Source organism: Phocoena phocoena, chromosome 12, assembly GCF_963924675.1.
Source record: "Phocoena phocoena chromosome 12, mPhoPho1.1, whole genome shotgun sequence".
Classification (NCBI taxonomy): Eukaryota; Metazoa; Chordata; class Mammalia; order Artiodactyla; family Phocoenidae; genus Phocoena; species Phocoena phocoena.
The window spans coordinates 58,135,658-58,279,836 of NC_089230.1; the positions used below are offsets into that span (position 1 = coordinate 58,135,658).

The following is a 144,179-nucleotide window of genomic DNA, read 5'->3' on the forward strand; positions in this document are numbered from 1 at the left end:
AAAGAGACATAGTAGGAGTAGATCGCCAACAATTAAAGCTAGGCGTAGTAGGAGTAGAAGTTACTCTCGCAGAATTAAAATAGAGAGCAATAGGGCTAGAGTAAAGATTAGAGATAGGAGGAGGTCTAATAGAACTAGCATTGAAAGAGAAAGACGAAGAAATCGAAGTCCTTCCCGAGAGAGACGTAGAAGTAGAAGTCGCTCAAGGGATAGGCGAACCAATCGGTCCAGTCGCAGTAGGAGTCGAGATAGGCGTAAAATTGATGATCAACGTGGAAATCTTAGTGGGAGCAGTCATAAGCATAAAGGTGAGGCTAAAGAACAAGAGAGGAAAAAAGAGAGGAGTCGAAGTATAGATAAAGATAGGAAAAAGAAAGACAAAGAAAGGGAGCGTGAACAGGATAAAAGAAAAGAGAAACAAAAAAGGGAAGAAAAAGATTTTAAGTTCAGTAGTCAGGATGATAGGTTAAAAAGGAAACGAGAAAGTGAAAGAACATTCTCTAGGAGTGGTTCTATATCTGTTAAAATCATAAGACATGATTCTAGACAGGATAGTAAGAAAAGTACTACCAAAGACAGTAAAAAACATTCAGGCTCTGATTCTAGTGGAAGGAGCAGTTCTGAATCTCCAGGAAGTAGCAAAGAAAAGAAGGCTAAGAAGCCTAAACATAGTCGATCGCGATCCATGGAGAAATCTCAAAGGTCTGGTAAGAAGGCAAGCCGCAAACACAAGTCTAAGTCCCGATCAAGGTAGTATACTTTTTAAAGTATTTTGTCTGATTTTTAAAAAAAAAAAATTTGACTGAATTTATGCAAAGTTGAAAGTGTCCTTTCTCTCTCTCTCTTTAATAAACTCAGTTTGGTACTTGATAAATGATCATAGTCTTAAGTAATTTTAGAAATCCTATATAATATTATTTATTTGAAAATTGCAGATTCTTTAGTATAAAATACATTTTTATTTTTAAATTTTATCTTTTCCCTTTCTTTTTTTCAGATCAACAACCCCTCCCCGTCGTAAACGCTGAGGAATGATGTGGCAAGAATGCCATGATGTTTAAAAAATTCCATGAGTTTTAAGGGCTTGTCTCATTATAGAGGCACATTGTGGCTGTGTAGGTGAAACCAGAATTTTTTTTTTTTTTTTAATCTGTAAATAGGTGTACTTTTTCCAAATGCTGCTCCAAGTTACTTAATAGGATTTCTTTGTATTACATTTTTTCAAAAAATAGTGCATAATAAGACTATAAACATGCCATTCTCTTTCAGCTGTAATGTTCTTAAAATTATTCTTGAATGTACTGTGATGTCAATAAAGCTCTTTAGTTCATTTTTGTTAACCTCTTGCACATTAATTTTATGATTTTAATCTAAGGAACGTACTTTTATAAAAAGGCAGCTGGAGTTTTGTATAACAGGTTTTAAAGGTACTTCCTCTCATCTCCCCCAAAGAAAATGGTTTTAAATTAATAGTTTGTCAAAATCTGTAAATTGTACCCATGGATTTTTGTCAAATTTTAACTATAAGGGTGTAGAAGAGGGCCAGAAATAGATCTTTACGTTCATTTGACAGCTTTCTAAACTTTTCATGTTTTGGGGATTTTCAAGTAATATGTTCTCTGTGTGTATAAAGTATGGTTCACTCCTGTAAAATGAAATTGCTGGAATCAATCAGAGCAGTGCACCATTAGAATTATTTATAAGGAATTACTGTGTTTGACAGTAGCAGCAGTGCAAGTCTGGAACTATGTTCTGCAGTTTCCCACTTCTGTTTTAAAGCATATTTTAAACACTTTGGGGTTACTATAGAACTAAAACTCACAATTTGATATATTTATTTATATTTTTAAAGTATAATATGACCTCAGCTCAGTGGAGGAATACTGTATTATTCAGGTTTGTGTCAGTTTCATAACATTAAAATTTGGTTTTGTCAGTTTCTTAAAATTATGATCAGTGAGTGGTCTAGCAGTTTAAGGCAGTCATAACTTACGAGTAAAAGGAGGCTCTGCAGGCACTGAAATGCTCAACTGAAATGCTTTTAGGGTCCACTTTATATGATTAATCACTTATGCCACAAAAGATAAATCTTTGAAAACAAATGCTTTTAAATTTTAAGTTAAAAAGGAAAAAGCAGGTTCAGGTCACAAGAGTTTTAGAGTATGCCTTGTTACCAGCAGTAGTTCATATTAAAGTAAGCCAGGTTTTTGCCAAGATCAGTGTTTCCTCAAAATGAAGGTAGAAATAGACTTATAATAGTGTGCTCTTGTACCTCTACATAGGTTCTTAAATAATTTTGAGCAGTTACGCATTTATCTAGAGGAAGTCAACTGTGAATAAATGCATGTTTACCAAAATGATTGTTTTACAGTGCATTTAGTTCTGATATTTATTAAGTTGACATTTCACACAATAACTTTTAAATAGTTTGGAATTCTATATAGTTTAGAATCAGTCACATCTGAGATAAGTAAAGGAAAATGTGCAATATTTTTTATGTAGGTGAGCTAACACAGTGTACCTAATTGCGGAATTATCTGATTAATTTGTAATAGATAAGTTGTATAACATTTTCATATCTAAAAATGTTTTTTAGATCAATCTCAAGTGAAATAATATTTTCAGAATAAAATTCTACAGAAAAAGTCTACTGGCTATGATATGCACATTTTTAAGCAAGATATGAACTAGAGCCAAAAGTAGCATTTGACAGTTTGATTTACTCTGCCATAATATGCAAGCTTCTTATCTGTAGATATTTTTTAAAACATAGTCATGATGTATGTGATTATTAGTAAATACATCAGTATTATAATTAGATATTTGGGTTTTCAGTTTAGAGAATTCATCATTTCACTGACATTAATGGAGTATGTTTACCTTGAATGGTAAGATTTTATAAATAGGGCTTCCATGATTTGGGATGTGAATGCTAAAACTTATACGTAAGTTAATTAGATGTGTAATTTGGTTATGAAGTCTTTTCTAAAATGATACCACCAGAAAATTAATAGATTAATTTTTTGAGACAATCATTGGTCTGGATTGGTTAATAAAAACTGTCTTAAGAGGTTTTCTTTTCAAATATTTCTGGTGTATTAATCATACTTGTTTTTGTGGAGTGGGGGTAAACCACACCATTAAAAGAATAAAATGTAATTTGGAAAGAGGTAATTATAAGATTTGTTTCAGGCCCCAAAATATAAATAAAGATTGGTGTGGAATTTCAGTGTATATGTTTCCTGCCCTTGTAAAATGTCTTTTTAAAAAAGCATCTGTTTCTAATGGTATAACACAATAGGTGAACTTTCCAAACATCATCTTTTTTTTAATGTCTGAGTTATTTTGTTTCTTCAAAGGAAGACATGAAGTATAAATAGTATTTTTAATTTTTTGAAGTTTCTAAAACGTGCAAAGCATGGTTTAGTGGAAATAGTATTAGATTCACTGGATTGTCCTGCCTCTGCTGTTTGATATATTTTGGGCAAATCACTTAATCACAGTGGAACGCAGTTTCTTCAGCTCTATAATGGTGGAATTAGATTATCTCTAAGATCTTAAGTTCTTCAGTTTTAAGTAGAATTTGGTTGTAATGTCTAAACCTTATATGAGAAAATGGGCTTAAAGTAACTTAATAGCCCTTAAAATAACTCATGTATGAGTTACATTGATACCATGAAGGTTTACTAGGTGTCATCCATAGAGTTTTCCTATAAAAACACATAAATCTGCCACATTCTGATTGTGGTAATGTTAAGATAAAATTATCTTAAGTTTCCAATTTATTGAATATATGGAATTTTGTAAATACAAAAATTTACCAGTTAAACCTAAGTGGATGTAGTCGTGTTATCATTTCAAAGAGGTAAAACTGTGTTAGCTATAAGGGAGCACTTAATCCTTAACTTTAATGAAAAAAGTTTATATAAAATTGAATTTCAAAGTATTAAAAAGATTTTTAGTCTTATAGCAAAATAAACTGTAGACTCTGTAACACGTTTATGGGTGAGACCATGGGGATGATCTGAGAAAGATCTCACAACAGCCATACATCGCATTATAGCTGCTGTTCCTCCAGTACAACTTGGGTTTAAGTGTCATTGAAAGAGCCTTTTATTGATATTTGTAGAGAAAAGTACTGCAAGCTAGTTTTGCTTTTCTGAGCCAAACTAGTGGGTATTTAAGAGGCTTTTGTTTCCTATTGGTATTAAGGCAAATCACTGATTGCCTTTGTTGTTGAACTGAAAATGTAGTGGAGAGGCTCTGAAGCCCAGTGAGGGGAATCATTCAGAGAAAGTACATGTAAATCAAGCTCTTAGAACTTTAATCATACTTGCACTTTGCTTTTTCCTGGGATCTGTCACTCCAGCAGATATAACACATGCTAAATGTTCTTTTGTGCAGAGCTTTCTGCCTTCAGTTGGAGAGATGGTCATGCATCTTGAGGAGCTCTGAAGACAACTTGAAAAATCTGCAACCACTCTTAGGAGGAGGTCAATATTTTACTAAGAAGCCATAAGGGAAAGACCGTTACTGAGCAGTAAATTTGACTAATTCAAAGAACCCTTTACCAGTCTGATCCTGCCTGTTAAAAATGTATAATGATTTTGTCTTTGATGTTGGACATTTATCATTGTTTGTACCCAAGGAAAGGCTGTTACACATTTAGAAGTAAAATGTTAGGTTGCCTGTTCTAACCCTTAAGTGAAGTTTGCCTAGCCTGAGTGATCAACAGTTTCCTGCTATGTAATGTGTGCCCTGTCGGGAACATTATCAGGTCACTCACAGAAAACAAAATTTCAATATAGACTTCTGGCCCTCTGACATTTGAGTGCCTTGAAATGGGAAACAATTCTCTTAGGGAAGAAGTGCTTCGGATCTTTTGTAATTATAAGTTTCGGTCAGTGTCTTACAGGAGTGTCCTTGGGAGACATCTGTTAAATATGAAATAATTAGAGCTATACAGGAATAAAAGCTAGATCACATAGCTTGAAGTGGTATCATTACTGATGGCTACTTTGAGGTGGTCATATAGGAATAGGCGTAATGGAGGATCTTGAAGTTAGTGAATGACAACAGAAACATTCTATAGTTTAACTGCATGCACAATTTGACATGTTGAGCGTTAAGAGTAACGCTACAGTCACGCATCTGTAACACCCGTCACTGCGGCCATGATTAGTTTGGCTCTCGGAACCTTTCTGTAGGGGATCATTTGCGGGAGGGACCGGAAGAGGTGGATCCTTTCTGTCACGATGTTGGGAGGCCGCAAGCTGAGCTCCTCCGGGAGTCGATTTTTAGGAGCGCATAGGTCGGCGTTCCGGGGCACACAGGGTGACTGTCCTCGCTTAACGACGTCGGCGGGTGAGTGTGTGCGTGGGGGTCGCTCGCACGCAGCCCACGGCGCGGGCCGGCTGTTCTGCGCAGGCGCGGTCGGCGGGCTGACTCGGGGCTCCGCGCGGGGTCAGCCAAAGACCTGTACGTTGGGTCCTGGCCCTCGCTGTCCGTAGAACGCTCGGCCTGGGATCTTACCGTCCCTTACCCAGAGGCTGGGAAAGATAGCTGAGGACTAGAGGTCCTGGCCGAGGAGAGCGCAGCCTGCGGGCTGTCGCCATGTATCCAGTGACCTTTGTCTTAGTTTCGTTGAGCTCCTGCAGGAGCCCGCCGCCACTCTGCCGGCTGGAGTCTCAAGGTCATGTGCCTTTTTCCTTTGCCTCGGCGGGAAAGGACACCAGCTGTCTCATAGTTATTGGTTCACTTTTGTTTGTGTTTTGTTTGCACGTATCTTGCCATGTTTCAGAATTTAAGGCAGCAATATTATTTTTTGATGAATAGGTTAATTCAACACACTGTATTGGCAAATAAGATCAAGAAAGTAGCACACCGAACCTGATCCTTGTAGAAGACAGTTTGATTATTTAACTGCCAATATTAACCAGAACGTTAAGTTCATTTTTTACATGAAACTCATTTAACAAATGCTGTTTGCCAGGCACTGGGAATTTTTAAAGAAGTGATACCTAAGGGTCTCTTTAAAAAAATGTCAGGATGGAACTAAGATCAGCTTATAAAGAGCAAGAACTGGGAAACTTAAAGGCCTCCAATAGAATTGACAAGTTGTGGGAGTTCCCTGGTAGCCTAGTGGTTAGACTCCTGGGATTTCACTGCGGTAGCTGGGGTTCAGTCCCTGGTAGAGGAGCTGAGCTTATGCAAGCTGTGTGGCCTGGCCAAAAAAACAAAAACAAAAAAAGAATTGATAAGCTGTTACTCTCAATAGAGTGAAAAATAGTGCAGCCAATAAACATGATTTAAATCAATGTGTAGCCACATGGAAAATGATTAGATGTAGTGTTAAGAAGGTAAGTTACAGAAGACCTAAATAGACATTTCTCTGAGGAAGGCGCACAGATGGCCAACGGGCACATGAAAAGATGCTCAATATTGCTAATTATTAGAGAAATGCAAATCTACAATGCGGTATCACCTCATACCAGTCAGAATAGCCACCATTAAAAAGTCTACAAATAATGCTGGAGAGGGTGTGGAGACAAGGAAGGCTCCTACACTCTTGGTGGGAATGTAAATTGGTGCAGCCACTATGAAGAACGGTATGGAGGTTCCTTAAAAAACTAAAAATAGAGTTACCATATGATCTTGCATTCCTATTCCTGGGTATATACCTCGAGAAAGCTCTAATTTGAAAAGATAGATGCACCTCAGTGTTCATAGCAGCACTGTTTACAATAGCCAAGACACGGAAGGAAACTAAGAGTCCTTTGACAGATGAATGGATATAGAAGATGTGGTATATATACACAGTGGAATATTACTCAGCATAAAAAAGTGAAATAATGCCATTTGCAGCAACATGGATGGACCTAGAGATTATCATACTAAGTAAGTCAGACAGAAAGACAAATATCATATCATTTATATGTGAAATCTAAAAAAATGTTATAAACAAACTTATTTACGAAAACAGAAATAGACTCACAGACATAGAAAACAAACTTACGGTTACCAAAGGGGATAGTGGTGGTGGTGGGGAATAAATTAAATTATGAGTTTGGTATTAACATATACACACTAATATCTATAAAATAACAAGAACCTACTGTATAGCACAGGGAACTCTATTCAATATCTTGTAATAACCTGTAATGGAAAAGAATCTGTCTGAATCACTTTTCGGTACACCTGAAACTAATGCAACATTGTAAATTAACTATACTTAAATTTTTAAAAAGGTAAAAAAAAAACCTTACAAATCAGTTTGTATTATGAACTTGGAGATATATAGTGAGAATAGAGATACATCAAAATTTTAACAGCGATTATCTGAGGTAGAGTTGGTGATCTATCATTTTATCATTCGTTATATACTCTTCATAATTTTTTTCAGTAAATATGTCTTTTATAATCAGAAATTTAGAAAAAATACAGTATAAATATTTCCAAATTTTGGAATTGAACATAGAAGGAATAAATATTTGGGATGAGGGAAACTTCTTAAACAAGATATTTAGGAAGCTGTCTTGAAGTTGTCCAGTTTTAGAAGAAGTTGGAGTGGCCAAAGGACCAGCTTGAGTATCAATGAGGAGGTTTCTAGGAAACTGTGAGGTGTTCCTTGAAAAGTACAGTGTGGATGGAGGGCTGGAAAAGAGGGCAGAGAATGGCCAGGGATAAGACAGACTTTTTAGGCCATGACAAGTACACGAAAGACCACGTACACCTCCTGGGATTGACTTTATCTTCAAGACAGTGGGAAATTACGGAACAAACAACATACTCAGACTCGTCTTTTAGAAATAACACTTGGCAGCTGTGTAGACAGTGGGATGGAGGCAGACAAGACTAGGCTCAGGGAGGCCTTAGAGTAATCCAGACAATAAATGATGAATGCTGGAACCACGCCGTTGGCACAGTAGAGGGCTTGTTCACTGTCAGCATGGTACCTGATAGGTGCTGATAAATGACTTTTTGAATAAATTAAATGAAAAATTTCCCCATTCCTTTAAAATTTCAAATACCAGAATGATCACAGATTCGAGGTAAAGAAGGAATTGGTAGCATTCTATTAATACAAACTTGATTAGTTTCTCTCAGTTATGGTGAGGTAGATTTTAAGGCCCTTAAGAATTCTGGCCATACTGATGACTGAGGGACTAATTTTCCAGAAATAGGGGAGGTGAGAGGGAGATTGGGGTCATCACTGACCAGAGAGCAAGGACTGTGTTGAAATCTTTGTGGCTCAATTTCATGATAATACCTTACACAGTTGACCCTTGAACAACACAAGTTTGAACTGCACCAGTCCTCTTAAATGTGGGGAGTTTTCTCCCAATAAATATGTACTACAGTACTACATTGCCTGAGGTTGGTTGAATCCAAGGATGTGGAGCAGCAGATGTGGAGGGCCGACTGCAAAGTTATACCTGGATTTTTGACTGCATGCGTGCCTTGGCGCTGCTAACCGCCACGTTGTTCAAGGGTCAACTGTAAATCCTTATCTGTGTATCACAGTCTACATAATTCTCTGATATCTCATTTACCTACCTAAAGTCATAAGGGAGGTGATATTTGACCTGGGTCTTAAAAAATAACACAGATAGAAATGGTGGAAGAGAGAATAACTTGAGCTAAAGCCTAGAAGCACAAACTTTTTTTCTGAGGATGTTAAAATGAATTTTGGCCAGGCTGTGAGGTCCTATTAAACAAAACAAAATTTTAAAAACATAAAAAGCTCAGGAGAAAAATGTTCAGAGACTATGAAAAGACAAGACATGAAAAATGACCATTTGTCTTAGTCCATTCCTACTGCTACAGCAAAATACCACAGGCTAGGTGGCTTATAAACAAGAAAAATTTATTTCTCACAGTCCTGGAGATTGCAGAGTCCAAGATTCGGTGTCTGGTGAGTGCTCACTCCCTGGTTCATAGGTGGAGCCTTTTTGCTCTCTGGGGTTTCTTTTTATAAGGGCACTAAACCCAATCATGAGGGTTCCACCCTCAAGGCGTAATCCCTCTCAAAGACCCCCACCTCCTAATACCATCCCCTTGAGGGTCAGGATTTCAACATGTGAATTTGGGGGAGACACAAATATTCAGACCATAGCACCATTAAACTTAAAAAAAGATACTTAACTTCACTCATGATAAATTAAAACTACAGTGAGATACCATTTTCACCTATTGGATTAGCAAAGATAAAAAAAGTTTGATAATACACTGCATAGGGGACTATCAAAGTATTATCAGTGTGGGGAAACCAACACTAGAAACTCATAGTTTCTAGTGAGATTGCAAATTGGTTCAACATCTAAGAAAGTAATTACAAATTTATAAATGCACATGCCAATTGACACAATTCTTGCGGTTTTACATACAGGTACTCTCAAAAAGAAATTACCTATGTAATTCAATCTTATGTTTTCAGAATAGCAAAAAATTAGAAATAATTTAAATAAATGTACATTAATAGGGCACTGCTTAAGGCAGAAATAGAGACACATGTAGAGAACAAATGGCATTTACCAAGTGGGAAAAGTGGCGGGGGGTGGGGGTGTGTGTGTGTGATGAATTGGGAGATTGGGATTGGCATGTATACATTGATGTATATAAAAGGATGACTAATAAGAACCTGCTGTATAAAAAATAAAATTAAAAAAAAAATAGGGCACTGCTTAAATAAATGATGAGTTACAGCCATACAATGGATTACCTTGCAAACCTAAAAAAAAGGAAGTTCTTTATGCTCTATTATGAAAAAAATCTTCAAGATACATTGATAGGTGGAAAGAGCAAGGTGCAGAACAATGAGTATACTGTGCTACCTTTTGTATAAAATAAGAGAGAAATTGATACACAAAAATGAAATATGTATAAAATATCTGGAGGCTTACATGCAAATCTAGAAACATTGGTTGCTTGCAGAGAGGGAAGTTGGATACCTAGAGTCAGGGGGAGGAGAAGCACTTTGTAGTGTCCACTTTTATACTTTTTAATTAAAAAATTTTTATTTTGAAATAGACTCATAAGAAGGTGCAAAAATAATACAGAGAATTTCCATATGCCCTTCACCCAATTCCTCAGTGATTACATCTTACATAACCATAATACATTGTCAGAGTCAGGAAATTGACGTTAGTATGATACCATCAACTAAACTACAGTCCTTTGGATTTCACCACCTTTACATGCACTCATTGTGTGTGTGTGTGTTACCACACATAGAGATTTGTGTAATAACCACCACAATCAGGATATGGAACTGTTCCACAATCACAGTGAAACTCCTGGTAATACTCCTTTATAGTCAAACCTTACCACCAACCTTAAACCTTGATCTATTTTCCATTACATTACATTATTATTTCCATTATAATTTTGCCATTTCACAAGTGTTATGTAAGTGGAATCTTACAGTATATACCTTTTGAAAAAATGTTTCTGCACTCAACATAAATACCCTTGAAATCCATCCAAGTTTTTGCATGTATCAGTAGTTCATTCCTCTTGATTTCGGAGTAGTATTTCATGATATGAATATGCCACAGTTTGTTTAACCATTCATCTATTGTAGGATATTTTGATTGATTCCAGTTTGGGGCTGTTATGGATAAAGTTGCTGTGAACGTTGATGTACAGGTTTTTGTGTGGACGTAAGTTTTCACTTCTCTGGGATAAATGCCCAGGAATGCACTTGCAAAGCTGCGTGATAAATATATGTTTAACTTTATTAGAAACTGCTAAACTGCTTTTCATGGTGTCTGTACCATTTTACATTCCCACTAGCAATATATAAGAGATCTAGTTTTTTCATGTCTTGGTCCACACCTGGTAATATCAGGGATGGTTAAATTTTAGCCAATTTGATAGGTATGTAGTGGCTTTCATTTGCATTCCTCTAATGGCTACTGCTATTTAACATCTCTTCATGTGCTTATTTGCATCTGTATATCTTCTTTGATGAAATGTCTGTGTCTTTTTATAATACCCACAGCCATTTTAAAATTGGATTGCTTATTTTGTTTTTCTGTGGGAGGTTTTTTGTTTTTCTGTTTCGTTTTACTGTTGAGTTTAAAGAGTATATTTATATATTCCAGATACAAGTTCTTTATGGGATATATGTTTTACAAATATTTCCTCCCATTCTGTGACTTGACTTTTCTTTTTCTTAACAAGGTGTTTTGCCGAGCAAAAGTTTTAAACTTTGATTAAATCCAATTTAATCAATATTTTCTTTTATGGATTGTGATTTTGGTGTCAGATGTGAGAACTCTGTGTGTAACCCTAATTCAGGAAGGTCTTCTCCTATATTTTCTTCTAAAAGTTTTATAGTTTTCATTTAGATCATTTTGAGTTCAGTTTTGTATAAGATGTGAGATTTCGTTCAAAATTTTCTTTTTTGTCTATGACGTCTAATTGTTTCAACACCGTTTACTGAAAAGACCATTCTTCCTCTTTTGAACTGCTTTTGCACCATTGTCAAAAAAGCAGTTGGGTGAATTTTTTTTTTTTTCCTCTCTCTGGACACTCTTGTTGCATTGATATTTCAGTCTGTCTCTCCTCCAGTACCACACTGTCTTGATTACTGTAGCTCTATGATAAGCCTTAAAATTGGATATTTGATTTCTGCAGTTTTATTCTCCTTTTTAACATTGTTTATTCTGTCTCTTTTGATAGAAATTGTGTCAAACATATAGATCAATTTGGGGAGGATTTATGTTGACTCTTCCAATCCATGAACATAGTATGTTTCATCATTTACTAGGTTGTCTTTGATTTCTTTCATCAGCGTTTTATATAAATTTTCAGCATACAGAATCTGAACATGTTTTGAGGGATTTATACAACAATGGAAGTATTCTTTCTTGGACTGATTTTAAATAATAGAGCATTTTTTTTTTTTTTTTTTTTTTTTTTGCGGTACGCGGGCCTCCCGCTGTTGTGGCCTCTCTCGTTGCGGAGCAACAGGCTCCGGACGCGCAGGCTCAGCGGCCATGGCTCACGGGCGCAGCCGCTCCGCAGCATGTGGGATCTTCCCGAACCGGGGCACGAACCCTTGTCCCCTGCATCGGCAGGCGGACTCTCAACCACTGCACCACCAGGGAAGCCCAATAGAGCATTTTGAATTTTGCTTTCCAGTTGTTCATTGTTAGTATATAGAAACAATTGACTTTTTTGTGTGTTGAATTTGTAGTCTGTTACCTTGCTGAACCGACTTATTCCAGGAGCTTTTTATTTTTATTTATTAAAGATTTCTTGGGATTTTATACATAGACAATCATATCTGCAAATGGGGACCGTTTAATTTCTTCCTTTCCATTCTGTATGCCTTTTATTTCCTTTTCTTGCCTTATTGTACTGGCTAAGATTTTTAGTAGTACATTGAATAGGAGTCATGAGAATGGGCATTCTTGCCTTGTTCTTGATTTTAGGTGTAAAGCACTTAGTCTATCACCATTAAGTACTTTGTGAGCTATAGAATTTTTATGGGTGTTCTATCAGATTGAAGAATTTCTCTTTTATTCTTAGTTTGCTGAGAGGTTTTAGTCGTAAGTGGGTGTGGAGTTTGTCAAATGTTTTGTCCACATTAATTAGTAAGCTTATGTGTGTTCTTCTCTCAACTATTAATATGGTAGATTACATTGATTGATTTTCTACTCTTGAACTAGTGTTGCATAGCTAGAATAAATCCTACTTGGTTATGCTGTATTTTTCCTTTTATATGTTGCTGGATTCTGTTTACTAATTATTGAGAATTTTTGTGTCTGTTCATGAGAGAAATTGGTCTGTTGTTTTCTTTGCTGTACCATCTTTGTCTGGTTTTTGCCAGAGTAATTTGTCTTCTTGGTGGATTCTCTCTCTCTCTCTTTTTTTAAATTGAAGTATAGTTGATTTACATATGTAAATGTAGATTTATATATAGATGTAAATCTATAGATTTACATCTGTATATGTCGGTTATTACATGTATATATAACCTATATATCCTTTATAGGTTATTACAAGATATTGAATATAGTTTCCTGTACTATATAGTAAATCCTTGCTGTTTTATCATAATGTGATGTCCCTGGTAGTTTTCTTTGCTCTAAGGTCTACTTTGTTTAAATGTTTATTGAACAACTGAATGTTCTGCAGCAGAGTAACTAGTTCATAAAGCAGGTCCCTGTGTAAGTTGGAACATATAAACTGAATGACTATTTATTTCAGGAGATATATATGTCTATAAGTGCACATTTTTTTTCCTCTGTAAAATGTGTTGAGCATACATATAAATCCATTTCATGTAGCTAACATGAAAGTGACATAATTTGAACTGGTTTTGATAAATAATCTCAAAATTAATATTACCCTAGTTTGTGGGAATTCCCTGGTGGTCCAGTGGTTAGGACTCTGCGCTGTCACTGCTAAGGGCTCGGGTTTGATCCCCGGTTGAGGAACTAAGATCCCACAAGGTGTGTGGTGTGGCCAAAAAAAAAAAAAATGACTCTAGTTTAAAAGGTAATGTAGTTTTAATTTGAATATCATTTTTAATAATTTTGTGTGGCATAATGTGTATGTAAAAACAAACGGCATGAAAAACGTTACCATAGGCATTACTTATTTTTGATGATTATTATTTCAGAAATGTCTGATTGGAGTTAGATGGCAGAATGCAAGATATTTATTTTATAATTTAAAGTAAAATCTAAAATTAAGGGGAAAAAACCCTTTTGTTTATCAACTGTAATATAAGATTGCTGTATAAAATAGTTTCTTCAATTACATGCATATCAGGGATTCATACTGTGCAATGCTTTCTCTAGACATTTAATTTTCTTTTCTCAGCTTATTCAAAAAATCAGCTCAGTTGGACTCTACAAATTAAACCATCGGTTTTCAGTGAATACAGAATCATGTGTTTCAAATCCTATAGCATGACTTTTGCGTGCCTGAATAGGATGAAAAGTTACAGGTAAGTTTATTCATTATTGTGGCAAATATTCACATAATTATGTGCAAAAATAGTTTAGTATTGATTGTGTTTAATAAACTTTGTCAGTAGAGCTCATGTGGTTTGATTAAGGTAGCTTTTATTTATTTAAATATTCTTATTTTTCCAACAGCTTTTAAATTTGGGAAATTTCAAACCCACAGAAAATTTGTAATATAGTATACATCCAGTGCGTGCCTTTCATCCATATTTAGCGATAGCTTTTATTTTATTTTATATATATATATATTTTTTTGCAGTACACGGGCCTCCCACTGTTGTGGCCTCTCCCGCCGCAGAGCACAGGCTCTGGACGCGCAGGCCCAGCTGCTCCACGGCATGCGGGATCCTCCCAGACCAGTGCACGAACCTGCGTCCCCTGCATCGGCAGGCGGACTCCCAACCACTGCACCACCAGGGAAGCCCCCGATAGCTTTTATTTTTAATGCAAGACTATATTACTCAGAGAACTACTTTTTACTTCCTCATAATATCCTAATGACAGGACACAAATAACGCAGTGCTTAAATCATAAATGATTTGGGTGTAACATAAATATAAGGTGGTTAAGTATACATTCTAGATAGTAATATTGAATCAAAGTAATATCTTTATGTATTCATATATTAGAAACCAATTTCTAACTTTGTGAAAAATATTGCATTGTGTTAAGGTATGAGCTCTGTTCTCCAAGTGCATGCTCATAAATGAACTGGCTCTTTTAAGACTGGATGTCTGTAAAATCATTCTTAGTCAACTGAGCAACCACCTACTGTTAACTATTGTAAGTTAGTCCTTTTTTTTTCCGGTACGCAGGCCTCTCGCTGTTGTGGCCTCTCCCGTTGCGGAGCATAGGCTCCGGCCGCGCAGGCTCAGCGGCCATGGCTCACGGGCCCAGCCGCTCCGCGGCATGTGGGATCCTCCCGGACCGGGGCATGAACCCGTGTCCCCCGCATCGGCAGGCGGACTCTCAACCACTGTGCCACCAGGGAAGCCCAAGTTAGTCCTTTTTTAAAAAAATTTATTTTATTTATTTAATTTATTTTTGGCTTCGTTGGGTCTTGGTTGTGGCATGTGGGATCTTTCGTTGCGGCACACAGGCTTCTCTCTAGTTGTGGCGTGCAGGTTTTTTTTTTTTCTCTCTAGTTGTGGCGTGCGGGCTCCAGAGCACGTGGGCTCTCTAGTTGAGGTGCGTGGGCTCAGTAGTTGTGGCAAGGGGGCTTAGTTGCCCCATGGCATGTGGGATCTTAGTTCCCCGACCAGGGATTGAACCCGCGTCCCCTGCGTTGGAAGGCAGATTCTTTACCACTGGACCACCAGGGAAGTCCCTGTAAGTTAGTCCTTGATTACTGAGGCTTTGCATGAAGCATGAAAAAGAGGGTAATATTCATAAAATAATATTAAAGAAGAGTGATATTTAACTCTTAAAAGGATATTAAGTAATCAATATAGAATGTACTCTATGTAGCTTAGAAAAACGTAGTAAAATTTAAATGGCATTACCTATGCTAATGTAGCAACCTATTCTCTTTTACCCAAAAACCTCTGAAGGATTTTCCTATCATGTACTTTGACATGGGACCTGGTGTAGTGTCTGTCTGATCCCCATTTAGTCCCTGTTTGATTCCATTTGATTAAAAAATATATTTACGTGAATTATATACTTTTCTGGGCCTTCTCCTTCAGACTATTTATTTGACACATGTTTCCCGAGCACCAACTGTGTTTTAGGAACTGTGCTTGTCACTAGGGATAAAATGGTAAGCAAGACAGCTTATGTTCCAATGGAGAGACATGATCAACTAATCACATAGGCTCACAAAGAAGTACAGAGTTGTATAGGAGTTAAAATAGGACAGTATTAGATGACATTCCATTTAAACTAAGGTCTAAAGGATGAGAAGAAATTAATTAGGTGTGTAAAGGAGGGAAGGGGGAATGTGAGAACAATGTTCCAGACAGAGGGAATGACATGTCCAAAGTATCTGGGGAATGAACAAGCATTGCCAATTCAAAGAACTTAAAGAAGGCCCATGTGGCTGGAGTGGGGAGGATGAAGAGAGGAGTGGGAAGTGACTTTGGAGAGGGAAGAAACTGGGGACCAAATAATTCAGAGTATTGTATGCTATGCTAAGGATTTTGGTCTTTTTCCCAATGTCACTGGAAAGCCATGGAAGCATTTTAAGTGGGAAAATAGCATGATCATATTTATATTTCAGAACAGTCACTCTGGGTGCATTGTGGGGAACAGATTAGAGGGGGATGAAGTCCTAAGAAGGCCAACTAAATAGAAGGCTAGGACAATAGTTCATGCAAGAGATGACGGGAGCTTGGATTAGTATGATCAAGCAGTAGAAATGGAGAGAAGGCTGAGGCATCTGAGTTCAAATCCTGGCTCCACCACTTAATCTCTCTGAGCCTTCCTTTTCTTGTCTGTGCACTAGAGATAATAATAGTACCTACCTTATGGAGTTGCTGAGGATTAAATAAGATGACATATGACATATAGGGATTTCTTAAACAAGCAGTACCTGGTATTTAGTAAGTATTCAGTAAATAGTTACTACTACTACTACGTGACCCAAAAGGCCAAGTTTTATAAAGTTTCATTTTTGTTGTAACTTACTTCGAAAGCAAATTGATTTGTTTCATCTGTGACTATATATATATATATATATATATATATATATATACACACACACACATATACATATATATATCTATTTATAAGCAATGTGATTATAAGAAAACTTGTTTCGAAGCATCAAAAATGAGCGATACATATATTTAGAGTCTAGTAAATTGCAAATTAGAATATCTTTCTACTTAATATATCCCATGTTACATTTTTTTAAATGGCAGTTTTTGCCTGGCTCTTCCTTCTGACCTCTTAGACTCCCTTGGACAAGACTGTACAGTACTTCCCGGACCACTGTAGACAGCAGTGAGGTGAAGACCTTCCTGGCCTTGGCGCACAGGTGGTGGGACGAGCAAGGAGTATATGCACCTCTTCACTCTATGAATGACCTGAGGGTGCCGTTCATTAGGTAACATTACAGAAATTCTAGATCTTTTAAAATACAACTCTTTTCAATAATTCATTTTCTTTCGAGTTCATTTTTCTCTCGGTTTATGCCTAGGTTCAAAATGCTGCATTTTAACTTTGCTTTAGAAATTAGGGAGATTCTCTTCAATATCCATTGTTTGACACTATTAATTTTTTTTTTTTTTTTTTGCGGTACGCGGGCCTCTCACTGTTGTGGCCTCTCCCGTTGCGGAGCACAGGCTCCGGACGCGCAGGCCCAGCGGCCATGGCTCATGGGCCCAGCCTCTCCGCGGCATGTGGGATCTTCCCGGACCGGGGCACGACTCCGTGTCCCCTGCATCGTCAGGCGGACTTTCAACCACTGCGTCACCAGGGAAGCCCTACATATTTTTTAAAATTTGTTTTATTTACTTATTTTTGGCTGCATTGGGTCTTCGTTGCTGCACACGGGATTTCTCCAGTTGTGGCGAGCAGGGGCTACTCTTCATTGCAGTGCACAGGCTTCTCATTGCGGTGGCCTCTCTTGTTGCGGAGCACAGGCTCTAGAGCACAGGCTCAGTAGTTGTGGCGCACAGGCTTAGTTGCTCCGTGGCATGTGAGATCTTCCCGGACCAGGGCTTGAACCCATGTCCCCTGCACTGGCAGGTGGATTCTTAACCACTGTCCCACCAGGGAAGTCCTGAAACTATTAATTTTTTAATAGCATCACTCGAGTTCTACACTGTTTCATAAATTAACTTGAAGTATTTTTGGATATTATTGAGTTAATTAGAATTAAATCCATATGAAAAGGAATTAGGGTCCTATGGCATCAAGGTCATTTTATAGCATCTTTGGCCTTTTAGGCAGTTCTGATAAAGGGAATAGTACTGAGAAAGTTCAATTCAACAAATATTTTTTTGAGAACTTACCTTGTACAGAGCGTGGGGGCTGGAATCTGTAAAAGCTACTGAGATATTCATCATTCAAAACACAGTCTGTGTGTTTCCGGAACTTAGAGTTTGCCATGGGAGATAAAGGCAAGGGTTCATCAGACTCCACTTAGCAAGACTCCACTTATCAATTGTTCATTCGTTCTTCTGTCCATTTATTTATTTATTTATTAGACATTTTTGAGCAGCCGACATGGGCAAGGCAGTGTGATAGACACAGAATATCAGATTCAGACTGCCCTCAAGGAACTTCCTGATTGGTTTTTGCTGGTTTTATCAGTGCAGCAAAAAGGAGAATATTGGCACATTCTTATTACCACTGAATTAGTGGATCATTGAAACACTAAGGCAGAGCAAAGCAGAAATGTCATTCTGTTAGGCTAGATCAGTGGTTCTCGAGGTTAGCCCTGGACTAGCAACATCAGTATCACCTGTGATCTTGATAGAAATACAAAATTCTCAGGTATCACACTGGACCTACTGCTTTGGGGGGTCAGCAGTCTGTGTTTTCCTTCCAGGTGATTCTGATGCACACTCAGCTTGAGAACTACTCTGTCCCAACTAATGTGACACTACTAGTTAGACATCACACTAGAAGAGACCATCCAGGGCAGTCCAAATTATGGTTAGAAGCTTAGATTTTATTCTGTTCATAATTAAAACCATTGAAAGGGAGCAATGTGATCTAAACTATGATATAAAGAAGTCATTTTGGCCAATGTGTGAAGAATGGATTGGATTTCATTTGAAATGGGTCCTTTCTGTATATTATAACGTTCTGAAATTATCTACTTAACCACTATCTAGGTTTTTCTTAGAAGTCAGTTAATTTGAATAGCAATAAAAGATTTCCTAAGATGCCCTTGTTATATATGACATTTTAATATAAGTATAATTAGAATTTGTATGTAGCCCAACTTAAAAGTTTAGTTTACGATACTGTTAGCTCTATATATCTGTGTGTGTATATGGGTGTGTGTGTGTGTGTGTGCTTACATTTGTGTATGTGGGAAAATATTGCTATGATTATCTTAGAATTAAGTTTACTTGATTTGGGTGCCTGTTTACATGAGCATGAAAACACCACTAAGAAGATGAAAAGTGACTCAATTTAGAAGGGAATGTAGGCAAATTCTGCAAATATAGATCTCCAGTCTGCTTCTACCAAACCCTGTAAAATAACCTATTTGTTGCTGATATGAAATGGGTCTAGCAAGTACTAGCAACATAGCTAATAATACCTCAGGTGACATGATATCTCAAGTGAATAAAATTAGGTTAATCTAAACTAGATTGTTTTTAAAGTTTTTCTTTAGATTATTACTAAAGTAATAGTTAAGTCATAATTATTAGTAGATTATTTCAAGAACTTTAAACCTCCTGCTTCTGACTACTAAAAATATCTTATAAATTAAGAATAATGTCATTTTATGCTGAAAATAAAAGTTTTTTTACCCCCAAAATCAAGTCTATTTAAAAAGAGAGTTTAATATTTCTTTGAAAATTATGCACTTTTAAGACTTTATTGATAAAATTAATGATTTTTTAAATATATTTTGAATTTTTTTAACAGAGACAATCTTTTAAAAACAGCTGCTGATCACCAGCCAGGAAAACCTTTGTCTGGGATGAAGATTCTTGATGTTGGCTGTGGTGGTGGATTGTTAACGGAGGTAAGTGATTTACAACTTTCCTGACATTTTTCTTTTATTTTTTTAAAAGGGAACTTTATTTTTATTTATTTATTTATTTATTTCTGGCTGTGTTGGGTCTTTGTTGCTGTGCGGGTGTTCTCTTGTTGCGGTGAGCGGGGGCTACTCTTCATTGCGGTGCACGGGCTTCTCATTGCAGCGGATTCTCTTGTTGCGGAGCATGGCCTCTAGGTGCACAGGCTTCAGTAGTTGTGGCACGCGGACTCAGTAGTTGTGGCTCTCGGGCTCTAGAGCGCAGGCTCAGTAGTTGTGGTGCACGGGTTTAGTTGCTCCGCGACATGTGGGATCTTCCCGGACCCGGGCTCAAACCTGTGTCCCCTGCATTGGCAGGCGGATTCTTAACCACTGAGCCACCAGGAAAGCCCAGCTTTCTTGGCATTTTTAACTGGGGAAAAAAAAAATTGAGAAAAAGTGGGCTTATGCCTCTTTTATCCTTTTAACAAATAATATTGTTCATTTTTAAAACAGGAAGTGTATAATGTTTTTAATATTTTTATGATTATAAACTAGTACATGCTTTTTACTTTCTTAAAAATATATAAATATTCCATCTTAGAATTTAAAAAAGACATGAAACCTCAGATGGGCCCTAATGATGCCAAATTAAGGCACAAACATACATATCATGATGAATACCAGAGAAAAAGAGAAAACTCAAAGAACTCCTAGTGAGGAGGATAGATTACTTACATGGAAGAAATAATTAAACTGATAGAAGACTCTCTGTTGACACTATTAAATGCAATATTATTAAAGACAATAAAACAAAACAAAAATATATATATAAGTATTTCAGAAAATTATAGTGAGGATTTATTTTTTTTTACACAAAAATGGGGCACTGGTATAAATAAATAAATGGGACCTAATTAAACTTAAAAGCTTTTTCACAACAATGGAAGCCATCATCAGAACAAAAAGATAACCTACTAAATGGGAGAAAGTATTTGCAAATGATATGATTGATAAGGGGTTAATATCCAAAATATATAAACAGTTCATACAACTCAACATCAAAAAACAAACAACCAGGTTAAAAAACGAGCAGAAGACCTGAGTAGACATTCTTCCAAAGAAGATATACAGATGGCCAATAGGCACATGAAAAGATGCTCAACATTGCTAATCATCAGAGAAAGGCATGTCAAAACCACAATTAGATATCACCTCACACCAGTCAGAATGGCTATCATTAAAAATTCTACAAATAACAAATGCTGGTGACGATGTGGAGAAAACAGAACCGTAGTACCCTGTTGGTGGGAATGTAAATTGGTGCAGCCACTACAGGAAACAGTATGGAGGTTCCTCAAAAAACTAAAAATAGAACTACCATATGACTGAGCAGTTCCACTCCTGGGTATACATCTGAAGAAAACAAAAAAACTAATTCGAAAAGATACGCGCACCCCAATGTTCATAGCAGCACTATTTACAAGAGCCAAGATATGGAAGCAACCTAAGTGTCCATCAACAGATAAGTGGATAAAGAAGATGTCACACACACACACACACACACAGGAATAATAGCCATAAAAAAGACTGAAAATTTTGCCATTTGCAACAATGTGGGTGGACCTAGAGGGTATTACACTTAGTAAAATAAGTCAGACAAAGACAAATACTGTATGTTATCACTTATGTATGGAATCTTAAAAATAAAGCAAACAAATGAATATAACAAAACAGAAACAGATTCACAGATACAGAGAACAAACCAGTGGTTGCCAGTGGGGAGAAGGAAGGGGACAGGGGCAAGATATGGGTAGGAGGATTAAGAGGTACAAACTACTATGCATAAAATAAATAAGCAACAAGGATATATTGTACAGCACAGGGAAATATAGCCATTATTTTATAATAACTTTAAATGGAGTATAATCTATAAAAGTATTGAATTACTATGTTGTACACCTGAAACTAATATAATATTGTAAATCAACTATACTTCAATTAAAAAAAAAGCACTGGTCATTTGAATAGCTTTGGAAATTTTGTTGTCTCTTCTCTCCCAAGATATTAGGCAATTTCCGCTGGTTTAAATGCACTGATAAGCTGTCCTTTTGCACTTGCTTCAGTATCAAAATGTAACAGAATTTTGCCTGCTTTGGGGGCTCTCCCCTTCTTAGGTGCTCTAGAGTACTTCTCCCTGTGAACAATACTTGCTTTAGCTGACAGAATATTTATGCCCTACAGTTCTATTTTGTAATATCCTATCAACACAATAACTTTTTGTTTAAATGCTGCATCATAATCTTTGCTTGAAAGATATTTTAAGCAAACAGTACAGGATACAAATGTAAGTGAAGATACGATGGTGTGTGTTACTGTCAAGATCATAACAGCCAAGTTGACAGTGAGGTTAACAGAGGCCTTTGATACATAGCTAAGTTTCCATATGCACAGAAAATGTGTTCCTCATATGGCAGTGCGCTGGTTTCTCTTGACATCAATTATAAAATTTCAGGAAATGTAAAATATGTGAAAATACATCCCTTAGAATCAAGAATATGAGGTGTATCAAATTGTAAATTAGTACAATTTTACTCTATGTGTTCTATGATCTTCTCCGTGTATTATTACAGATTTATGTCTCTAAAGTTAAAATAATTTGATTTATACTTTTAGCTTATTAACTAAAGAGTTATAAAATAAATGCTATGCAGTTTTGATCAAAATAAAGGCTGTGTTTAAAAACTTGGGCATGTCATGGGAAGTGACTGAATATAAAGGCTGAAAGAAGAATTAGCTACGAAGAATCGTTTTTAGTCACAAGAGAAACTATGGAGAAAAAAATGTGCTTCAGAGAATTTGAGTATTAGAAAATTTTGCTCTTTTTACAATGACATGTTACATTTATTGCACTTTAAATATGTTAATACTGTACTGTGTGCCTGTGAATATATCTAGAGAATGTAGACAAAAATTTCCTCACTATCTTAAGCAGTTCCTGATAAGTTTTGTTGTGATTATTGTTCTCACTTTTAAGCTTTTTATTATGGAAATTATCAAACGTGTACAAACTAGAGAAAATGGTGTATTGAACTCTCGTGTACCCATAAATGATCTCCAACAATTAACACCTCGTGCCTAATCTTGTCTCCTTTTTCAGAAGCTTTTTATTGCTGACGTGCGTTCTATTTTCTTCCTGAGGGTAATGATTTCTTATGCCATTAGCCTCTAGGGCGGCTTGGGGCTTCAGTTATTGGAATTGATCCTGTGGATGAGAACATTAAAACAGCACAGCACCATAAATCATTTGACCCAGTCCTGGATAAGCGGATAGAGTACAGAGCGTGTTCCCTGGAAAAGATTGTGGAAGAAACTGCAGAAACCTTTGATGCTGTTGTAGCTTCTGAAGTTGTAGAACATGTGATTGATCTAGAAGTGTTTATACAATGCTGCTGTCAAGTGTTAAAAGTAAGACTGGCAGAGTTTACTTATTTGTGTTTTCTTTTGAGTTTGTGTATGTATCCATAGCAATAAATGTTTTATAATACTTGAAACCAGGAAGACAGGATGAGGGGGCAGCATCTCTACTGGAGATTACTTCTGCCTCTCAGCCTGCTCTCGATATCTGGGGTTTTCCAGATCTAGTATCTTGATGTCCAGGGATCTTGAAAAATGTTGGTGCTGAACACTGCAATACAAACAATAGATTTATAGTGGTATTTTTCTTTGGTGTAGTCTGGATTAATTACCTAATAGGCATTGAATGACAATTACTAAGAAATTGACTTGGATTAATACTTAAAAATAAAAAACCATTATTAGCATAAATTGGTTAGCCAGCATTTGTTAAGTCACTCTGTGTATGTGATATGTGTAACAGTTATCAGCTTATAAAAGAATACTTCATACAAATGATCTCATCAGATCTTACCTACAACCAGGTGAGGAAGGTAAGGCAGGCATTATGACCTCCTTTGACCCAATGAAGATCAGAATCTGAGGTGTCAGAGGTCACATGGTCTTTAAGTCACAGGTCACTAGGCACTTAAGTAGGGCTTAAGGCTACATCTTTTTATCTGCCCAGCGGCATGTGGGATCTTCCCGGACCAGGGCTCGAACGTGTGTCCCCTGCATTGGCAGGCGGATTCTTAACCACTGCGCCACCCTAATGAAGTCCCTACATTATTATGCTTATATAATTTGACACAGTCCTCTGAAGGTGGTTCCAAATTTTCTTTTAATAAATATTTCCGAAGTATTATTATTACTATATCAACTCTGTTGTTTATGTATTCAAGAGGTAACTCCCTAAGGTCAAGAGCTAAAAGAATTAAATGCTTAGCCTTTATCTAAATAGAGCTTTTAAAAAAATTTTAGATTTATAGAAGAGTTGGAAAGATAGTACACAGTGTTCCCACTGTGAAGGGTGGTGAAGGGTGCCCTTCACCCAGTCTTCCCTACTGTTAACATTCTACCTAATAAGGGTAGGAACTGGGGTGAGGCAGGTGTGGCAGAAAGTCAAAGGCGGCACTTGCTATTCTGTGCCAGTCCTGCATTTGCATGCCCCAGAGAGTGAGTGCCTCCTTGGATTCTGTGTCCTCAGTACCTCACTTGCCTCACTGTACTCCTAGCCCTGTATGTAGCCCATGGTATATTTCTCAAAACTACAAAATTAGTTGACATTATACTATTAACTACACTACAGACCCTGTTAAATTTCATTAGTGTTTCCACTAATGTCATTTTTCTGTTGTAGGATCCAATCCAGTATTCCATATTGCATTTAGTTGCCATATCTCCGTAGTCTCCTTCAATGTGTATAGTTTCTTGGTGGTGTTTCCTCTTAAAAACAAATTTTATTAGGTATACCTCCTATTTTCCAAGGAAAATTCCTTAATTATTTCTTTTTGGGTAGTGTCTCAGTCAGTGTGTATGGATGGAAGTTCTCACATATATTAGGGATACTGGCATCGTGGAATTTAAAACTAAGTTTTGCTTTAATGGAAAGCCTATTTTAAAAAAAATGACCAATGTTCATCACTATTTCCTTAGAGTAAGATTTTATGAAACGCAGATTAGATATTTATAAGTAATTTTTCCCCTAGCTCTACTGAGATATAATTGACACATAAGTGATTTTTTTTTTTTTTTTCCACGGTACGCGGACCTCTCACTGCTGTGGCCTCACCCGTTGCGGAGCACAGGCTCCGGACGCACAGGCTCAGCGGGCATGGCTCATGGGCCCAGCCGCTCCGCGGCATGTGGGATCTTCCCGGACCGGGGCACGAACCCGTGCTCCCTGCATCAGCAGGCGGACTCTCAACCACTGCGCCACCAGGAAGCCCACACATGAGTGATTTTTAATGAGATATTTTAGAATACTAGAGTTTTACAGAGAAAAGTTATAATGTGTAATGAAGTCGTGTCTGATATTTTAGTCTTAAGGGCACATCCCAATATTTCAGGGCCTTCTCTTATCATTTTTATTTCTGGTTTAGTGTTATTTGAGATATTTTCATACATATATATCTTAATATGATTATTTTGGAAGGGGTCTTAGGCATTTTATCTCCATCAGGTGCTAATGAGAATGTGTGGAAGAGACATTAATGTTCTTGCCATTTGTGGGAGTACATACAGGAAGCACTATAAATATAGTCACTAAAACATGGCAGACTAAACAATCCCGTAAGTGGTTTGCATTCACTGAAGTTCTTATCTTGATCTCTTTATATTCTTTATACTAATGAAATCAAAACAAAACAAAACACTTTCATACCTTAATCATTAAGGCTTTTGTCAGAGAACACTTATTGGCCTTGCCAGCCTGCACAAACCATGGGGCAGTGTGCACTGTACCAAACAAGTTAGGCAGACTCGGCACCCAAAAAGAAAGCAGTGTTGACACATTAAGACATCAGTGTGGACATGTAACAAGGAAGAGCAGCCGGATCTCATTTCTATATTTTTATTACAAATTATTTGCTATGTACAAAAGAATGTATAAATATAAACATAAATCATAGCAATGTATGATTTTAGGAGTTAGTTGTAAGCCCTGTTGCATAAACTCAGTACAGGCATCTTTAGTGGACTGCCCGTAACAATGAACTTCCCAAGAGAAAAAAACCCTCTATTTTGGTAGATTATATTTTATTCACACTTGTGGGTTTGTGTTTTGTGTTTTTTTTTGACCGTGCGGTGTGGGATCTCAGTTCCCCGACCAGGAATCGAACCTGTGCCCCCTGCACTGGGAGCACGGAGTCTTAACCACTGGACCCCCAGGGAAGTCCCCATACTTGTGTGTCTTAACTGCACTTAAATTGTTTGGAAGGAGGGAGGAGGGTGGGGGAAGCCAAGCCTTTATCTAACTGTTACTCCTAACATTTAAAATTTTACTTCTACACATATTTTTTTTTAGCCTGGTGGTTCTTTATTCATTACTACAATCAACAAAACACAGCTGTCCTATGCCTTGGGAATTGTATTTTCAGAGCAGATTGCAGGTATTGTACCGAAAGGTACTCATACATGGGAGAAGTTTGTTTCACCTGAAAAGCTAGAGAGCATTCTGGAATCAAGTAAGTATTAAAATTTTTTCCAATTTCCAAGGGCTAACTGAACTTTTAATGTGCCTATAATTATTAATCACATAACCTAGCGCTTAATGAAATAGGCCACTATTCTTTGGATGTTGGTTTTCTCTCCTCAACTAGATCATAAACGCCTTGAAGTTAGGATTAAGTATTACATCCACTTTTCTCTCACCTATGGCACCTAACCCAGGGCCAAGCAAATCATAGATGATCAATGAATACTTTTTGGCTGTTTAGTCCTCACCTGTTTAAGGATGAGGTACAAATGTCTTTTAGTTACACATCCTCAGTTTGTCCTATTGAGGCCATGCTTGAATCAGCTTATTTTACGTATTACTTCCTTCATAGTCAGATATATTTTGAACTTCCTTGTCACTTTTTTTTTTTTTTTTTTTTGCGGTACACGGGTCTCTCACTGTTGCGGCCTCTCCTGTTGCGGAGCACAGGCTCCGGACACGCAGGCTCAGTAGTTGTGGCTCACGGGCCTAGCCCCTCCGCAGCATGTGGGATCTTCCTGGACCGGGGCACGAACCCGTGTCCCCTGCATCGGCAGGCGGACTCTCAACCACTGCACCACCAGGGGAGCCTGTCACTTTTTATGTAGCGTTTTATGCTAGTTATAGCATGCCTCATAGTACGGTTATTTTAGTGTTCTTAACCTCTTTCTGGCTTGAAGGCAAGACTGTCTCCTTTTTATGCTCCCCACAGTGCCTAGCTCTGCTTTACACCTCGTGAGCACTTGATTTACCTGTTGAATTCCTGTCAAGTAATAACACTTGTCAGTTCATTTATTTGGCATTTGGTATTCCTCTTAGGCTCATGTGTGTCTCATGCTTTTTGTTCGTGTAACAGTATATCAATAAACTTGATTTTACTTGGAATAATATTATCTGTCCAATGAAATGTGGTAATTTCTTCTCTGCAAGTAACTTTGTTGAAAATAGAGTAGAAAAAATATTTTAAAGATGATTGGAACAGTCAGTTGTTGGCCAGATTTTCTAAAAACAGCTAACATTTATTGAGTACTTACCAAATTCCAAATACCGTGCTAGAGTTTATGTTCTACTGCAGTAAAGAATGAGCTGTACATGGCTACAAAGTATTTGTGCCTATTGAGTTAGGAATCCTTTTTTAATTTGGAGAGTTGCATGAGACTCTTGGCATGTGGAAGCTAAATATTTATTAAATATGCTCTGTCTGATTTTTTTCTTTCTCAGACGGTCTGTCAGTTCAAACTGTGGCAGGAATGCTCTACAACCCCTTCTCAGGTTACTGGCATTGGAGTGAAAACACCAGCCTTAATTATGCAGCTCATGCCGTGAAATCCAGCATGCAGGAACACCCAGCTCCTGCCGAGTTTGCTTTAAAGGAGGAAACAGAAGAGCTCTGCATTGAAACCTCCACCAACTCAGGTGTGCATGAAGCGCTGAAGAAATGAATTGTTTCTAAGGACTGTAGTAAAATGGCTTGAAAGTCTGATGTTTACAAATACACAAAATATACCATTTGTCTTTTGAGACAGGATCATAAAGAAAAGAAAGTCAAATAGAAAGGGCTAAAACCTTAGATAAAAGCTCTTGTTGTTTCATCTAATAGCTACCTTCAAGGGATTAGTCTATGTGATCTAGGAGTTTAAGTTTCTCAGCCTTTGTTATATAAATAGGGTATACATATTTCACTTCATCTTACAGATTATATATTTTTCCCACATGTATGCACATACATATATACTGTAATGTTTTAATTTAAGTAAATTTGTATCATCTAGGTTCTTCTTTATTTGGTTTTAGTTAAAGGCAGTTATGCTTCTGACTGGTTTTATTTTATACCACTTATATTTAGGAAGATAAAATGTCTTTTTTCCTTTAAATTTTGGTTTTTGGAAAGCAAATTGATTGTTAAATATATACTGGGTTTGGTCAAACATTAGAATCAAGAAATTCAGATTATGTTGGACATTTTTCTCTGTACAGTTCTATAAATGTTTTGTGGTGCCTTTTTTAAGTAGAAAAGATTTTTGAACTCAATTTAAGAGTTTAGTTATGGAAATTTTCTTTTTCGGCTAACATTTTGTAATTAGAGGGACTGACTTGAAATATACTTTCACGCCTCTTGAAGTATGTGATTTTTTGGCTTTTTCTGAAAGTCCAGAATGTATAAGGACTTTGATAGAGGGTGTTGACCAAATATGAGAAATATAGGTTGAACGCCTGTGACTCATACAGAAAGTCAGCTTTTACTTTCTAGCCTTTTTTTTTTTTTTTTGGCTGCATCCCACTGGACCACCGGGGAATTCCCTAGCCTTACTCACTTTTAAGCTTATAAGCTTTCTGTATTTCTTTGTCAATGCCTGTTGGATTGGGCTCACCACGCAAACAATTCTCAACCATCTTAGCTTATCATTTGCTTCTCAGTGGCATTCCAGGGAGGAAACTGACACTTAAAGGGTTAAAAGAAGTTTTAACTTCAGTTGCTAATGTCTAATTAGGACACTAAAAATCAGGAGTTCCCACTGGGTTTCATTTAAAAGTTTGATTCTTAGTCTGAATTCTAGTAGTTTGTTACCAAAGCAAAGCTTCTTCATTCTATCTGTTGGGAAAAAAGAAAAGTGTTGGTATTAGAAATTAATCTAAATGGAAAACCAGAAACTGTAAAACTCTTAGAAGAAAACATAGGTGGAATACTCTTTGACATAAATTGTAGCAATGTATTTTTGGGTTTTTTTTGGTCTCCTCAAGCAAAGGAAACAAAAGCAAAAATAAATGAATGGAACCCAATTAAACTTAAAAACTTTTGCACAGCAAAGAAAACCAACAACAAAACAAAAAGACAACCTACTGAATGGGAAAAAGTATTTGCGAATGATATGATTGATAAGGGGTTAATATCCAAAATATATAAACAGCTCATACAACTCAACATCAAAAAAACAACCAGATTAAAAGATGGACAGGGCTTCCCTGGTGGCACAGTGGTTGAGAGTCTGCCTGCCGATGCAGGGGAAACGGGTTCGTGACCCGGTCCAGGAAGATCCCACATGCCGCAGAGTGGCTGGGCCCGTGAGCCATGGCCGCTGAGGCTGCGTGTCTGGAGCCTGTGCTCTGCAACGGGAGAGGCCACAACAGTGAGAGGCCCGTGTACTGGGAAAAAAAAAAAAAGATAGATGACCTGAATAGACATTTTTCCAAAGAAGATATACAGATGGCCAATAGGCACATGAGAAGATGCTCAACATTGCTAATCACCAGGGAAATGCAAATCAAAACCACAATGAGGTATCAACTCTCATCTGTCAGAATGGCTATCATCAAAAAGTCTACAAATAACAAGTGTTGGCAAGGATGTGGACAAAAGAGAACCCTTGTACACTGTTGGTGGGCATTTGAATTGGTGCAGCCACTACAGAAAACAGTATGGAGACTCCTCAAAAAACTAAAAATAGAACTACCATATGACCCAGCAATTCCACTCCTATTTATCCAAACAAAACAAAAACAAAAACACTAATTCAAAAAGATATGTGCACCCCAACGTTCATAGCAGCACTGTTTACAATTGCCAAGATATGGAGGCAACCTAACTGTCCATCAAGAGATGAATGGATAAAGAAGATGTTATTTATATATATGTATTGGGTTGGGCAAAAAGTTCGTTCAGGTTTTTCCACCCAAACAGTTTTTTTTTGCCACCCTAATACACACACACACACACACACACACACACACACACACACACACACAATGGGATACTACTCAGCCACAAAAAAGAATGAAATTTTGCCATTTGCAACAACATGGATATTGTTGGAGGGTCTTAGATGCTAAGTGAAATAAGACAGAAAGATAAGGTGAAGGGGCAAGATACAAGAGATACAAACTACTATGAATAAAATAAGCTACAAGGATATATTGTACAGGGACTTTCCTGGTGGCACAGTGGTTAAGAATCTGCCTGCCAATGCAGGGGAGGTGGGTTTGATTCCTGGTCCAGAAAGATCCCACAGGCCGTGGAACAGTTAAGCCCGTGCACCACAACTATTGAACCTGTGCTCTAGAGCCCGTGCACCGCAACTACAAAAGCCGGCAAACCTAGAGCCCGTGCTCTGCAACAAGAGAAGCCATTGAAATGGGAAGCGCGCGCACCGAAACGAAGAGTAGCCCTTCCTCGCCGCAACTAGAGAAAGCCCATGCACAGCAACGAAGACCCAGTGCAGCCAAAAATAAATTAAAAAGTTAAAAAAAAACCCGATTAATCTAAGGACTGTGTAATGAAATTGATTAAAAAGCAGCCCCCAAAGGGCATTTATTTTAGAAAGAACACTTTCAATTATTAAAAATATACATTGTTAAGTGATGGAAATTCAGTATGATTCAGTAATAGCCCCATTAGGTAGGGACTACCGTCCACTCCATTTCACAGAGATGTTAAATGTATTCAGCCTCTCACAAGTAGTAAGATGCAGACCCAGGCAGTCTGATTGCTGAGCTTGTGCACGTCACCACTTTGATACTTGTACCTAGTATCTGTACCATCATATGGTCATCGTGGTAGCATAACCACACACAACTGGATTATTATCACGTATGTGAATTGTGTGTATGCAAGGTAGCACCTTCAAAAGCATTTAAATCAAACAGCATCACAAAATCTAGAGTCTGGGCTAGTTGCCTCAGTTCTCTTAGAGCTTCTTTGCCTTTCTATGACTGAAACAATTACATGCTACTGATGGCAACTTAATAAAATGCTTTAAAGACCCCAAATAAAATTATAGCCTTACTTTCTATTATAGTTACAGGTTTTACTATTGTATTAATTATAAATTGAAGAGAAGTATTGAATTCAAGTACTACACAACAAAAATATCTCAGTCAAGCAAAAAAGTAAAAAAATTTGACATCATTTGAAATGTCTTTTTGATGTGTGCTAGGGACACTCAACGAGGGCTTCTGTGCTACAGTTGACCTGGAATACACAATATTGAGAGGCATCAAGTAAAGATTTAGAGAGACTGCTCGGTAACGAGGCATAGGAGTAAGTCATGCTTACTGGAAATATTTTTTAAACCTGGATTGGCAAGGTCCCTGCAATTCTGTAAAACATATTTGTGTAATTACAGGCTTACAGACATTGATCCAAAAATCTACGAATCATAAGAAAGTGTCAATGGAGAAATAAAGACAGAAACGAAACCAAATGAAAGTGTTAGAACAGTCAACACATAATTGCTTTTATTAACTTACAATGCGACTGTATTAGAAGGGAGATTCCTACTTGACTATTACTAATGAGATGCAAATGACATGCAAGTCTTCCCTGTATCAAAAAAAAAAAAAAAGCCAAAAATCCTGACACTGATGGTTTGCATGAAAATCAAGCAAAAGAATTTATTGTGAGATCAATAAACCTCTTGTATCCCAGCAAGAAAAGGATGCAGCACATATAAACGAGCCACTGTCTAGGAACTAAAAGCCACCAGTTGGAACCAAAGGAAGAAAATACGTTCTCAAGATGATGTGAACAGAGCTGAGAATGGGGGTGGAGAGTTACAAAGTAAATATGGACACGAGATGTTTCCACTCTGATAGATTTGAATCTTTGTTTCCTGTTGACAGATGGGACCCAACAGACATAAAGTCACTGACATCATGTAAGATCTGCACATGTCTTTCTGACTAAAACAGGCTCTGTATCTGGAGTCCTGATACAGGCTTCTGAGGTTCTAGGAACCCCCTGAAACAGGGAAGAAAATTTTGCGTGTGTGTGTATTTTTCTGCCGAGAATGTCCCATAGCTTTCATCAGAGTCTCAAAAGTTTCATGACCCCCCAAAAAGGTTAAAGGTGACTATAGTTAAAATACTGCAGTAGGGAAATATAGTCTTTACTTGACAGAATATGTCAGGAAAAGAAAAATACGGTCACTCTGTCTTCTGCTTATATTTTGTAAACGTGAACATGAAGGGTGTCAATAGCTGTGAAAGGTGAAAACTGGATCATGATTTAAATTGCCTCTTTTTGGTCATTCTTTTGATATTAAATTGAAGAGACATTCTGGGATTCTGTTTTTAGACTTAGTTTTGTCAGGATTGGATGGTAGAAGTCTAGATTAATTAACAATCAGATTTATGCAACGTTTAAAGAATTTCAACTCATTAAAAAAAAGGACTGATTTTATTATTTATGTATTTTTTGGTCGCACCCTTGGCAGTGAAAGCACAGAGTCCTAACCACTGGACCGCCAGGGAATTCCCAAAAGATTGATTTTAAATAGAGATAAATAGTTGGATTAGCCACCTAGGTAGCAGGCTAGGTGGGTGGATGGATGAGAAATACGCAACCCAATGTTATCAAAGAGCCTAAGGGAACTGCCTTGTGCGGTGGGATGTCCCAGCAGCTCTCCTCATCTTCATCTGTCCCCATCCTCACACGCACCACCAGGTAGCACCCAGACTCACCGCATAGTAACGAGGGCTTTGCGCTCTCAGGCCTCTGCTTGTTTACCTGAGCACCCACAGACCTGGCAGTTTTGCTCTCATTTTTCCCTGAGAACCAATCAATGGATGCTGAACCTTAACGCTTCCAGAGGCAAATCTCTCCGTGCTCTTGAGATGACATCTTCCTCTGAGATCAATCAGTTCAGGCCCAGGTGACTGGCACTCTACAGACCTGCTGGGGCCAAATGTTTTTGACACTCTTGTAGCCTGATAAGGATCCCTGCAATCCCTAGTCGTTGCCCAAGATTCAGACACCCACACTGATTTTTTTCTATAATCTCTCCCTAAGACTGTTTCTTGAATTTGTCTTCCCTGACTCAACCTCCCACTTCTCCCTTCTACACTTTTCTGCTGTGACCTCTATAAGCACCAGTTCATGATTTATCAACTACCCTACTTCTCAAGTCTGCATTGAAGTTTCCTTTACTTTCTACCTTAACTGAAACCTGGCTTTCCTCTGAGGATATGATTTCACCTGCAGCCATTCTGAGAGGAAGTTTCATATTGTCTGTGAACCTCAGAGTTGCGAGATGGGATCTGAGTCCTTTTCACTCACAGCCATTACTCTTTTTTCTTTTTTTCTGCTTTTTACAAATTCTTTTACAGAGGTGGACTCATACTACATATGAGGTTTTATAAATGTACTGTTTCAAATTTATTTATTTATTTTAGGCCCCGCCATGTGGCATGTGGCACCTGGTTCCCTGACCAGGGATTAAACCCGCACACCCTGCATTGGGAGTGCAGAGTCTTAACCGCTGGACCACCAGGAAAGTCCCACTGCCATTACTCTTTTTTTTTTTTTTTATATTTATTCATTTATTTGGCTGTGCCAGGTCTTAGTTGCGGCATGTGGGATCTTTAGTTGCAGCATGCGAACTCTTAGTTGTGCATGTGGGGTGTAGTTCCTTGACCAGGGATCAAACATGGGCCCCCTGCACTGGGAGCGAGGAGTCTTAGCCACTGGACCACTGCCATTACTGCCATTACTCTTGAATAAAAGCTCTCATGTCTCCAAGCCTCAAGTCTAGCTCTCCTAACCTCTACTCCCCGTTTATTGCCAAACTCCACTTCTGGCCACAACCCTCAATCACAGTGTCTTTGTTCTTACCTAAGTCCTCCCAGCTTCCTGAGTAACTCCAACGTCTATGTGGATGGTTTGTGCATTACCTCATCAGCAACAGAACCTTGTCTCTAGAGGCTTCTACCATACCTTTATGGTCAACACCTGAGGTTACCTAAGAACATCTGAAGCCATAGATTGGAACATCCCACTCAGAGGAGAAGGCCTCTTTGAAACTATGATAGAAAACCAAGAAGTCGTAGAAGAAAAAATTGAAAAACAGCAAGCTGGGGAAAATGTTTGCAAACTAATTTACAGAAAAAGAATTCTCTTTCTCAATTAGGGCCTCATATAAATCAACGAAAAATACTAATAACCCAGTGAAGAAAATGAACAGTTCATAGAAAAGTCAATACAAATGCATCTTTCAAAAAAGTGTACTCAACCTCACACGTAATAAGAAACACAAATTTAAAACTACGAGACTGCTTTCTCATTGACAATTAGGAAGGATCAAAATATTTAAGAATATGTGTGGTTAGGCTATGTATGAGAAAAGAGACACTTTCAAAACTATGGAGAGTGTGTATTGCTCTTTATGGAGAACAATATGGCAACATCTATCACAATTACAATGCATGGCTCTTTTGACCCAGAAATTCCATATATATATATATATATATATGTATCTGTGGTAGTCTATGAAGAAAGAAAGGAAGAAAGAAAAAGAAAGAAAGAGAAAGAAAAAGAAGCTTGGAAGTTCTACGTTTAAGATAAAAAAGAAAGTAAGGTGCAGGACAGGCAGTTAAATGATACAATTTGTGTAAAAATAAATAGAAAATGCTTTTATAATGCATAGAATATCTCTGGGAATAAACACAGAAGCTGATGGTTGTATTTGTCTCTGGGGAGGGGTCTGGGGAACAGTTAGGAGGAGACTGTATCCTTTAGCGTCCCAGCAGGAAACTGAAGGCACATGCAAACTGGATATTTTGAGGACCATTTAATAAAAGGACTATTTACAAAAATGCAGAACCCCAGCACTAGCAACAGCAGGAAGCCATTGCCAGCCCTCTGGCTGAAGGAGAAATGTGTGGACTTAGTTCCTGAAACCCACAGAGGGAGCCACGTGAAGAGAGACACAGCATGGGGCAACTCTGCAGGAAAAGATACTAAGGATTTGTCATCCCTTCCTTACTCCCCTCCAGTCCTCTGATCTCCGTCACAGGCAAGCTCCATGACGGCAGCTTGGGTACCCACAACCGCTGCTGTCCTTCACAAAGGTCAGCATCTGGGGCAAGGAGCAGGGTGCATCTGGAGGCAACATTGGTGTGTGTGTGGGGATGTCTGGGTAGAAATTGACTTTTCATTGCATTCTTCTCTGTAGCTTTTGAATTTTGTACTGTGTTTATGTATTAGTATCAAAAATAATGCATGTGATCCCTTTTTATTTTTTTTTATTTTTTATTTTTTTTAAGGGGTAAAAAATGAATTTATTTTGAAAATGATCAGGCACAGTGCTGAAAATAAAAAACCAACCAACATTCTACATCCAGCCTATCTATCGTCCAATAGCAAAGGTGAAATTAGCCCATTTCAGAGATTTTCAGGCTTCTACTTTTACCTCAAACAACTGGGCTGAATTGCTGCATGTTATGCTACTTCAATAGAGAAGAAAATTTCTACGGAGTATCTATATCTGGTGTTGTCATTAGCAATTCAGAAGGGACTATTGTTAAAAAATTTTAATTAACATTTTGTTTTACAATAAATTTAGGTTTACAGAAGAGTTCTAATGATAGTATGGAGTTTCCATATATTCCTCACCCAGTTTCCCACATCCTTAACATCTTACATTACCATAGTCAAAACTATGCAACTGACACTGGAGTATTTCTTTTAACTCCTTTCCCAATTTTTTTTTTTTTTTGATTTTAGCTTTTCTATTGATGTCATGTGATCCCTTTTTAAAAAGAATGGAGAAATACTTATTCCCCTCTCTGACGATCAACCTTTGCTTCCTCCTTTCACAGCCAAATTCATTGTGGGTGTTTTCTGCACTTACTATCCCACCTTCATTTTTCAAGCCTGGCTTCTGACCCCCTGACACTTGAAAGTGCTCGCCTGCCAAGGTCAGTAATGTCTACACTGCTGGGCTAAATTTATTTTACTTGACTTGTTAGGAGCATATGATGCAATTGATCCCATCTCACACTTTCTTGAGATGCCCTCTTCCCTTGGCTTCTGCGGCCCTACATCTGTCCGGCTTCCCTCCTGGCTTCTCTTTCCTTCTCAGTTTCCTGGTTGGTCCTATCTTCCTCTGGCCATCCTTTAACTGTGGTGTTCTCAGGGCTCTGTCCTTGGCCCCTGTCTCTTCTCACTTAGCATTCACCCTCACATTCTCATGTCTACCCTTTAATGACCCCCACCTGTCTCATTCCCAGGCCCGAAGCTCTTTTCTAAACCCACACATTCTGTTGCCATTGGGCATCTCCATTTAGGCATTCAATAGGCTGTTAGGGGTTGAACTGTGTCCCCCTAAAATCCATATGTTGAAGTCCTAATGGTCCAGTACCTAAAAATGTGACTGTATTTGGAGGTAGTGCCTTCAAAGGGATAATTAAGGTAAAATGAGGTCATTAGGGTGGTTGTAATCCAATATGACTGATGCCCTTAGATAAAGAGATTAGGACACAAACGTACAGAGCAAAGACCATGTAAAGACACAGGGAGAAGATGGCCATTAACAAGCTAAGGAGAGAGGCCTTAGAAGAAATCAACCCTGACAACAGCTTGATCTCACACATCTAGCCTCCAGAACTGTGAGGAAATAAATTTCTGTTATTTAAGCCACCCAGTCTGTGGTACTTTGTTACAGCAGCCCTAGCACACTAATGCACTGCCCAAGCTGAAAATCTTCCAAACACTTTCATGACCCACCTTCCTAATTGCCCCTCACTTATCTGAGCCTGGTTATTATTTGAATATCTTTTCTTAGCATCAAGTCAATCTTCAGGAAATGTTTTCTGAGTGTTGCATACTGATTAATAAAATGCCCAAGTCCAGTGGATCAGAAAGTAGATAGGCAAAGTCACCTTATGGTGACAACAAGCTTCCAGCTATAACGTTGGATATCTGGGTAGGGGAGTATTAGATCTCTTCTCCACAAGTCAAGCCAAGAAAGCAGAAGCTTTACAGTAAAATTCAGGGTAACATTATCAAGTAAACTTTATTTTTTGAATAATACAGAGATATTTTAATAAAATAACATTAAATTGCATTATATAAAACCAGCAATAATGCTAACATCACATCCACCTTTTAAAAAAATATTTATTTATTTATTTGGTTGCTCTGGGTCTTAGTTATGGGAGGCAGGCTCCTTAGTTGCGGCAGGCGGGCTCCTTAGTTGTGGCTCCAGGGCTCCTTAGTTGTGGCATGTATGTGGGATCTAGTTCCCTGACCAGGGATCGAACCTGGGCCCTCTGCATGGGGAGCGTGGAGTCTTATCCACTGCGCCACCAGTGAACCCCACATCCACTTATTACTACAAGAGCAGGATCTTAAATCTCTTAAGCTATATTTTGAAGCATGAAGTATAACATTCTTGTGAAAATGTTGTCCAGGATAAAAGAAACTTATAAAATATTTTATTCACTTGTTTATGCTCTTTGTGTTGGTTCCTGAAAAAAGGTGCCATGATGTCACTACTCTCCCAGGATACTCCGTCTTCTCCCTCTTCTCCATCTAAGGCCCTACCCCACCTCTCCTGCCCCATGGCTTCTGCCCTCAGCTCCTAGAACTTGAGCATCAGATCAACTTCTCATAAGGCATATGCATTATTCTCTGTTCTAATTGCTTTTCTTGAGTCTTGATTCATTTTCTTTCCATTTCCGATTCTACTGCTGCCCCAACCCTTTTATCTGTGTGTCTAGTGTCCAGACTCAGCAAGAATGGTGACTTAATTGGGTTGGTTAGGAACCATCCAACATGGGGTTCTGTCTCTTTGGGGCAGAGTTTTTGTTTTTCATTTTTTTGTGTGTGCTTCATTTTTTTCTTTTTAAAACATCTTTATTGAAGTATAATTGCTTTACAATGGTGTGTTAGTTTCTGCTTTATAACAAAGTGAATCAGCTATATGTATACATATATCCCCATATCTCCTCCCTCCTGCATCTCCCTCCCACCCTCCCTATCCCACCCCTCTGTGTGGACACAAAGCACCGAGCTGAACTCCCTGTGCTATGCGGCTGCTTCCCGCTAATGAGCTGTTTTACACTGGGTAGTGTATATATGTACATGCCACTCTGGGGCAGAGTTTTTTTTTTTTTTTAATGGTACGCAGGCCTCTAACTGTTGTGGCCTCTCCCGTTGCGGAGCACAGGCTCCGGACGCGCAGGCTCAGCGGCCATGGCTCACGGGCCCAGCCGCTCAGCGGCATGTGGCATCTTCCCGGACCGGGGCACGAACCTGTGTCCCCTGCATCGGCAGGCGGACTCTCAACCACTGCGCCACCAAGGAAGCCCTGGGGCAGAGTTTTTGATGCCCCTCATAAGCTAGTGTTCTAGACCACTGATAATCAAAGTGTGGTCTGGCTTCACCTGGAAGCTTGTTAGAAATGCAGAATCTCAGACCTCACCCCAGAACTCCTGAGTCAGAATTTGCATGTGAACAAGATCCCCAGTGATTTGTATACACAGTAATGTTTGAGAAACACTGATCTAATTGTCCCTTTTGATCATTGTGGCAGATTCTCAGATGATATGTATACAAAGTTTGGGAAGCACTGATTTATTTGTCCCTTGTTATATCATTATGGCCAGGCTGCAGAGTGACATGACACAGGCATAGCAATATCTGCGTAAAGGAACGGCCTAAATCTACCTTTCTCAAAAGGTGATAGCATAACAGGCAGGCGTTTGAGGCTTTGTAGTCATTGGATTTAGACGTGGTTCAGAAGACTGAGCCACAGACCGATGGCCTAAAGAAGAAATACCATAGACAGCACTCCAGCACTGGTACCTGGGATGAGAGCCATTGTAGGCGGTAGAAAGCCCAAAGGGCTGCTGGTGTGGGACACATGGGGTTTGAATCCTGGCTCTATCATTACCTAGCTCTGGGACTTGAGCTTGTTAACTTACCTCTCTGAGCCTCAGTTTTCTCATTTGTAAAATAGGGATGCCAATAGTTATTTAACACAGATTGTTTTGGCGAGTTACTGAAAAATGTATCATCACTAGACAGACAGGTGTTCAATAAATATTAGCCCCCCTTTTTTTTCTCTTGTAATACCTCAATAGTTAGTAAAACAAGGTTCTTGAAAAAATAAAAATAACAAGATGCCTCTAGCTTGGAGCTAATGTCATGGTTATGACGCCAAGGCTTTCAGAATTGGCGGTGGTGGTGGGAGGGGTGGAGTAAAGACGCTCACTCTGGCTCCCCAGGTCTTCATACCATCTCAGTAGGTCCTCATGGCTGGACCTAGACACTCAGGCCAATAATTAGGTACAAACGGATATTCTTTAAATACTGGCTCAACATTTAAAGGGAGCATAGGCGGATGCCATGGGGGAAGAACAATGGAGAATCCCTGGTGCCAGTGCTTCTTGCCCCCTCTCTGCACAGAGCCTTTAGTTCGGATCCCAAACCTGTCCACTCTGCTTCCTATGTGGCCTCCTGCTCTCTCTCCCCGGAAGACAGTCTGGTGACCACCTCTGTCTCTGAAGCAGGCCCTTGGGTTCCACTCCTTGCAACGTGCCCGTGGAAGGTTCACTTCCAACCGCATGCTCTGCTTCTTGCTGAGAGGTCCCATAAACGTCTGCAGGGGTGTTTGAGACCCCTCATGTGCTGGTGCTTGGGCGCCAGCCTGGCTGCCCTTACCTGGTGGGGGCTGGCACCGCGCCCCACATTATTAGCTGTATGACCGCCTTCACTGCCTGTTCTAAGGGGCTAGGGCGGCAGGGGAAGTAGAAGGGCGTGTCACCCTTCACTCCAATGTCGGCTCTCTCACGCAAACGCGTGGAGGCTTCCTATATCCATCCTCTCACCTTAAGAGTGATAACCGCCGACCCCCCCCCCCCCGCCACTTGAATTTTTTTTCAATTCCTTCAAACGATTTTAAACTATCCATGCTCTTGCTAAAATTTGTGTGTACATCATGCACTTGTATGAAGCACGGCCCTATTCTTTGTACGTAGGAACTATTAAAAATGATGTTAAAGGGAATAAAATTGATCACACAAACACACACATCCACGTTTGACAGATTTTCTGCACCGAAAAGGAAAGGAAAAACAACAGCAACACCCCACATTCCCTGAGTTCCCTGGTAATGATTTCCAAGGGGAAAGACTAGGACTTGGGCTGCGTCTGTCGGAGGGGAAATCGCTCTAGAGTACATTTTTGTTGTTATTTATCAAACCAGACATCCCTCCGTGGGCACACTGCCGAGACTTAGGTAACTGTGTAATGTGATAAGTGTTTTTATGAGTTATGCAAAGACACAGCGCTTTCCTGACGGCCGGAGCAACGTAATTCGCGACCTTGTCCGGGCCCCTGTTCCCGGCTCGCGCTGGGCGGTGTCTCTGCCCGAGCTCCGCGCGGCCGCAGGTGAGTCCTGCGCGCGCCCCGCTCTCGCGCCTGCGGGAGGGGCTGGAGCGGAGGCGGAGGACGGGCCGGGGGTGGCGGTGGGGGACGGAGATCCGGGCCCGACTGCAGCTTCCTCCGGGGGGAGCCGCATTTCCAGCCACGTCCGCAGCCCTGCCCTCGCGCGCCGAGCCGTTCCCGGCCGTGCCGCCTGGAGGCGCGGAGCCCGCCCGGCTCGCCCAGCCCTGCAGCTCCGGCCGGGGCGGAGGCCGCCGGACCGCGGAGATGCGGGGCGGGGGCAGGGCGCGGGGTAGGTGACTTTATCCCGCCTCTGTTTCCCTGCCCCAGGGAGCAATGACATCACGCGGCCTTCTCCCGGCGCCGACACAAAGAGCGGCGCGGAGAGGCCGCTGCGGGGGGAGCCGGCGGCCGCCGCTGCCGCCCCGGGCCCCGGGGCCCCGCCGGCCAGGCCCGCCGCCCGCGGCCCGCGCCCTCCTTCTTCCTCCGCCGCCGCCTCGGTCGCTGCCGCCCGCGCCGCCCGCACCGCCAGTGCGCCGCTGAGCCCGCGCCCGGCCGCGCCGGCCCCTTCCCATGCGGGCGGCGCGGGCCCTGGGAGGGGCGCCCGCAGCCAGCCGCGCAGCATGCACTGGGGGGTTGGCTTTGCCTCGTCCAGGCCGTGCGTGGTGGATCTGAGCTGGAACCAGAGCGTCTCCTTCTTCGGCTGGTGGGCCGGGTCCGAGGAGCCCTTCTCCTTTTATGGGGACATCATCGCTTTCCCTTTGCAGGATTACGGTGGGATCATGGCAGGGCTGGGCTCCGATCCCTGGTGGAAGAAAACCCTTTACTTGACCGGGGGAGCTTTGCTGGCCGCAGCTGCGTATCTGCTCCACGAACTCCTGGTCATTAGGTGAGCCGGAGAGAGGGCCCCGCGCAGGGGCGCAGAGAGGGACACCTGGCCAGGGCAGGGTTGGCGCGAGAGGGGAGCCGTGCCAGCCCCTCGGTCACAACGCCCAAACGCCCGAGTCCTGTCCTTCCCTTTCGCCAGAGGCAGTCCGTGGTCACCTGGCCGTGAGGGGCAGTTTGGAGTTGACAGGAGAATTAAACTGGTACTGGGAGGGAAAAACACTTGTCTCCCTATCATTCGGTGCTAAACGCAAGAATTCTCTGGGCTGTTATGGAGCATAATAGTCTGATCTTAACTGCAGTGTGTTTGCAACAATAGAATTAGGTCCTGCAGAAATACTAAGTTACATTTTTAGGCAATGCCCTATTTGTTTATAGATGGTAATGCTGGGATATTAACCACTAACCTTATCTTTTACTTAAAGGTTAGTTCTCCACTGTCCGTCCCCAAGTGTCAACATCATCAAAAGGCTGAAATTGCAAAAGCTTCAGAGACCTCCGGGTCCCTGTTAGGGATGCACAGCGGAGTGTGCAATTTTGATGCAGCCTTAACCCGGTTATGTGCTAATCTGGTATCTAAAGCTAAGCACCAGCTTCAGGTTTAAATACCATTGTTGTGCGAACAGGAGGAGATCCAGAGGACTGAACTAGCACGTGGGCCTGCATGGGAGTTGCCCCAGGCCCTAAACAGTTGCCTCTGCTGCCTGCCGCAGAATGTTTACAGGATTGACTTGGAAATACCAGAAAATGGAGGCCCCTGCTGTTGGTACATCCAGCCGGACACGAGATCTTTGTTTGAGTAGAATAGTGCCATAGGCTGCCGGGACCAGTGGTTTGGCTAATTGATATTCCAGTTTACGGTTAAAATTTTCATGTGTTTGAGCCCTCTGTCACTGGGGGGAGGACCAGCAAAGAGCAGTTTTCAATAGCTCAGAATGTCCCTCTTGGCCAGTATTTTCTAAAGAGTGAGAAAATGTGTCTTCATGTCTTCTTCCCATGGGGGAATCCTACACAATAGGTTTATAAACAAAGACAGTGAGAGGTGACCTCTAACAGGCCTGCAGGGATTCCAAGAGGACACTGTAGCAGCCTAACAGGTATTTTGAATATTTTTAGTCTCCGAGAGAGTGGAAATCATTTAGGTCTGGGGAAATGTATTGTCTTTCATAATTGGGAAGTTTCATTTTAAGCTTATCATTGAATTCTCTCACTTAGCACAGTGTCTTGAATCTAGTTGAACCAAATTAGAAAAATTAAGTGAATTATTTCTCTAGATTATTTTATATATTTTCCAGTTTTAGAACTCTATTTCAAGCTAGGTTTCAAGCCATATGGAAAACGAAAACATTTGTGCAGTGCTTGAAATGGTAACCCAGTTGTTCTGAAATTCATATGCCAGTCCAAAGCCTTTGGAGGATTCCGAACCATGTGGCTTCTCACCAGTCTTCCACTTTGAGGAGGGAGTGAGGCACAGCTTTACAGGACTGAGTCTCAAACTTGCTTAAATGACCTTGCAGAAATGGGGAGGTGGATGGGGGAGCTCAGAGTTGACCTTGGGAGCAGGCCACGCCCTGGTAGGTGTGGTCTCTGCACCCAGAAGAGCCCCTTGACCACTTGGACACTTATCTGAAAAAGTGTTTTTAATCCTTGGTTTATTCACTTTTGTTTCTTGACAGATGTTTACACTGAGTTGGGAAACCCTGTTGTAATGCAAATAATAACCAAATGGCTGCCTGTTTTTGAGCCCTTAATAGGTGGCTCTGCTTAGAAGTGCTTTACCTATGTGATTGCATTTAACCTTCGCAACTGCCAACTGCCTTTGAATGCTTGATCTCCATTTCTTAGATGAGGAAATTCAGTCTGAGAGAGGTTAAGGAATTCACCCAAGATCCCGTAGTAAGAGTAGTAGGATCCAGATTCAGATCTGAGAATGTGTGTCTGCGGAGCCCGCACTTCTACTACTTTCTCCTAACAAGTACCAATTCTGGAATAAGTTTTGATGGCGGAGAGGAAGCGAACTGGGGCATTGCTCAGGGAAGACAAGTCTGTGGCACAGACCTGAGTTTTTGACAACCGCTAGGGGCACAGAGGGAATAGGGGAAGAAGACCAAGGAAAATGTGGCACTGGGATTTGCAGGCTACACGATAGAGACCTTCACTTGATGGGACATCTAAGTTTCAATTGTCTGTGTAGTTTAGGCAAAACACAAAACAATCTGAAATATGTGGGATGGAAAATCCATCTTGAAATGGCCACGCTGTCTGAGTTCACTGGCAATCATATTCTTCACCACAGTACTTGGATTTCCTGCTGCGTAGACTTAACCTTAATCTATGGGTACATCTCCAGAGTGGAAAGTAAAGTTGCCAGGTAAGAATTATTTCGGAAGTTTAATTAATGAGTATAATAACCAAAGTAGGTATTTTGGATTTTACTCATATATTTCCCATCACAGTATTTTTAAAGAAATAGAGTCCCAGCCCTTTACTTTATCCTCCCCTAGTGGAGAGAGCCTTGCAAGCTCTCTTTAATTCAGTCCAGCATTTGGAAATCTGTTGTTTGTAAATTGAATGACCCAGGAATGACTTGATACCCATAGCTTGTTTGTACTTTAGGCACATGGGCTCAGCCTGCCCTAGAAAACTTAGGGAATCAGAGCAGCCCATGGGTCACGTGATCTCTATAAACTAACAGCCCATCGACCGTACACAGAGGCATGGTCATCTGTGATGTCCTTCACCATGGGCGTAGGGGTTAGTCTTGCTGCTTGACAGGTGTTCTCTTAGACAGTCCTCACTATAAGGGCACTTTATAAAATGTAGCTGTCCAGATTACCTGCTCCTCTGGTCTTAAATTACAGAGAGAGCTTCCTGACCTGGAGGGAGGGCTCTAGAGCCAGATTGGGTTCAAATTCACTCTGCCTTTAACCAACCATGTAACCTTGGACCTGAGAGTAAGCTTGGTTACTCAGTTTTCTCATCTGTGAAATGGATATAATAATAGTAGCCTTCCTCACAGGGGTGATTGCATGAGTTAACACATGTGAAATGCTTAGCCAGAGTTCGACGTTATAGTAAGCATTCAATAAAAGATGGCCATCGTTAATTATTACAGACTTTCATCAGAAAGTTCCAGGTTTGCGTGGTCTGAGTCAAACCAGCTACTTTAATAAAATTAACTGAGGTATTGCCCACTTTTGTTGTAGTCGAAGTGCTTAAGAGCTTGGGAACTAGCGTTATTAACAACTTGATCTTAAATTGGTATTCCTTGGGCAAGTTATTTAACCTCTCTGAGCTTCAGTTTCCTTGTCTACTGTAAAATATAAGTATGATATAATATTCTAAATTTAAACTATAGCAATATCTGCTCTGTAGTGGTACTATCAGAATGAAATAATTTAATATGTATGATGTACACAAAGTCATTGGCATATGCTGGTCACATCCATTCTTATTATGACATGGCCCAAGTTAACCATCAGAATTAGATTGTTCTGGCCAGTGGAGCAGGGGATTTTACATTTATCTCCTCTCTTTCAGTTCTTAAATTTTTTGCCTGGCTAATTTACATGAAATTACCACTCTGAGTTGAATTACTTGACTGGACAAAGTCAGTTAATTGTCAAAGCTACAGTTTGCACTTTTTAGAAACATAGTCCAAGTGGCATCTTAATTTTAGTATCTGACCTCCCAAACATTTCATCTAAGTGAAAACCTTTGTTTTATAACAAGTATTGCCAGAAGGTGGCAAATATTTTTATTCTTTTGACTGGTATTTTCAAAATTAGTCATTCTTAACTCTGTAAGTGGAAAGGGCGCTCTGGTGGTAAACTTCTCCAAAAGAGTGTGCTTTACTGAATGGAGTTTCTGCAGGAAGTGGGCATCGTTGTGATGATGATATGAAGAGCTTGCCCTTGCTTGCTTGGGTAGAAGGAAGTGTGAGATTACACTAGGAACAGTGTGAAGGAACCAGAGGCTTAGGGAAGGCCAAGGAGGAAGAGTGAGGTTTATCTGACTGGGAAATGGTTGGGTAGAGTGAAAGATGGGAGTTGCAAAAGGTTCCGGAATGTGGTGTATGAGTGCCACTGTGTGGAATGAGATTTTGTAGTTTAAGGGGATAAGACCGTGTCTCTTTGAATGAGAATAAAGTCCACCACTTAATGCGTGAAAGCTCACCAAATGTTTACAGAAATTATCTTATTTAGTTCTCGTGATACTTGAGGCAGAATTGGTACTGTCCTCACTTTCCAAATGAGAGAGGAGGAGAGGTCTTGGGTGACGTGGCCAATAGGAAGTAGGGCTTGCACTTGACCCCAGGTATCCATAAGTGTAATCCAGTGTTTGATTTCCTACGTGGTGGCTATTGAAGAACTCTACCAGGGAAGTCCTCACCACCCAGAAAAGTAGCCAAAGGAAAAGATAGATGTGTGGCTGAGACAGAAGAAAGGGAAAAGGCAGGGGTACTGGGATATGTGCTGTGTGGTGAAAGTGGGGAACCTGTGAAGGTAGAGAGGAGGAGAGAGCACCAGAAGCCAGGTTCCTCGGCACCACAGGTGAAAGGTCAGGTGAGGGCATGGAGAGTTTGAAAGAGGGACCAGAATATACAGAGCCTCAGATTCCCTGCAGACTTGAGTCGTGGCAGAGCAAATCTGCACTGTTATTCCGAGGTCCTGTGGACGAATAGACTGTTTCATGGTACAGCCTCGTGGTCAAGAACATAGGCTCTGACTACATGCTTTAGTCCAAGTTCTGCCATTTACTAGTAATGGGACTTTGGGCAAGTTTATTCTCTGTGCCTCGGTTTCCTTATCTGCAAAACATGGATAACGGTAGTACCTACCTCAAAAGGTTATTGTGAAGATTAAATGAGATAATACCCATGAAGCCCTCAGAACAATGCCTGATGCACAGTAAGCACAGAATATCTCTTTTTAGCCATCCAACTTGTCCCTGGCAGGTAGACATAGCCAGCTGGAGAAGAGGTGGACCTATACCAGAAAGTACACATCCTGCCCATAGGCCACAGGTACCAGAAAGAGGTTGACATGTTATTCTCCTGAGCCCTTGCAGTTATGGTAATAGCAGAGTTTGTGAGGTTCTCTTGTGTTTTGACCAAGCCTTCCCCCTCTAAGTGCTTGTTGGTGAGGTAAGCCCCTGTGACAAACAGACCTGCTTGTCCATTGAGGAGCTACAGCCCAGCAGGGGCCTCTAAGGAACTAAGGGAACTGCATGTGTAACACGTGGATTGTTCTTTTTTTTCTGTTTTGGTTTTGACAGGAAACAGCAAGAGATTGACTCCAAAGATGCTATTATTTTGCATCAGTTTGCAAGACCTAACAATGGTGTCCCCAGTTTATCTCCTTTCTGTTTGAAAATGGAAACTTATTTAAGGATGGCTGACTTACCCTATCAGGTACTTTTGTGCAAATATGTTTTATCCTCGTGGCAGCAATATTGGCTAGGGGGGGAAGTACTTAATCTCACAGGGTGGGAAGGGCTCGCTCTTGGTGCCAGAGGGGTGGGTATGAAAGCAGTGGTGCCCAGTCCTTAGTAGATACTTAGGAGATTTGATCCCAGTCTGTTGATTTTTACATCCAATTTAATGAGTGATCACAAGGGTCTGGGCTTTCGTAGTGTTCAAGGCCATGTTATTTTTTCCTGACATAGAGTATTCTTTGGTTAATAGTTTGGCCTACTGGGAACCTATAAATAAAGGTGAGCCTGACGTGGTTCTTTCCTTTAGGTTTCTATTTGTTGGAAGCATTATATTTATCTCTAATGAATCCTGGGGACAAACGTCCAGCAGGCCACCAAAGAGATATTTGTAGATTTTGTGAGAGTTTTTCCTACTGCTTCGTTGTTCTGTTTGGGTGACTTTCAGGGAAGCACTTGCTCATTTCAGCCTTAGAGAGGGAACAGAGGAATGAATGCGTTTAAAATATAAATTTTTCTCTGAGTAATGCTTGAGCTGTGTCTCACAAATTTGACAGGTTGTGTTTTCATTGTCATTCAATTATATTTTTTAAAAATATTCCCTTATGTTTTTCTTTTTCACCTAAGTTCTAGTCATAGACATTAAAAAAACCTTTGATTTTTGTTATTGTTTTTGAATTTTATGGTCAAAGCAGGTAGTCTTTGTGATATTAATTCCTTGGAATTCACTGACATTTTAGCCTAATGTATGGCTACTTGTTTATAAATGTTGAAAATAGAATCATATTCCCTGGGAGTAGAGCTCTCGCTTTATCTACTTGTTTGACCGTGTTTAGTGTATTGTTTAGACCTGTTATATGTCTGTTTTTTTTAATTTAGTTTTTTAAATTAAAAAAATTATTTTATTTATTTATTTTTGGCTGCGTTGGGTCTTCGTTGCTGCACGCGGGCTTCCTCTAGTTGTGGTGAGCGGGGGCTACTCTTCGTTGCAGTGTGTGGGCTTCTTATTGCGGTGGCTTCTCTTGTTGTTGAGCACGGGCTCTAGGCGTGCAGGCTTGGTAGTTGTGGCACACAGGCTTAGTTGCTCCACAGCATGTGGGACCTTCCTGAACCAGGGCTTGAACCCGTGTCCCCTGCATTGGCAGACGGATTCTTAACCACTGTGCCACCAGGGAAGCTCCTCTCTTTATTTTTTGTCTGCCGCTTCTAGCAGTTTCTGTAAGGATTGGGTTGAAATATTCAAGTGTATTTGTTGATTTCTCTCTTTTCCTGTCATTCTGTCAGTTCTTGCTTTAGGTAAGAGTATGTATCTATTCGAGGTTATATTGTTAGGTCCACATACTATGAAAGATCACATCTTTTACTGCTTTATTTCTTTTTCTGGTATATAATACCCATCTCTGTCCCTTATGATTTTTTTAACCTTGAATTCTATATTATCAGATATTCAGATCGATTCTCTAGCTTTCTTTTGGTTCATATTTGTTTGGGATATCTTTCTTCATCCTCTTTCTCTATTATTATTACTTTTTTTTTGTATTTGTCTCTTGTAGGCAATGTGTTAGTTATAACCAATCGGAGAGTCCTTAATTGGTGAGTTTAATCCATTTCACTTGCAATGATTATTTTATTAGGACATATTTCTAACATGTTATTTAATATTTTTCTCCTTACTATACTTTGTTTTTTATTTTATCTCATTTCCTGCTTTCTAATAGGTAAAAATGTTTTTCTTGTTATTTAAAAACAAATTCTATTTTTTGTTGTTATGGCGGTTGCTCTTAAGATCCAAATTTGTGTTTATTTATCCCCACTCACTTCTTATATGGGTCAAAATCTGTGCTTTCCCTCTAATACTACAAGTCTGTTAGTAGGTTTGCGTGAACCTTGGGTCTCTTTCTTCTCAGGGCTTATCCCAGGTGTGTTGCTTTTATCTGATATTTTAATTCTGGAATTTTGGAAATCCTTTCTCTTTTTATGGTCCTTTTTTTAGGCCAGAAAACTTACTAAGTTATTTGACTAGCTTTATTTCCCATGTATCTTATCCTACAGGATTTATTTATCTTTTTTATATGAGTACTTCCTTGATGAATATTTTGAATGAGCCTTTATGGGGCAAACTTGCGGTGGCTTTGCATGCCCAAGAACATCTTTATTATGCCGCACATTTGATACTTCTATGTTCAGAGTTCATTTCCTTCAGTGCTTTGAAAATATTACTCCATTGTCTTTTTGGTTTGCTGTTGCTATTGAAAAGTCTGATGTTAATCTGGATCTTTTTCTTTCGCTCTGGAAGCTTTTAGAATTCACATTGAATCTCAACATTCTTTTCTTTTTTTTTTAATCTCAGCATTCTTAAATGTCATCATAACTGGTTTGGTGTGGGTCTTCATGTATCTTATTTGGTCCTTTATAAACTCTTTTCACCTGAAGTCTTTAATCTCTTTTTGATTCTAAGAAATTATCAATGTTCTTCACATTTCCTTTTTTTAAAAAAATTATTTTTTATTTATTTAATTAATTTATTTTTGGCTGCATGGGGTCTTTGTCGCTGCTCACGGGCTATCTCTAGTTGCAGTGAGCAGGGGCTTCTCATTGCGGTGGCTTCTCTTGTCGTGGAGCATGGGCTCTAGGTGCGCGGGCTTTAGAAGTTGTGGCATGAGGGCTCAGTCGTTGTGGCTCGCGGGCTCTAGAGCGCAGGCTCAGTAGTTGTGGCGCATGGGCTCAGTTGCTCTGCGGCATGTGGGATCTTCCTGGACCAGGGCTTGAACCCGTGTCCCCTGCATTGGCAGGTGGACTCTTAACCACTGTGCCACCAGGGAAGCCCTCCTTTTCTTTTTTGTTTGTTTGTTTCTCCTTCTTCTTTTCTATTCCTGATTATCTGGATCCTGGAATCTCTGCTATTATTTTCTGTGTTTCTGAACCTATCTCTTTATTCTTTTCTTCTTCCTTCTTGGAGAATTCGTCTTTCTGAGCTTCCATTGCATCCCTCTGTTCTCTTCTTGTATCCATCCTATTATTTATCTCATCCATTGTGTTTAACTTCTACATTTTTCTTCTTAATATTTTCCCTTGGTTTGTATTACAATCTCTTCCTTTATCCCTTGGAGGATATTTCTTATGCTAATTAAATTTTTCGGTCTGTCCCAATCATTCTGCCTCATGTTGTATATATTATCTGTTGCCCTTCTCTTACAGTAACTGTACCCCTCAGATGTCTAGTTATTTTGGTTTGAGGTCTCCTTTTACCAGGGACGTCAGCTTCCCTGCCCAGGAATTTGCACTGGGCCAAGGCTAAAGCTTAGGACACAGGTTGTGTACCTCTGAAGGAGTTTAAGAAAAGTAAGGAGGTGAGCTCCAGGCATCCCCACACCACTGTGGTTCCTCCAGTTTGCTGCCACTCCTCCAAATGGCTCCCACTGGTCAGGGGTTCACCTTAAAGCTCTTACAAAGAAGCAGCATAGGGAGGGGTGGTCTTCTTAGCAGGAGGCAGAGCAGCTGGGAGGTTGGAGGGGGAAGGTTCCTCACCCAGCCAGGGTTTTGGCGCCCTGCTAATGATATTACCCCCCAAGTCCTGCCTCCCCATGGCCTGTGCTTTCTGAGCTGGTTTCTGTACAGAAGAGGGCATGGGTGTGGCAGTGGTGCTCCTAAGGCAGTGCTGGGACGGTTGAATGACATGCTTAGCTTGGTAAGTTGTCCTCTGGGAATATGACACTGAATCTGGACTTCAGTTAGGGGATCTGACAGGCATGAGGTGTTTGGAGAACAGAAAAAGGGTCTTTATGACGGGGAACTGGAATGCAAGGGGTCAGTCTGGACAGAGAAGCAGGGAGATTATTCAGGACTTTCTAAGCCAGCAATGGAGGAGAAAATAGCAAAAGACCAGACAAGGCTTGAATCATCTACATACATTGGATCGGATTTGAGAGATCCTTGTTCAGCTCGGCGTTGGCTGTCAGCACTTGAAGATGTGTGTCACTGAGGGACTCACGTTGAGGGAAGAGACTGCTCCCTGTGGCTGCCTGTGTCTGGGCCGTTGTCACTCCCCACCAGATCGCTGCATTTAGCCAGGACAGCTTTGGGGCAATTAGGGCCCCAAACCTGAGTTTCGTGCTCTGCAGCCTCTGGTGGCTTTCTGGATCTCCTGTGCCCCCCACCCTTGATGAAGTCCTCTTGCAGTTGGCAGCGGCTGCAGCAGCTGCCAGGCTGTGGTGCCCTTTCCTTTCTTGCCTTCAAGCCATCAAGCACTGATTGCCCCAGCCTTGTCTCTGCCAGCAGCCTAACACCTTTGGTCATGTTTCAGACCATACTGTTACGCAGTAACAGCGCATATACTGCTTTTAGTTAGTATAACTGGAACAACTGGATGCATGCCTTGCTATGCAGCCTGGAGAGGCTTTCGAGAAGGGGACTGCTTACCCGCTTCCAAAATTAGTATTTCTTGTTAAGTATATTTTTTAGGAAAGGAGTGATATAGGAGTGTTTTTTCTTCTGTGAGATCTCTATGGAAAATAGATGAAGGGAGTGTTCAGCGGGGTAGGTAACAGGAAAATGGTTCTATGGCTTAGAAAGGGATGCCCTGAGCCCCCGGGGAGGGGAGCGGGGTGGGGGGGGTGGCGTTGGGGTGGGGGGAAGGACGGTGCCTTGAGACCCGTGTGCCATCAGCGAGGGTTTGTGTGCATGTAGGTGGTTCCTGGGAAATGCTGGTGGGGCTCATCGCTTGGAGGATCAGTAGAGAGGTATTCTGTCATAGACCCAGGGAGCTCTACCCTCTTCCCCTTCTGTGCCCTGTACCTTTTAAAAGAAGATTAAAATGTCATCTTCCTAAGAGCACGACTTTAAGTACCGTTTTTTTTTTTTTTTTTTTGCTGTATGCGGGCCTCTCACTGTTGTGGCCTCTCCTGTTGTGGAGCACAGCCTCCGGACGCGCAGGCTCAGCGGCCATGGCTCACGGGCCCAGCCGCTCCGCAGCATGTGGGATCTTCCCGGACCAGGGCACGAACCCGTGTCCCCTGCATTGGCAGGCGGACTCTCAACCACTGCACCACCAGGGAAGCCCAAGAGCACGACTTTATATTTAAAGCTTTTTTATTTTTTAACAGAAATGAGACGGGGATAAGTATTTGATGACCATTAGTAGGAACTCACAAGGGTTTTCTTAAAAAGCTTGATGCGTTGGTTACAGTTATTATCTTTTTAAAATCAGAATATAAATATTGGTGGGTCAATTTTTAAAACTTTTCATTTTGTTATAATTATAGGTTCATAGGAAGTTGCAAAAAGTGTACAAGGAGTCCTGCAGATATGGCTAATTTTTTTCAAACTAAAAACGGATTTACCATTTCTTTGTTTTTTCCGGATTACATATAGATGACATAAGGTCCTTATAAGAATTTCAAACACTGCAGAAAAATGTAAGGGGAAAATGAAAATCGCCTGACATCCTGCTAGCAGGAGATTATCATCACTAACTCTTCCGACCATCTTTCCATACTTGTCTTTAGACATACATACATAAAGACATCGTTTGCCATAACTGGTTGTAAAAGAAGCATGTATTTGACACAGTCATTCTTTTTAAATACGAAAGAGAGAAAAGAAGGAAAATGGCTCCTTTGGAACTCTCTGCTTTGGCTCTTAGCCCTAACTTCTTTTTTAAAAAATTTATTTATTTTTTTAATTTTTAAATTTTATTTAATTAATTTTTTTATACAGCAGGTTCTTATTAGTCATCCATTTTATACACATCAGTGTATACATGTCAACCCCAATCACCCAATTCAGCACACCGCCATCCCCACCCCCCCACGGTTCTCCCTTCTTGGTGTCCATACGTTTGTTCTCCACATCTGTGTCTCAATTTCTGCCCTGCAAACCTGTTCATCTGTACCATTTTTCTAGTTTCCACATATATGCGTTAATATACGATATTTGTTTTTTTCTTTCTGACTTACTTTACTCTGTATGACAGTCTCTAGATCCATCCACGTCTCAACAAATGACCCAGTAACGTTCCTTTTTAAGGATGAGTAATATTCCATTGTATATATGTACCACATCTTCTTTATCCATTCGTTGATGGGCATTTAGATTGCTTCCATGACCTGGCTATTGTAAATAGTGCTGCAGTGAACATTGGGGTGCATGTGTCCTTTTGAATTATGGTTTTCTCAGGGTATATGCCCAGTAGTGGGATTGCTGGGTCATATGGCAGTTCTATTTTTGTTTTTTAAGGAACTTCCATACTGTTCTCCATAGTGGCTGTGTCAATTTACATTCCCACCAACAGTGCAAGAGGGTTCCCTTTTCTCCACACCCTCTCCAGCATTTGTTGTTTGTAGATTTTCTGATGATACCCATTCTAATTGGTGTGAGGTAATACCTCATAGTAGTTTTGATTTGCATTTCTCTAATAATTAGTGATGTTGAGCAGCTTTTCATGTGCTTCTTGGCCATCCGTATGTCTTCTTTGGAGAAATGTCTATTTAGGTCTTCTGCCCATGTTTGGATTGGGTTGTTTGTTCTTTTAATATTGAGCTGCATGAGCTGTTTATATATTTTGGAGATTAATCCTTTGTCTGTTGATTGGTTTGCAAATATGTTCTCCCATTCTGAGGGTTGTCTTTTCATCTTGTTTATGGTTTCCTTTGCTGTGCAAAAGCTTTGAAGTTTCATTAGGTCCCATTTGTTTATTTTTATTTCCATTACTCTAGGAGGTGGATCAAAAAAGATCTTGCTGTGGTTTATGTCAAAGAGTGTTCTTCCTATGTTTTCCTTTAAGAGTTTTATAGTGTCCCATCTTACATTTAGGTCTCTAATCCATTTTGAGTTTGTTTTTCTGTATGGTGTTAGGGAGTGTTCTAATTTCATTCTTTTACATGTAGCTGTCCAGTTTTCCCAGCACCACTTATTGAAGAGACTGTCTTTTCTCCATTGTGTATCCTTGCCTCCTTTGTCACAGATTAGTTGACCATAGGTGCGTGGATTTATCTCTGGGCTTTCTAACTTGTTCCATTGATCTATGTTTTTGTTTTTATGCCAGTACTATATTGTCTTGATTACTGTAGCTTTATAGTATAGTCTGAAGTCAGGGCGTCTGATTCCTCCAGCTCTGTTTTCTTCCCTCAAGACTGCTTTGGCTGTTCGGGGTCTTTTATGTCTCTATACAAATTTTAAGATTTTTTGTTCTAGTTCTGTAAAAAATGCCATTGGTAATTTGATAGGGATTGCATTGAATCTGTAGATTGCTTTGGGTAGTATAGTCATTTTCACAATATTGATTTTTCCAATCCAAGAACATGGTATAGCTCTCCATCTGTTGGTATCATCTTTAATTTCTTTCATCAGTGTCTTATAGTTTTCTGCATACAGGTCTTTTGTCTCTCGACGTAGGTTTATTCCAAGGTATTTTATTCTTTTTGTTGCAATGGTAAATGGGAATGTTTCCTTAATTTCTCTTTTAGATTCTTCATCATTAGTGTAAAGGAATGCAAGAGATTTCTGTGCATGAATTTTTTTTTTTTTTTTTTTTTTTGCAGTACGCAGGCCTCTCACTGTTGTGGCTTCTCCCGTTGCGGAGCACAGGCTCCAGACGTGCAGGCTTAGCGGCCATGGCTCACAGGCCTAGCCGCTCCGCGGCATGTGGGATCTTCCCGGACCGGGGCACGAACCCGTGTCCCCTGCATCGGCAGGCGGACTCTCAACAACTGCGCCACCAGGGAAGCCCCTGTGCATTAAGTTTGTATCCTGAAACTTTACCAGAATCATTGATTAGCTCTAGTAGTTTTCTGGTGGCATCTTTAGGAGTCTCTATGTATAGTACCATGTCAAATGCAAACAGTGACAGTTTTACTTCTTCTTTTCCAATTTGTATTCCTTTTATTTCTTTTTCTTCTCTGATTGCCATGGCTAGGACTTCCAAAACTATGTTGAATAATAGTGGCAAGAGTGGACATCCTTGTCTTCTTCCTGAGCTTAGAGGAAATGCTTTCAGTTTTTCACCATTGAGAATGATGTTTGCTGTGGGTTTGTCATATATGGCGTTTAATATGTTGAGGTAGGTTGCCTCTATGCCCACTTTCTGGAGAGTTTTTATCATAAATGGGTGTTGAATTTTGTCAAAAACCTTTTCTGCATCTATTGAGATGATCATATGGTTTTTATTCTTCAATTTGTTAATATGGTGTATCACATTGATTTATTTGCATATATTAGAGAATCCTTGCATCCCTGGGATAAATCCCACTTGATCATGGTGTATGATCCTTTTAATGTGTTGTTGGATTCTGTTTGCTAGTATTTTGCTGAGGATTTTTGCATCTATATTCATCAGTGATATTGGTCTGTAATTTTCTTTTTTTGTAGTATCTTTGTCTGGTTTTGGTATCAGGGTGATGGTGGCCTCATAGAATGAGTTTGGAAGTCTTCCTTGCTCTGTAAGTTTTTGGAAGAGTTTGAGAAGGATGGGTGTTAGCTCTTCTTTAAATGTTTGATAGAATTCACATGTGAAGCCATCTGGTCCTGGACTTTTTTTTGTTGGAAGATTTTTAATCACCGTTTCAATTTCATTCCTTGTGATTGGTCTGTTCATATTTTATGTTTCTTCCTGGTTCACTCTTGGAAAGTTATGCCTTTCTAAGAATTTGTCCATTTCTTCCAGGTTGTCCATTTTATTGGCATAGAGTTGCCTGTAGTAGTCTCTTAGGATGCTTTGTATTTCTGTGGTGTCTGTTGTAACTTCTCCTTTTTCATTTCTAGTTTTATTAATTTGAGTCCTCTCCCTCTTTTTCTTGATGAGTCCAGCTAATGGTTTATGAATTTTGTTTATCTTCTCAAAGAACCAGCTTTTAGTTTTATTGATCTTTGCTATTGTTTTCTTTGTTTCTATTTCATTTATTTCTGCTCTGATCTTTATGATTTCTTTCCTTCTGCTAACTTTGGGTTTTGTTTGTTCTTCTTTCTCTAGTTCCCTTAGGTGTAAGGTTAGATTCTTTATTTGAGATTTTTCTTGTTTCTTGAGGTAGGCTTGTATAGCTATAAACTTCCCTCTTAGAACTGCTTTTGCTGCATCCCATGGGTTTTGGATCATGGTGTTTTCATTGTCATTTGTCTCTAGGTATATTTTGATTTCTGCTTTGATTTCCTCAGTGATCTCTTGGTTATTTAGTAATGTATTGTTTAACCTCCATGTGTTTGTGTTTTTTATGTTTTTTTCCCTGTAATTCATTTCTAATTTCATAGTGTTGTGGTCAGAAAAGATGCTTGATATGATTTCAATTTTCTTAAATTTACTGAGACTTGATTTGTGACCCAGTATGTGATCTATCCTGGAGAATGTTCCGTGCACACTTGAGAAGAAAGTGTAATCTGCTGTTTTTGGATGGAATGTCCCATAAATATCAATTAAATCTATTTGGTCTATTGTGTCATTTAAAGCTTCTGTTTCCTTATTTATTTTCATTTTGGATGATCTGTCCATTGGTGTAAGTGAGGTGTTAATGTCCCCCACTATTATTGTGTTACTCTCGATTTCCTGTTTTATAGCTGTTAGCAGTTGCTTTATGTTTTGAGGTGCTCCTATGTTGGGTGCATATATATTTATAATTGTTATATCTTCTTCTTGGATTGATCCCTTGATCATTATGTAGTGTCCTTCCTTGTCTCTTGTAACATTCTTTATTTTAAAGTCTATTTTATCTGATATGAGTATTGCTACTCCAGCTTTGTTTTGATTTCCATTTGCATGGAATCTCTTTTTCCATCCCCTCACTTTCAGTCTGAATGTGTCCCTAGGTCTGAAGTGGGTGTCTTTAGACAGCATATATAGGGGTCTTGTTTTTGTATCCATTCAGCAAGCCTGTGTCTTTTGGTTGGAGCATTTAATCCATTAACGTTTAAGGTAATTATTGATATTTATGTTCCTGTGACCATTTTCTGAATTGTTTTGTGTTTGTTTTTGTAGGTCCTTTTCTTCTCTTGTGTCTCCCACTTAGAAAAGTTCCTTTAGCATTTGTTGTAGATCTGGTTTGGTGGTGCTGAATTCTCTTAGCTTTTGCTTGTCTGTAACGCTTTTGATTTCTCCATCAAATCTGAATGAGATCCTTGCCAGGTAGAGTAATCTTGGTTGTAGGTTCTTCCCTTTCATCACTTTAAGTATATCATGCCACTCCCTTCTGGCTTGTAGAGTTTCTGCTGAGAAATCAGCTGTTAACCTTATGGGAGTTCCCTTGTATGTTTTTTGTCATTTTTCCCTCGCTGCTTTCAATAATTTTTCTTTCTCTTTAATTTTTGCCAATTTGATTACTATGTGTCATTACTATGTGTCTCGGCGTGTTTCTCCTTGGGTGTTTCTCCTCGCTGCGCTTCCTGGACTTGGGTGGCTGTTTCCTTTCCCATGTTAGGAAAGTTTTCGATTATAATCTCTTCAAATATTTTCTCGGGTCCTTCCTCTCTCTCTTCTCCTTCTGGGACCCCTATAATGCGAATGTTGTTGTGTTTCATGTTGTCCCTAGAGGTCTCTTAGGCTGTCTTCATTCCTTTTCATTCTTTTTTCTTTATTCTGTTCCTCAGCAGTGAATTCCACCATTCTGTCTTCCAGTGCACTTATCTGTTCTTCTGCCTCAGTTATTCTGCTATTGATTCCTTCTAGTGTCGTTTTCATTTCAGTTATTGTATTGTTCATCTCTGTTTGTTTGTTCTTTAATTCTTCTAGGTCTTTGTTAGACATTTCTTGCATCTTCTCTATCTTTGCCTCCATTGTTTTTCCGAGGTCCTGGATCATCTTCACTATCATTATTCTGAATTCTTTTTCTGGAAGGTTGCCTACCTCCACTTTATTTAGTTGTTTTTCTAGGGTGTTACCTTGTTCCTTCATCTGGTACATAGCCCTCTGGCTTTTCATCTTGTCTGTCTTTCTGTAAATGTGTTTTTTGTTCCACAGGCTGCAGGATTGTGGTTCTCCTTGCTTCTGCTGTCTGCCCTCTGGTAGCTGAGGCTATCTGAGAGGCTTGTGCAGGTTTCCTGATGGGAGGACTGGTGGTGGGTAGAGCTGGCTGTTGCTCTGGTGGGCAGAGCTCAGTAAAACTTTAATCCGCTTGACTGCTGATGCTGGGGCTGGGTTCCCTCCCTGTTGGTTGTTTGGCCTGAGGCAACCCAACAGTGGAGCCTACCTGGGCTCTTTGTTGGGGCTAATGGCAGACTCTAGGAGGGCTCACGCCAAGGAGTACTTCCCAGAACTTGTGCTGCCAGTGTCCTTGTCCCCACGGTGAGCCACAGCCACCCTGCCTCTGCAAGAGACCCTCCAACACTAGCAGGTAGGTCTGGCTCAGTCTCCTATGGGGTCACTGCTCCTCCCCCTGGGTCCCGATGTGCACACTACTTTGTGTGTGCCCTCCAAGAGTGGAGTCTCTGTTTCCCGCAGTCCTGTTGAAGTCCTTCAACAAATCCCACTAGCCTTCAAAGTCTGATTCTCTAGGAATTCCTCCTCCCCTTGCAGGAACCCCAGGTTGGGAAGCCTGACGTGGGGCTCAGAACCTTCACTCCAGTGGGTGGACTTCTGTGGTATAAGTGTTCTCCAGTCTGTGAGTCACCCACCCAACAGTTATGGGATTTGATTTTACTGTGATTACACCCCTCCTACTGTCTCATTGAGGCTTCTCCTTTGTCTTTGGATGTGGGGTATCTTTTTTGTTGAGTTCCAGTGTCTTCCTGTCGATGACTGTCCAGCAGCTAGTAGTGATTCTGGTGTTCTTGCAAGCGGGAGTGAGAGCACGTCTTTCTACTCCGCCATCTTGGTTTCAATCTTGCAATCCTCCCTTTCTTGAGCAAGGATTAAATTAGCGTTTTACATGTTAAGATTGAACAATCGTGATTTATTTAACATTTTGAATATAGAAGCTAAAAATAGGTATTGTGAGGTTACGAGGTTAGGAAACAGAAGCTGGTCTTTCCCCTAACTTCTGATGTTCTATTTATTTGCTGTTTTTGTCTGTACACTACCTCCACCATCTTTTTGTTTTGGAATTTTTCTAAGCTACAGACAAGTTAAAAGAATAATACAATGAACATCCATATACTCTTCACCTAGATTTGCCAATTGGTAGCATGTTGCCTTCTTTATTTCTCTTTATATATACCTTTATGAACAATTTTTTTGATGCAACATTTGAACATAATCTGTAAGAATCATGACAGTTCGCCCCTCAATTCTTCAGCATGCATCTCCAAAAAAGAAGGACATTCTTCTACAAAACTACTTGTAAAGGGAAGTACTCAGATTCTTCCTTTCTGTGTAGGGAAAACCAGTTCCTCCCTCCGGTGTGTTTCTCCCCATGAGTATCGCTTACTACTCACATGAAACACTTCATTTCTGACACTTATGGTCAGATGTGTGGAGTCTTTTCCCCGCACCAAGTGATTCACTGACACCAGCTGGACATCCTACAATTTAATTCAATTCTGACACTACCCAGAGATAGTATCAGATCTCACAGGTTAAGGACTCAGTCCCACAAGACTGCGCGCGCCCCCCCCCCCCCGACCCCCAGATGCCAGTTGCAAGCCCTGATTGTCACCTGTGCTTCTGACCAACCGACTGTAGATCAGAGGTTTTAATGACCCCTCCTTAGGTCTGATTAATTTGCTAGAACAGCTCACAGAACTCAGGGAAACAATTACTTACATTTACCTGTTTATTAGAGGATATGATAAGAGGTACAGATGAACAGCCAGATGAAGAGTGAGGTTTGGGAGGGTCCTGAGTGTAGGAGCTTCTGTCCCCGTGGAGTTGAGGGTGTCACCCTCCCAGTGTGATGGTGTTCACCAACCTGGAAGCTCTCCAAACCCGATACTTTGGGGATTTTGTGGAGATTTCCTCATGTAGAGACGATCAGTTGATAACTCCATGTCCAAGCCCTCTCTGGAGGACGGGGGAGGGGTTTGAAAGCGCTAAGCTTCTAATTGCGACTTGGTCTTTCTGGTGACCAGCTCACCCAGGCGCCTCCTCAGACTCACCTCCTTAGAACAAGCGGTGCTCCTATTGCTCCTGTCACTTAGGAATGTGTAAGGGCTTTAGGCGCTCTGTGCTGGGAACCAGGGCAGGGACTAATGCCTGTATTTCTTATTCACAATAGTGGTTGCGTGAATTTATTATTATTATTATTATTTTTTGCGGTACGTGGGCCTCTCACTGTTGTGGCCTCTCCCGTTGCGGAGCACAGGCTCCGGACGCGCAGGCTCAGTGGCCATGGCTCACGGGCCCAAGCTGCTCTGTGGCATGTGGGATCTTCCCAGACCGGGGCACGAATCCGTGTCCCCTGCATCGGCAGGCGGACTCTCAACCACTGTGCTACCAGGGAAACCCGCGTGAATTTTTTTCATCGTGTTATAATCCACAAAAGTTGCTCAAATTATCTCAAATATAGCCAGTGGGAGACCTTTCAAGATGGTTCCAGAGGTGCAGTGAATGTAATGGATATAAGTTAAGCTGAAAAGTTGGGGGCATGTCAGTTTTCCAAGACTCTGGGATTTTCTTTTAAGGCCTCAAGTTCTCCATTTTGAAATGGTGATAGTGATGTTAATACTTCTGACGAAGGCACTCTGTCAAACACTTGGTGTGCATTTTCTCATTTAATTCAAGCAACTGTTATTATCCCCATTATATAGATGAGCCCAGGGGGGATTAAGGGAGACCAGGGAGGTCCAAGGTCACAGAGTGACTAAATGAGGGAGCCAGAGTTTTAAACCCAAAGCCTATTGCTTTCACTGCTGTGCTAATAATGTAGTGTAAGTGTAGATGCATTCAACTCATCTAGGACAGACTTGCAGGGGGAAACATCAGCTTGGAAAAGAGGTAAAGAGGATTTACCTCTTCATCTTTCTTCTCCAAATTACTTTCAGAAACTACTCTTGGTGGGCCAGTCAGACCCCAATTGCTTAGATAAAAATAGACCAGGAGTTCTTTAGTATATTTAAGGAAGTTAAGGAAAAGTATTATTTAAAAATTATACCTATTTATTTAAAAAGTAATATAACCGCATTCAGAAAAATTGAAATTCATGGAAAAAGATCACCTGGCCCTCACACATAGTTTTGATAATTACTTTGGACATTTTTATGTTTCTTTTTAAAAATGTTTTTTGAATTCATCTAATTTTTAGATATACTCATAGTATCTCTAAAATGTTGTCTCCTGCTTTTTTTTTTTTTTTTTTTTGCGGTACGCGGGTGACCTCTCACTGTTGCGGAGCACAGGCTCCGGACGCGCAGGCTCAGCCGCTCCGCAGCACGTGGGATCCTCCGAGACCGGGGCACGAACCCGTGTCACCTGCATCGGCAGGCAGACTCTCAACCACTGCGCCACCAGGGAAGCCCTCTCCTGCTTTTTTTATCCAGTAAGGAAAAAAAAAAATTTTGATGATGAAAACCTAGTAGAACTTTCATTCCCATAAGAGTTCATCACTGATTTTTATTACCCCAATTAAAAAAAATGGTCTAGATAAAAATGTACCAAATCCTCAGGGAAGGAATGGACTAGAGGGAAGGGCAGATGTATAAACAGCAATTCTGAAAGGGGAGGGGAATATACACTGCACAGTGGAAGCATGGAGGAAAGGCAGATAATGGTTGTGCCTTGAGGAAGTGGTTCACCAACAAGGTGAAATTAGAACTGAATTTTTTAGGATGGATAGGACTTGCAGAGGATGGGCAAAGGGATTCCTGTACAAGGTACAGGAGTGTACAAAGTCAGAGAGATGGCAGGACTTTGACTTGGTTAGGGGTGGGCAGTTGGAATTCAGGAAATCAGAGGCACTGGCAGCAGGGAGGCTGGGCAGGTGGGTGGCGATTAGATGGTATGGGCCTAGACTGCTTTGTGAAGGGGGTTAGACTAGACCCATTAAAGCCGTTGGGTAATTTTGAGCAACAGAGGTCCTGCACCTTATTTGCACTACAGACAGCTCCCTCTGATGTTGGTGTGCAGGATAGAATCCATCTGTGAACGACAAGAGTCTAGAAGGTGATGTGGAAGGAGGGTATATGGGTGGTATCAAGAGCAGTCTGAAGCAGATACTATGTTATATGGTAAATTCACATCTTTAGTGTACAAATTATAAAAATGTCCGATGTACCAGCAACTTTTAAAGCTTGACATTTCTCAACTTCAGGAGTAATGTCTAGGGCTGCCATGTATAGTTGTGCAGGTTGTTCACTCCACAACAGTGCCTGGCCAAGGAGTGGGGGCAAAATCTTGACCCACCTCTTGCCAAGCTGTGAATCCTGGCATGGACTGTATCCACCCAGAGGAAGCTCCATTTTCCAAATTGCACACAAACAAGGTGGCTAGCAGCAGCCCCAATAACTCCCTTTTCCAGGCTTAGGCCTAGAATGAATTTCTTTAGAATAATCAATGAGATAAGAAATCAAGACACCAAGAGTCAGAGAACAGTTAAAGTCCCCATTGTTCTCTACCAAATTCATTGTGTGTGTATCAATAGTTCATTCCTCTTTATTGCTGGGTAGTATTCCATGGTAAGGTTACACCAGAATCTGTTTATTCATTTACCTCTTGATGAGCATTTGATTTTTTTCCCTGGTTTTGACAATTGAAAAGAAAGCTTCTATGAACATTTGTGTACAAGTCTTTGCATGGACATATGCTTTCTTTTCTCTTGTTTCTTCTTTTTCTTTCATCCGTCTTCTGGAGTTTTAGCATCTTTCTATACACTCCAATAGATAAGAGACGTTTTCTCCCTAGCCACTTTACCTAGGAGTGAAATGGCTGGATTGAGTGGCAGGTGTGTACTTCACTTTTTAAGAAACTGTCACATGGCTTCAAAGTGGTTGTGCCGTTTTACTTTCCCACCAGCGATATTTGAGAGTTCAGTTTCCTCCACAGGAACCAACACTTGCTATTAGCCCACAGTATCTGAACTATCGACTTGTATGAAGTATGAGGAAGAGTTTGTAATAATCTGATTAATTTAGTCTGTGTAGACCACCCCAAAATGGATTCAGATTTAAAAGTCAACTTTGGGTTCTACACAATCCAAATTTACTGAGAAAAGGGATTGAGTAAATGCAATCATTACCACAGAATCCCCGCCATCAGTGTGGTTAAGATCTTTTAATATAGTGAGAAGATGTTGCTCTGTCATTCTCAGTGTCTATGAAGTGTGTGACTCCACCTCCACCTCGCCACCCAACCCCATTCTGGGATCAGAATCCCCTCTGAGACACTGTAAGCTTCTAGTGTGGGTGTGAATCAAAGGGAGCTTGTCAAAAACACAGATTTCTGGGCACTTTTCCCTGGATTCTGACCCAGTGATCTGGGCGGGGCCCAGGAACCTGCATTTTCACAGGCACTGGAGTTAAGTCTGTTGGACACACTTCGGTACACCTAACATAATTTCTGGGACCACTTGTTTGCAGTGTAGTGGTATTACGCATGTTCAAGTGTAAGGTACTGGGTTTCAAGTGAGGCTTTTGATCAGTAGCCTGGTCAGTACAAGCCTCCTCATGGTTTATGTTTACTTTTTGCATTTTTGGGTTGTTCATATATTATAACTAGACTGACTCTTACCAGGATCGGGATCATTTCAACACTTCCCTTCCTCCCTGCTCTTTTTTTTTTTTTTTTAAAACAGTAAGCCAGAACCCATGATAAAATCTATGGGAGTAAAGTAATATTTTCATGTGAGACAAATCTTTTTTTTTAAGAGTAACTACTTATTCCCTTAAGAGTTTATACGCTGAGTTCATTCACTTGAATAGTGCAGTCACCATCAAATATGCCATGGGAATATTTGTTTCTGTTAATCATACAGTGAAGTTTAAATAAAACATTGCTTTTCTCTTTTTAAAATTTACTTTGCTTAGAACTATTTTGGTGGAAAGCTCTCTGCTCAAGGGAAAATGCCTTGGATTGAATATAATCATGAAAAAGTTTCTGGGACAGAATTCATAATTGACTTTCTGGAAGAGAAACTTGGAGTGAATTTAAACAAAAACCTTGGTCCTCATGAAAGAGCCATCTCCAGGGCAGTGACTAAGATGGTGGAGGAGCATTTCTATTGGTGAGTCCCCGCGGGCGCCTGGGTGGGTGTCCAGGGCCTGTCCCTATTGTTTGGAGTAAGCTAAGTTGTTTCACTTTTCAGACACTACCCCCCGCCTTTTCCAAAGTGTTCTACATTCTGACTGACTTAGGGGTCAAAGTTACGACTGTTAAGTTTCTAGGTATCTAGAGCAGGGTTGACATTTTCTGTGGAGGCCCAGCTAGTGCATATTTTAGGCTTTTCGAGCCATATGTGTCTGTGGCAACTACTTAACTCTGCAGTTTTAGTGCAAAGGCAGCCGCAGATTGTACACACGTGAGTAAGTGTGACTGTGTTTCAATAAAACAACAAAAGCACTGAAATTTGAATTTCATTTAATACGAAATACTATTCTTTTGATTTTTTTTCCTCAACCATTTACAAATATGAAAACTTCTTAGCCCATGGGCTGTATAGTTGGCTGACCCCTGATCTAAGTCACTGAGGTGAGGGAGATATTTCAGTCGACTGGGCTTTTTACCAGTACAAACTGCTGAATTAAAGTGATAGTACATCAGATACCCAGAAGGAACAGAAGACTAAGGCAGGACAGAAGTCTCAGGTGACATGAATTAAGCAAGCTTTGGCAGAGTATTGTCAGTTTTCCTTGGATGAGAAGAGCTTCTCTATGATCCAGAAGTAAAGCATACTACTATTTTCTGAGCAACTTTGCCCTGATTGGCTGACTGCTAGCCTGTACTTTGCTCTGATTGGCTGACTCCTATCCTGTACCTTGCCTTGATTGGCTGACTCCTATCCTGTACCTTGCCTTGATTGGCTGACTCCTAGCCCGTATTCCCTGAGTACGAAGCCTAACACACACTGTGTGGATGAGGTAGGTACCCCTGTGCTGCACCTGGCGTGCTGGCTGTGACATCACCTGAGTTAAGCAGACTTGGTTCTTCTTGCTTTACAAGCTCATTGATATGTGGGTTTCTTCTTTTTCTTTCATCCGTCTTCTGGAGTTTTAGCATCTTTCTATACACTCCAATAGATAAGAGACGTTTTCTCCCTGATTTCTGCACTTTATCTTGTTCCAAAGATTTAATAAAGAATTGCTGAGCCCACTTATTTTGGCATTAATTGTTACTCCTGGGTTATTGCTCATCGAGTAGCTTTTACCTCTTCCACCAAGGGATTCACTCGCTGTGGGGTTGATTGTAGAAGGTTTTTTGCCATCACATTCCTATTTCCTCCATTCAGCTCTCTTTCTAAATGGAAAACTTGTCTCTTGGATTCTGTGACCGTCTGTTTTTCGTTTTCTTTTTCCACTTTCAGTTCTTGCTCACTTTATTCCAGGGCTGACCTGAAGCACCACTTTCTTCCCCTTCTCACTGCAGAGGGTGGGAGGAAGGAGGGAACCAGACAGAGTGGAGTCAGGGGTGCAGAACAGCCTGGGAGTGATCACAGACTCCGTGTGCCCAGAATGAACTCGGGTCTGTTCCTTATAGTACCTGTGGAGAACTGCTGGCCCTCCCCTCTCAAAGAGTGCAGGGGTTGCAGTGTGGACCAAAATGCATGAGTGCAGGTGACATGCTTAGTCTCAGGGAAGAACCTTTGAGGGACAGAGTCGTCTCACCTGCTTGCCAGGTTCCAGTCCCTGCTTTGCAGCGATCAGGGATATGAAGAACCAGCACAGGCACCCAAAAACCCTCGGTGTCTTCCCTTGCTGAGGCCACCGTCAAAGTGCTATATTTTTTAGTGGATGGGCCCATTAATGTGGAGAGCTAGCACTTTGTCAGCTGCCTGAAAAACCGGAAGTCTTACATTTAAGTTGGTATTTTTCTACACTCTTTGTTTTCTGTAGTGGTTCATAAAATTTATTTTCAAGTTAGAAAGATTTTGATCCAGCTAGATTCCCAAGTACCACCCATCACTGCTTCTTGCTCTGGGTATTAGTGACATTTTATATATGTTTACTCTCTGGTAGAGGTTCATCTCCTGCTCTTCCCTTCCGTTCTCTTCCTAATGAGAGGGTCCCTGCTAATGAGATGGGGTGTGGTGGGGAGGGGTGGGAGAGAGAGTTGGGAGGTGGTACCCTGGTGGGGAAGAATCTTAATTTTACAGACTACAAACCCTCAAGTGCTTGGGAAGTTGCTTAGATCATTTGTAGATTCTTCTTTTAATTAAAAAAATACTTTTTTTGGGTTAGCTACTGTTTCTCATTTGTGTCTCAAGGGTTAATTTGAGGAACAGATAGTGAAGGTGGGAGGTCAGGTCTTGACTGAGATATAAATATCCAGTGAACTTTCAAAAAAAAAAATCCGAATTCCTCCCATTTCTTTTAGTCTCTAGTAGTGGAAGGAAAAACAAACTTTCTCTGTTTCATAAACTTTCCAAACCTTTAGCCAACTTCTTGCTTTGGGGAGATCCCGAACAGGCTTTCCTGAGAGCTCTAAATCCCAGGGGAGAGAAGACACACCCCCCCACCCCCCACCCCACCCCCCCACCCCGCCTCCCAGCCCCCCACTGCCCGTGCAACCCATGGTAAGAAAATGTGTACCTGTGGAAACCAGGGGCCAGCATAGGGAACTGACCACAATATGTAAGAAAATATTACGAGTATGAGCTTTCCATGAGAGCTTGTTAAATTCTGACCATCAGCGTGCTCTAAGGTTGTGTTTGTACTTAACAGAAGTGGAAGAAGTGGAATCAATTGTTTGACTCAGTTGATTCAATTATCTGGAGTTTCCAGATATGTTTATTTTGGTCTGAAACTTTAAAAATACTCCACTTCACATATGATTTTCTGAAAAGCGAAGACATTGGACGGCTGTCATTATATAACATCACATAATTCTGAAGCTCTGAGTTAGGTCTGTTCAAATAAGCACACTCAGCTATAAAGTGGTTTTTCCTGAACTTGAAATCCATACACTTGGATTATACAGCTATTATTGAAGATGAGGGAGATGGGTTTTCATTCCCTTTGTTCCACTGGATGCTCAAGTTAGATCTAATGCAGGGAAGCCGGTGTAAAAGCGAAGTCTGATTACTGGAACGAAATTGAGTTTTGGTAACAGAAGCTATAGCTGCTTCTGTGTGACATACTGCCCCCTTGTGGACACTACTGAGTGTCTTGAGCGCCTTCCAACCCCATAGGGACGTGTGCAGGGCACCGTTGTCAAACTATCTACAGCTATAACAGTTTTACCCATAAAAATATAGGGGTTAGAATAGAGGATTCAAATTCATTTTTAGGTTGGCCATAATCTTTAAATTTTGATTTTGGCTTTTGGTGAATGGGAGAGTTGGGATGCTTTAATAAAACGACTTACCCAAGATCTCCTTTTCTAAAAGCCAGGAGACACTCTCTCCCTGATTACAGCTCAATTGATGTGGTCCCTTCTCCTTTCTTTTTTTGTCCCCCTCCACCCTTACTTTTAGATGTAGTGAGGACCCCTGTTTGGAGAGGCTAATCTAATGCCTGTGAAACGTGGTGAAATTACAGAAGCATATCACATGCTCTCGCACCCTTGAGCATTTAGAGTACAAGTGAAAGATGGCAAGGATGTAGCATGACCCAGAAAAAGGCGTTCTCATGGTTGGGAAGGCCATATGCTAAGACTCATTTGTCAAACAGTAGTTTGCCATGGTTTGCAGTTTCTCACATGTGTACTAATAGTCATTTCTGCTATGGGCCAGGCCTCATGTTAGGTTATAATGAGGGATATTGTCATTAAAACATCAGAGATCTGCTTTCCTTTCCCGCCTTCCTAATCTGCTTTAAAAAGGTTTGAGCAGGGTTTACTCTTCTGTTCTAAGATAATCAATATTGAAAAAAGAAAAAACCTCTCTGACCTCATTTTGTAGGAGAGACCAGATACATCAGTTGCGATAACGAAAATGAATATCAACTTCCTGAGAGAGGCTCTCAGAATGAGAAATTATTTTAATTGCTCCACCTGGTCTAGTTTCCAAATTGGCCTTCCCCGTCCTCTCCAGTTAATAATTCATGATTCCTTGTGCAGTGGGCCTCTTCCCAGTGGAGAGTGAAGAGGCAGATCCTAGAAGAGAATGGTGGCAGCCCCTTCTTCATTCTCCATAGACATCTCTCTTTCCATTTCTCTGTGTAAATAGTGTCAGCCCTTAGAAACACTACTTAGCAGAGGCTGGCTCAGAAGTGAAGGCTTTTCATTCAATCGATAATTCATTCTTTCAGCAAACTTAGTGAATGGATGACTACCAGTAGCTGGCACTGTGCTGGATGGGGTCGGGGAAGCAAGGTGACGAGATGCCGTCCCTGTCCTCAGGTGGCTCACAGGGGAGGGAGGCCCCCGGCTTGCATAGTGGCCAGCGCCGGGGGAGAGTTTGAAGAACCGAGGCCAGGCAACCAGCACCTGCCGGAGCAATGAGGGGAAAGCTTCCTGATGGTACCACAGCAGAATCTAGGGCCAATCAGGGTGGCAGGTGAAGGGGCCAGGTGAGAGGGGAAGATGAGACACCCCAAGAAAGGGGTGTCTGGGGGGGGCATGTGTAATTCTGTGTGGTGGGTGCACGGGAGGTGATGCAAGTGTTGGGGTCCGGCTGCGGGAGGGGTGGGAGGCTGGCGTGCCAAGCTAAGCAGCTATGGGGAGTTAATGGATGACTCTGAGAGGCAGCGCGGTGCCATTCGATTTGTGTTTTAGGAGGCTTTTTCTGGCTGCCTCAGGGGAGATGGATTTCTGGAGGGCCTTGAGGGGCTGTCAGGAGACCTGCAAGGAGGCCACTGCCCTCAGGGTTGAGCAGTGGTGCAGCCTGCACTGCAGTGTTAACTGAGTTGGAGAAAAGGGCAAAGCCACAGGGTGACTGGCTCTCAGGAGTGAGGCGTGGGGAGCGGTGAACAGGAACTCCTGGGGTTCTTTCTGGTTTGGGTGAAGAGTAGCAGAAATGGAGGAAAGGAAGAGGGTGAATCCAACTTTGGAAATGTTGATTTGAGCTCCCGAGGCTCCTTCACATGGATCCGTGGACCTCAGGGCAGAGGTCTCGTGGGCAGTCCTCACTTTGAAATCATGAGTGTGAAAATTAGATCACCCTATGAGTGACGTGTAAGAAGGTGGGAGGAATAAAGAGAAAAATCATGGCAACATGGAAGAGATGAGAGATAAAGCAGTAGAGGCGTAAGCTAAGGGAGAATTCTAAGAGGATGATAGTGTTGGCTGCTGCAGAGAGTTTAAGAAAGATAAAGATGGAAAGAAAATGTATGTGAACTTTGCAATAAGAAGGGATTGTTGACTCGGACGAGAGTGGTTTCGGTGGAGTTGTGGGGATGGAAGACCCACCACGTGGAGAGTTTTCAGGAAGCTTGGGTGTGGGAGGACATGGATTAGTGGTTGTTATGATATGGAAACATGCATGAGTGATGTCTTTGACCTGTAGAAGTTGACCTGACATTGTCGTTTATACACACTTTATGGGGCTTGACCCTGGAAGAGCCTGCCTGGCCCTCATTTGCTTCTCTTCCCTGATATTGGTCTGTAATTTGGGGCACAGGGAGTGAAAGAGAGGAAAGAAATAGAGAGCAGGGTGGGAAAGAGAAGGGAAGAAGGCCAGACAGTTTCTGAGGTTACTTTTAGCTGCAAAATTCTGAATCAACCCAGTGTTTCTTCTCTGCCCTGCATCTGACCTGCTAACGCAGGTGGAGAACCTTACACCATTGCATCGGGGCCGGGAGGCGTTTCTCGTCCCTGCTCAGCTGTGTGGCCCAGACAGCAGCTGCCTCCTCCCTCCCCGCCTGCTCCTCTAACCCGTTGGTCTTCTCAGACTCTCTTCTCAGTGCTCCGTCCTCGTCTTCTGCCTGCGCCCTCATTTCCTGCTCTCAGAGGAGACCAAGTTCATCAGGCGGGAACCTGGAACCTCTCTGCAGCCCCTCACATCTCCATCTCACAGAGAGCGGTGTCCCTACTTCTCTCCAAGCTGGCCCTTCCAGCCTGACCTTCTGGTCTTCTCACTTACCCTTGAACTAGGTTTCTCCCAAACCACTCCTTACCCTAGAAACTTTCTTAGGTGACCTCAGCTCCTCTCACAGCCTTGAAACTGCCACCGCCATGCCCCTGCCCATAAATTCTTTCTCTTGAGTCTAAACCTGTCTTGTGAATTCGCAACCTTCGGGACATCCTCCCTTGGAGGTTCCATGGAACCTTCAGATGCAACAGGTTAATTCATCTTTGGTCACCTAAATCTGTCCCACCTCGTGTATGCTGGTGCTGGTTACCATCCACTCCAACCATCAGCCTGGGAGATGACTTCCTCTGTGGTTTCTCCACTTCCGGTCCTTTCCTCACCTTGCCACACATCTGATTATGTTTCTCGTCTGCTTAAAACCTTTTGGTGGTTAAACTTTGCTTTCTGAATAAATCTTAGCACCCTTTGCATCAGACCCCTCCTGACCCAATTCTTGCCCACCCTTCTAGCTTCAACTCTTACAAGCTCCCTCAGGCATCCCGGACCCCACCCGCCCGTCCTGAAGTTCTTGCAGTTTACAGAGCAGCCAGGGCTCTTCGTGCACATGCCTCTGCCTCTGCTTCATGCTGGTGAACTTCTGCTCATTCTTCAGGATCAGTTGTGCTTGTGATAACGCCCGTGCAATTTGTCTACAAAGAATGTATTCTTTTTCACATCAACCTGTCCGTTTAGAGCCACCATATTCCTCACTTTTATGCTTTAGATGCTTCCTGGATGCTATCATTACCTGGTCATACTTAACTTAGGATAATTTAGTTTTATTCTCAGATCACTGACTTCCAAAATAATCAAGGATGGTAGAGGCCTTTTATTGTGAATTTAGATCTAGTACAGTTAGAATCAAAGTGCTGATTATTCCGAAGAAATTTGAAAATTGACACCCTCATGACTGCAGGTATAAAAAGAAGAGGAAATAGAAAAGTGTTTTGTTTGCATGTGTATAAAGAATCTATTAGAATAAATGAAATCTTTTATATATTAATTAATATATAAAATATACATATTAATATTAATTAATATTAACATATAAAATATACATATTAATATAAATACATAAAATATACACATTAATATTAATTAATATCAACATATAAAATATACATACTAATATTAATTAATATTAATATACACATTAATATTAATTAATATTAATATATAAGATATATTAATATTAATAACATATTAATTAACACATATTAATTAATCACCATTGCAATGTACTTTTTCTACATATTAATTAATCTACATATTAATCACCATTGCAATGTACTTTTTCCTCTTTTCAGTCAAAATTTCTTTCCTCCTCAATACTTTATTTTGAGATCCTTACAAAAAGAGGTACACAAATATTTCTAACAAGATTTGTAAGCGTCTTTTAAAAAGCTAATAAAGAAGAGTTGTGGTTGTAGTACAGAGTATGTTGAAATTGGTTGTGGGACTTTTCAGTAAAAATCAGGAAGGCTTAAAAAGATGAGAGAAATCTTTTTTTTTCTTATTTTCATACTCAGGAAAGAGCACTGAAAAGAATAGAACTATATAAAATGATCAGAATTTCAGGGCCTTATTTTCTGCTTTTGTTTCTTTTTCTTGAGGTGGAAAGTAGCTACAGTTGGCTATCAACCCTTGCGTTCTCTCTGTAAAAGATATTTTCATTCCTCTGATGTTTTCCAAGTGACCATTACTGCTGTATCAACCAACAGTGGGAGTAGGGATGACTCCAGTACAGCTTTTATTGCTCACTGTGAGGAAAAGCTAAAACATCTTCTGCCTGTACGCCTACAGCTATGTTTTTCTTAGCCTTCAGTAGGAAAACCTTTTAATTTCTATCTACCAACACTATGAACCATAAAAACATTCCTACGATTGCCCAGGTTCAGAGAACAAACTCAGCAAAGGCCTGGGTATTGCAACCAGCGTAGCACATGAGCAGTGAATAGCTGGTTAGCTGTCCACACATACTACGCAGGAGCCCCTGGACGGGTGGGTGTTTGCCATGAGCACCACCCAGATGGGAAGACTGATCCAACCAAGTTCCTTTGGTGTTCATTCACACTCTAGGGTCCTGGAGAGCATACCAAAGCAGAGAGCTGCCTTTCTGGAGAATGAATCATTTATGTACTATTTATAATTTATATGGTTATAGTAAACATAGACAGCTATACCTATTCCCTGATCCTGTCAAAAAGGCAAAAAGATTTTTCTTTAAAAAATCCTTTCATATCAGGAAATATAAAATGCATACACAAAGTGTATAAGACAAAAATGTACAGCTTAATTAATTAACACAGAGCATGAAAAAGAATAATGCCATTTGCAGTAACATGGATGGACCTAGAGATTATCACACCAAGTGAACTAAACCAGACAGAGAAAGACAAGTATCCTATGATATCGCTTATGTGTGGGATCTAAAAAAAATGATACAAATGAACTTATTTACAAAACAGAAATAGACTCACAGACATAGAAAACAAATGTATGATTATCAAAGGGGAGGAGGGATAAATTAGGAGTTTGGCATTAAAATACACACACTACTATATATAAAATAGATAACCAACAAGGACCCACTGTATAGCACAGGGAACTAAATTCAATATCTTGTAATAACCTATAATGGAAGAGAATGTAAAAAAAGAATACATGTATATAAGTATATATATATATATGTATTTATAAAACGGAATCACTTTGCTGTACACCTGAAACTAACACAACATTGTAAATCACTGTAAAAATTAAAAGAAAAACCCCACAGAGCACAGACCTTTATAACCATTACTTTGATCAAGAAAGAATGAAGCCAGCACCCCAGTCCTTGCTGCCTCCTTCCCGATGCCCCCCACTCCGCCACGTAGGTACTCACTGTCTTGTCTAAAAGCCTTTTAAAGTGGGTGTCTACTTGTTTTCTGTGGGGCTGGCTGAGAGAAAGCAGAAGCATGGCCTTGGGGGCTGGGGGATCTGTGGGCAGCTGCAGTTCAGTGGGATGGTAGCATGGCAAGCTGTCTGCGTTTGTCACTGTTTCTCCCTCAGGCCCTAAGTCCAGGCATGGACTAGAGTCTGTTGTAATATCTGCCGTGCAGACTGCTCTTTGGAAAAGCTGATTCAGTCCTCCAGAGTGTGCTAAATTCCCAACCCCTCACTGGAACTTGACTCTGTGGACCTGCTATGTATCTAACGCACAGTAGTAACTTGTTTCCACGCAATTGCAGGACCTTAGCTTATTGCCAGTGGGTGGACAATCTCAATGAGACCCGGAAGATGCTCTCTCTTAGTGGTGGCGGTCCCTTCAGTAACCTGCTGAGGTGGGTCGTGTGCCACATAACGAAAGGAATCGTGAAACGCGAGATGCACGGCCACGGCATTGGCCGCTTCTCAGAGGAAGAGATTTACATGCTGATGGAGAAGGACATGCGGTCTTTAGCAGGGCTTCTGGGTAACGTACCATGTCTTGTATTCTATATTTTCTCTCCTTACTTTTTGCATGATTAGTAAAGCACTGTTAGTTTACTGACTTAAAGTTTTATTTTTGTTCGTTTCTTTGCTTCCACATGTAGGTTGCAGTCGCACCACTTAATCAAGTCCCCTAATTTTCAGGAGCACATGTCTCTCTCTCTTTTTTTTTTTTTTTTTTTTTTTTGCGGTATGTGAGCCTGTCACTGCTGTGGCCTCTCCCGTTGCGGAGCAGAGGCTCCGGACGCGCAGGCTCAGCGGCCATGGCTCACGGGCCCAGCCGCTCCGCGGCATGTGGGATCTTCCCGGACCGGGGCATGAACCTGCGTCCCCTGCATCGGCAGGCGGACTCTCAACCACTGCGCCACCAGGGAAGCCCACTTGTCTCTCTTTTTAATCACTAGAGCATGACTGTTTCTAGTGTGGCGTTGCCTCGTGTAGAGAGAACGTGGAACATGGTGTAGCATTACTAACTAGCTGTAAGTGATGCTGGCATTTCTGAATGTGTCGTGAGCCAAGGGGGATTTTGAGCAAGGAAGCTCTTCTGTTTATAAACAGGTCAGGGTAAAAGGCTGTTTATAAACACATCTGCTCAGAAGATGCGACTGGGTACTGTCAGCATCAAGCTAAGAGAGATGCTGACCCAGCCCAAGTACACGTGCAACATTTGACATTTTCTCACCTCTTTCATTTCCCTTTGTAATCCGAGTCGTCCTCTTATTAGCATGTTTTAACTCTTCTGATTTTGTATTTACTGCACCCAGTGGGTTTAGCTGTGTTGGGAAGCCTCTCAGAGAGAAGCACAGAGCGGCATCTGTTCGTGGGTGGGTGAGGATGCATAGCCGAGTGACACTCCCTTGCTCACCTGGTCGGCTGGAGGTGGCTGGGCTGATGTGACTTTGTACTGGACAGAGTTTGCGTCTCAGCTCTGACAGGTCACAAGCAGATCATTCGAATTCAGGAGCTTCAGTGTGTGGAATGACGGCCTCTCCTGGGAACAACTAACGTATATGGAGCCAAGGTCATAGGACCTAGTCCTTCGGGGCTGCTGATTTTGTCAGTGAGTTTTCACTGACCCTCTCTCAGTACCCTCATTATCCATTCTGGAGCACACTAGGTACTTCACCTCCTCCAGGAAGTGGGGTTTGGGATTTGTTTTGTTGAAACCTACCTGGTGCCGAGGAACGGGGGGCTGTGCTGGGTGTAACCACCCCTGTGCAGGGTGGCCCTCTCTCATGGGCTTCTTTGTGCTCTTCGCTCCACTTACTGGACCTGGAGTCCTCCCCTGAACCTGGCCTGCAGGGGGAGAGCCCAACAGGGCATCCAGCTCTTGGCCAGCCTTGTCATGTGGGGGGTTTGACGCCGCTGGGCTCCTGCCCTAAATAGACACTCAGGAGCCCTGCCTGGCTTGGAGGTTGACGCTGTCTGGACCTCCTGGTGCTTTGCCTCCCTGGGCCCAAGTGGGCCTGCCTGATGTAGGTATGAATGGAATTTGCCTCGAGTTTGCCTCGTTTCTTTGGAAACTTAGTATAGGACTCTCGGCCTCACACAGAGCAGGTGCACAGAGGGCCATTTCCTCCTAGCAGCGGCTCTATCTGCTCCTGGCTTCCTTCCCAACTCACGCTGTTGGGAGCCCCAGAAAGCCAGGAGTGGAGACCCTGAAGTGATGACAGCTCATCTCTAACAACAGTGTTCGTTCCTTAACTAGAGTGGGGTGATCGTCTCCCTTCTATAGAGCATTTTTGGTTGGGAGAACCTGGGGGCAGGGTGATAGCAATAATAACGATAACGCCAGTGTCCCTCTGGTATTTAATGACTCAGAAGAATGCTTCCACCCCAGTGATGGTGAGATGGGAGACAAATGAATCACTGATAGCTAGGCTGTCAGTGGCAAGTATTCACAACAGCATCCCAAGTCCAGGTGATTTTCTAGGGTGAGAAACTGAGTGGGTTACTTGCAAAGCTGGATTTTACTAGAGTTATATTCTGTACGGGGGCCCAGGGAGCAGTCTAGCTTTGAACTCTATCACAGGAGAAGCACTTTTTCTGCATTTGGGGAGGGAGAGCCTCTGGGGCTGAACATCATAGTTTTTCTTACTAAATGAGGCAGAAAGCAGCTATTTCTCCCTTCACCCAGGGTTATAGCTTACTTTTTTTTTTTTTTTTTTTTTTTTTTTTTTTTTTTTGCGGTACGCGGGCCTCTCACTGCTGTGGCCTCTCCCGTTGCAGAGCACAGGCTCCGAACACGCAGGCTCAGCGGCCATGGCTCATGGGCCCAGCTGCTCCATGGCATGTGGGATCTTCCTGGACCAGGGCACGAACCCGTGTCCCCTGCATCGGCAGGAGGACTCTCAACTGCTGCGCCACCAGGGAAGCCCTGTATAGCTTACTTTTAATGTCCAGCTGCCTAAGAGACTCAAAATGCAAAATGACTTTTTATTGAACTATTTCAAGATTTGGGGAAATTGTCCAGGGATGTATTTGACTCATTAGGATAAATTAGTTATTGCTGTTTCAGTTCAACTGACTTCAGTGATTTGACACCTTCTATGTGCCAGGAGCTGGGAGATTGATTACAAAGATGAGTTAGAGCTTGTTCCCGCTCTCAAGTGCCTATAGTCGAGTGGGAGGGATGAACCTATAAGCCAGGAGCAGGCAAATTACAGCCCATAGCTGGTGGCCTATTGTTGTTGTTGTTTTGTTTTTTTAAATGGCCTGTGAGCTAAGAATCATTTTTACATTATTAAAATGTAAGGAAAAAATCCAACAGAGATCAAATGTGGCCTGGATAGCCTACAGTTTTTACGATCTGACCCTCCATTGAAGAAGTGGTTACCATGCACAAGTGCACGAGTCGGGCTGCAGTAGGGCCCGTGATAGAGGTCTGTGCTCCCAGGGGCAAAGAGGCAGGAGAACCGTGCAGGGCTCTAGGAGAGGTGGCAGCAGCTGTGTTGGCTCAAGAAAGTAAGCAGTTGTCCCCATGCAGAAAATAAGGAAGGGTCTCCCAGGCAAATCACGAGAAAAGGAGTCCTGGGTGAGGGGCATTTTGGGATCATGGTTGAAATGAAGATCAAAAGGTAGTTGGGGCCATATTATAAAGGGTAATAATTATCATGCTCAGAGGTGTATACTTTATCATACAGGAAACACGGAGGTGGGAGAGCCTGACAACATAGTTGGACAACATGAAAAAATGATATCTTCATGTCGGAAAGGAGGAGTCAGAATTATTATTTACTGAAATTAAGAGATTAAGTGGCTAAAATAATGGAGAATCAACTAAAGTTATAACAGCTAATGGGAGTGTCCAGTAAGTCTGCAAAGGTTACAAGCATGCAGACATCTATAGTTTTCTTGAGTACGCCAAATAAGCAATTAGAAAATATAATTTAAAAAATCCATTCACAATGGCAATAAAAATTTTAAATATTAGAAATAGAATTTGTCAGAAATATTTAGTATCTAGAGAAATAAAAATAAACAATCCTAATAAGAGAGAGGATTTTTAGAAAATGGAGGGTGTACCTTGATTGATTGATTGACTCATTCGAGAGTGATGACCCGAGAGCCAGAGGCAAACCCCAGCTTCCTCACTAACTAGCTCTGAGACCCTGGGCACATTTCTTAACTTCTCTAGGCCTCAGTTTCCTTATGTTTGAAATGGGGACAATCACCACGAGAAGAAAAGTAATACATGTAAAGTGCTCAGAATGGTGCGTGGCATGTTGGAGGCAATCAAACAGCAAGCAAGTTAAAGTACAAGGAGGAGAGGAAATTCAGGAAGGAGAGGTTCAAGGTGCTGTGAGAGCTGATAAGGGGGTCGCCTAGTGGTCAGTGCCAGTCCCTGTTTAGTTCTGCGTGGTCCCCTGACCCCTCTTTTTTTTTTTTTTTTTTTTTAATAAATTTATTTACGGCTGAGTTGGGTCTTTGTTGCTGCATGTGGGCTTTCTCTAGTTGTGGTGAGCGTGGGCTACTCTTCCTTGCGGTGTGCAGGCTTCTCATTGCGGTGGCTTCTCTTGATTCGGAGCACGGGCTCTAGGTCCATGGGCTTCAGTAGTTGTGGCATGTGCGCTCAGTAGTTGTGGCTCGCGGGCTCTAGAGCGCAGGCTCAGTAGTTGTGGCCCACGGGCTTAGTTGCTCCGCAGCATGTGGGATCTTCCTGGACCAGGGCTTGAACCCGTGTCCCCTGCATTGGCAGGCAGATTCTTAACCACTGCGCCACCAGGGAAGCCCGACCCCTCTGTTTAAAGCAGAGATACCCTCCATGTAGTAGGTGCTTGATTGTCACCTCAGGCAAGAAGGGCACACATTGTCTATTTCCATCCTCTGCCCCAAAGGGTAAGAGTCTGAAGAGAATGAAAGATGTAAATATTAAAAACAAATGTTAGGTTTTGGGAAGCAGTGTGGGTGGAGGCAGGCAGCCTCGTGGCCGCACAGGAGGGAGTTCTGGAGTCAGATCCCTGGGCTCAGACCTTGGGCTCCACCACTTGCCAGCTGTGCAACTTCACATGAATAACTTGTTTTTTTCACCTGTAAAATGGGGGTCGGAAGCTAGAGAGTGTGAGGACTAAAGGTGCTAATTTATGCAATATACTTACTACGATGTCTGGCACATAATAAATGCCAAATAAGCTATGACCATTATCACTTTTACAGATTTTGTATGTAATACAAGTTCACTAGGAACATTGTTTTCTGGGGAAAAAAATGTTTGTGAAGAAAACCTTTTTTCTGATTTTTAAATTTATTAGTTAATTATAGAAATTTGAGGGACTTCCCTGGTGGTGCAGTGGTTAAGAATCCGCCTGCCAGTGCAGGGGACACAGGTTCAAGCCCTGGTCCAGGAAGATCCCACAGGCCACAGAGCAACTAAGTCTGTGTGCTGCAACTACTGAGCCTGCGCTCTAGAGCCCGCGAGCCACAACTACTGAAGCCCACGTGATACAACTACTGAAGCCCGCATGCCTAGAGCCTGTGTTCCACAAGAGAAGCCACCGCAGTGAGAAGCCCGCACACCGCAATGAAGAGGAGCCCACGTTCACAGCAACTAGAGAAAGCCCGCGTGTAGCAACGAAGACCCAACACAGCCCCAAATAAATAAATAAATAATAAATTTATAACAAAAAAGTTTTAAAAAATAAAAATATCAGAAAAGTATTTAAAAAAAAGAAATTTGGTAAGGTTCAGAAAATCATAGAGAAGGAAGATTAAGTCCTTCATCTTATAATGTACTGCTCACCACAGTTACCATTTTGGTGTGTATCTTTCCAATATTTTTATGCATAATTTTGAGTCTTATATATGATTACCTGTATTATATGTGTGTGTATTTGTGTACACACATATATAATCTTCCAACCTGTCTTTTCCCTGTTGAATATATTGCACATATTTTCCTCTATTATTAAGTATTCTATACCATGCAATTGTGTGTGGCTGGTATCATATTTGTTGCCATAAAAGCTGACTAAGATTCACCAGTAAAACTCTGTTGTGCGCTCTGCCTCGCTCATATTTCTGTCCTATTATTAATCCTGAGTCTACAGGTATGCACATGAAGTGGAGGGAAAATAAGACAGAATGAACAGAAGAAATATGTAGCTGTATCCCTCATTAGCATAGAGATCCCCGGCTGTGGCCATTAGAGGTGAGATTAAAGTAAGAATAGAGGATGGAATCTGGTATAAAGGAACAGCACCCATTTGGCTGATGAGGAAACCGAGGCACAGGAAGGTTGAGTGACTTGTCCACAGCTGCGCCAGTCGTAAAAAGTGGAGGCAGGAATCAAATCCAGGCTGTCTGACTCTAGTCCCCTGCTATTTCCTGGCCCAGCAGCTACCCTGCAGTTCCTTGGGAGCTGAGACTTAAAGTGGAGTGTGTGTTATGTTATGTCAGGATGACTCCTTTAAAGCATTGTCTGAAGTTGCCAGAACTTTAACTGGCAAGTTAAAATGTAATCTCCAAGGTAATTTTACAAGCTGTTTTATGATGCTGATCTTGGAGGCTGAGAGCAGCACAAACTATGGAGTCTCATCATTGATGTCCATTTCCTGGGCTTTGTGAGTTGAAGTCACCCCCATCCTGCGGAGGCTGGCTCCCAACAGAGATGTGTTAAAACTCCAGGCTGAAGTGTACAGGTACTTGAGGAGAAAAGGTCTCTTTTTTAGGAGCTGTTATTGAAAGAACCAAGTAATAAAGTGGAATTTGTAAATGAAAGTGAGAAAAACAAGCTGATTTCCAGCCAACTATACTTGATTAATATAAAGTGGAATGCACTTTCCCCTCCTGGTCTGAAGCCTTTTGTTGAGTCATGAAAATGGCTTGGGGAGTCTTTATTTTTCAGAGTGTTGCCATTGGGTTGGCACATGTCAAAGAGCCAAATCTGGGCTTCCCTGGTGGTGCAGTGGTTGAGAGGCTGCCGGCCGATGCAGGGGGCGCGGGTTCGTGCCCCGATCCGGGAAGATCCCACATGACGCGGAGCGGCTGGGCCCGTGAGCCATGGCCGCTGGGCCTGCGCGTCCGGAGCCTGTGCTCCGTCAGGGGAGAGGCCACAGCAGTGAGAGGCCTGCATACCGCAAAAAAAAAAAAAAAAAAAAAAAAGAGCCAAATCTATTGGTTATTTTAATAAACACCAATGTGTGATTTTGGCTATTTATTAAAGAGGAAAGGGATGCAAAGTAGTGCTTCCTTTCAAAGGCAGCAAAGTAAGTCATTTGCCACATGTGCTTCATGTCACCCTTTTCAGCGTGTATAGTTACAATGTGGTATAATTTTTCAGAATGATTGTATTTTGCTATTGAACTGAAAAATAAAATCATTTAAAATTTATTTGTTTATTTTTCAGGTTGTAAATAATTTCGTTTTTTAAATGCATAGATATTCAACTGATCACTTAGTTCTTTAGTTAAATAATATATAGAAGACTAAAACTGGCTTTGTGATTAGTAATAGAAAATCTCTAGCCCATTTTTAATCAGAAATGCCTTTGGGGTTCCATCCCTCCAGACTGAAAAACCTTGCTATGGAGCAGAAGTTGTGATGTGGTATATTAATTTTGTATCCTGCAACTTTACCGAATTCACTGGTGAACTCTAGTAGTTTTCTGGTGGCATCTTTAGGATTTTCCATGTATAATATCATGTCATCTGCAGACAATGACAGTTTTACTTCTTCCTTTCCAATTTGGATTTCTTTTATTTCTTTTTCTTCTCTGATTGCTGTGGCTAGGACTTCCAATGCTTTGTTGAATAAAAGTGGTAAGAGTGGTTATCCTTGCCTTGTTCCTGATCTTAGGGGAAATGCTTTCAGCTTTTCACTGTTGAGTATGATGTTAGCAGTGGGTTTGTCACATATGGACTCTATTATAAGAGAGCTGGTCTCAGAGAGCTGGGACTCCAGAGCAGGAAGCCGGGATCGGTAAGAAATAGATTAGGGGTCTTGTAGCTACAGCACGGGAGCTGCTCTCTTTGGGGAGTGTGGCTTAGGTTGTTGCCCAACTTTTTCTGCATTAAAAAAAAAAAATTATCTATTTACTTTTGGCTGTGTTGGGTCTTCGTTGCTGCACGCGGGCTTTCTCTAGTTGCAGCGAGCGGGGGCTACTCTTCATTGCAGTGCACGGGCTTCTCATTGCGGTGGCTCCTCTTGTTGCGGAGCACGGGCTTTAGGCACGCAGGCTTCAGTAGTTGTGGCATGCGGGCTCAGTAGTTGTGGCTCGTGGGCTCTAGAGTGCAGGCTCAGTAGTTGCGGCACACGGGCTTATTAGTTGCTCCACGGTATGTAGGATCTTCTGGGACCAGGGCTTGAACCCGTGTCCCCTGCATTGGCAGGGATTCTTAACCACTGTGCCACCAGGGAAGTCATTTTTCTGCAGTTTTATGCTCCATGTCTTGTGGTTCTCAAGCTTCTCCTGGTCACAACGTAAGATTGCAATATGATGCTTTTGGAAAGCAGCTTTTGTCAGGTGGACCGGAACTAAGGGTTATTAAGGAAAGTTGAGGTGGCAGCTCCTTGTGTGTGGGCGTTGGGGGTGGGTTGAGGCTGGATCTGAATTTCTTCTCTTGTCTCTAACTCACCCTCAGGCTCAGGCTGGGGAAACAGGCCGCAGGATGGGTGTGTCGGTGGTATTGATAGTTCAGACTGTTACAAAGGGGTCTTAAAGAAGCTGTCCATTTACCTGATTGTGACGAAGCAGCACAGAGGACTGAACTCTAATGTTTGTTTGCTTTTGACTGGACTTTTATAGACCCTGCATGGTGACATAGCACTTATGTCATGGGAAAAGCAAATGAATAATTAGCAGCTAGAGTTGATTTGGGAGACATACTCATATGGGGGAGAATAATAAAGGTACAGTTTCAGTTATGAGGCTCAGCTGGGCACTGTTGGTGGGCAATAAATAACTGCTGGATGAATGAAGGAAAGAATGAATGAATGTCAGGACACGTTTAGCAGGTAGCCAATGTGGCAGTCCAGGATCTGTGGATCTGAGAGTACTTTCTGAGTAAAAAATTGAAATTTGTGAATGCTTTTAAGAGCATTCATTGTTTGAGCCCAGAAATAGTGCTGGGCTCTCTAGGTGGAAACTGCAATTTCCTATCAAAGAATGTTCTTTTCAGCCATGGCTAGAGACCTTAGGAGGGAGAGTATACTTGTAGTAATTAGAATGCAGACTGAAAGATAATGCCTTTGACTTAGGACTGTATGAGTCTGACTGTATGGGCACACATGCATTTAGCTCTTTGAGAGGGGCTGTGAGCAAGTTGGGGACAGCCCTGGCTACTAGAACTGCCACCTGAGGGAGATCTTGTAATATTTATAATAGCAACACTTGTGAGAAGTGCCACCCTGGAGGAGTACCAGGTGCAATGAGGGCATTTTTTGCAGGGGAAACTGACATGGTCAAGAATACTTTGAGGGGGTGACATTTAAGCTGGGCTCTGAAGATAAACGGGGGTTAGGCAGGCATGTGTGTGGGGAAGAGGAATTGGATGCGGCAGGGAGGAGATGAGCGTGGAACGTGGAAGGAACTTCGCCCGTGAAGGCTCTGAGTGGAAGAGCAGCTGGGAGCCTTCAAGGAATGAAAAGATGGCCAGTGTATCTGGAAACTGTGTGAGAGCAGAGGTGTGGCATGAGGTGGAGGTAGGCAGGGGCTAGATCATACAGGCCTTCCACGTCACGTAAAGAACGCAGGCTTTGTTCGAAGAGCAGTGAAAGCCATAGGAGGTTGAAAGTAGGGAAGAGGCGGGACCTTATTTATGTGTAACCCGCTGGAGGGGCCAAGGGTGGATTCGGGGCCCAGTGAGGACGCTGGTGCAGTCCAGGAAAGGTAAGATGGCGTTTGGACTACGACCATGGCCATAGAGTTGGGCATAAAATTTAGTGATTTTAAATGTGTGTGGGGAGGTGGGAGGTGGTGATGGAGAGGGCAGGGGTGAGGAATAACCAAGTTCTCAACACGAAAATTGAGTAATAAGCAAAGTAGCCATTCCCAGAGCTGGGGATCACTGGAGAGAAGGGGGCGATCACGAATTTCAGTGGTGGATATGCCGAGTTTGAGATCCTGGGAGACAGGTGCATGAGTGGAGAGGAAGTATAGGAAAATGGCAGCCTTTTGAATCGGTGGAGAAAAGATAAATTAATTCAGTGAAATGGTGTTGGGACAGCTGGCTAACCATCTGGGACAACCTAAGTCCAATCCAGACTTTGTCATATACCTGAATAAATTCCAAATGGATTAAGCACTTCAGTGAAAAAAATAAAACTGTAAAGATGCCAGGATAAAATACGGGAAACATTTATATAATGTTAACTTGGGAATATTTTTCTAATAATGTCACCAAAGGGAGAAACTATAAAAAGAAAGGTTGGATTGGTGGATTACGTGAGAAAAAGAAAGCAAACATCACCATAAATAAAGTTAAAATTGAAATGGTAAGTTGGAAAATGTTTGTGACATGTGACAAAGCAATATTACTGAACTTGTGAAGAACTTCTGCAAGTCAGTAAGAAAAGTGAGTGCCTGAAAGGGAAAATTGGGCAAAAGACATAAAAAGGTAATTTGCAAAAATAATACAAATAATAAACACATGAAAAGTGTTCCATTTCTTTAGTAATCAAAGCAGTGCAAGTTAAAAATCAGGCACCACTCTGTCAATCAAACTGGCAAAGTTTTGTTTGTTTGTTTTTTTTTTTAATAGTGTGAAGTAGCTGCAGGGGTGTGGAAGAGGCACTGACCTCTGTTGGTAGGAATAAAAACTAATACTTCGGGCTTCCCTGGTGGCGCAGTGGTTGGGAGTCCCGCCTGCCGATGCAGGGGACACGGGTTCGTGCCCCGGTCCGGGAAGATCCCACATGCCGCGGAGCGGCTGGGCCCGTGAGCCATGGCCGCTGAGCCTGCGCGTCCACAGCCTGTGCTCCGCAACGGGAGAGGCCACAACAGTGAGAGGCCCGTGTACCGCAAAAAAAACCAAAAAACAAAAAAACTAATACTTTCTGAAGTTGAGTTTCACAGTTTCAGAAGTCATAAAATTGTACATATTTATCAATACAGCCGGCTGTCTTTATCCGCCTGGGTTCTGCATCTGCAATTCAACCAAGCGTGGCTCCTGTACTGTGTTTAGGATCCGAGATTGGCTGAATCTGCGGATGCGGAACCTGCGGATGTGGAGCGTCGAGTAATGGACTTGAGCATCCGCCGATTTTGATATCTGCGGGAGTCCTGGAACCGATACCCCGAGGTACGACTATTTACTAAATAATTAAGCCTGTTGGGGTTTTTCCTAAGAAAAATATTACAAAGATTTTTATCTATAAAGAAGATTATAATACTGAAACATTGAAATCTTATGGTTATTAATAGTATGAATTTTTTTTTTTTTTTTTTTTTTTTGTCCAGAGTGCTCGGTTTTTGTTTGAGATGGCAACAGGAAACAAGTTACTAGGCACTCACAACTCTCTCTTTCCCCACCCTCCTCTGCCCCCCTTATATTGTCAACTTTCCCTTCTTTTAGGGCAGCTCAAGGTTTAACCATGGCAGAGCACATAAAGATTGGTATATCCTTAGGTGCCCACTTGTGGACCGTTTGTGAGTAATTTGCATTTTTCTCTTTAGAAAGAGTGATGCATTTCATCAGTTCTCTTTGGTCACAGGCATACCCAAAGAAATTATTATTACTGCCAAGGGTGCTCTATAGAGCTGAGCAGAAAGCTGTAATGTCAGGAGATTGAGGTTTGTGGTTTGTAAGAGAGCTCAGGACATTTAAAGTTTTTTTAAGGATATGAAGTTAAGTGACAGCAAGGATGAAGTCTTAACACTCAACTCATAATTTGCTTCTATATAGAATGTTGAATTGAAATCTAAACTAGGTGAGAAGGTCAAAAGAGAGCATTTCAGTATTTTTTAACAACTAAAGACTAACAAGCAAACTATTTGAACATTATTTTTGTATCAGTTATGCACTGGGTGCTATGCTAGACTCTTGGGAAACAAAGACAAATAAAAATGGTGTTTACTTTTAGGAAGCTTATAATATAGCAGAGCTCACGTTTCTAGGCTCAAACGATATCCTTGTATGTGAAGAATTTCCCATGTGATCTTGGAACTCTGATTGTAATCTTTCAGAAATGAGGAGGCCAGGAAAAATGTCAGAAGATGGAGATAGGAAATCATCCCTGTTTCCAAAAGGGGATGGAGAAAGTAGATTCTCATAATTAAATAAAACACTAGGATGAATTATTGAATAGATGGCTGGTTTTCTTGAAGGACTATTATTGGTTCATTGTGAATAAATCATACCAAAAAGGACTGTAGTCATCCCTCGGTATCCACTGGGAATTGGTTCCAGGACCTGCCGCTGATACCAAAATGCTCAGATGCTCAAGTCCCATAGTTGGCCCTTTGTATCTGCGGGTTCCACGTCATTGAATTCAACCAACCTCGGATCACGTACGTATATAGTGTATTTATTGAAAAAAATCCGCGTATAAGTGGACCTGCAGCAGTTAAAACTCAATGTTGTTCAAGGATCAACTGTACTGTGTTTTCGTGACTTGCTGGACCTACTAACTGGATAGACGATCCCTTGATTTCTTCAAATCACTGGAGACTGTCTCTCATGATACGCTTGTGCAAGATGGCTGGTTTTTACAGGGGGCTTCGTGGATGCATATGGTGCCACCAAGGTTTCTTGAGAGGTCTGGTTGGGGGGTGGGGAGAGCGAGCCCTTGATGGCTGGATCTTTCCACCCTTTCTTCACCTAGAGCAGCTCCTCTGTTATCTGTTTATGTATTGGGAATCTCTTTCATTTTGTTTGATAGAGAACTTCTCCTACCAAAGAAAAAAGTTTGAAAGCCCCTGGATTAATTGGTGGTGGGTGCATGGTTGGTTGAGTATCTGTAACCTCCACAGTACCCATTAATGGACTGATATCACCTGAATCTCCAGGGACACTGCTCTTGACTTTTCTCAAAGACCTGTTGACAACTTCAAAGACAAGCTTAATGGTTTTTGAATGACTCCACGTGGAAGGATAGCTAAAAATTGGACAGAAAAATCGGGAATCAAAGCTGTCAACCTTAAGAAGAAGAAACCTAATAGGGATAAATGTCAAATTCTGTACTTAGGTCCCCAAATTGAGTTGCACAGGGTGGGGAGAGGCATATGAAAAAAGATTTAAGGATTTTAGTTGACTTCTATCTCAGTATGTCACCAGCCTGATGGGCTTCCAGAGGTGCTAATAAAAACCTAGCCTGTTTAAACAAAGCATAATGTCTCGGCTTAAAAGTTGTTTCTGGGGCTTCCCTGGTGGCGCAGTGGTTGAGAGTCCGCCTGCTGAGGCAGGGGACACGGGTTCATGCCCCGGTCTGGGAGGATCCACGTGCCGCGGAGCGGCTGGGCCCGTGAGCCATGGCCACTGAGCCTGTGCTCCGCAACGGGAGAGGCCACAGCAGTGAGAGGCCCGCGTACCGCAAAAAAAAAAAAAAGTTGTTTCCTCAAGGAAGCCTTTCTGGAACTTTCTCCCAGGGTGTGTCAGGCAAACCTGTTCCATGCTCCCAGGCCCCTGGTACTTTCTTCCCCAGAGCACTCCCTGTACCTTCTCTGCATGGTAGGCTTGACTGTCTCCTCAGCTGGACTGGACACCAGGCCTGGTGGGTTGGTTTCTGCCTCTAGGGCCTGAACAAACGCCTGGCACATGTTAGGCTTTCAGCAAGTGTTTGTTGAACAAAGGATGCAATTTTCAGTTCTGGGAGCCATCTTTTAAATGGAATGTGGCCAAACTCAGGTGTATTCAGAGAAGGGTAGTTAAGAAGGTGGTTAGTCTCAAAAAATTTTCCTATGAGGAATTTGAATATACTGGGCATGGATAATGTGGAAAAGTGCAGATATAAGGGTCATAAAGTAGCTCTTTTCAAGTGTTGAAAGTGGGTAGTGACTTAGCTGTTGTTGCAGGTGATGGGCATGTTTGGGCAGAGGAAAGGAGGACAGAGGGGGACTGGGGTGTGTATGAGGTGAAATAACAGATTGCAACTCAGGGTAAGACAGCACTGTAGAGCAGACCCATCTAAAGTTGGGAGGGCTTGTCTTATGATGTGGTCGGAGCTGCCGTTTTCTGCAGTCATACCCTGAGAGTGAGAACCACTGTCAGCATAGCTGAGGAGTCTTTTTACAGGCAGTACGATGTTTAAGTAGAAATGGTCTTTGGGGGTCCTTTCAGTTCTAATGATTTGGTGATTTTATATTCATTCTCTAGAGAGAAGAGCAGAGACAGTTTTCCAAGTTATAAAGCATATAAAATATGTTTGTCATTTACTATAGGGCTGGTGTGGGTGCTGGAAGGAGGACAGGTGGGTAAAGAGCCGTGGAAGGGGCCACATGAGGGAACTGTCTTGGTTAGGGTGACCCTGGGTGGGTCTGTCTTCATGGTTCTTAGCCCAGTCCTTCCTTCTTTCCGTGTCACAAACCTATTACGCAGACTGCAGGGGTTTTTTGTGTGTGTAGATAAATTTTAGACACTGTTTCTAACAGCATCCTGAAGATGTTGTAGTCTTACAGCACCCCTCAGAGATAGTTATTTCACAGAAGGGAAAGCCAAATGAGGGTCAGAGAGACGAGGGAACCGGTCTCGGGCTGTGCAGCTAATGACAACGCGTTTCTTTTGCTGCAGGACAACTTCTGTATATTTGCATTGGTGGTTTGTTAAAATCACCTGCAAGAATAGTAATAATTTGGCCTGGAAACCATAAATTCTATTTTTACCTGTATTGATTGGGTCCCCGTGAGCGCTTAAGCTTTTTACAACTTCATGTCGGAATCCGATGCTAACTGAAGTGAACTGATCTACTCTGAAAGATCCTTACGTATTATTCAGTAACTCTAAATTGCTTGCAGTTGCTAATGGAGAGGACCATCAGATCAGATGCTCAGAGAGCAGCAGCTCTTCTCTTCAGGCATCCCATCCATTCCAGACTTCCAGAAAGAGGGAGCAATGGAGGCCTGGGGGCCTGGCCATCTTAAAGAACCAGGGATTGGGGGAGGTCAAGCCCTGCTCATCCTAAAGTGTTTGCAGGACTTCCCTGGCGGTCCAGTAGTTATGGCTCCACGCTTCCATGGCAGGGGGCACGGGTTCCATCCCTGGTCTGGGAGCTAAGATCCCACATGCCCTGCGGTGCAGCCAAAAATAAAAAAATAAAAATAAATAAAGTGTTTGCATCGTTATGGGGAAGAGGCAGTTGTGGCTCATTTCTTTTCCAGGTTCACTGTTGCTATCTCAGTTGGTAAAAATACGTTGATTATTCACGAAAACAAAAAGAAGTGACTTTTAGCAGATTAAAATGAAATGCTAATCAGTGCTGAGTTCTTGGAAATCTTTGTGGCTTATTTAGCAACACAAATTGGTTGATGCAATTCTGACAGAAGCAGTCTGTTTTTTGCTTTATCCTGGGGGTGTTCCAGCTGTTTCTTCCCTGAGAAAAGTGACTTTGTGTTTAAATTTTCAGGGTTCCAATTCCTGAATGATTAAAATAAAAGAAAAAAGGAAAAAGATTCACAAGATAGTGCCATGTAGACAATAGATTCTGAAATCTTATGTAGGTATGTATGTGTTAGGGATGAACACAGAATGAGAAGGCTCAGTGCTTTTCCTGGGTCGCCAGATATGGAAACCCTCCGCATTTGTGTCGTGGGATTGGGGAACTTTCCCTTTCCACTCCTCTCTAGTTCTTGTGGCTGGACTAACACACAAGACAGTTACAGGAGAAAAAGAAATTTCCATTTGCGAACATGCAGGTCTGATAGAAATGGTACCTAAGAAGTGGCCAAGGAAGGGAGCTTTTATATTTTTTAGACAAAGAAACAATATGCGAGGAATTGACAGGACAGAGAAACTTGGGTTTTGGGTGCTCAATTAGTGAAGAATCTAAGCAGGGTTTGGGCTTGGGGTAGTCAATTAAAGACATAATGAGGTTTGTTTATACAGGCTTCTCAGCCCTGAATTCCCTGTCTCCGAGTGGTAAGGGTGTCCTTCTACTTCCAGAGGCAGGGAGTACACCTTCCACACGGGAGATTGGTTTCCTGTTTTCAGGAAGACAGGGAGGAGGGTCAGAGTGTCCATCTTGCATTGGCCATTTCTTAAGTGACTTTAATTCAAAATAATCGATATGCCACTGTGACATGTTTTGAGTGGCCTGCCCTGAGTCCCAACAGTGTTCTTTTGGGCTGATTTGACTGAATTTGACAAAATTCATTGACTAGACTGCCTAACTCGGGAGGAATTATAATTAAATGGTGACTTGATGTATCCTAGTACATTAAGTCAGTTGCTTGGTCCTTGGTGAACCAATCAACATATCTTAGCCCACCTCACTCCCACACTTGAGCATTGATGCCTCCAGACCTCAGGCTTCTTCCTTCTTCCCCTTCCCCCCACCCTATTATTTCATTTGCTCCTTCCCAAATTTACTTCCCTCCCACTCAGCCTAGCCTGAGATCCATCAGGGAAGCTGCTATCTCCCCAGGGTCCTCCATCCCACAGCCCAGCCCTCGTGGTCTGCATCCGGCAGTGCTCCGGGCAGCTGGGAGGCCTCCCTCTCCTCGCTGCACTCAGTTCCATCCCCTCCACCCCTTCCCCTCAAGTTATCTCTTCCCTCTTTCAACCCTTATTTCTTTTTTTTTTAATAATACGTTTTATTTTTAATTTTTTTTTACATCTTTATTGGAGTATAATTGCTTTACAATGGTGTGTTAGTTTCTGCTTTATAACAAAGTGAATCAGTTATACATATACATATGTTCCCATATGTCTTCCCTCTTGCGTCTCCCTCCCTCCCACCCTCCCTATCCCACCCTTCCAGGCGGTCACAAAGCACCGAGCTGATCTCCCTCAACCCTTATTTCTTTACAGCCTCCTTCTACTTACCATATAAGTCTTCCCTGTCTAAAAAAGATACCACTCCATACCTCATTATTTTGTAATAACCTATAAGGGAAAAGAATCTGAAAAAGAATATATATAACTGAATCACTTTGCTGTACACCTGAAACTAACACAACATTGTAAATCAATTATACTTCAATTTAAAAAAAGTTAAAAAAAATACCACTCCACTTCTGTCCTGTCTCTTGCCTTCCCTTCACACAGAAGCTTTTTATGAAATGAATCAGTAGTCATTCTCTTCACTTATCTCCCATTTACATCATGAACCACTGTATCCTGACCCCTGGCCCCCAACCCACCTGTCTGCAGAGCGCTCTTGAAAGGGTAAATAACACCCTGCCTTATTGCCAGATCTTATTAAAGCCAGATCTTATTGCCTGCCTTCTTAAAAGACTTATTTTTCTTTTGGCCTTTTAGTTATTAATTATTATTATTTTTCAAGAGCCAAGTTTTTTTATTTGTTCATTTCTTTTTTTTTTTTTTGCGGTACGCGGGCCTCTCACTGTTGTGGCCTCTCCCGCTGCGGAGCACAGGCTCCGGACGCGCAGGCTCAGCGGCCATGGCTCACGGGGGCAGCTGCTCCGCGGCATGTGGGATCCTCCCGGACCGGGGCACGAACCCATGTCCCCTGCATCGGCAGGCGGACTCTCAACGACTGCGCCACCAGGGAAGCCCTATTTGTTCATTTCTTGCATTTGAAGTAGTTCTCAGTGACATCCTCGGCCTGACTGAGACTCTTTGCCTTAGTCCTTGGCCACCACGCAAGTGCAGCAACCACTTTACGGAGCTTCCCTCTCTTGTCAGTTTTACAGAGGCCCCCTCATTCCCCTAGTTTCTTGTTGTCATCAACTTGAATTAGGTTGATTTGGTGTTCAGTACAAACAGCCTCCACCGGCTTGACCCACACAGGCTCATCCCACGAAGATGGACGCGAGCACACAACGATGGGCTTGGTGCTGGTCTAAGGCTTTGGCAGCTTCCCGAATTCCACGTGCGAGGCCATCGGTGGGTGAGGGTGGTCTTCGGTACCTCCCGTAAAGTGTTGTTAACATCCGTTACGCTTTCCAGCAGCAAATCAATGCCTTCCTCAGCCATGGCTGTAGGTTACAGGTGGAGCTGAAACTGGAATACACCCGCCAGCTTGGTGGCAGCAGGGAAAGAGAAACTTTTCTTTATTTTAGTTTTTAATTTTGGATTTTTAGAAGTAGGAAACTTTTACCTGAAGGAGAGGCTTTGAGGAGTCTCTTCCCTGCTGTAAGGCTGATGGAAATGACATTTCTTGGGTGTGTTGAAGTACAGAGGATTCAGGCTTCCTCTTCCCCCGGAGGCTTCATTCTCCACTTCAACTCCATTTCCGGGCATGAGATGAGGAGGCATTAATCTCCTGCTGTTTCAGGTGTCGTGGGATTGTTGGCTGGGTGTGTGTGTGTGTGTGTGTGTGTGTGTGACCTTCTAACACATGCAGGTGCATACTTTCCATGTATTAAGTCATTTACTACTCACAGTGATCCTGTCCGTGGGGAAACTTAGGCACAAAGAGGAAACTTGTCTGGGAACACCCAGCTATCATGGATTTGAATGGAAGTAGTCTAGGAGGACCCAGAAATCATTGCCGAACACTTTTTAGCCTTTATCTTACTCATTGGCTCTCTCTGACCCTTTTTCCCTGCTCCCCTTTTTAGGTTCCTTAAATGTTGATTGGTCTCAGAAGTCAAGCCCCCCACCCTCTATTCATCTCCTGAATCCAGCTGTTTTCTGTATCTTCACTTAGACGTCCCACAACCACGTGAGATTCAGCACATCCCCAAACAGAAAACCCCTCAGCCTCCCACCGAACCAGCATCCCCTCCTGTGGCCTCTCTCTGTGAATGGCACCATCCTCCATTCAGTTATTCAAGCTGGGTGCCAAAAGTCCTTCTAGATTTCTCCTTCTCTGTTGTCTTCCACCTGGCTTTCAAAGCCCTAGACTGCCTGGGCCCTGCCTTCTTTCCAATCTTATTTCTTAACCCTCACCTCTTGCCCACTGTGGGCCAGCCATCCTTGTCTTCTCTCCGCTTCACAAACACACCAAGCTTATGCTAACCCTGGGGCACTTGTCTTAGCTGTTTCCCTTGCCTGGAATTCCCGGTCTCCAGATCTGTGCATCGGTAGATCCTTCTCGACATTCATGTCTCTGGGTAAATTTCAGCTCCACAGAGAGGCCTTCCCTGACCACCCAGTCTAACACAGCTGTCACTCACCCTCTATCACATCACCTTACTTTAATTCTCTGCATTGCACTTATCACTGGCTGATGCTTTCTTATTTATTGATTGATTTGTTTATCATCTCTCCATGGGATGTAAACTCCATGAGAGCAGTGACCTTGTCTGTTCTGTTAGTCCCAGGATCCCAGCACCCAGAGCTGTGTCTTGCCTATAGTCAAAATAATATTGATAAGAGCTGACATTTGTGGAGCATTTCCAGTGTGCTTAGGCAGATAGTAGTACAATATATAATACCCTCATGTGGTAATATGTACTTTCATAATAATATGTAGCGTGTATTATATATTAATTATATAACATACAATATAATACATATATATTACACATATGATATATGTGTACTATGTAATATAAAATACCTACTATGTACAATATATATCATATGTACATATATATGTGCGTGTGCATGTATATCCTCATGGTAATATAATAACAATACCTGTCCTCATATGGTTTGGTGAGAATTAAATGAGGCAGTATTAGTAACATCTTATTGTGATTATCATTGTCATTAGTATTATCATGCCTGGTTTGTAAATGAGGAAACTGCGGTACACAGTGGTTAACTACCTTCACAGGATCACGTGGCTGAGACGGGGTGGGCTCAGGCTTGGACCCAGGAGTCTCGCTGTAGAGCCAGATGCTCAGTAAGCTCGCTGGGACCTCACCGAACACCTTAACCTCTTAGCTCCTTTCTGCCCCACAGCCATAGGAGGAGCGCCCAATGTCTGTTGCCTGGATTTTGCCACAGATTCTTAGCTGATGTCCCAACCTCCAGGTCTGCTTTTGAATTCTACTAGCGTGGTCAATCTAAAATGTAAATCAGAACTGTTAGGCTCCCAGGTCTCTTAGACTAAAATCCAAACTCCTTTTCTTCATAAGCTGAATTCTCTTCACATCTCTGCCCATATTTCCTACTTCTTCCCCATGTGCACCTTTATTCCTAATGAACCAAATTACCCTTGGGTCCCTGAACACACTGTGGTGTTCTGCAGCTTCCTGCAAAACAGAGGCTGTTTCCCTTGCCTTGCTTAATTTGACAGATTCTCAAAGCTTGTTTCTATTACAAACTTTCTTAGTGTTCTCCCTAACCTCCTCCAACCCCATGGGGCTGCCTGCATTGGGTGTTCTCTTCTCTCCTGTTTCACTTTGTGCACAGTTCAGTCATGGAAGTACTATATTGTACTCTTCTGGGCTCCTGCTGTGCTCCCCTACCCCCCAACCTCCAGCCTTCCCTCAACCTTTCCTGTGGACGTTATCATTTTGACTGGCTTCCCTCCACCCCTGGCACCTAAGAGAAGGCCTGGTAAATATTAGGCACTCAGTAACTATTTGCTGAATGAATACTAACTTCCAAAAGGAATTTGAGGCAATCCTATATAAGACAGAGCATTATAATATATTCAACATTAATATAAACATTTCAGAAACCAACTAGAAAAAAGTTATGTTCTTGGAATGAGTTTATTCCTGGAATTGGGCACAATTTAACTTTGAGGTTTTTGGCTACCAAGGTAAAAAGGGAGGTGTGTGGGGGCAGTTTCATCTTCATTTTCTAGGGAAAGGAAAAGGTTCTTCCACTGAGACAAGTTTTTTCATGGTCCTGAATTCTAGGAAGAGATTCTTCCACGGAAAGGAGATTGGATTTCCTTAAGGACAGTATTTTTGAATGTAAACATTTGTAAAAAATTTTTCTTAATAAAAGCTCAAGGTTTAACGTTGAAATGCAGCTCCAAAGGCATTTGTTTGGGGTCCTACTTTAATACAGTGCCTGTAATTTTTTTTTTTTTTTTTTTTTTTTTTTTGCGGTACGCGGGCCTCTCACTGCTCCGGACGCGCAGGCCCAGCGGCCATGGCTCACGGGCCCAGCCGCTCCGTGGCATGTGGGATCTTCCTGAACCGGGGCACAAACCCGCATCCCCTGAATCGGCAGGCGGACTCTCAACCACTGCACTACCCGGAAAGCCCAACAGTGCCTGTATTTTTTATTTGGATATATTTATTATAGGGGTGGAGCTTAGAGAGCCTAGAGATTTTGATAACTTACCCAACAACCATAGCCCAGGCACCTCTTATCAATAGATCCACTTTCCAATGTAAGTTATTTTTTGGGAGGGGAAGTGTGTGGGTTTAGGGCAAGCTTTGGCAAGTCCTGAATCAGCTATTTTACATTTGGGTCTTTGGTGACTACCAGCGGTTTAGCTTTTCCATGTTGTTCATTGAAGAGATTTCTTGCATTAGACACCAGGTGGTCGGTCCACCTTTGGAGGATCTCTCGTCAGAACTTAAGGGCCTGCACAACTACTGAGCCCGCATGCCACAACTACTGAAGCCCGCGTGCTTAGAGCCTGTGCTCCGCAACAAGAGAAGCCACCACAGTGAGGAGCCCATGCACCACAACAAAGAGTAGCCCCTGCTTGCCACAACTAGAGAAAGCCCGCATACAGCAACAAAGACCCAACACAGCCAAAAAAAAAAAAAAGAAAAAAAAATTAATTAAAAAAAGAAAAGAAAAAAGAACTTAAGGGCCTGGCTTGTGCTGCCTGGTTCGAAGGCCATCTTGCCTTCATGAAACAGTGAGCTCCAGCAGTGTGGGGCAGGGCCACAGTAGTTCTTCACAAACTATTAGCTCAAGCACCTATATAAGCCCTGGCTGAGCCTCAGAGTGGTACATCCTAGAGTTCTGTGCCATCAAGTATTGGGAGGGATAATTTTGTTCTAAAAGATTTAAGAACAAAGTATTATAAAATGGTCTGCATTCACTGAAAAATATATTTACTGAGCACCTGTTGGGCGCCGGGCACTGGTGGGTACCGGGGGATACAGTCTTAGTACCCAGGTAGAGCTCACCGTCTAGTATGATTTCTGTCTTCACTGATTTTACAATCTAGACAGAATCATAAGAGAACCATTCTGATGAGACTGTCAGGGCATCCATGTACCAAATAAACTCCTAGGTAGCTGAGTTCATTCACCTATTAGATGAGGATGATTTAGGATTGTCCTTTTAAACATTGGGAGGGTTTCTGCCAAATGTTATCATTTGAGATTTAGCATAGTCGATACAGTCTCTTCCCTTGGCCCCTTGTCAGTGAACAAGATCAGGTATTTTTTTGTTTTGTTTTTTCATTATGAAAATTTTCAAACACACAGAAAAGTAGAATAGTAGTCCAATGAACAACTTTATAACCATCACCTCTATTCAATAGTTGTTAACATTTTGTCATATTTGCCTCAACTATTTTTTTTCTTGATGTGGGTGTGTTTTAAAATTAGTTACAGATATCATGACATTTAACCTCCAAACACTTTTGAATGTAGCGCTGATATTTTCGTCATGTGGTCAGCAGCCTCCAAGGTGGCCCCCAGTGATCCCTGCCTCCTGGGATTCATCCTCTTCGGCAATCCTCTCCCATTGAGTGTAGGCTGGACTTACTGATTCGCTTCTAAGAAATAGAATATGGAAGAAGCAATGAGATGTCCCTTCCAAGATTAGGTTATAAAAAGATTGCAGCTTCTGTCTTGGGCATCCTCTCTCTCCTGTTCTTGATCTTTCACTTGCTCTGATGCAAGCCAGCACGGTTGTGAGCTGCTCTATGGAGAGGTCCACGTGGCAAGGAACTCATCTCTGGCCAGGAGCCAGCAAGGACCTGAGGCCTGTTAACCATGTGAATGAGTTTGGAAACATCCTCCCCTAGTCAAGGCTTGAGATAACTGCAACCTGGCTGACATCTTTTTTTTTAATATTTGGGATTTTATTTTATTTTTTTAATTTAAAAAAATTGAAGTGGGCTTCCCTGGTGGCTTAGTGGTTGAGAGTCCGCCTGCCGATGCAGGGGACACGGGTTTGTGCCCTGGTCTGGGAAGATCCCATATGCTGCGGAGCAGCTAGGCCCGTGAGCCATGGCCACTGAGCCTGCGTGTCCGGAGCCTGTGCTCCGCAGCGGGAGAGGCCACAGCAGTGAGAGGCCCGTGTACCGCAAAAAAAAAAAAAAAAAATAGAAGTATAGTTTATTTACAATGTGTTAATTTCTGCTGTACAGCAAAGTGACTCAGTTATACACATATACAAATTCTTTTTTTATATTCTTTTCCATTATAATTTATCCCAGGATATTAAATATAATTCCCTGTACTATATAGTAGGACCTTGTTGTTTATCCATTCTGTACGTAATAGTTTGCATCTACTAACCCCAAACTCCCAGTCTATCCCTCTCCCTCCCCCCTCCCCCTTGGCAACCACAAGTCTGTTCTCTATGTGTGTGAGTTTGTTTCTGTTTCATAGATGAGTTCATTGGTGCTGTATTTTAGATTCCACATATAAGTGATATCATATGGTAGTTGTCTTTCTCTTTCTGACTTACTTCACTTAGTATGATAATCTCTAGTTGCATCCCTGGCTGACATCTTCATTGCAGCCTGTGAGAGACCCTGAGCCAGAGGCACCCAGCTAAAGCTGCCTGGATTCTTGACTCACAGAAACTGTGAGGTAATAAAATTTGGCCTTTTAAGCTGCTAAATTTTTGAGGAAATTTATTATGCAGCTGTCAATAACAAACACACCTACATAGCTCCAATCCCATTAATCCTAGTAGGCGCCTCTTTGAGCAGCTGCTGAGCTGTGAAGGGTACAGCCAAGTTGTCAAGAGGGAAGAGTGCTTATCCTGCTATGATGGGCGGCAGGCATCGACTTTCAGTTGCCTCAAGTTGCATAGATAAAAGGTTTTACATCTTTTAGAAGTAGAATCTTATCTTTTAGTCTCTCAGGAGACTATTATTACTACCCATTCTGATTTTAGCAGTGTTCTTGTCTTGGCTCTGAAGAAACCTGGATCTATTCCAAGATTGTAGAGCTTGGCACACAGGAGGTTTCTGTCTCTGGATTCAATGATCTTTGAGAAAGTAGTGTGCAATGGGGAGAGAGTTATGTGGGACATTCTTAACCATCTAATGGTCAGGATACATGGACAAGAATGTTCAGTAGGGGAGTAATAAGGCCTCCCACAGAGTAGGAGCTAAAGACTCAGTCCTACACTCGGAAAGAAGCATCACACAGAATTGTATGTGATATCCAGCATACTCATGCGCATATCATTTGAGAAGGTATCAGATTCCCAATTTTTTTTTTTTTTTTTTTTTTTTGGCCATTCTCAGACCAGGGATCGAACCCAGGGCCCGGCAGTGAAAGCGCTGAGTCCTAACCACTGGACCACCAGGGAATTCCCCAGATTCCCATTTTTAAAGATGAGGTCAATAGCAGTTTGGTTTCATCCAAAGGGATCTATGCCTATTGTGTGAATCTGAGTAAGGTCCACCACTCTGGGCAGGTGCTAAACAGTTCTGGTGGTTAAAGGTTTTGCACCGGTTTTTGGTGATTGCTCAGATCTTTGAAAATGGTTGAAGATCCTGGATTCCAGCTAAGGTGAAACCTGGAGTCCATAAAATGATGACAGATCCTCCAGAAATGTGGAGTCTGCTTGCAGGGCCCTGATGGCCAGACAAAAAACCTGCCATTAGAATCTGCTACTATTCGTCTTTCTTAACAGAAGGATAAGTTCCTTATAAAAGGATTTGAATTTAAATTTCAGCATGACATTGAATTCAGTCTGATGTGTTGTTTCATTAATTAAACCATATTTAGGGGCTACCAGATAGTCTTTATTGAATAAAGAGACAGAACAGCTGGTTCCTCTGATTACCCAAATACAGAATAGCCAGGGCAGAAATGAAATGAAGGGGAAAGCCTCTCTTGGGATGTAGTTTGAGTTGGGTGCTCTATATTCTTTACCCTCAGAAGGTGTACTTGGGAGAGTGAAACAGGGGAGACCCATAGAACTTTTATACCCCTCAAATCTCACTGTTTCAGTTGAATGTCTAGTCATATTCGAAAGCAGCAATATATCAGCAACTTCAAGAAAAGAGATAAATAAGAAGGCCGATCATCAGTGAGTCAGTAACGCTGCGTCATCATTAGAGATGTTAGCTATGGTTCTTGAAGACTTCCAGAAGCTGCTGTTTAATGTTATTAAATTATAATAATAAGTGAGTTGGAGCAGGCGTCTGCCTCCTCCTGAGAAATATTTTCCTAAACTGGATTTCCTGTGTGTGAAATTTTTCCACAACTGGTACAAATCCTTTATCCAAATTTCCTAAAGTTACAGTATATGTGCAGGAATGCCTTGAGTGCATGGAGTTCAGAAGGTGCTCAGAAACCTTAATAGGAGGACTGAAGTACAGAAGAGCAAGTGCAATCCCATCCTTATAGTGGGGAGTGAATGTTCATCCTTGTCTCATCCATAGGGAATTTTAAGAGCTGGGACATCAACAAAGAGAAGATTGGGAGGAAGAGGTGAGATGATTGATATTGGTGGTCATTGGGGAAGGGGTCAAGATAGTTCATACTCTCTGGAAAAAATTTTCTTGTATGTTCTTCTAGAGAATTTTGTAGAAGATTGGAGGAGTATCTAGTTGCCTTCCAGAATGAAATCTGAAGAGGGATTAAATTTAGGGGCTCCTTCTGGTATCCCCCCCCACCTTTATTTTTTTCCAGAGTGTGAGCCAGTTGGTGCAACTAGTAAATGTCAGAAAGTTGTCAAAGTTAATGGTTTTAATTCTGATATTTACTCATAAGGACCATTAATAACCTCATATATAAGATAGCACCACCCCCCTCATAGTTGAAAGAATCACATATTCAGTGATTTTAGAGTATGCTGGGAATATGAACAAGAGCTCTTTAAAGGAAGTGGCCTGCCATATGATTTCTGACAAAGAGAGGTCTGACCAGGAGTGTAAGAGAGACTAGAGCATAGATTTCCTTCAGCTTTGCCCTCTGGGAGAGTCACATGCAGGAAAAAGAGCTTCAAGGATGTGTTCTTTGAAGGTTGGCTGGTAAGATTACTGTGACCTGTGCTATCCTTGGGGAAAGCACTCAAAGTCTTTGTCTCTCAAGTGTTCTTTAAGTCCCAGTTAATTAAAGGTTGAGAGAGGGACAATTAGAAATAGGAATGATATCAACATTGACTTCACTGGAGTTATCTGCTTATAAACCCATCAGTGCTCAAGTATAGGGAACGCTAAGTAGGTGAAACTCGTAATTACTCTTAATTCTTAGATTAATAGAAAAATGAGTGCTTGAAAATCTTTTGACTATTCATCTTTAATTTCTCTCTAGAACGATATTCTCTCCACAGCCAGTCTTTTATCTTCTGCCACTTATAGCATTTGGAAATTTAGCTAAATGGCAGGAATGGAGCTGATAGTGGCCAGTAAAAGCCGGGAGCAGAATTAGTAAGGGAATAAGTGGATATAATTCAGAGGTCCATTTCTATAGCTACTTCCGGTGCTCTGAAACAAACATCCTGCCCACTATCCCATAGTGATATATGTGAACACAAGTCATCGGTTTTTACTTAGAAGTATGTTAGTGGAGACTTACTTTCCTAGGGTGTTGTGCAAAATAAATATGGCCGTAAATTCTTTGTGTGATTCCAGAGGAAAGAACTGGGATCAATGGTAGATGTACCAAGGGGACATATTTTGTCTCAGTGTAAGGAACTATCTAACCAGAGAATTGCCTGCCTTGCCCAGGAAATGAGGGAGAAGTCCCTAGAGGGGCTGCAGTTGGGGACTATCTGGTAGGGAAATGGGAGAAGGGATTTCTTCACCGCGTGGGAGGTTAGACTGTTCTGCCCACAGCTGTAGTACTTGTTCTATTATTGTCGACGAGCGTAAAATAATTCCTTATGTTAGCATAGCACCTTCTAGTTTGCAAAATGCTTTCACATTATTACATTTTCCAATCCTTATAATAGTTCTCTAATCTAACAAAAGACAGATCAAACATACTTCAGGCTATCAACACCTTGACTGATGATTTCTACTGTGATAGGTACCAGATGGACAGAAAAGTAAAGCAGAGGGTTACCTGCCCTCAAGGAGATTAAAAACTACTTGAGGAGATAGGACACACACATAAATAAGACTGTGAGATGACGTGTGAATTCCTAACGAGTGATCTAGACCAGTGGTTCTTAAAGTGTCGTCCCTCAGCAGCATCAGCATTACCTGAGATCTTGTTAGAAAGGCAGATCCTTGGGTGCCACTCCGTACCTACTGAATCAGAAACTCTTGGCTTGGGGATGCATGGGGGATAAATCAGTAGTTTTAAAAAGCCCTCTAGGTGTTGCTGATGCATGCTCGAGTTTAAGACCACTGACATACTCTAGTCTGGACCAGTGGTTCTCAAACTTTAGCGTGCGTAAGAATCATCTGGAACAGCTCTATTCAAAGTGTGGTCTAAGAACTGCAGGCTCTCCAGGGAATTTTTATGCCTCTAAAGTTTAAGAAACACTGACCTGGAAGCTTGTTGAAACACAGATTTTCTCCCAGTCTCACTCCCAGTCATTCTGATTCAGTAGATGGGACCTGAGCATGTGTGATGCTGATGCTGGCATCAGGCTATCCTTTGAGCAGCCCTGCTCTAAGCAGTTGTCCCTCTGGGGTTTGGCAGGGGAGTGGGCAATGAGAGGTGCTAGGGGAGTGGACAGTGCAGGTAGCCTTCCTGGACTGGAGGAGGGAGAACTTGATCTGAGTCATAAGGGAAGGGTTGGGTTAGACAAGTGGAGGTAATTTGAGACAGGAAGGATGGGATGAAGGATGGTGATGGGATGAGCTCCCGGCATATTTGACTGAAGTAGAGCTCTCACATGAGGTAGACCTTGTCTTGTTCTGCCAGGGCCTGGAGAGACCTATCTGCTGGCAGCTCTCATGCATCCTCCCCGAGGAAGAGGCTGAGAGGCAGACAGGAGGCAAACAGCCTAGACCAGGAGTGCTTCCTCATTTGCTCTGTTTTGCGGTCCCTTCCTTGGTGGGACTTTTAAGATCCATGTTGCTCTCTATTTGTCCTCTCCTCATCCCTTAGGGAGTCCCATGTACCCTGGGTCCCTCACCTCCCAGTGTTTCTGATATTTTCAATCTTTATTTGCTCTCACCAATGGTTCATGCTCCACACACCAAATCTGGGGGCTGGCAGGGAGTTACAGGTGCTCAGATATCCCTCAGCTCCTTCTGTCCATCTCTACAGAAACTGGGGGGGTGGTTTACCTACTGAAAATGAGGCTTGAGTTGCCTCGTCACCCAAGCCTGCTCCTTCAGTGCCCTTCAGAAGAGCCCGTAATGTTTTGTTTTTGCTAACACCCTCCACTAATGAAAAATGGGCTCACTTGGTGAAGCCTGGGCGTGCTGCAGACTTGAGACTTGGGCTTGTCCTCTGCATCTCTAAGCAGAGTCTAATCTAAATTCAGTCTCCCTCTTAAAAATACTTCCTGCCAAGCTCAAAAGGCCAAATCCAGAACAATTTGAACAGCAAAAAGAATAATGAGAATACTGGATTATAGGCCATAGAATAAAATATATATCGACAAGTGCACACTTAAATAAATAATGGAATATGTCAGTAAATGGGGGATGAAGGGAGCAGTAGTATTTGGATCAATACATGTAGAAGGATTGAGAGAAATAGAAAATCCTGATTAGGCAAACACCACAGTAATAATTGTTTCAGATGACATCTACTGATGGATGCTAAAATTAGTGGGCCAAAGTTTGAGGAGAAACAGGATATTTATACAGTCTCAAAGTTTCTCTCCCAAGGCTATTAATTGCAAAAGGAAAAATAGTGACATTACAGTGAAGAAACCTTATAGACACCACCTTCACCGCATGGTCAAGGTTAACATCCCCAGTGATATGGACATATGGACATTGTGGACCCCCTGATATGATGCCCCGAGAAGGGGTATTAGGGTTCTCCAGAGAAACAAGCCAATAGGAGATCCAGATATAGATATCTAGATCTATCCATGTCTATTTCTCTTCTATAATAAAGTTATATTGACTCATACAACTATGGAGGCTGACAAGTCCCAAGATCTTCAGGGTGGGTTGGCAGGGTGGAGACCTGGGAGGGCTGATGGTGTAGTTCCAGTATGAACTGGCTTAAGACCAAGAAAGAGCCAATGTTTCCATTTAAGTCTGAAGGCAAGAAAAAACCCATGTCCCAGTGCAGAGGCAGTCAGGCAGGAGGAATTCTCTCTTACTCCGGGGAGAGTCAGCCCTGTTGTCCAATAAGGCCTTCATCTAATGGGACGAGGCCCACCCACATTAGGGAGAGCATTCTGCTTTACTCACTCTACCACTTAAATGTTAATCTCATCCAGAACACCCTCATAGAAACACCCAGAATAATGTTTGACCACATAACTTAGCACCCGTAGTCCAGTCAGGTTGGCACATAAAATAACCATCACAGAAGGGTTCATAAAAATCATGACTACTCTAATTATTAACCACCTTAGACAAACCCAAGTTGGTGAAAATTTTACAAAATAACTGACCAGTATTCTTTAATAAAGGTGTCAAGGCTATGAAAGACAAGGCAAGCCTGAGGACATTAGAGGAGACTAAGGCAAGCTGATAACTAAATGCAGTGTGGGATCCTAGCTGGTACCCTGGAACAGAAAAGGATACTAGTTGAAAAACTAATAAAGTTTGAATGAAGCCTATAGTGCAGTTAATTGTATTATATTGATGTTAAGTTTTTAGTTTTGGTAAACGTAGCGTGATTACCTAAGATGTTAATCTTAGCAGAAGCTGCTTGAAGGGTATACAGAAAGACTGGAGGATTTCTTAGTAACAGAGGGTATTTTTATATTCTTTAAATTTATAACTGTCTTGTGTGTATATGTACATATAATTGTGTATCTACCATGAAGGCTAAATTCTATCCTTTTTTTGGCAAGTTCCTTTAAAAACCTTAGACTTTTGTTCTTTTTTTCCTTCTGTTTTCTGTGTTCCCTCCTGACTAAAGCATCCTTTTGTAAACGTCCACAGCTCAACCCTCTTGCTGTTGCATGGAGGGTCTTTATCCCTGAGGTGGTTCCCCTCACGGCATATTGTACAGAGCAGAGAGCATCAGGCTGGGAGTCAGGAGGCCCGGGTGCCAGCACTTTTAGTCTGGTTCTGTTACTGACTCAGTATCCTTCCAGTTTTAACATTCTGAGCCAAGTGGCAAATTTGGGCTGAACACTACACGCGTTAGTTGATGTATGCATCCAAATGATTATATTTAGTATTTTTTCCCTTTTATCAAGGTCTTAAGTGCTCTATTTTTAGGTTTCCTAAGTTTATTTTTTTGTGACACGGGGGCCTCTCACTGTTGTGGCCTCTCCCGCCACGGAGCACAGGCTCCGGACGCGCGGGCTCCGGACGCGCGGGCTCAGCGGCCATGGCTCACGGGCCCAGCCGCTCCGCGGCATGTGGCATCCTCCCGGACCGGGGCACGAACCTGTGTCCCCTGCATCAGCAGGCAGACTCTCAACCACTGTGCCACCAGGGAAGCCCGATTTCCTAAGTTTTTATAAACTCATGTACGTTTTTTCCTCTTGCCCCCCCAAAGACTTTGGAGTCTACAACAGAATTCACAGTTTACTCTGGCATTTCCCTTAGACTCTTTCCTTTTAGCATTTTAAGGAAATCAAAATTCTGGGGGGCCAGGAAGCCAGTGTAGCTCTCCTTTAACTTGTTTTCTCCTCTCTGAAACTGGGTCATATGTGTAAAAGTGAGATTTGAAACAGGGCTGTCTGAACTGAAAGCTTCTATTGCCCTGAGACGGCTTTGAAAGGAGGCTTCTGGTGGAAAGATGGATAGAATCTACCAGATGGAGAGAAGTGGGGGGCACATATGGGTTTTGGGGGGCAGAGGTGTGGCAGTGGGAAGCATGAAGCATGCTGGGGAGTGGAGCTGTTCTGGGTCTGCTAGGGTAAAGGAGGATGAGGGACAAAGCTGGAACATGGGTGGGAACAGAGTGCGATGAGCCTTGGATTCCAGGTTGAGTTTGGACTGTATTTCATCACCCATAAACCACTGAAGGTCTTTGTGAAAGGGAGTGCCACAGTGAAAAGAGCGTCTTAGAGATTTAAGTATGGGTGGGATATGGAATGGACCAGAGAAACAGAGGGTCTCTCCTCATGAGTGCTGGTGTTTGATGAGTTAACCAGATACGGCGCTAAGCGCTTTAGATGTGTTATGTCATTTAATCCTCACAGTAGCCCTAAGAAATACCCTTAATATCATCCCCACTTTCCAGATATGAAAGCTGAAGCTTTGCGAGGTTAGTTAATGACCAGGCTTTCCGTAGTGAATAACAGTGTGGCAGGATGTGAAGTAGGATGGATCCGTTTCCACCTGGGCTGCCTCTTTATCCTGCAACACAGTGGCCTGGAGACTACCTGGGGCAATTGTAGTAGGTAAGATGTGATGAGTCCAGGTGATAAGGCCTGAACTAGGTCAGCCGTGGTAGAAAAGGAGAGCTGGGAGCGGCAATGTGAGACATCCCTGTATGGGAGCCTGATCCCAGGGCTGGGTCTCTGCAATTTTAAAGCTTCTCTTTATGTTTGTTTCCTGCTGGTGCTCAGTGGTGGGAACTTTGCCAAGACCATGGAGACATCATGGAAAGCCTTGCCTCCAAACTTCCTAAGTAGCTTAGGCTTCTTGTTTTTCCCGAGGAAATGAATTAATTTAATAAAGTAAGTGCTGAGGCTGGGTGTGCTTGGCTGGGGTTACTAGAGATGGTTTAAGCAAACTTCCAGGTGTTCTCAAGCACCTCAAACTTTAATGGCTAGAGTTGGAGACAAGGAGGTGCCTCTGGGGGTCTGGGGGTGATCAATTCTCTCTTTTTCCCAGGAACCCCCTCTCTCGTCCACGTATCTTGATATGTTTCCAGTTACTTCCCTGCTTTGCTGTTGTATGGGTTGTTATATCACAGAATTGTTTAATTTGCTTTACTTTTGTTTCTAGTTATAAGTCAAAGGGGGTACATGCATTTGGTTTTGCAAAGCTTTTTTTTTTTCCTTTTTTTTTTTGCGGTACTTGGGCCTCTCACTGCTGCGGCCCCTCCCGCCGCGGAGCACAGGCTCTGGACGCGCAGGCCCAGCGGCCATGGCTCAGGGGCCCAGCTGCCCCGCGGCATGCGGGATCCCCCCGGACCGGGGCACGAACCCGCGGCCCCCGCATCGGCAGGCGGACTCCCATCCACTGCGCCACCAGGGAAGCCCTGGTTTTGCAAAGCTTTTGATGCACACTTAAACGGGCATATAATGGGTGCGTGCTGAATGCTGTTGCGACGTAGTGGGATGGTGAGGGCTGGCCCAGTGACCTCTCTCTGCTCCGTCTGCTGCAGGTGATAAGAAGTACATCATGGGGCCCAAGCTTTCCACTCTAGACGCCACCGTCTTTGGACACTTGGCACAGGCAATGTGGACCTTACCCGGGACGAGACCTGAGCGGCTGATAAAAGGCAAGCCCTACAAAGCTCTTCAGGTTTGGGGAGTTGCCGGGGGGTGGAGGGTGGGAGCAGCACAATGGAGAATTCTAGGCCAATGCCCCTGAGCTTGGCTGTGCTTTATGGAGGCGCCAGGCCGTGGTGTCTGGGGCCAGGGTCGGTTTCCTGTGCTCAGGACATGTGGAGGCCGAGGAGAGACCCGGCTTCTCACCTGCCATCTCGCTCAGACCACGTTCTTTGCAAAGCTGACACAAATCCTGCCGTGTTCTACACCAGGGCTCTTCTTCCAGCTCCTTACGTAGTGGACTTAATACTTGTCACTGAAACAGGGCTTGCATCCCCCCTAGTGCCCTTGTTTTGTTGGTCTCCCTTACTTTCCTTTGGACTGTGGTGGCTCACCAGTTTCTGGTTTATCCAGCACTGGCTGGGGCTGATGAGCTCACTGCCCATCTCACATGCTCCTTTTGAATCTGAACTAGTCTCAGATATTTCACACGTGCGTATAGGTACATATGATTCTGCGTCATTTGAGTTCAAAGCACTCCTTCTCCTATTCCAGCGGGGTGTCTGTAGATCATACGCTGAGAGTAGTAGAGCTGGAAAGTTCAAGATAGTGGGAAAATGGGGAAAGTGTCAACAAATACTTGGTAAGTCTAGTGCTATGTGAGGTGTTATTATTGACATTATTATACATGCATTTTGACCAAAGAAATGGTATCTTTGTTGTGTGATCTTGATGTAAGGCCCATGAGAATTACAATTCTAAACTGGAGGGGTCGAAGTGGGATGAGTGGGACCGGAGCTAGAGGATGCACATATGTGTGGGGTAGGGATGGGGGTGGTTGCCAGGAGTAAAATTGGCAGTGGGGCAGGGAAAGTCGGCTCAACCTGGGTTGATGTCAAGGGACCAGATCTTCATGTGTGTATGTGTGTGTGTGTGCATGCGTGCGTGCGTGTGCATTGGAGTGGGGTGGTGGGATATACATGGCAGCTGGGGCCTCTGGGAGAGGCTTCCTCTGCCTTGATGAATGGGAACCATTTTGAGTGTCTCTGGTTTTAAACAGTACCTAAGCAAGTGCCCGGGGCCTAGGAATGTGGGCATCAAGGTTCCATATTTCGATTTGGGGAAGGGGATTGACAAGAGTTAGTCAGGATTTTTATACCCCAGCTGAGAGACATGAGATCACCAGTGAATAACATATAGAGTACTCTTAATTAACGTCGGATGGATGGATGGATGGATGGATGGATGGATGGATGGAACCAAGCAAGAGAGAGTCATACAAGAAACTGAGGCAGGTGAGCAGTCATGTGTGGTAGTCGTGGGTGGGTGGGTGGGGAGGTTGGTGAAGTCTATAGGTGTGTGTGTGTGTGTGTGTGTGTGTGTGTGTGTACACTCATGTGCATGCCCAGAGATTCAGAACAGGCTAAAGGCAGCAGGAGTAACTCTCCAGATTGGTGGGGATGAGGCTCTAGATACGTTACCAGACTTGGTTGGAATGGATCAGGCATTGACTGAAGATTTTTAGAACAATAGCTAGGTGGGGACAGGGATAGTATGGACTTATATTTAATTTCCTAAGTGATCAGCACGGAGGTGCTCCTTGTCTTGTGATGTGTTGGAAGTTATGTAAATTGAATATGTTATCATATTGGTGATGTTTGTAGCACTTAAAGTAGTTTCCCTTTATTTTAATCAGGTTTTCCATGGTGGTCTAAAAGGTAGTGATTCCTTTTCGTTCATCTAGGGGTGTGTTTTGTATTTACTCTTGCTTCCTGTTTCTTCGTACTCCCTCCTTCCCTACCACACCACCTTTACACACCTATGAGTACACACACACTCACATCTACTCATATGCTTCTATACCCACATGCTCTGTACACACTCACTTGTACACATACATTTACACTTCTACCCAAGCACATACACACACACACCCTATGTGCACACACACACACACACACACTACAGTTGACACTCAAACAACACAGGTTTGTACTGCATGAATCACTTACACGTGGTTATTTTTCAGTAGTAATGACTACAGTAGCACACAGTCCATCTTGGTTGAATCCACGAATGCGAAGGAACCTTGGATACAGGGGACAGACTATAAGTTCTTCGCGAATTAACCCCCATGTTGTTTAAGGGTCAAGTGTATTGAGGTCATCTGTTGTTTAGTCAGAAAGATTTAGGTATCCAGTGTCAGTAGAAATCTCAGGTTGTACAGAATCCCTTCTCGAAGAAATGAAGCATCTTTTGTGAATTTGTTTATGACTTGGCCCTTTCCTCTATTACTTCCTGGAGAGACTTGAGGCATTTAATGTTCTTTTTAAAGAAATGATCAGTGTTTTTGGAGAATTGATTTTGAGTCCCATGCGGAGACGCACACACTTGGGGGAATCTGATGCTGTCACCTGCAGGGCACTTTGGCACGTAGATGCAGATCCTTAAAATAAGCCGGTAGCTTCCAGCTCTCCATGGGGACTGGAGGAGAACAAATCATTCAAGTCCACAGCAAACCTCTAAAGCTCATTTCAGTCATTATTCTATGCCCCTTTCTAACCTTTTGATCGGAGCTGCTAATGCAGGCAAACTACTGATTTGATCTCAACTTCTTTCTCTGCCTTTGCTCTTTTTGTGGTGGAGACCTTCAAAGGAGAAGTAGAAACAACCAACCAAGAGTCTGGATAATTTAGAACTGGCTCACATCCAGGAGTGGAAGTGGCTTGGATCTGACAGTTTTCTGCCTTTGCTTTGGAACAGCCAAGCCACTATTGTCCTTGCCATCTGTGTGAGTGTGTGTGTATCAATATTAGCTTTTTGGTCCTAGATATTATTTAAAATAATCTAGCCACACAGGCTACTCCGGGAAACATCCAGAATCATGAGAACTTTTCCTTAATTTAGGTGAGTAGGAGGACAGACTTTGAATACTCAGCAGTTCTTAAGATATACATAATATGTTTGTGTATGATATGAAATGTCATTTCCTTACTAGAGAAAATTTAGAAAAGATAGAAAAGTTTAAAAAAAATAAAATTAACTTGTGACCCCATCACCTGCAGAGAATATCTGTTAATATTGTGGTATGTTTCCTTATCTTTTATCAAGTACATGTATATATGTATGTTTAAAAGTTGGGATCATTATGTTGATATAGTTATAACCTGCAGTTTTAAAAAAAAATTTATTTATATTTGGCTGTGTTGGGTCTTCATTGCTCCGCGCAGGCTTTCTCTAGTTGTGGCGAGTGGGGGCTGCTCTTCCTTGTGGTGCATGGGCTTCTCACTGCGGAGGCTTGTCTTGTTGCAGAGCACGGGCTTTAGGTGTGTGGGCTTCAGTAGTTGTGGCACGCAGGCTCAGTAGTTGTGGCTCACGGGCTCTAGAGCACAGGCTCAGTAGTTGTGGTGCACAGCCTTAGTTGTTTTGCGGCAGGTGGGATCCTCCCAGACCAGAGCTCGAACCCGTGTCCCCTGCATTGGCAGGCGGATTCTTAACCACTGTGCCACCAGGGAAGTCTGTAACCTGCAGGGTTTTTTTTGTTTGTTTTTTGGGTTTTTTTTTTGCGGTACGCGGGCCTCTCACTGTTGTGGCCTCTCCTGCTGCGGAGCACAGGCTCCGGACGCACAGGCTCAGCGACCATGGCTCACAGGCCCAGCCGCTCCGTGGCATGTGGGATCTTCCCGGACTGGGGCACGAACCCGTGTCCCCTGCATCGGCAGGCGGACTCTCAACCACTGCGCCACCAGGGAAGCCCACATTTGATATTTTGATCACAGTATCCTTATTAGGGAATTGCATGTGGATTTGGCACTCTTTAAAATAGACATGGAGAGTTGGAGAGCCTAGAAAAGTGAAAGTAAAGCACAAAAGGGAACGGGTTCTGTCGCACAGCTGCTTGCCCTGGAGAGCCGTACCAAACCCAGAGAACCTAACACTGCTTTTCTGAATTTGTAAGGAACACAACCTTCTGTGTTTTAAGAAAAACACACTGTTCAGCAGCTCTTTTACCATCATTTATTGTACGTGGATTATTTTTTTTGGCTTATTATTTGATAGATTAAAAGGTGGAAAAAATGCTGGATATCTTTGAAAAACATACACGTGTATGCCCACCCCATACTCTTACTGTTCTCCATTCAAAGTGTTTAGGAAGAGGTTGTGGGGGAATTCAGGTCTCAGGGAAGGGCTGGCTCAAATGATCTTTGCTGGTCTTTGTATCCTGAGATCTGTGAACAAGCTTCAGTGAGACTGGGGAAGGTGGGGGTGTCCTCATTACCGCATTCAAGTTTGCTAAGAACTTTTTTTAAAAATATTTTTAAAAAATTTTATTTACGTATTTATTTTCGGCTGCGTTGGGTCTTCATTGCTGCACACGGGCTTTCTCTACTTTCGGCAAGTGGGGGCTGCTCTTCGTTGCGGAGCACAGCTGCTAGGTTGGTGGGCTTCAGTAGTTGTGGCACATGGGCTCAGTAGTTGTGGCTCGCGGGCTCTAGAGCGCAGGCTCAGTATTTGTGGCACACGGGCTTAGTTGCTCCACGGCATGTGGGATCTTCCCGGACCAGGGCTCAAACCTGCGTCCGCTGAATTGGCAGGCGGATTCTTAACCACTGCGCCACCAGGGAAGCCCTGCTAAGAACTTTTCTGAAGAGGAAATGTTCAGCGTCCTTGCTGCCTGTGTGACACAGCGTTATAGGGAGCAACCAAGGACACAGCCAGCACCTACCACAGGCGTGGAGCCGGGAGGTGCTGAGTAAATACCTGGAAACCAAAAGAATGTGTGTGAGCGCCAGCCCTAGGTTTTCCAGATATTGGCTGATTAAGAACCCAGGGCTGGCAGTGGTGCTGGGATGAATTGGAGAAATATAGGAAAATAAAAGGAGTCACTTTTTTCAAAGAGCCATGGGGAATATTTCCATTTGAGGAACTCCAAGAGAAAAGCTCTTTATTCTGTCTGGGAGTGTCCTTGGGGTAGAGGGCCATTTGGCTTTCTGATGAATATCCTCTCAAGTTGTCTGAGAATATCAGTAATCACTCATTAGTCATTTTACTAATTTATTTTATTGGATTTTTAAATTAAAAAGGTAATACACATTGTCACAATAAGTTGAATTAAACAGGTGTATTTTACAAGATTTATTACCTTCCCCTCACCCATGTCCAGTGTCACTCCCATAGAAAACTAATATTAAGGATTTGGAGTGAACCCTTCGGTGCCTTTTTTTTTCTTCATATACAAATTTACATACATGTATATAGCTGTTTTGGTTTGTTTGTTTTTATTGATTTAAAACTAAACAGTGGAATTGCATTATACACATTACTTTATAACTTGTTTTTTTCACTTAATAGAATATTATGTCTTTTTAACAGTTGCCCAATAGTCTATAGAATTGATATACCAGAATTTATTCAATCAATCCCTACTGATGGACATTCAGGTGTTTCCATCTTTCTTTTCTTTCTCTTTGTTTTTATTGACATAATACTGCATCTGGCATCCATGCTCATCTATCTTTACATACTGATGATTTTATTTTAGTAGAATAGAGTACTAAAAGTGGAGTCCTGAGCCAACAGATAACTGAATTTAAAATTTCAATAGATAACATCAGATTACTTTCCTAAAAAGCTTATAGCAATTTATACTTCCACTAGCCATGTAGTATAATGCCTGACCCTCCACACTGGATGGTATTAGACTTTCTTACCAGTCTGATAGGTGACATTATCTGATTGTTGAGTACACTTTGAAAGAAACCCTGCAGTTTTAAAAAAATTATTTCACAAAGTTTACATCTTCAGTATAGGCATTTATGTTAACATGGGCATCTCTCTCTCTCTCTCTCTCTCTCTCTCTCTCTCTCTCTCTCTCTCTCACACACACACACTGGGTCAGCTGGTGGAGAATCTCGGAACAAGCAAGGATTGGCAAAACCAGATAAACAGAGAACTCAACTGTAAATGTTCACTCTTTGTTTCACTCTTTTTATCAGGGGCAGGATATGAGGATGGGCATGTGAGCTCGCAGCCCTCGCTTGTCAAAAAGCACACCCTTTCTTCACTGTGTGATAGAGGGATCTCTTCTTGATGACAACCCATTATCTTTGAGTGACAACACCTGTCTCCTCAAAATTCTTGAGACTCCAGAAAGAATTACAGAAAAATAGTCTGTAACAGGTAGTGGGAAGCTATTAATTCCCAGGCCAGGCTGTCAGCTCATCAGGAGAGAGGCAGAGTCCAGTCATGGTGAAGGGAGTGGAGTCTGGAGACTGCTTGTGTCTGAATCCTGGCTCAGCCACTATATAGTTACGTGACCTTAGGCAAGTTAATTAACCTCTCTGTTGCTTCAGTTTTCCTATTACAGATGGAGATATTAATAGCTCCTGCCTCATAGGATTGTTGCCAGGACTAGGGATGGGAGTTAATATAATTCAACAATAAATAAAGCACTTCAAGTAGTGCCTGGTACACAGTAAGGCCTATATACATGTGTGCTATTATTAATTTTTATTATTGCAGACTGAAGGGGTTCTAATGTCATGCAGTCATGAAGGGGGCAGCTCTCCTGGAAGAAAGGTAAAGAAACAGGCTGTAGAGAGAATGGCTACAAAAGAAGTAGAGACAGTCATATATTGTGTAGATCCCATGGACATTGTGACTAGATTCTTACTTTCTGGGAATGGACCTGATTGAAGCAAACAGGGTTGTCCCCAGGGCCTGCTGTGAAGTGACCACAATTTATCTTTGATATTCCCTGCCCCCAGTGGCCCCTTGCTGCTGCTTCTGCGTCTTTATCTAATTTTTGGTTACCAGCAATACCTGGTGAGGCGTTTCGTAACTGCTTCCCTGAGGGAGAAAATAAGGGAAAGTTTTGCGTGCGTCTGCCCAAAAAGGAGCAATGATGTTGGCTTCTTAGCTTCCGAGCGCGTACAGAAAGTCTTCGAGTTGGGGGCAATCAGAATGGACTCATATAAGCGTGAGTTGAACTATTTTGATCTGAGAAGACTGAAAATGGTGACCTGGAACCAATACAAATCCACTGGTTTACAGGATCCATGAAGCGGGGGGATTTGCCTTATTATGTTTTGTAACGGATGTATTTAAGCAGAACAGCAATCAAGTTTTGAAAAATTTTAGTGGGAAAATGCTTATAATGTTACAGGAAGTGACAGGTAATGACAATAATGACAATAAATAAATAGAAAAAAATACTGAAAGAAATCACACCAAAATGTTAATTGTGATTACCTTGGATTGGTGAGATTATAGGTGCTTTTGTTTTCTTCTTTATGTATATATATATGTATGTATTATATATATTTATACCATTTCTATATACAGACTTCTAATTTTCCAAAATGAGCATATATTATTTTCTCTGGTAGAAAATAAAATAGAGTAGTTAACAGGCTATAACCACTAGAGCTGTTAACATAGAAACAGCCTAAATGGCTATAATAGGGGATTGGAAAAAACAAAATGAAACCATGGTACATCTGTATAATGAAGTACTATGCAATTATCAAGGTGGTCATGGAGTGGAATTAAAAGGTTTACATTATATGTTGCTAAGTGAAGAAAGTAGCATAGGAAACAGAATATATAGTAAATGCTATATAGCAAATGTAAATATATGTAAATGCATATATAAATATGTAAATTTCAGGAAGAGTTTAAATGAAAATGTTATGGCAAATGGGATTATTGGTAATTCTTTTATTTTTTGCTTATCTGTATTTTCTAATTTCCTGCAATAAAACATGGACTACCTACACAAGTGAATGTTTATATAACTTAAAAAAAAATAAACATCCAGAGAATATTCTTAGGGCAATAAAGTCCTATAAGAGACAGTGACAAATTATATACTTATGAGGAGTGTTGCCATCTGGTGGATCAAAAGCAAAAACTCACCCTCTTTCTACATTTTTCATTTGGAATTAGGAAATGAAAGCCACATACCGTGCCGTATTTCAGATGAATGCCTGGACAATTTTAGCAACTTAACGAAAATGTTCCTTTGATTCACAGGAAAAAGAAGTAGACCAACGACCAAGCCCAACAAACCCAATCGTGGGTGCACTGTTGAATTTTATTTAAAAAATAAAAAAATCTCTGTTTTACGAAGTATGTTTACAGGCATGCTCATCCATAAAGACAATTCCGAGTTACCTATTTTATGGATGATTCAGGGCAAAATTTCCATCCTAACCTAATTTTTTTCGACTAGTTGGCGTACTGACCAGCCCATAATGACACTACAAATATTTGTGGAATGAAGGATCACTTCTGGCTGACTTAATCCAACTAACAGTTGGTGTGTTTTCATGGACTATAAATTAATTTCGATATGAACCAGTCGAAGCACTAGTTCTCTTGATATGCAAACATAAAATGATAAAATACTTCACAAAGCCAAATGATGGTAGTTTAGCTGCCATTTTGGATAAGCTACCCCCTCACTTCTCACCATCAGACTCACTCGGAAATTTCATTGAGCCCATTCACTGAGTTTAACTCTTCCCACTCACCTTTCTCCTTCTGTGTATAAAAATCTAAACATTTTGACAGTGCCTCTGTGGAAAAACATGCTTAATGCCTACTCTACCCCATCCTTCTAAGTTGCCCAGAAAGCCAAGTGGCTGGTAGATTGTTGCCTTGAGAACTAACCCTCGCTTTCCTCACCACCCTGCAGGTGAGCTGATCAATCTTGCCATGTACTGTGAGAGGATAAGGAGGAAATTCTGGCCTGAGTGGCACCATGATGATGACAACACCATCTATGAGTCCGAGGAGAGCTGTGAAGGCAGCAAAACGCATACGCCCCTGCTGGATTTCAGCTCTTACTCAAGGACAGAGACCTTTGAAGATGAGGGAGCAGAGAACAGTTTTTCCCGAACCCCAGACACGGATTTCACTGGACACTCGCTCTTTGATTCTGATGTGGACTTGGATGACTACACAGACCATGAACAGTGCAAGTGACATTCAGCCCTGCTGACCCTCCTCTGTTGGAGCTGCCATTCCCTGGGGTCAGTCCAGTTTCCCAGGTAGAAGTCCATCCGAGCTGGGAGGAGATCTTCGTGCTTGACACAGTTCTCACAAGCTAACTGGACTAGAGCAGCCTTATTTCTTTTTTGTACAAACAAGACACAGAACCATTCCGATGGCTCCGTTTAAAACAAACAGGCAGAAGAAAAAGTCAGCATGGTTCCTGAAACCCACTTTTGTTTTCATTAGAAAACTAAGATGGTGTGGTAGAGCAGGTGCAAGAGCAGGTTGTCCACAGATGGTGTGTACATCGATCCCCTGCAACCCGAGGGCTTAGGTGCAAGATGGATTCTTGAACATCCTTCATCCAGCAGGGTTCAAAGTCAGGAGAGATGTCATCAGAAGGAATGTAGGAGATAAATGTTCTGTGGTGGCTGCTTGTTATTTCCTGTGTGTATATTGTATGTTGAGATATAAGTCAAATAAAATCCATAGGTATTCAGTGAACACCTACTATGTGCAAAGCACTGTGCTAGGTGCTAGCCAGTATGAGTTTTATCCTAAGCCCTGCCAGTGGCTAGCTGTGTGATTCTGGGCAAGTCCCCTTAATTCTTGTGTGCCTCATTTCCCTCACCTGTAAAGTGGGGGTAACAATAGTCCCCGCCTACCTACCTCACAGGGGTGTTGTGAGGATTCATGTGGTAACATACGGCGCTTTAAACCTCTCAGAAAAGGTGTGACATAAACACATTTTATTCTTTAATGTGCTTCGTGTGTGTGGAGATTGGAGGGCAAAGGAATTCCACATCTAGGCAACAGCGGCCACAGTCACTCGCCCAAGCGGAGCCAGTGGAACACACACCAAGGCACAGTTAGGACTCTGTCGTCATCCTCTTTGTGATCTTGCTTGAATCGAAATCTTTTGTTCAAAGAACCTTGGAAATGTTTCTACAGATCATCAACAGCTACAGACAGTCTTCAATTCTACTGTACATTTGCAGAGAAGCCTTTCTTTCGTTGCCTGAACGCACACTGGAACCTTGTCCTTTGTTGATTCTGGAGTGTTAAGTTGCCTACGTTTGGTTTACTTGGGGGAATAAAGCTCAGGAATAGGATGGATTTAATAGTGGTGAAGGGGAAAGGATTTGACTGATTTTTGTAAGCAGAAGCTCGCCAGCTTGTAATGTCTTTTTTGAAAACAAACCTTGCGAGATGTATTGGAAAGATGAAGTAGGAAGAGGATCATTGTAACGGGTAGCAGAGCACTTTGTGCAGTGTGGGCCCTATGCAGTTTTATTAACGCAACTTTTCTGGTGTTCTCAGCCATTGTCCGGCGAGGGGAAGGCAACGCTGAGGAAAATCTTAATGTTTCTTAAGGATTTTTCCTCCCCTCCCCGTCCTCTCTCTCCCTCCCCATAGAGCCCCTGAACTCTTGCCGTTACTGTGTTGACTGAGGCACTCCATCTCTGAAGACATAGTTTTGGTTGACTTAGAACATTTTCTAGTGAAATATGGGTTGAAGATCCTAGGGTGATGGCTGTGGATTTGGGCTTCTGACCACAACTGACTGGGGAAGGGTTATTCCTTATGGGGTTAAAGAGGAACTTCTTAAAAGACAGCGTCTTCTGGTAAGTTCACGTACTTTACTTGAAAAAGACTCTTTGAATATGGTTTTGACAAAATAGTCCTAAAATGCTGTGGATTCACAAAGAAATAAAGGGGGAGAGTTTTTGAGGTTATTTACCATTTAAGCAACAGGGTAGGGCATATGTAACTGGGAAGAAATGCTGAAATACCCTAAGCTAGACATTTTTATTCCACAGAAAACTCAGTTGTTAATATCTTATTAAAGCCCTTCATCTTTTGAGAGGACTGTTCGATGACTAATAAGAGTGTGTTGGAGGATGTATGAATGGTTAAGCCTGTTTTGTTTCCAGCATCATTTGGACTGTTCACCTCTCCTCTCTCTAGCTTAGTGGTGTTGCAAGGCCAGCTGGTGGTAGTTCTGTGTGACAGGGAAGCTCCTGGCCTGAAAACGTGAATGTAGTGAACAGGTAAACTGTGGACCAATCTCCACAAAGACTGAGTTCCCCTTTCCCCACCCTCAGCTGGAAAGAGTTGTGTTTGAAATTTTGTCTACAGTTTATTCTTCCTGTATAGCACCAAGTGTGCTGTATCTTCAAGCCACGAATGATTAAGTTATGAGTGTGTAGAAGTCACAGATATTTTTTATTGTGTGTTACTTGGAGGGCAAGTCCATGGAGAGCCAACATTCAAAGTGAAGCTGTAAGACCTTCATTCATTCTTTTCAGGAGCCTCCCGCAGGGACTTGAATGGACATTGCTGGAGTCCTGGGTACTCCCTGACAGCTCATGACTGGGTATTCAGCATTTTGTATGGGTAGCTTGATCAGGAACCCTAGAGTAGACCCAGGTTTTACTTTCCCAAAGTTGGTTATGGAAACAAAATGACCAAGACAAAACCCACTGTGGAGTGGGTGACTGATGCACTCTTGATTGGGAAGGCTTTAATTTTCTGTGCTTCGTTCTAAAGCTATCCAGGTTTGAAGTGTTCTCCAAGTTGATGAACAGGTGCTACTTATAAGAAAAATAAGAAATAAGGGGATATTTTGGTCATCTGGCTTACTTGTTCAAGTTCTGTATTTCTTTTTTACTGGAAGGTAACTTAAGGAAATGTGATCTTTAATGGTAATAGATGCTTTTGGATGGACAGAAGACCCACGGGCTACCTGTTCTTTTTCTTACCTCTCACTGTAAAATTAAATTCTGCCCTTCTCTCCACTTCCCTTTGCCTCACCCCACCCCTGTCTCCACTCATCAGGATGAAGGAGCGGCATCACGCTTTGCCCTGCATATGCCAGAGTAGATACAAGGATGATTTAAATTTTCACAGAAGTAAACGATATTGTCAGAGGTTCCCATTTCTTGTTGTAACATCATGAGTTGTGAATAGTGACACTACCAAGGCCAAATGCTACCCAGATGACTGATCACAGACTTAGAGCAACTGGACTTGAATCAGAACTGCAGTCTGGTCCTCACGTGAGCCCTGCCTGTGTGCACTGAGGTATGAGGATATGTGTTTGTGAAACAACTGGGGTTCAGGGAAAGGAAGCGTTAAGGGTTATAGCCGTGGGGGTCTTGCCCAGGTTATCTGAGAGAAAGTATAGACTCATAGAAGTGGATAGCTGGGCCGTGGATTCACTCTAGAAAGCCATATTTATTTGGAGGACAGGCCCGGAACGGAGGTCTTTCACCTTGCCTTTTACAGGGTTCTTCCCATTACATCACCTTGACTTGGGTTCTTTTTAAAACCCACCTCCCCAAGAGGTCACTCCATGTTCATAGAACCAGCACATCCCTAGTCTCTCTCTGACAGTGCTTGGAATTCTCCACTCTTGTCCCCTGTATCTCTTCAGCCTGGTGTAGGCCAATTCAAAGGATCTTTCTTCGGTATCTACTCTGTGCAAGGCGCTGCTGGTCTCAGTGAATGATACCCAGAGGATGTCCAAGTCACCAAGACTCTTCATTCTCGGATTATATCTTTTAAGGAATCCATGCCCATATGGTCTCTCACTGGATATTTAGTTACTCACTGGTGAGTTGATAGCCACCTACCCTGTGCCTGGCCCTGGGATCCACACTGGATATAGATACAGTGGTGAACAGAACAGACATGGCACCCTGGTTTTAGGGTATTCTCTTTTACCTAAGCTTCTGTGTTAGCCTCTTTTACGTGCTTAGCCACTTCCCTGATCCATTCCACTCATCACCACTAGATTAATATCTCTAAAAAGCTCTAATAGGGCACCGTATTGCTCCAGGCTGCGGTATTCCTTAGGGCCTGGTGTTCTCACCTCTTTCTTCACCTTGTTTCCTGGGGCTCCTCCACGTGGTCCATCCAGTGCATCCAAGCTGGTCCATTTGCCATTACCTAGACATGCCTCATGTACCTGTGCTGTGCCTGTGCTCATGCCAGCCCTCTCCTGAAATGCCTGCCCTTCCTCTCCACTGGCGCAAGTCGTGTGCACCTCGCAAGGCCCAACTTGGTCAGTTCTGCAAGAAGAGGTCTCAGCTCATTATGATCTCCCCTTCCTCTAGAGATACAGCTCCCATCATTTCCTTCCCTGAAGGCTGCATGGGAAAGGTTTGCCCAGAAAGTGGGCCGTACACTAGAAAGTAATGGTTTTTAATTTTTTTGTCTCCATTGATAATCTGATTCAAGTCCTATGCCCTAGTCCAAAAAAAATACGTATATGCAGATATATGAAATTTTACATGTAAGTTCAGAGATTTAGAGACATCTTGACGTTATCTGTGGATTCCTTAGGGGGTTCATGGACTGCAGGTGAAGAAGCCTTCTTCTAAGAGTCTTTAAAAGTCACTGTTGTGGCTTCCCTGGTGGCGCAGTGGTTGAGAGTCCGCCTGCCGATGCAGGGGACACGGGTTCGTGCCCCGGTCTGGGAAGATCCCACATGCCGCGGAGCGGCTGGGCCCGTGAGCCATGGCCACTGAGCCTGCGCGTCTGGAGCCTGTGCTCCGCAACGGGAGAGGCCACAACAGTGAGAGGCCTGCGTACCACACACACACAAAAAAAAAAAAAAAAAAAAAGTCACTGTTGTTTAGTGTTTGTTCTTGCTTGCTTTTTTCACAGCCAGACAGGAGACAGATTGGAATGGGATGTGCAAGCAAAAGTGATCTCTGTCATTATCCCTCTGGAGAGTGTGCTGAGTGATAGGGGAGGAGGATAAGGCCTCTCACATTAGTTGAGAAAATATCTTTGTTTTGACAAGTGTGGCATTTTGAAAGTGACAGGATTTCGTTGTCATCGTCATTGTCATCTCCCTTCTGACCACCCAAAAAGTTGATTTCGCAAAATCAATTCAGGGCCAGGGGGGGCTTCCCTTCAGCCCTGAAACCCACCACTTCTGCTGGCGGACCTGGGCTTAAGGTGGGAGAGAAGACGCTGGATTTTTCCTTAGAGGAAAAAGTTCTACACAATCAGGTTTTTCTGCATTAATTAAGCAATTAATTAATTCATAGAACAGTTGAGTGTATTTTCAATAAAAGGATGGTGCCTTTTGTTGATAGGGAACGACTCAGGTTCTTCCTCTTCTTTTCCTTCCTCTTCTCCTTTCTCCTGACCCTCGCCCCCCCCTTCTTCCTTTTTGTTTTCAGGGCGAAGCTCCTTTCGTATGACCCAGAATCCTTTGTTCTCCTTTATATGTAGTGCTGTTTAAGATGAACACAGACTGATGAAGGTACATTCAATGACAAATACTTCTTGAGTCTAAATGCTGAACTCTGGCAACCCATTTCTAACAGGTCCGGGATCGACGGCTTGACCTTCCTTCACTTGCTTCTGGTGGTCTGGATGCAACTTGCAAAGTTCAAAAGGACCCCTTGGTGGGTGGGACCCCTCCTCTGGCCGGCAAAACCCTTGCTAGTGCCAGGAGTAAATGCAAATGGATGTGAGGCTTTCCTCATTTAAATTTCTTACCAGAAATTTAGGTTTTTAGTCCCTGACTTTAAAGAATATCTTAAAGATATTTAATATTCTTTAGTCTTTAAGGTAACTGGAACCAGCAGCACGTTGGCCTTGCACCTTTGAGAAGGTTACAGAGAATATGAAAAATAGTGTAAAAGGAAGCAACTCACTGTTCGGGGGCTAACAGTGTGACCTTCTCAACCATTCTGGCTCTTGCCAAAGCAGGGATCTTGCCCCCAGACCAAAGCTTCTCTGAAGCTTCTGCTGCTGGCTAGACCATTAGGATGATCTCAGTGTTCAAGAGGATTATTGCCCCTAATTGTCAAATTTGTAGACAGTAAAGGGGACCATTGCAATAATAAGACAACTTATGAATGTGGTCCAGCCAGCACCAGCACTCTTGATTATTTCCATGGGGAAACAAGTTATCTAGAGCGAAAGGTTGGTACAGTACTTCTGGTGTTCAGTACACAAATCATTTCAGCAATTAACTTGATGGCCTTCTTGAATATTTTTCAATTGCTGTTGTTCCTAATTACAGCTTTAAATATTTTGAAACAATTCACTAACTATAGAGCAATATATATTTATGATGATATTTCATTTTATGAAAAGTAGTATTACTAAAGGTGACCAATTCATCTCCTTCGCCCCATCCATTGGCAAGCATCCTTCCCCCCCCACCCCCACCCCCGCTTTTTTTCTGTTTTACTTTTAGCTCTAGAATAGAGTAACTTTTATTTATCAGTAAAATTTAAACCTTCTTTAGCATTAAAAAAAAAAGTTACCCCATGGCTTTAAAAACAATAGGATTTAGCTCCTGAATTGTCAAGTTAATCAGCAGTGGCTAAACAGATAGCAGAGGGAATGTGATATAATTGGAGGCTAGAAAAGAGTAATGCTTTGGGTATTTACTACCTCCCTCCCTTAAAGAAATACGACAATCTATGGACTTTTCTCTTTAATAGTTGTTCAGAATTGGAAGTGTTCTCTCGTATTTGCTTCTAGCCCCCGACAAGAGATCACATTTGGCTTATTAAAACATCAGCGATGTCCAAATGATTGTATTTTTACCTTTAACAAATTATATCTGAAATTTTTTGCAGCAATAAGACTAAAGATAATGCTCAACTTTTGGAGGGATCTCTGCTTCGGTAGGGGCAACATGTTTGTGTTACTTCTGTCAAAATGATTTTACCTCGGGCTTCCCTGGTGGCACAGTGGTTGAGAGTCCGCCTGCCGATGCAGGGGACACGGGTTCGTGCCCGGTCCGGGAAGATCCCACATGCTGCGGAGCGGCTGGGCCCGTGAGCCATGGCCGCTGAGCATGCGCGTCCGGAGCCTGTGCTCTGCAACGGGAGGGGCCGCAATAGTGAGAGGCCCGCGTACCGGGGGGGCGGGGGGGGGCGTGAAGATTTTACCTCAAGTGATCATTCTCACAGGATCATGCTTACTGTAAACATGTTTTGTTCCCAGCGATCTGTATCCTGCTGAGTGTCTGACAACTCCACCGTTGATGAGGGTGACGGTTCCTCGATGGTGGTGATTGAAAAGATGAGGGTCCGAGTCCTTCATCTGGTGGTATTTGAATTTCACTGAGTGGGAGGAGAGAAGGAATGATGAACAGATACTGGGGCTTCAAGCAACCACGAGGTGTGGCTGTGTTAGAGGTGTGTCAGGCACACTGAACGTTTTCTGGGTGGTGGCATCTTACTAAAACCATCCAAGGGACTACGGGTTTAAATCAGAAACAAATGCAGTCTGTAGGGAAGGATTGTCTGTGAATATCCTGTTCATCTTTGTCCTGGTTTCTGGCTTGTTCTCCCGGTTTGCCCTGCCTGAGGCTGGGCCTGGGAACTGGAGGAGTGGTCCCAGTGTGTTCACTCCTTTGATTCTGGAACTTCCTTCTAGTCTCTCAGAAGTGTTTGTGGCATATAGTTGCCATTTTATGATAGAAAATGTACAGAGTATATTTGTATATTTGTTTTATAGAAGACCTTTAAATGTTTAGAGACACCCCAAAGGATCCCTGTATAGGCAGTGGGCGCCAAACCTTTGTGCCACTGACCTCGTCAGTAAAACTATCTGAGCATGCCCCGCAGCTTATTTATTTATAAACACACACACACTGCTCTACTGATATGTTATATACATTAAAAACCATAGCAAACATAGAAATGTACAAAGAATAGTCTCTATTCAATAGAGTTTAGAGTATGGGGCCAGGAAGTCTTAGGCGTAGCACCCAGAATGTGGCAGTTGGTAACGTTGGTGGGAAAATGGATGTAAAATAGGCATGGACGCATGCTTTTAGGTCAAGGTTATTCATTCAATCTTTTTTTTTTTTTGGCCATGCCGCACAGCACGCGGGATCTTAGTTCCCTGACCAGGGATGGAACCCGTGGCCCCTGCAGTGGAAGCGTGGAGCTAACCACTAGACCTCCAGGGAATTCCCCATTCATTCATTCTTAAAACAGGCATTTTTGGTTAGGAGAAGAAAAGAGTGAATAATTAGATATGACGTTTACAAGAGCTCTTTTTTTTTTTTTTTTTTTTAAGAGCTCTTTTAAATTCTGTTTTTGGGACCACTTGATCTAGAACGTCTTGTCAATTCCTGCAAGATTTCCCAGGACACTGATTTAAGCAAAACGAGAGAAGAAAGGCGGGGAAAATCCCCATTAATGCAGATGCTGGCTCTAATGCCTGAGAATTTCTGAATCTGAAAAGCAAGTTTTGATAATTCCTGGTAATCATCATCTCACTGATTATGTGTCTTTTTTCTTTCCTTCTTTCTTTTAATAGATCTTTGTTGGAGTATAATTGCTTCACAATACTTAGTTTCTGCTGTACAACAAAGTGAATCAGCCATATGCATACGTATATCCCCATATCCCCTCCCTCTTGCGTCTCCCTCCCACCCTCCCTGTCCCACCCCTCTAGGCGGTCACAAAGCACCGAGCTGACCTCTGTGCTATGCGGCTGCTTCCCACTAGCTATCTATTTTACGTCTGGTAGTGTACATATGTCCACGCCGCTCTCTCGCTTCGTCCCAGCTTCCCCTCCCCCCACCCCGCACCCTTTCTTCTATTTGTTTATTACCCTGTGTCTCCAAACGTGTGGAAGATGTACAGATTTATTTTCAGATATCTGAGATAGGAAGGACCAATGTTGGTGTGATTCAAACCCACATTTCAGCTGCTAGGGGGCTGATGGGTGGACACTGCCTGGAAAACATTTACCTGCCCCATCTGTTTTGTGAACACAATGAATAGCATCTTGCTGAACGAGGGCCTCGACGTGGAGGTGTTTATTTCTGGACCTATGAGTTACTTTAGCAGTTATTGTTAGTAGTTTATAAAGCCATATTAAACTTGTACACTTGACTGTAAGATAGATTTGAATTGTGCACTATGTTGATTACTGTATATAAATGTGGAAATTCTGTATATTTGGTCTCAATGCTGTATGTATTTGATGTGTAAATGATAACTAATGGATATGAAATAGCTGGCTGTGAATGTCTTTATTCCAATTCACTTCTCTTTTGCAAATTTGAGTGTTTAAACTTTACACCCATGGGGAAAATCTGAGATTTTTGCATCTAATATACTGTTAAGTGGTGGTCTCAGATGATTGGGAGAATGTTTTAGTTGTAAGGCTCTTGTATAATTAGAACAGAGGTAATGAATTTTTTAGGCATTATGACTTTCTGATAGAATTTTAAATGAATGTTTTTTAAGTAGAAAAACAGGTCTCTGGATGACGTTGTCTTTACTCTCCTGCCTTTGTTTCATGTCCGGTGTTCCCATTGGAGCCCTGTAAGGACTGATGCCCACTGGCAGAGAGAATAAAAATAGGTAGAGAGACTGGAACACGTGTGAACCTCTACTGTGGCGTCTGGGCCTGATGATAGACCAATTTTCCTTCTATATAAATATGTCTCAATTAGTTTTCCCAACTGTTCAGTGAAGTAATTCTGATTCCCATTTTGCAGATGAGGAAAGAGGCTTGGGGAGGTAAATTAGGACAACGTGGCTGAGATGCTCAAGTTATATATATTGGGATCAGAGATTCACAGCGAGGTTTTAGAAACACAAATCTTATTTCTGTTTCACACACACGTGCCTGGCAAGGAACCGCAAAGGATAGCTGGGTCTGTGGGCATTTCAGGATGGGTAGAGACATCCGGGATGTTTGAAATCCGATCTACAAATTTGACCAACTGTTATTCAAATGTTAGCTTCTTACCATGTAGAACAAATTACATTAAAATCCCCAAATCCCAAACTCCCCCAAATACGGGATATCTATTAAGTAACAAATGAGAGGACCCCTTAATCCTACATTCTAGAGATAATGGTTTGGTTTTTATCCTTTTAGAACTCCTTTCTATCTTGACCTATAAATCCTAACTATTCAGCTCTGCTTGTTAATAACACAGATGCTGACTGGAAATGCTTTGGGGCAAATCTATTGTATATCTACTTCTAGAACATGTGTGGGGTCTTACCCTTAAGCTTGGTGTCTGTACCTTTACGGAAGCTTTATTCTCCTTGCTTTCAGGAGGAAGGGGGTTGTTTGCCCTTCCAACGCGCAGTGCTCTCAGAAGTGTTAAGAGAAGTACTTTGTGAACAGTTGTACCGAATATTGCATGAAGCCATTTTTCACATTTTTGTCCTTCTTTCCTTTTAGGGCAGAGACAGCATGGTTGGCCTCCTGTTCTCTCAGGGGCTACCTGTGTTTTTTGTAGATGGTGCCACTGTCAGCACCCATTAAACGCTGCCCAGCTGGGCCGGTACTCATTAGCAACAGACTTTTAAACTCTGCCAAGGTTAAAGTAGCTTATCCTCCGGATGAAAGGGGACTTTGGAAAACAAAGAGGAAAGAGAACCAGATTCCTTCCTCACGGGAATGACTGCATTGCTGCCCTGTGTGGCTAAGAGGTACCTGGTCGGTTTCAGTGATGGCGTTCTTATTGTGAAGACATGGGGGTCATCTCCGGGTGAGGGACCATCGGGGCTGGAGTTTACCTCCCTGTGTGTTTGGCCTGGGGGAGCACACTGGGTAACTTGTGCTCCGCACGTATCCAGGAAAACCCTGATTAAAACAGCATCCCAGGCAGCCTTGAAAGGGAGGAGACTTGAGGAAAGGTCTGAGTGTGGGAGACAGCAGCCCCGGGCCTCTTCCCAGCCCTACTGTGTCCTCCGGTTTATTGTGTGGAAGCCCGGCTGCTGCTTCTCCACCCTCACAAGGCTCCTCCAGCTTTAGCTGGTGCATTCCAAGGAAAATAGCAGAAATTTTATGGGCTGCTCAGGGGTGTCAATAGTCCCGATTCACCGGTGGCACAAAAATGGGAAGGGGGGTAAGTGGGGAGGAAGGACTCGGGGCCAGACTGTTTGGAAAGTCATCCCTTGGGCGGTAAGGAGGGTTTCTGAGCAGGGGACTAGCGTGAGGAAAGAATATTTAAATAAGATTCACTAATGACAGCCTGGATGCAGGACCGGTCAGAGACGAGGCTGCAGCAGAGCGGCTGGACCTGATCTCAGTGGCTCAGAAAGAGGTTATGGGTGGGAAATGAGGACAGGGAGGGGAAATGTGGGTGTGGGGAGAGCAGCCACCATGCACAAGGACACACTGAGAGCCCCGGATGTGGGGAGCCCCGGGGGAAGGTAACGCCGGGAGATTGGGTTCGTGATGCTGCTGCTGCCAGATATGGGAAAGATGGAGGAGGGGGAACTGATTTGAGGGAAAAGCAGCGTTTGGTGTTAGCCACCTTGAATTTGAGGAACCAGTAGGAGATGCAGGACGGGAACTTGTGAAGGGGTAAAAGTGAAAACACAGCCCCCGAAGGGATGGCTGAAGCAAACGGGCTGGAGAGAGAATCAAAATTATTGGCACCTTGCATTTGCATAATGTATATCTTTGAGATACTGTTAGAGTCAGTAACACCCGGACCGCATCACTTACCATCTTCGTTTACAAAATGAGTGTCTTACAGGTTGATCTTTAAGAGAGCTTCTGGCTCAAATCTCCTTTTATCCTTCCCTGAGTCTGAAAACCACTTTTCTGCCAACACTGATTCCACCTCCTGCTTTGCTGATTCTCAAGCGCTAAAGAGAGGAGTTTTTTTACCAAATCAAATAGTAATAGCTAATTAATTAATATTGATAATGTTAATATCAACTCTAACAATATAATTATAATGTAATATTATATATAATTATTATACTATATTAATATTAATAATAGCTAATTAATTAGCACCGTATTAATTACTGTGTACCAAGCGCTGTGTTCTTAGCAGCCTACTTCTATCTACTCATTTGCTGCTCACCACAACTCTGTGAGGTTCTGTCATTCATCATTATCCTCATCACCACACCTTCATCCTCGTCATCGCCATCATGACCATCTCTAGTTTACAGATGAGGAAACCAAGGCAGGGAGAGGTTAAGTAACTTTCTCTAGTCTCTGCCAAGTGATCGGCAGAGCTGTGGCTTAAATGCAGAGAGTCTGAGTTTGAGTCCAGCTTTAACCTAAGTGTCCATCGACAGATGAATGGTTAAAGAAGATGTGGCACATATATGCAATAGAATATTACTCAGCCATAAAAAGAAGGGAAATTGAGTTATTTGTAGTGAGGTGGGTGCACCTAGAGTCTGTCATAGAGAGTGAAGTAAGTCAGAAAGAGAAAAACAAATACCATATGCTAACACATATATATGGAATCTTAAAAAAAAATGCTTCTGAAGAACCTAGGGGCAGGACAGGAATAAAGATGCAGACGTAGAGAATGGACTTGAGGACACGGGGAGGGGGAAGGGGAAGCTGGGACGAAGTGAGAGAGTGGCATGGACATATATACACTACCAAATGTAAAATAGATAGCTAGTGGGAAGCAGCCGCATAGCACAGGGAGATCAGCTCGGTGCTTTGTGACCACCTAGAGGGGTGGGATAGGGAGGGTGGGAGGGAGACGCAAGAGGGAGGGGATATGGGGATATATGTATACATATAGCTGATTCACTTTGTTATACAGCAGAAACTGACAACAACAATGTAAAGCAATTACACTCCAATAAAGATGTTAAATATCCATACTACAAAAAAAAGAGCCCAGCTTTGGGGACTTCCCTGGTGGTCCAGTAGTTAAGACTTCACCTTCCAATACAAGGGATGCGGATTCGATCCCTGGTCAGGGAGCAAGGATCCCACATGCCTTGCGGCCAAAAAACCAAAACATAAAACGGGAGCAATATTGTAACAAATTCAATAAAGACAAAAAAAAGTGTAAAAAAAAAAAAAGAGTCCAGCTTTTATACCACCGTCTACCACTAACTCTACAGCACTGAAGAGGAGAAGGAGGCAGAGGTATGGAAAATGGGCTAAAATGGACACAAGTGCCTCTGTGGTGGCAGCGACAAGGTTTTGCTCAAGAGACACCATGCCAGTTGCTTGGAGGCAGGTGGTGTGGGCAGATTGGGTGTCTGTGCCTTATGTCTTAGCATCAGTGAAGTCAACCCCTTCTCCTTAAAAGCAGCCTCCCCAAGTCACTGGGCAGCTTTTCTCTGTGAGCGGAGCCCAGGAAACTACTTAGACAGAGCCCCAAGGATTGAGCACTCGGGGAGCCCCACTGCCAAACACCTGTGGTCGTAGCTTCCTTAAACATTTGTTTTACTTCTTTGTTGCTGTTGATGGGTATTTACTCCCCAGGCAGGGCTCTGTAGCTGGCTGTAGGATGTGTTATTTCAGGTGTTGGATAACTTTAAGGGTTTAAGGCCTGCAGCAGCTGGAGGCCCTCAGGGGAGAGGCACACTGCAGCTCTCCCCATAGCTCAGTGCGTGTAGTAAATGATCAGTAAAGGCTGGTTACAGGAACAGACAGGTTCTCAGGTAAAAGACAAATCAAACTGCAAAGAAGTATCCAAAGTTTGAGGTTTGACAAGACAGACTGTGCAAAGGCGGCCCGTAAATTACTCATAGAACAAACCGCATGTGACTGAAATATGGGGTAGTTATTTCTGGAGGCTCAAGTGGTTTATGCAGTCCTCAGGATCCCTAGATGGAATTATAGCCCCATAATTCAAACAGCTCCCATTTCCTTGACACACAGATACCACGCATCTGAATCCCAAATCCTGCCCATGGTTGGCACTGTCTTCTTCTCCACCCCCGCACTCTTATGTTGCCCAATAAATTCTTTTGTTAGAGCCTCTGGTGTTAGGTACATTCACCTGCTCTTTGTCTTACATTGTTTCTATGTATTATAGGATATTTAACTTATTAATGAGACTGCATACATTAAAACTCTGTGTATAGCTTTATTTTGGGGTTTTGGAAGCTTATGCCTTTTAGCTCTCAGTGTTTGCATCCTATAGGAAGCAGAGCGAGGTTAGTGATGCATTCTTTGGATTTAGCTTGAACTCTGCACATAGATAGAGGGAGAAGCTCCTGGTAGGTAGGAGATAAATCTTCTTCTTCTACGTTTTTCTCCTCCTGCTCTTTTTCTTTATATTAGGAATTTGAATTCATAGTAATATGCCATTGTTCTTAGCGCTATTTCCTATACTGTCTCATGAATATGTAACTAGTACCTTAAAAGCAGACATGTCAGGTACAATTATAAACTATTATTATTATTTTTTTTTTTTTTTGCGGTACGCCTGCCTCTCACTGTTGTGGCCTCTCCCGTTGCGGAGCACAGGCTCCGGACGCGCAGGCTCAGCGGCCATGGCTCACAGGCCCAGCTGCTCCGCGGCACGTGGGATCCTCCCGGACCGGGGCACGAACCCGTGTCCCCTGCATCAGCAGGCGGACTCTCAACCACTGCACCACCAGGGAAGCCCCTAAATTATTATTTTTTTAAATAACTGCCCCTGCAAAGCCACTCCACCGTTCTAGTATTTCCCCTAATGTTGGATGAAATTTTAGGCAGGTCTCATTGTTTCTCTGCTCACTGTTAGACAATTGAAAGCTGGGGATCCCTCTAGTCCCTCAAAACAGTTGCAGTTCTATTATTAATATGTATAGTCAAGGGCAATAATACAAATTCTGAATTGCATTTAACGCTGAAGCTACTCCTCTGCTTAGCCTGAGTGTCCATCAGAAGAGGGGCATGGTCCTTTTTTTTTTTTTTTTAAATAGTTGCTATTTTACACAGGGCCACCTGGGAAAGTCTTTTTATTTTATTTATTTATTTTTGGCTGCATTGGGTCTTCGTTGCTGCGCGTGGGCTTTCTCTAGTTGCGGCGAGTGGGGGCTACTCTTCGTTGCGGTGCACGGACTCTAGGCACGGGGGCTTTGCGGGCTCAGTAGCTGTGGCTTGCGGGCTCTAGAGCGCAGGCTCAGTAGTTGTGGCGCACAGGCTTAGTTGCTCCGTGGCATGTGGGATCTTCCCGGACCAGGGCGTGAACCCGTGTCCCCTGCATTGGCAGGAGGATTCTTAACCACTGTACCACCAGGGAAGTCTGGGCATGGTTCTTTTATCTTCTTTATTCTATCAACTTCTCCCTCTCTCCTCCTTTCCCACCCCGTACATGCATTGGCCAGCTGCAGCTTCTGACCCTTCTAGGGATAGACCAGAGAAAGGCAGAGGAGTTTACAGAGTTTAGAGGTCTAACTCGGCTGCCGCCAAAATGGTTGTAGATATTTGCAGGTGTTTAAAGATGACTCTCTTGTGGGCACTTTCACGGGCCTTTTGGAGACCTCTCTAGTATCAGGAAATCTTTCACCTGGATGTTCCCATGATACAGGCAAATGCCTCTCCTCTGCTGAGCCCTTATGACTCTGCCGTTGCCCCACGGCTGGGGTTGGAATTCTAACACTCTTCCAGAAGGCCTCGTAAGCAAAGTCTCTCTTAGATGGTGCCATCATCTCTGTTTCTCTCTGTGCTAAAATGTAGACCTCTCCACCGAAATGTTGAGCTCTCCACCAAGCCCCACTCACAAAGCCTGAGGTAACTGGAAACTTCCCCTACCCCCTTGCCCACCTCTGCTTATGTGTCTAAGACCCCACTGCAGAGTGGGATTAGTTGATGCCTACTGTCTTGGGGCCTCAGTGGAAGGTGAGGGTGCAGTCCTGTAAAACGTAGCATGTACGTGTGAATGAGAACCAGATAATTATTTTATTTTATTTTATTTTATTTTTGCGGTATGCAGGCTTCTCACTGTTGTGGCCTCTCCCGTTGCGGAGCACAGGCTCCAGACGTGCAGTCTCAGTGGCCGTGGCTCACGGGCCCAGCCACTCCACGGCATGTGGGATCTTCCCAGACCGGGACACAAACCCGTGTCCCCTGCATCGGCAGGTGGACTCTCAACCACTGCGCCACCAGGGAAGCCCCAGATAATTATTTTTAGGTGAGTTTAATGGTCATGAGTCTGTGAATGTCCTCCACTGATGTCCTCACCTAAATGGGTGGCATTCTGGCGTCTCTTCTCAGGCTGGTCACGGGAGGCTCTTATCACAAGGACTCAGGGAGGTTATAATGATTTGTGTTTTTATTATGCCTGTGTATGAGATTAGGGTTAATCTAAGACTTGTCAAAAATAGTAGAAATCCATGCTTTTAAAGTCTGGGTGTTACGTGCCGTCGTGCCCCTGGTGACAGCAGGTACAACCGGGAACAAAAACCCACATTAAGTGCTGAATTTGTTAAAAAAAAAAAAAAAAAGTTAAAATTTGTTGACATCTTAAAATTATAAATGATGAATTATAATAACAAGATGAGTGGAAAAGATAATAAGTGCAGATGAGTTCCTAGTAAGTGAAGCCAGCATGGGCAAGAGATATCACTGGTGACCGTGGGGAAGATGTGGACTCGAGCTTCTTCTGGATGAATGGGTAGGATTCAGGCAAAAAACAGTGGAATGGGTGTTCCATTGGACTGTGGGTCTTCCAAAGTAGCACTCTATTTAATGACCCTTTCATTTTCACATCTAGCACAGAGCTTGGCACAAAATGTGTGACCACATATGTTTGTTCATAATGAACTGTGCATATGTTGGAAATAGAGAGCAGCAGGTTGACAGTGGAAAGGTCTTGTTTTAAGTAAGTGGCAAATGAGTCTGTAGTAGATCTGTGCAAGGCCATAGAGCCTGGCAGGTACCAAGAGGAGGACTTTGGACTTTGTGTGGGATGCAGTGAGGACTTTCTGGTGGAAGATTCGTAAGATGATGAAGGAGGATTAATCCAGCAGTAGCGTGCATTAGAAGGAAAGAGCAGGGCATCCTGTATATTTGTTCCTTCCTTTCTGTTCACATTGTTGCTCTCAACTTGAGTCCTTCTTGCTTCTTGTCAGAACTTCTTGCTCAGGCACCTTTGGTGGCTCTTCCCCTTGTACAGAGTAGTCTCATCTCTTTAGCCTGCTTGTCAAGGACTTCCTGTACAGAGTTCCCCCACTATCAGAAAGTATGAAAACTTACATGAGCTGAAATGTTATAAAACAAAGAAGCAATTACCTTAGAACTCATCTTGCCAATGGCTGCAAAAAATAAAATGAGATAAAGCCCAGATGCTCACAGACACAGTTCAAAGTTATGGCAGCTTGATGCTGTGAGGACAAGTGTAGTTCCCAGGGAGCAACTTGGGGGAACCCCCCCCTCCACCACCTCTGTAACAGCTCACTGCAAAACAATCACTGGATGCTATTTTCTCTTTTCTCCTTTTTTTTTTTTGTAAAAGTGAAAATCCTTTTTGGATTTCTTTTGATTAGTGGAGATAAGTAGGTCTTTCTTAAAAGCGAAGTCGCACAAAGCAAACTCAAAAAAGGGGGGATTCCTATATTTTGGTCCTAATGATTTCATTTTCCTACTCTTCCATGTGAACGCCGTCTTTTACCCAGAGAGCTGATTGACTCAAAATTGTGTCAAACTCGTGGCCACTTTCATGCCTTGGCTCATGGGATTTCCATCCTGTCTGCTCATCTGTGCCCTGAAACCCATGTATTATGGCCATGTCAAACTCATCCTTCTCTGCAAGTCTTCCTGCTTTGAGAAATGGCCCTTTCTTCTTAATTTCTGAAGCAATCCTTGTTCATCTGTTCACCGATCACCTAGCATATGCTTACATGCTCTCCTAGTCACCTCTTGTTGTATACCATGTCCCACTTTCTAGATTATAAACTTCCAGAAATGACGCCTGAGTTCTCGTGTTTTGTAAAATTTCCGTTGAGGCTTCGTGTTGTCCAAAGTGGGGACAGTGGAAATAGAGGGGAAGAGATAGAAGCATGAATGATTTCAAAGGAAGAATTCACAGAATTTTGTGATTACTGCCTTATCTAAATCCTTCTTGGGGACTTATTTTTATTTGTATGCTGTTCAAACTCTTGAGATAATAGGCTCCATATACATCCACACGCCTGTGTAAAGAAATTCTTCCTTTTATTTGTCCTAAATTGCCCTTTATACTGATGATCCTATTTAAAGCATAAGGTCTATATGCCTTTTAAAGGTTAGGGCACTGTTTAGCCAGACGCCCAAATATTTATATACTGAGACCTACAGGAGTGTTGTCTGATTAATACCTGTCTTCTTGGGAAAGCTGTGAATAATGTCAACATGAACTACATTATTCCTGCTCAAAATTCATCCATTTAGTTTAACTTGCATGTAACTGACACCTGAAAGTCAGGAGCTGTTTGCTGAGTGCATTTGCAATCCTGTTGTAGCTCATTCATAACAAATGGTGATGAAGTACCTTCAGCATATGAAATGGGAGCTTCAGCATAAATTGGAAATTTAGGGGCTCCTGGAAACCTTTAATATGTAATGAATGTAAAGGGAAAATGCAATGGGTCCCAGAGAAATCCTTGTTTTGGGAAAAAAAGACGCCTTTAGTAATAAAATTGAACTGGGTATTAAGACGATGGTATTAACCACATGCTTTATGTTAATGCCAGTGGAAATTTATCAAGACAGCTGAACAATAAAGAAGGTGGAGATGGGGGTATTAAATAGAGCTAGGAAGGGCTGGGGAAGGCAGAACCTCTCCGTCTTTTCATCTTTCTCTTTCCTCTTTTTTGATTTCTTCTTTTCTCTCCTGTTACATGGTTCTGTTTATGCTTTTTCTTCCCTCTTGAAAGCTTTTACTTCCCTGGGTCTTTCATCAGCTTCACCTCTTTCCTCTAACTGCAGATTCCTTTCTCCCCTCCCACTTCTTTCCTACTCTCTGTGAATCTACCCTCCCTCCACTTCAGATGATCTGTTCCCCCTCTGTTGTAAATTATGGAGGCTTGCAATGAGAGGGACCTTGAGACCATGTAGTTTAGTTTTCTCTTCTTACAGATGAGCCTGAAAAGCCCAAGAGAAATTAACTTGCTTGCTCAAGTCACCTAGATAGTGAGTGACAGGATCTATACAAGCGGTACCACATCTTAGTATTGAAAGGGACTGGAATGTCATCTATGCCATTCTTCCATCCGATGCAGAAGCACTTTCTAAACTGTGTGGAAATATTTAGCTTGTTTGTGAATATTTCCAGCAGGACTGAGAGCCCATCCCTAGGTAGATTGACCCTTGACTTCTCTATAAGAATCTGGTGGCTTGACTGAGGTAATAGGCCTTGGAGTTATCCAGCTTGGTATGAGTGAGGGGAGAATAAGGAGAGGTTTAGATTTAGTTTCCAGAAGCTTCATGATGGAGAGTGGGGTGTTCTGATCTCCCATTCTCATCACCCTGTGTTTCCACCATTCTCCCATTGGCTGCCTGCTTAGGTGTAGGCCCTGGAAGAACTCAGACAGTCCTTAGGAATAATCAGACCCAAAGCTTCGTTTGATAAATGAGAAAACAGAGAGGTTTTAACCTCTCACACAGCTAGTTAGGGCAGAGCCAAGCATTTGACTCCAGGTTTCCTGTTTCCCAGCTCGATTCTTTTTCTCCAGATCACCCTGACCCTGAAGCTAGAGGAGGTGTTTTTTTTTTTGAGAACTGTATTTCAAACTAGGGTGGGATCAAAGCTCACATTTATTTAAAAAAATAATTATTTAATGAAATTTCCAAAGATACAATTACTGTTATTAAATAAGAAAATATTTTATAATCAAATATATTATGTATTAGTAAAAGATATTATTAAGAATAATTAATAAGTTACAAATCTTTTATAAAAAATAAACAGCTATGGAATGACTCACAAGAGGCCAATTAACTGTCTAGTTGTGGGGTGGGGTAAAGTAGATCATGGAAAGCTGCAGGGAGGAGGTGACATTTACCCTGGGTTTTGAAGGATGAGTAGTAATTCACCAGGTAGTGGGGGTGGGAAGGACAGGGGAGACATCCCAGGGAGATCAACATAAGTGATGAGTTAGGGGGCCATGTAGTGGGATGTTTGGAGGAGTGGCCAGAGAGGAGAGTAAGAAGGTGGTGGGACCAGGCTGTAAAGGGCCTTGTTTGCCTTGCCAAAAATTTTCAACAATATCTTATAGAAAAGTTCTGTTCAAGAGCCCCTTCTGATGGACAGGGCCATGTCAGGGGGTGTGTTTTGGGGTGTCTGTGAGCTTAGTATGACTTTAGACAGCCTGTCTGCAGGTGGGTGGGGCTGTGTTTCTGTCTTGCTCATTGTTTGGCCTGAGGCATCCAGCACTGGAGCTTGCAGGCAGCTGGGTGGAGCTGGGTCTTGGTGCAGAGATGGGGACCTTGCAGAGCTCAAGCCGATTAATATTCCCTGGGGCCGGGAATTCTCTGGCTGTCCAGCATCCTGGTACTGGCGATCTAACCCCAGGGCCCCAGGCCCGACACCCCGCTGGGGGACCAAGACCCTGCAAGCCAAAAAAAAGGAAAAGAAAACACACAGTCGAATAAAACCCAAGACAAATAACAAAAACTAACAAGCAAATAAACAAGCGAGAAGGCCCCTTCTGTGATCTTGGAAATGTTTGTCGTTTGTATTGTCCAATATGGTAGCCACATGTGGCTACTGAGCGCTTGAAATGTGGTTGATACAATGGAGGGGCTTTAATTTTAATGAATTAAAATGTAAATTTAAATAGACACACGTGGCCAGTGGCTACCATATTGGACAGTGCAGCTCTACAATATGTGGGACCGTAGGAGATACTAGGTAGGTGAGATGTATGTTTAGGGCTTCCTCCATTTGAGGAATCATGACTATGAAGCAGAATTTATGCGATGCTAGGACAGTCAATCAAGTAGGAAAAAAAGAAATTCATTGATCAAGTTCTGCACAGACCAGCCTCGGAATGAAAACAACAGTGATCTTGGGATGGAGGATGCTCATAAAACAGGCATGAATTCTCATGGGATCAGAACGAATGCTGCTTTAAAACCACAACTCCAGCAATGGTATCAGTAGCCTTTGTATTGTGATATACCAGTAAGGAGATAATAGAAAATAAAACACTGTTTTATTAAGGTTCCCCTCTTTCCTTAGATTATTAGACTATGCGGCTGCATTTCTATAAGATTTCTGAAATTTCATGTATACATTAAGAATATAATAATTAAAAACTATTCATTCCGGTTCATTTATCCGTCACTAGTTAAGTTGCAAGCAACGGGTCGGCAAACAAGGGAATCTTCAATGTTTCATTAGCACAGGTAGTCTCCAGAGAGACAGCAACTTCAACACACATTCTGGATATATTCTCAGCTAGGGAGTATATCTTTCAACAATCCTAAAAACAAAAACAATTTTCTGAGCTCCTGATGGGCTAAGGTCTTGTTTGGCCCAGTGGGTATAAGACTGGGGCTACAGTGAGTGTATAGCGCCCGCTTCCCGCCCAGGCTGCCTTCTGTGTGGATTCACCTCCCCTCCAGCTCCCTGGAGCCTGGTTTGGTTTCATAGTTGATCTAGTCCAGGATTTCATAATGGGCCTAAGCCCCTGACTTTAGTTCCATTCCCCCCCCATTACCCTTGGCTGGACCAAGGTTGGGCCAAGAGCCCAAATCCAGATTGTAGCACAGGAAAATTATAAACGCTGTAAGTCAAGACATTTTATTGTTTCTCCACCTTCACCTTTCCCTCCAAGGCTAAAGGTATATCCAGACTTCCCTTGAGTACACTGAGCCTTGGCTAGAACTAGACCGATTTCCAGACACACATGGGATGGTTGGGAGCAAGCAAAGGTACAGTTTTTCCAGGTGCTTTGCAGAGGTGAGCAGAGCTTTTGGACACCAAGTCTATCTATGTCCCTCCTTTTTGCCTGTGTCTCATCTTGGAAACTGGAGGGACAGGATACCAAGTCACCCACAAGAGGGCAGCAAATGATTTCCATTCTAGTTTTGTTTCCCTTCCACAGAGCTTCTATTTAATCAAGAAATAAAAATTCGATGCTGTTGGGAGGAGCGGGACCTGGGGCTCATTTCCCTTCGCAGCTTTTGCACATTTTCCCGGGTATCCTTGTTAGTACAGCTTATTGCTGGAGTGTGGCAAGTCCTGGCTGGAGGTCCCCCGGGGCCAGGCACGCAGGATGGGAGGCCTGTGGGGATGGGGCCTTGTCTCCACTCAGTTTTCGAGGTCAGGGTTTATCCCTGAGGAAAGGAACATCACAGCCCGGCATTTAGTAGAGTATTCACACATTACCTCGTTTCACCTTCCCTTGTTCTGAAAGATACCTCAGATTGTGATAATTTGTGGACCAAGTTATCAGATGCTGCTCAGTTGCCAATTTACCTACACGGGAGACGGAACTCGGAGGGGGAGTCTGGAGGGCAGAGGTCTTTGCCTTGGTGGTCATCGTCAGGAATCCACCCTGCTGGTGATGAAGTATGATAATTACTGTGTTCCCACCACGTGAGGCGCAGACAAGCCTATGCTGAACTGTGAGAGTGACCCCAACCTGTCATCATTGGATTACCTCCTTCTCTATGCCCCTGTCTTGTGGGAGGGGTTTTCTATAGTCTCCAAATTCAAATTGAGGAAAATTTATTAAGCACCTCCACTGGCAAGTCACTGGGTAGATGCAGAAATGGCCATCAAATGACACTAATAGTAACTTAATTATTAAGTGTGTATGCTTAGCTCATTTCATGACTGCCCTAAACAAACCTAGCAGGTAGGTATTGTTCCCAGTTTGCAGATGAAGAAATTGAGGCTGGGAGAAGTGAAGCAGTTTGTCACTTAGCTGGTCAGGGGGAGGAACAGGAATTGGAACCCAGGCTTGGCCAACTCCAGGACCCTAACTGCACCGCTATATTGGTTTTCTTCCTAGAAAGGCCTTTAGTCTCAAAGACCTTGTAATTTACTGCAATGGGTTTTTAAACTGGGGTCTACCTCAGAATCACTTAGGGAGCTTTTAAAATTCCCAATGCCAGGGTCTTATCCCAGGCCAGTTAAAGCAGAGTGTGTGTGTATGTGTGTGTGTGTGTGTGTGTGTGTGTGTGTGTGTGTGTGTGTATGTCTTGGGTGGGGGGATGTACTAGGCATCAGCCTTTAGAAAATCTCCCCCAAGTGTCTCCCTGAGCAACCAGATTTGAGGAGCCCTAAACGGAGGGGGAGGGATGGGTGATATAAAGCCCAGGCACCAAAATAATGAGCAGAATATATTTGTTTTCGCTGGGATTGCCTGTCTGTGTTCCTGCAAAGACGGGTACCTGTGTCCAGAAGGAACTCCCAGTTAATAATGGTTATAACTAATACTGGTTTGAGTGCTTGCCCCTTGTGAGGCACCTATATTAACTCTTTTAATCCTCACAAAAACTTAATGCAGGAAGTCCTACATTTTCAGCGAGTCTAAGAGGCCAGGGTTCCAAGAAGCATCATCATCGTATGTACACTAAGAAATAAAGAAAAAAACCCACCAATTCATTGTGTCACCAAAAATGGTGACTTTTTTTCAGAGATGTTAAAATGTGGGAAAACATGCATCCTAAAATTCATGGAATAAAAAGAAACGAAATTGAGTTATTTGTAGTGAGGTGGATGGACGTAGAGTCTGTCATACAGAGTGAAGTAAGTCAGAAAGAGAAAAACAAACACCGTAGGCTAACACACATATATGGAATCTGAAAAAAAAAAAATGATCATGAAGAACTTAGGGGCAAGACGGGAATAAAGACGCAGACCTACTAGAGAATGGACTTGAGGATATGGGGCAGGAGAAGGGTAAGCTGGGACAAAGTGAGAAGTGACATGGACATATATATATACACTACCAAATGTAAAATAGATAGCTAGTGGGAAGCAGCCTCGTAGCACAGGGAGATCAGCTCGGTGCTTTGTGACCACCTAGAGGGATGGGATAGGGAGGGTGGGAGGGAGGGAGACGCAAGAGGGAAGAGATATGGGAACATGTGTATATGTATAACTGATTCACTTTGTTATAAAGCAGAAACTAACACACCATTGTAAAGCAATTATACTCCAATAAAGATGTAAAAAAAAATTAATGGAATGTGGTTGTATTTCCACTTATATATGAGGAAACAGAGGCGCAGAAAACTTCAGTAAGGTGTCCAAGGTTGCTCGGCTAGGAAGCATTGTAAGCATTTACCATGTCATTAGTATTCTTCCTAGACATTTTTTTTTTTTTTGCCACACGGTGGGGCATGAGGGATCCTAGTTCCCCAGCCAAGGATGGAACCCGTGCCCCCCTGCAGTGGAAGCGCTGGATTGCCAGGGAATTCCCTTCCTAGACATAATTTTTAATGGCAACAGTAAGTTTCATATAAATAAACCCTAATTACTCCCCTAATTTTAGTTGATTGTATCTCAATGTAGGTTTTTATATGTGTCTTTTCCCAGGGCATTGCCAACCATGCATTGGGTGCTGACTATTTTATAGCTGACGGTTCAGTTAAGTCGTCCCCACTGGTGTGAGATAGATGCTGGGACAGTGCAAGCCTCCCGCAGAGCTTTCTCTTTTTCACCCGACTGAGCTGCTGATTGGCTACGCATTGGCTGGTCTCATCATGCGGCATCTCTAGTCCTCTAGCTTCTGATTGGTCCTCCCCTCTGGACTGAGCCAGTTAGTCACTCTTTGAGACTGACCGATAATGATTATACGGTAAATCAGGTCTTGGGTGCATTGCTTTTCCTGCAGTTTTGGGAAGTGAGTAGATCTCCACTTGAGGGTTGAGCAACACTTGATGATCAGGAAAAAGTGTCTGGGGCTTTCTGATTCCGGGAGATCCAACCCTCTTTACTGCAAACCCCTGTAGACATTCCTCCTGTGTGATCCGTGATGAGACGTTGGCACTTCTACGAGAAGCCTGACCCATCTTTTGTAGAGTCTATCCTTTCCTCCAGTAGTGTGCTGCGGTCTGGAGTTCAGGCATTGATGAAAGCGACATAGTTCGTAGCTTATGGGAGAAGGTGGCAGGTTACCTCAGCTGGTTGAGGGTTTGGTTGGTGACACCTGAAAGCAGGTGTCTCACTATGAAGAAAATCAGCCAGACGCCCACTTCCCTGTCTTTTCTCAATCGCCTTCTTTTAGCCAAGTGTTACAACGTTTGTTCCCCGCACACTGGGATGCAGGTGATGTATCAGCTGACCGCTTGTCGGTCATCTGGAAGTGTTGGTTATTTTCTTTCACCCAGGGTAGATTTCTGGTAGGTAGGGCTAACTTCTTGAGATCCCAAGACTATTTCTGATTTACCAGAACTGTGTGGCATCAGTTATTTATTATTGTGTAACAAACTTCCCCAAAACTTAGGGGCTTAAAACAACCACCGTTTTATTATTTCTCATTTGGTTCTGTAGGTTGACTGGGCTCTGGGCTCAGTGGAGCAGCTCTGCTTGCGTCACTTGGAGTCTCTTTCGAAGAAGCACAGTCCGATGGTGCATAGACCTCGAGTCATGGGGAGGGCTACCCTAGCTACCCTCAGTGGGAGGGCTGAGCCTCCGTCCCTCTCCACAGTCTAAGGACCTCTTCTGTCCATGGGGTCTCTCCATCAGGAGAGTCAGATTACCTGCATGGTGACTCAGGGATCTCCAAAGAGCAAAGGTGGAAGTTGCCAGGCTTTCTTAAGGCTTAGGCCTGGAACTGGTGTGGTGCCACTTCAGTTCTTTAGGGAGTCACATGCCAGTCTAGATGCAAGGGGAGCGGTTCATAAATGACTTTTGAAATTTTTGATTTTTTTATTAAAGTAGAGTTGATTTACAATGTTGTGGTAGTTTCAGGGGTACAGCAAAGTTATATATATATGTAATTTTTTCAGATACTTGTCCCTTAAAGGTTGTTACAAAATATTCAGTAGAGTTCCCTGTGCTATACAGTAGGTCTTTGTTGGTCATCTATTTAATATATAGTAGTGTGTATATGTTAATCCCAAACTCCTAATTTACCCCTCCCCCTCTTTCCACTTTGGTAACCATAATAAATGACATTTTTATGGAGGGAGTTACAAAGAATTTGAGGCCATGGGTACTCTGCCACTTATGTTCACATTTGGTGGTGATACCGGCGAAAGTAGGCTAAGAGAGGGATCTGACCCCAAGGGTTTTAGGGTGTGCAACTGCTTCCCTACTGTTGCTTTGATGAAGTTGCCAGATGGGTCTTGTGTGCATTGGCAAATGTCTTATTAGGAAGAAACAGGAAAGTGTAGTGAACAGTTAGGGTGCCTGGTGGTCTTTCTGCGTTGGGCGTTGGCCGTCTCATCCAAGTACAGAAAGGAGAGTTGGGCACTTTTCCTAATTAAAACTGAATTCTTACCTCCAGATTTAGCTATAATTTGTTTGTTGTCATGTTTTCTCTGTTTTGGCTGGTGAAGCTCTTCTCTCAGTTGTTTGTGGCCTTGGAGAGCTCCCAGCAGAGCTGCTGCTGGGCTGAATGCCAAGAGAGAGTCTAGCTCTCCCCGTGTGGACGTATCTCCTGGAGGACAGGCCAGTGTCTTCGCTCCCTTTGTAACTATAGCACCTGGCATAGGGTAGACAAGCAATTGATTGGTTTCAGTCGAGCCACAGGTGTTATGAAGGAGACAGGGCAAACCTAGGTAACGTCAGATAATGAAAAGCACAAGAGACAAGTAAAAGTACTGTCTTCCTACACTCAGCCTCATATATGGGCGGAGATGGGACAGGATAGCAATAGGGACTTGAGGCTGAAATCAGGACAGGATCACTGAGAAAACCTTTAGGGGTGTTAATCAAAAGAGGGAGGACTCAGGAGGGCCAAGTGGGTTGAGGAATAGAGAGACTATAACGTAGCACAGGCTTTTCAGACTTTTACGTGCAAGGGGATCACATGGAGGTCTTGAAAAAAGAGAAATGCTTGTTTAGTAGTTGGAATGAGGTCTGAGAGTCTGAATTCCTAACAAGTGCCCAGTTATTGCTGATGCTGTCCGAGAAAGATGGGGTGGAAAGGAGAAAAATGAGACAAGTTTTCAGGATGGAGAAAAGTAGGTGAAGCTCGGAGGTGATGCAAAGGGCCCTGCTAAAGGAATCCTTTCCTCTGGACGGCTCTTACCTTGGAAATTTTCTCTAGCAGGACTGTGAAAGGACATGTCCTTTCAGAAGGCAGGTGTGTGGGAGGCAATGGGGGAAACCATGTCAGGTTTTTTTCTATTTATTCTGTGCCAAATAGACCTCAGATATTTTCTTAAACATTCCTCACCTCACACTCCCCTCCCTCAGGTGTGCTGGGATTCCATCTTTCCAGGGTACCTGTAAAATGGGCTCAGAGATTCCTTCTGGGGGAAATAGGGAATGTGCTAATTTTGAAACTGCTTTGAGATATGGACAGATGCCATGATAGCCCACAATACATTTGAAGATCAAAGTGATGTTTGAAAAACCTCAGACGGTCAACAAAGATGAGAAATACTTGAAAAATCTATATCTAAAGACTCTTTGCCACTTAAGGATATTATTTATTTTCATTCTTACCCGGCAAGACTTTCATTTTCCCAGTTCAATATGGTAAACATTTTAAGCAGTGTGGGGTTACTTCTAATTCTAAGAATATGCTTCCAGGTTCCCAGTAAAATGCTGTTCATCCTAGGAGTATTCAGTACTGACTGACTAAAGGGGAGATTAGACCCAGGAAATCTCTGGCTTCTGCTGTAGCTGCATAGAGAGTTCAGTGTCTCCATTCCATCTGAGACACGGGCCCAGGACCACCATGCCCTCCATGGTGAGAGCTGTTACGGACTGTAATGGGAAGTGAACACCTCTGCAGGTTTATGACCTCCAGCCACCCCCCGTGACTATCCAGATAGACAATATCTCCTCTTATCACGTCCCTTCTGTCATAACCTGGGAGATAGTGGTCAGGGTCCAAATAAATGATACCACTGGAGTTCAGCTGGTGATTTTTGTGTCACATCAGCGATTTCAGGTATATACTCCCAGGCTCTATGAAATGCAGCCTCATGTCTTTCCTGTAGAGGAACTGTTGATTCTTAACACTAATTTTCCAGATGATTGTTTTCTTTGGTCTTGTATTGCTGCAAACCACTCCCTAGAAAGCTAATATTGTATCTTCTTCTTCTTTTAAAGTGGTCCAGTTTAGATAAGGAAACATGCTTTCAGATTCTTATCCAAAGCCTATGCAAACCACTTAGGTTTAGAAAATTGGTCTGTAAATCTTACAGGGTCTGGGATATTCTTGGGCACTTACGTGGTTTCAGGTGGGTCAGAAATTGATGCAGTGTGTCCTTGGAACTACAGCATTACTGTCTGAAGCCAGCCCGTAACGGCAAATACTGGGCAGTGTTACGAAAGGGAAAGGAGGGGTACCTGGATGCTTTGAACTCTGGAAAGGACTTCTGTTTCATTTCCATTTCAGCTTAAAGGTCAGTCCTCTCCAGTGGCAAAGCTTGTCCTCTGGGGCTCAGCTCGCCTTGATAAGAACAGTCTGCCTGCTTTCCAGGGGTGCCAGCTGAAGGCAGCCAGATCGGAGTGACGCTGCCTCTGCCCTGTCTGCTGAGGTTGAGCTGTGGGTGGTACTTGTGGTAGCCAGTGACAGAGACAGTAACAATGATATGCAGGTTGCTGGTGCGCATGGCTTGTCCGGGGAGAAAACAATGATACCTGCTACCGTTTATTGTATGCTTACTGCCTGCTGGGCTCTGCACGTCCATTATATCATTAATTCCCTCAACAGCCCCGCGGGGTAGGCATTGTCATTCTCCAGTTTTCTGCCAGGATGACACGGAAGGGCCTGTCAATACAGCTAGCTTGCAGTATCTTAGTTCCCTGACCAGGGATTGAACCCCCTGCAGTGGAAGCGTGGAGTCTTAACCACTGGACTGCCAGGGAAGTCCCCAACAGTGGTGAAAATTAATTGGGTTGGTCTCCACTTCCAGCTTTATCCATCCCTTTAGTTTCTTTGTCCTGCCTCCCTAACCCTGCTTTACTCCTTAGGGGATCCAAGAAGGGTGAGAGGGGAGGAGGAGGGAGCAGAACAAGAGGATGGTGTTAGTGGTTCAAGCTAGGACAAGCTCTCAAGGAAGTGGAAGTGAATGGAATAAGGTTGCTCTGTCTTGAGTTCCAGGCCCTGACACACATGAGAATTTTTTTCACAGGAAGGAGACATGAGTGGCCCAGCCAAATTCTTCTTTGAAAGAGCATGGAGGGCAGGGCTGGAGGAGCGGTTCCCCGGGGTAGGATCTCCTGGGCATCACTGCCAGCACCAAGGGTGCTGTGGTGTGGAAGATACAGGCATCTTCCATTAGCACATGGGGGTACTCTCCTATTCTCTAACGACAGACCAGTGACTGCCAGCTTATTAACATTCAGAATTCAGGCAGTTTTTTTCACTCTTCTCAGTGCAGGGAGCCAGACTTTAGGGAAGCACTTCCTTTCCTTTGTTACCGACGCTCTGCTCCAGGGGTAAGGATGCTGCCGGATGGCACTTCACAGAGCTGTGGGATGAGGTCCCACAGACCCTGGTTCTGGAAAGTCGAGTCTTCCTTCTGGAATCCTCCATGGCGGCTCTGGGTTTACAAGGCAGCTTGTCCCTATTCTTTGAAACCAGGGTTATTTGCTAAGCAAAGGCAGCAGTATCACATCTCAAGGACGCTCCCAGCAAACGATCCTCTTAAGCAAGTGCGAGGGGCTGGAGGTAATGCTGGGGGCGAAATATATGGAATGAAAACCCAAACAGCTGCTCAGTCTATGCCACTGCACATCAGAGGACACCTTCAGAATGCCGATGTGGAGAAGGCTCCTCAGAACTGCAGGTGGAAGGATGGGAGAAGGGGCTTCCCTCCATAAGAGCAAGCTGCCTCCATCCCGGGGCACCGAGTCAGTGACCTCAGCTCTTCAGCTTTGCCTTTTTGGCTGGAGAGAGGCTCAGCCACGGAGGCCAACTTGGATGAGGGCATAAGAGGACTGGACCTGGGCTGGAAAGGGAAGTGCCTTCTGCAGACTGTGGCACTTTGATTGCAGCAAGTGGTATATCCGTGAGTCCAAATGGACCATTCCCATCAATTTTATTTTTATTTATTATTTATTTATTTATTTTTTTGGTACGTGGGCCTCTCACTGTTGTGGCCTCTCCCGTTGCGGAGCACAGGCTCCGGACACGCAGGCTCAGCGGCCATGGCTCACGGGCCCAGCCGCT

At 42.5% G+C, this 144,179-nt stretch overlaps 3 protein-coding genes and 1 pseudogene across 4 annotated transcripts in view; 3 read left to right on the top strand and 1 right to left on the bottom strand.

The window, feature by feature from the left end:
• Positions 1-1,028, top strand: part of PNISR (PNN interacting serine and arginine rich protein) — a 24,105-nt gene extending 23,077 nt beyond the window's left edge. The window contains exons 12-13 of the mRNA XM_065888474.1: positions 1-750; positions 998-1,028. The exon at positions 1-750 is cut by the window's left edge and continues 337 nt beyond it. Of these exons, the coding sequence (XP_065744546.1) occupies positions 1-750; positions 998-1,028 (781 nt within the window). The remainder of the gene's footprint in view (positions 751-997) is intronic.
• Positions 1,029-5,244: 4,216 nt separating this feature from the next.
• On the top strand, positions 5,245-27,792 carry COQ3 (coenzyme Q3, methyltransferase). Its single transcript, XM_065889031.1, has 7 exons — positions 5,245-5,364; positions 13,837-13,963; positions 16,876-17,028; positions 19,533-19,632; positions 22,849-23,091; positions 26,045-26,204; positions 27,437-27,792. Exons 1-7 carry the CDS (start codon positions 5,256-5,258, stop codon positions 27,655-27,657), a joined length of 1,113 nt encoding a protein of 370 aa, XP_065745103.1. The 5' UTR covers positions 5,245-5,255; the 3' UTR covers positions 27,658-27,792.
• Positions 27,793-40,399: 12,607 nt separating this feature from the next.
• FAXC (failed axon connections homolog, metaxin like GST domain containing) lies at positions 40,400-114,417 on the top strand. Of its 2 annotated transcripts, XM_065889078.1 has the most exons (7): positions 40,400-40,668; positions 41,144-41,265; positions 46,539-46,674; positions 63,567-63,763; positions 72,937-73,160; positions 105,117-105,233; positions 113,921-114,417. In XM_065889078.1, exons 2-7 carry the CDS (start codon positions 41,159-41,161, stop codon positions 114,208-114,210), a joined length of 1,071 nt encoding a protein of 356 aa, XP_065745150.1. In that variant the 5' UTR covers positions 40,400-40,668; positions 41,144-41,158; the 3' UTR covers positions 114,211-114,417. The 2 variants fall into 2 exon arrangements, with proteins under 2 accessions (XP_065745150.1, XP_065745149.1); XM_065889077.1 differs by lacking the exon at positions 40,400-40,668 and having other exon boundaries at positions 41,000-41,265; positions 113,921-114,210.
• On the bottom strand, positions 90,290-90,702 carry LOC136132144 (small ribosomal subunit protein eS12-like; annotated as a pseudogene).
• Positions 114,418-144,179: the final 29,762 nt, after the last annotated feature.

Excerpts from the sequence above, each read along its gene's own strand:
- COQ3 (XM_065889031.1), top strand. The coding sequence starts at position 5,256 with ATGTTGGGAGGCCGCAAGCTGAGCTCCTCCGGGAGTCGATTTTTAGGA. Across the intron at positions 17,029-19,532 it reads CTGAGGGTGCCGTTCATTAG|AGACAATCTTTTAAAAACAG; the intron begins GTAACATTACAG and ends TTTTTTTAACAG. Across the intron at positions 26,205-27,436 it reads AGAGAGCATTCTGGAATCAA|ACGGTCTGTCAGTTCAAACT; the intron begins GTAAGTATTAAA and ends TTTCTTTCTCAG.
- FAXC (XM_065889077.1), top strand. The coding sequence starts at position 41,000 with ATGCACTGGGGGGTTGGCTTTGCCTCGTCCAGGCCGTGCGTGGTGGAT. Across the intron at positions 41,266-46,538 it reads CACGAACTCCTGGTCATTAG|GAAACAGCAAGAGATTGACT; the intron begins GTGAGCCGGAGA and ends TGGTTTTGACAG. Across the intron at positions 46,675-63,566 it reads TGGCTGACTTACCCTATCAG|AACTATTTTGGTGGAAAGCT; the intron begins GTACTTTTGTGC and ends TACTTTGCTTAG.